The 131,780-nt window shown below is 43.1% G+C and overlaps 2 protein-coding genes across 3 annotated transcripts; both read left to right on the top strand.

The window, feature by feature from the left end:
- The first annotated feature begins 29,394 nt into the window (after nt 1-29,394).
- On the top strand, nt 29,395-101,380 carry LOC135546555 (serine/threonine-protein kinase ULK2-like). Its single transcript, XM_064975085.1, is given in 27 exon segments — nt 29,395-30,688; nt 38,024-38,116; nt 38,319-38,360; nt 65,076-65,108; nt 67,082-67,118; nt 70,478-70,651; nt 71,134-71,207; nt 71,359-71,460; nt 71,703-71,761; nt 71,865-71,947; nt 72,063-72,113; nt 72,257-72,345; nt 72,807-72,975; nt 73,254-73,308; nt 80,245-80,391; nt 85,865-86,013; nt 86,151-86,234; nt 89,176-89,447; nt 89,577-89,758; nt 92,409-92,518; nt 92,878-92,962; nt 92,964-93,019; nt 93,472-93,686; nt 93,780-93,958; nt 97,644-97,762; nt 97,958-98,251; nt 98,714-101,380. Coding segments are annotated over 27 exon segments (3,108 nt in total). The 5' UTR covers nt 29,395-30,598; the 3' UTR covers nt 98,779-101,380.
- Nucleotides 101,381-103,502: 2,122 nt separating this feature from the next.
- LOC135546554 (tsukushi-like) lies at nt 103,503-129,700 on the top strand. 2 transcript variants are annotated; one of them, XM_064975083.1, is made up of 2 exons: nt 103,503-103,737; nt 125,701-129,700. In XM_064975083.1, exons 1-2 carry the CDS (start codon nt 103,729-103,731, stop codon nt 126,760-126,762), a joined length of 1,071 nt encoding a protein of 356 aa, XP_064831155.1. In that variant the 5' UTR covers nt 103,503-103,728; the 3' UTR covers nt 126,763-129,700. The 2 variants fall into 2 exon arrangements, with proteins under 2 accessions (XP_064831155.1, XP_064831156.1); XM_064975084.1 differs by lacking the exon at nt 103,503-103,737 and adding an exon at nt 123,441-123,592.
- The last annotated feature ends 2,080 nt before the right edge of the window (nt 129,701-131,780 follow it).

The raw sequence follows: 131,780 nt of genomic DNA, 5'->3' as shown, positions 1-131,780 counted from the left end.
CCCTTCCTCAGCTGCCTTCTCTATGGTGACCACAGTCACCTTCTCTACCCACTCCATCACCACGAGCCCTTCCTCGGCTGCCTCCTCTACGGTGACCACAGTCACCTTCTCTACCCACTCCATCACCACGGGCCCCTCCTCAGCTGCCTCCTCTATGGTGACCACAGTCACCTTCTCTACCCACTCCATCACCACTGGCCCCTCCTCAGCTGCCTCCTCTATGGTGACCACAGTCACCTTCTCTACCCACTCTATCACCACGGGCCCCTCCTCAGCTGCCTCCTCTATGGTGACCACAGTCACCTTCTCTACCCACTCCCTCACCACGGGCCCCTCCTCAGCTGCCTCCTCTATGGTGACCACAGTCACCTTCTCTACCCACTCCCTCACCACGGTCCCCTCCTCAGCTGCCTCCTCTATGGTGACCACAGTCACCTTCTCTACCCACTCCCTCACCACGGGCCCCTCCTCAGCTGCCTCCTCTATGGTGACCACAGTCACCTTCTCTACCCACTCCCTCACCATGGGCCCCTCCTCAGCTGCCTCCTCTATGGTGAACACAGTCACCTTCTCTACCCACTCTATCACCACGGGCCCCTCCTCAGCTGCCTCCTCTATGGTGACCAGAGTCACCTTCTCTACCCACTCCCTCACCACGGGCCCCTCCTCAGCTGCCTCCTCTATGGTGACCACAGTCACCTTCTCTACCCACTCCCTCACCACGGGCCCCTCCTCAGCTGCCTCCTCTATGGTGACCACAGTCACCTTCTCTACCCACTCCCTCACCACTGGCCCTTCCTCAGCTGCCTTCTCTATGGTGACCACAGTCACCTTCTCTACCCACTCCCTCACCACGGGCCCTTCCTCAGCTGCCTTCTCTATGGTGACCACAGTCACCTTCTCTACCCACTCCCTCACCACGGGCCCCTCCTCAGCTGCCTCCTCTATGGTGACCACAGTCACCTTCTCTACCCACTCCCTCACCACTGGCCCTTCCTCAGCTGCCTTCTCTATGGTGACCACAGTCACCTTCTCTACCCACTCCTCACCACGGGCCCCTCCTCAGCTGCCTCCTCTATGGTGACCACAGTCACCTTCTCTACCCACTCCATCACCATTGGCCCTTCCTCAGCTGCCTCCTCTATGGTGACCACAGTCACCTTCTCTACCCACTCCATCACCACGGGCCCCTCCTCAGCTGCCTCCTCTATGGTGACCACAGTCACCTTCTCTACCCACTCCCTCACCACTGGCCCTTCCTCAGCTGCCTTCTCTATGGTGACCACAGTCACCTTCTCTACCCACTCCCTCACCACGGGCCCCTCCTCAGCTGCCTCCTCTATGGTGACCACAGTCACCTTCTCTACCCACTCCATCACCACTGGCCCTTCCTCAGCTGCCTCCTCTATGGTGACCACAGTCACCTTCTCTACCCACTCCATCACCACGGGCCCCTCCTCAGCTGCCTCCTCTATGGTGACCACAGTCACCTTCTCTACCCACTCCATCACCACGGGCCCCTCCTCAGCTGTTCCTCTATGGTGACCACAGTCACCTTCTCTACCCACTCCCTCACCACGGGCCCCTCCTCAGCTGCCTCCTCTATGGTGACCACAGTCACCTTCTCTACCCACTCCATCACCACGGGCCCCTCCTCAGCTGTTCCTCTATGGTGACCACAGTCACCTTCTCTACCCACTCCCTCACCACTGGCCCTTCCTCAGCTGCCTTCTCTATGGTGACCACAGTCACCTTCTCTACCTACTCCCTCACCACGGGCCCTTCCTCAGCTGCCTCCTCCTGGTTGGCTGACTCACAAGCCGATACTGAAAACAATGCATACTATTAAGTAATAGACTTTTGTGGTGGAAACAAAATGTCATATTTCATTACTATACAATTACAAATGTACAAAATTTCAAATGACATATACAACAGTATCTGCAATGTTTCAAATAATTTGATTACAAATGTGACTGGGGCCTAATTTTCAATAACCGCGTATGACCACATAAGCCTGTGTACGACCAGGTACAGTAAAATAATGTGGTTGAAATGCCCCTGGCTATATGCCTACATCATTGAAAATCTACATACATCATAGGAATTTGAATTACTAGTGATGCCACTGTAATTCTGGGAAAAATAAAAAGGCTAAAATGACAAAGACAGGTCCATAACTGTAGAAGGAGATTCTGGCACTCTCCTGATGCTTACGGTATTACAACAAAGATGTCATTTGAGAATCGATTGTTCATTCATTTGAATGGCAATTTAACACATTTAAGGGTGGTTCACACAAAAAAATAGATACCACTTCAGCCAATATTCGCTCACTATAGATTTGATTTGACTTTGTTAAAGGTGTGTACATGATCCACTCCAAAAACATGTGAGAACGCCAACCAACTGTTAATCAACTGTTGTGTACTGTCATTTACACCTGTGTCAAGGATTAGAATAAAAATATATATTTTTTTGAAATACCCAATTTTTACATTTAATCCAATTCGATGGCCGAAATCTGATTGGAAAAGTTTTGAAACACTTTGACCTGTTGATTACTATCATTTACGCCTGTGTCTCACTCTAGACAACTGATGTCTGAAACCAGACATATGCTGCTGAAGGTGGACAACAAAACATTTGTGTTAGTTTATTCCCTTGCTTGCTGAAAAGAAAAATGAAAGAGGAAGCTGAGAAGTTTTAGATATTTTGTATGCAAACCACCCCTCATTCGTTGTATATTGGTTTAACACACCAACATTTTGAGTATTAAGCGCGATGGTACTGCTTTATTTCAGAAAAATACTTTACTTATGCGCTGCTTATCCGGCTAGTGTAACGTCATTGGTTATAAACTAAGTAAAGAACGTTTGTGTTCATCTCCATCCGTCCCTTATGGCACGTTATTGGGGTATTCCTTTTAGAGTCATATGAAGTAGTTAGTATTTTACAATGTTCTCATTGCAATATGACATTATATTGCACAAAACATTAAGAACACCTTCCTAAAATTGAGTTGCATTTGCACCTCCCCTTATTTGCCCTCAGGGCAGCATCAATTTGTCGGGCCATGGACTCTACAAGGTGTCTAAAACATTCCACAGGGATGCTGGCCCATGTTGACTCCAATGCTTCCCACAGTTGTCAAGTTGGCTGGATGCCCTTTGGGTGGTGGACCCTTCTTGATACACAAGGGAAACCGTTGTGAAAAGTGTGAAAAACCCAACACCGTTGCAGTTCTTGACACACTCAACCCGGTGCGCCTGGCACCCACTACCATACCCCATTCAAAGGCACTTAAATATTTTGTCTTGCTCATTCACCCTATGAATTGAACACATACACAATATATGTCTCAATAGTCTCAAGGCTTCAAAAGCCTTTAACCTGTCTCCTCTCCTTCATCTACACCGATTGGAGTGGATATAACAAGTGACATCAAAAATGGATCACAGCTTTGGATTCACCTGGTCAGTCTATGTCATGGAAAGAGCAGGTGTTTATAATGTTTTTTTCCACTCAGTATATATCAATCAAGTATACTTACAGTAGAGTAACTTCTCAAATACAAATAAATAAATAAACTAGCTACAGTATCACAGATCTGATGAAAATACAAAATATAATTGTTATTATACATTTATATGCAGAGTAATATATGCAGAGTAATTGTTTAGTCTTAGGTTTGTTGTGGAATACAACATAAATTTATTCATTATATGGTCAGTTCCAGTACTACAGAATCATGGGAGATTGAGTTTCACAGTCCGTCACTCACAGTCCGCCACTTAAATCATGAGTCTGAAATAAATAAATACATTTCTAAAAAGTGTTTCCACGTGCTTGCAAATCAAATCAAATCAAATGTATTTATATAGCCCTTTGTACATCAGCTGATATCTCAAAGTGCTGCACAGAAACCCAGCCTAAAACCCCAAACAGCAAGCAATGCAGATGTAGAAGCACGGTGACCTAGAAAAACTCCCTAGAAAGGCCAAAACATAGGAAGAAACCTAGTGAGGAACCAGGCTATGTGGGGTGGCCAGTCCTCTTCTGGCTGTCCCGGGTGGAGATTGTAACAGAACATGGCCACAATTGATATTATTGATTGTCTTTTTACATAAATGATAACAACAGCGAGTACATTTTTAAACAGCTAGGTAGAAGGCCTACAAATTCCCTGGAACCAGCAAGCTAACATCACATTACAACAACAATGTTGGCCAGAGCAAAGAAAGATCACTTCCAGTCTACAACAAGATAAAGCAATACACATAACTGATTAAAATTAAATAATTGTCTGGAATTTTGCCGGCCGAAATACATAAACTTCTAGATTATTGGTAATTTCTTATCTGATAACTTACCTCGCTTTCACTATTAGTACATAAAATATTGTGCTAATTTGTACATATAGTACATAATTAAGGAGAGACCGGGTTGCAACCAGCAGTTAGACTGATTCCTTTTAAACCACTCATTGTTGAATTTGTGATTTCCAACTTGTTGTGTAATGTTAATGTCCAATGGCCGATAGGTTTTATCTAGAATTTCTCTTCATTATTTCTCTTCATATGACAAGGATTAAAAATGATTTGTCAGTAGTAGTCGACTTGATTAATGATGATGACTGCAAGCTAAGATTTTGAAAGTATGATGTTGACATGATCAGTCCATTCAAAGCTACTGCAGTTATAAAGTGATTTGAAGTAATTTTATCTGTGGCCAATGACCTTGAGCCTTCTTGGATGGGCACTCCTATGTAACTATATGGCAGCACCCAAGGGGCTTGAATTTTCGAGCTCTACCCTTAGACTTGACGGGACGTAGTGTCCCCATGAGTGACAGAACACTGAGCCAATCACGGCATAACTAGAGAACATTACCAACCCCTACGCTCCATATTTTCTGCTGGCTGCCCCACCACCACGGAAAGCACAAATTTAATCCACAAGAGGGCGGCATATACATGGCAGAGGAAAGACCACTGGCTTACATGTCTGTCAAACTAGTTGAAATGTAGTCAGTATGAAAGGTTACATATATAGTTCTGGTCAAATAGGCCTATCACATTTACATTTAAGTCATTTGGCAGACGCTCTTATCCAGAGCGACTTACAAATTGGTGAATTCAACTAATGACATCCAGTGGAACAGCCACTTTACAATAGTGCATCTAAATCATTTAAGGGGGGGGTGAGAAGGATAACTTTATCCTATCCTAGGTATTCCTTAAAGAGGTGGGGTTTCAGGTGTCTCCGGAAGGTGGTGATTGACTCCGCTGTCCTGGCGTCGTGAGGGAGTTTGTTCTACCATTGGGGGGCCAGAGCAGCGAACAGTTTTGACTGGGCTGAGCAGGAACTGTGCTTCCTCAGTGGTAGGGAGGCGAGCAGGCCAGAGGTGGATGAACGCAGTGCCCTTGTTTGGGTGTAGGGCCTGATCAGAGCCTGGAGGTACTGCGGTGCCGTTCCCCTCACAGCTCCGTAGGCAAGCACCATGGTCTTGTAGCGGATGCGAGCTTCAACTGGAAGCCAGTGGAGAGAGCGGAGGAGCGGGGTGACGTGAGAGAACTTGGGAAGGTTGAACACCAGACGGGCTGCGGCGTTCTGGATGAGTTGTAGGGGTTTAATGGCACAGGCAGGGAGCCCAGCCAACAGCGAGTTGCAGTAATCCAGACGGGAGATGACAAGTGCCTGGATTAGGACCTGCGCCGCTTCCTGTGTGAGGCAGGGTCGTACTCTGCGGATGTTGTAGAGCATGAACCTACAGGAACGGGCCACCGCCTTGATGTTAGTTGAGAACGACAGGGTGTTGTCCAGGATCACGCCAAGGTTCTTAGCGCTCTGGGAGGAGGACACAATGGAGTTGTCAACCGTGATGGCGAGATCATGGAACGGGCAGTCCTTCCCCGGGAGGAAGAGCAGCTCCATCTTGCCGAGGTTCAGCTTGAGGTGGTGATCCGTCATCCACACTGATATGTCTGCCAGACATGCAGAGATGCGATTCGCCACCTGGTCATCAGAAGGGGGAAAGGAGAAGATTAATTGTGTGTCGTCTGCATAGCAATGATAGGAGAGACCATGTGAGGTTATGACAGAGCCAAGTGACTTGGTGTATAGCGAGAATAGGAGAGGGCCTAGAACAGAGCCCTGGGGGACACCAGTGGTGAGAGCGCGTGGTGAGGAGACAGATTCTCGCCACGCCACCTGGTAGGAGCGACCTGTCAGGTAGGACGCAATCCAAGCGTGGGCCGCGCCGGAGATGCCCAACTCGGAGAGGGTGGAGAGGAGGATCTGATGGTTCACAGTATCAAAGGCAGCCGATAGGTCTAGAAGGATGAGAGCAGAGGAGAGAGAGTTAGCTTTAGCAGTGCGGAGCGCCTCCGTGATACAGAGAAGAGCAGTCTCAGTTGAATGACTAGTCTTGAAACCTGACTGATTTGGATCAAGAAGGTCATTCTGAGAGAGATAGCGGGAGAGCTGGCCAAGGACGGCACGTTCAAGAGTTTTGGAGAGAAAAGAAAGAAGGGATACTGGTCTGTAGTTGTTGACATCGGAGGGATCGAGTGTAGGTTTTTTCAGAAGGGGTGCAACTCTCGCTCTCTTGAAGACGGCAGGGACGTAGCCAGCGGTCAGGGATGAGTTGATGAGCGAGGTGAGGTAAGGGAGAAGGTCTCCGGAAATGGTCTGGAGAAGAGAGGAGGGGATAGGGTCAAGCGGGCAGGTTGTTGGGCGGCCGGCCGTCACAAGAAGCGAGATTTCATCTGGAGAGAGAGGGAGAAAGAGGTCAGAGCACAGGGTAGGGCAGTGTGAGCAGAACCAGCGGTGTCGTTTGACATAGCAAACGAGGATCGGATGTTGTCGACCTTCTTTTCAAAATGGTTGACGAAGTCATCTGCAGAGAGGGAGGAGGGGGGGAGGGGGAGGAGGATTCAGGAGGGAGGAGAAGGTGGCAAAGAGCTTCCTAGGGTTAGAGGCAGATGCTTGGAATTTAGAGTGGTAGAAAGTGGCTTTAGCAGCAGAGACAGAGGAGGAAAATGTAGAGAGGAGGGAGTGAAAGGATGCCAGGTCCGCAGGGAGGCGAGTTTTCCTCCATTTCCGCTCGGCTTCCCGAGCTCGCAATGAGTCGTCGAGCCACGGAGCGGGAGGGGAGGACCGAGCCGGCCTGGAGGATAGGGGACATAGAGAGTCAAAGGATGCAGAAAGGGAAGAGAGGAGGGTTGAGGAGGCAGAATCAGGAGATAGGTTGGAGAAGGTTTGAGCAGAGGGAAGAGATGATAGGATGGAAGAGGAGAGAGTAGCGGGGGAGAGAGAGCGAAGGTTGGGACGGCGCGATACCATCCGAGTAGGGGCAGTGTGGGAAGTGTTGGATGAGAGCGAGAGGGAAAAGGATACAAGGTAGTGGTCGGAGACTTGGAGGGGAGTTGCAATGAGGTTAGTGGAAGAACAGCATCTAGTAAAGATGAGGTCGAGCGTATTGCCTGCCTTGTGAGTAGGGGGGGAAGGTGAGAGGGTGAGGTCAAAAGAGGAGAGGAGTGGAAAGAAGGAGGCAGAGAGGAATGAGTCAAAGGTAGACGTGGGGAGGTTAAAGTCGCCCAGGACTGTGAGAGGTGAGCTGTCCTCAGGAAAGGAGCTTATCAAGGCATCAAGCTCATTGATGAACTCTCCGAGGGAACCTGGAGGGCGATAAATGATAAGGATGTTAAGCTTGAAAGGGCTGGTAACTGTGACAGCATGGAATTCAAAGGAGGCGATAGACAGATGGGTAAGGGGAGAAAGAGAGAATGACCACTTGGGAGAGATGAGGATCCCGGTGCCACCACCCCGCTGACCAGAAGCTCTCGGGGTGTGCGAGAACACGTGGGCGGACGAAGAGAGAGCAGTAGGAGTAGCAGTGTTATCTGTGGTGATCCATGTTTCCGTCAGTGCCAAGAAGTCGAGGGACTGGAGGGAGGCATAGGCTGAGATGAACTCTGCCTTGTTGGCCGCAGATCGGCAGTTCCAGAGGCTACCGGAGACCTGGAACTCCACGTGGGTCGTGCTCGCTGGGACCACCAGATTAGGGTGGCCGCGGCCACGCGGTGTGGAGCGTTTGTATGGTCTGTGCAGAGAGGAGAGAACAGGGATAGATAGACACATAGTTGACAGGCTACAGAAGAGGCTACGCTAATGCAAAGGAGATTGGAATGACAAGTGGACTACACGTCTCGAATGTTCAGAAAGTTAAGCTTACGTAGCAAGAATCATATTGACTAAAATGATAGAAATGATACAGTACTGCTGGAGTAGGCTAGCTGGCAGTGGCTGCGTTGTTGACTTTGTAGGCTAGCTGGCAGTGGCTGCGTTGTTGACACTACACTAATCAAGTCGTTCCGTCGAGTGTAATAGTTTCTACAGTGCTGCTATTCGGGGCTAGCTGGCTAGCTAGCAGTGTTGATTACGTTACGTTAAGTTAAAATAACGACAATAGCTGGCTAGCTAACCTAGAAAATCGCTCTAGACTACACAATTGTCTTAGATACAAAGACGGCTATGTAGCTAGCTAGCTACGATCAAACAAATCAAACCGTTGTACTGTAATGAAGTGAAATGAAAATGTGATACTACCTGTGGAGCGAAGCGGAATGTTGACCGGGTTGTTGAAGTTCTGTTCGGTAGACGTTGGCTAGCTGTTGGCTAGCTAGCTAGCAATATCTCCTACGTTAAGGACGACAAATAGCTGGCTAGCTAACCTCGGTAAATTAAGATAATCACTCTAAGTCTACACACTCTAAACTACACAATTATCTTGGATACGAAGACAGCAAAGACAGCTATGTAGCTAGCTAACACTACACTAATCAAGTCGTTCAGTTGAGTGTAATAGTTTCTACAGTGCTGGAATTCGGTGGACGTTAGCTAGCTGCTGGGCAGATAGCAGTGTAGACTACGTTAGGACGACGAAATACGATAATTACGCAATTATCTTTGATACAAAGACGGCTATGTAGCAAGCTAAGAAGAAATTGCAAAGATTAGACAAATCAAACCGTTGTACTATAATGAAATGTAATGAAAAGTTATACTACCTGCGGACCGAAGTGTAGATGCGACCGCTCGCTCCAACCCGGAACCGGAAGTGGCAACCCATCATTCAGGGCAGGTGGGGCTTGCCAGTTTTGCATGTTATTTTGGCATTAATACGTGTCACATATCAGTTTGCAAACTATGCAAAAATAAATACATAATTGAGTTAATAAAGCCGCATACAAACATGGTCTCTTCTTTGCTTTCCTGTGTAAGGCACCTCCAAAACGCAGTTGTTTCAGGCTCGCTCAGGGCTTTCTGTGGTGGTGGGGCAGCCATCAGAAAATATGGAGCGTAGGGCTTGGTAATGTTTTCTAGTTGCGCCGTGATTGGCTCAGTGTTCTGTCACTCATGGGGACACTATGTCATCTATCGGAAGAGCTTGAAAATTTAAGCCCTTTGGGTGCTGCCAGAGTTTCACTAAAAGTGCCCATCCAAGAAGGCTCAAGGTCATTGGCCACAGATAAACTACATAAAATCACATTATATTTACTGTAGCGTTGATTGGACTGATCATGTCAACATCATACTTTTCATACTAGCAAGCTAGCAGTCATCATCATGAATGAAATTGACAATCTACTGGCAAATCCAAGTCGAGAACTCGGGCCTCTTTCTAGAGCGCCGACCTGAAGATCACTTACGTCATGATTCAACCTTATTTTTTTTCAGAGTTCCCAGTTGTCTTGAAAGCACCATAAATGCAGAGAATGACAGAATTTGATGACAAAATTATCCCACGCAGGACCGCCGCGCCACCTTCCTGTTCAAGTGAGCACAGCACAATAAGAAGAGTCCAAAAATGTATTGTATGCTGCTGAAAAAAATGATGTAATATGTCGGGGAGATATATGGGTATATCATATAGCTCCTCCCACCATACTGTAGCTAAGAAAGTAATACGAAGTGTATGTTGTATAGTAAGCTGTTAGTCCATGTGCCTCACCCTAATTAGTTGGTCCCTATTCCCCTCATAACCAAGTCTACTGTTCTGATTTGGTGGTGAACATTTAGGCTATAGCCTGTTTTAGAGAAATGCCATCATCAAATATTGTAAGAGCTTTCATTGTCTGCTTATATGCCCCCTTTATTTATCCTACGGTTCTGACTTGGTGTACAGGTAGAATACTGTAAGAATGGCCAATGTTCTGAATTCTGTCACTGTCAATTTCAAAAGTGCTGAACAAATAGTTATATTGACTACGTCCGTCCGAGCTCGCTCACTAATGTCTTAATCGAAATTACGGATTGCCTCTTATCCGCTCATCGTCCCCTTATGCCATAGTTTGTACATTGCAATTGTCAGTAGAAATCACATTAATTTAAGCAAGTCAGCCATATCAGCTATGTTTTTTTAAAGACAGTAAATGAGGCTGAATGAACTGTTTCTTTGCCAGACAAGGTTCCGCTGACAGCGAGGTGAAGCAGTGTTAAAGTGTTGGGACTGCTGTTGGGACAGCTTTACGTAGGCCCGAACAGTTTGTGTGCCCCGTTTGACACCGTTTTAGTGCAACTTATGTATTGTTTGGTGTTGTGTTGTGTAGTGTAGTGGCTTTGCTGGCATGCCTCAAAGGAAATTGGGGGAAGTTTGCCCAACCAAGATTTACATGCTAAAATCACCACTGGGCCTATTGTAAAAGCATACAAGCAATTCTATCCAAGCATATATTGTTAAATTTCAGATTTTTCTTCAATTGACTTTCTACTTCCTCTAAGTCACTCACATCTTTAGTCTCCAGGAATCAACACCTGGAGAGAGGATCTGTATTTGAGCTCCAGTAGACAAAGGCTGTTAAAGCTGTTGAGGTTATAAATGGAACGGAGTCAAACGTGTTTTCCATATGTTTGATGTGTTTGATACAGTTCCATTTATTCCATTCCAGCCATTACAATGAGCCAGTTCTCCTATAGCCCCTCCCACCAGCCTCCGCTGGTTTTAACATATGGATATCCCTAACCTCATAAACGGATGAGCAATTATTTCTCCATTAATATTCACATCCATCTCAATTTGCAAGCCAATGCATTTACACTTTCCAGCACAGTACATAATGTAATGTATCAACCTTTGAGCAGATTTGAATTAATGAGCATTGAAAGAGATCAAAAGGGCACGTGTCAATTGTATTATAATAGTAGAATTACAATGCTTGTTAGACTTGTTTGCAGTAAAGAGGTTGATTTGCCAACTTCAGACAGGAATTATCATGCTTTGCTTGTTACTTTTATAGTTCCCAGACCTCAGTGAAAGTCCACCTGTGAACGCCAGAGGACAGTATTATCAGAAGTGTCCACAAGTAACTTTCTGACAATGAGATTTGGCCTCCTGCCCACCTGAGCTGACTGTTGGTCTTATCAAGGAGGTGGTCGAACAGCTTAACTCGTCCCTCTCTGTGACCATCAGCAGAATCATTTCAGGACGGTTCTCCCCTAAAGTTCTTCAAAGAACCGTAAGGTTCTTGGCATTGAAAATGGCCCCCAAGAGGTTTTTCCAATAACCTCATAGGTTGGGTTCATCGAGGAACCTCCTTAGTTGGTGGGGGTTCTTGCTGTCTAACAGCCCAACTGAAAGACTTCGATTTGAATTTGAAAGGACAGCAGGTGTAGGCACTTAACTTTACAAATGAAAAGTTCTCCTCAATTTAAGGTAAGGTTTGTCCCTTGCATGATTGAAATGTATATTGTTTTATGATAATACAATATATCTTTTCATATTTGTGCAAGTCTTTCTAAAACAGAAAATGGGCACAATTCAATGTATACCAATCAACAAAAAGGTAAGAATATGTTGATGGCCAGCTTTATTGGGTGCAGATGACTGAACTGCTCACTTTTGTGTCTGTTTCTGCAGGTATACAAATGTATTTAAATTGGTATTGGTATGTTATAAAGATCACATATACCATCCTCCTACCAATCCATGGTACCTTGCCATCCCAAATAAAATGCATGAACGTTTGATCCAGTAAATTAACTTCTTCGATATAGGGGGCGCTCTTTTAACCTCTTACATCTATGGGGGCGCTATTTCATTATTGGATAAAAAAAACGTGCCCGTTTTAAGCGCAATATTTTGTCACAAAAAGATGCTCAACTATGCATATCATTGACAGCTTTGGAAAGAGAACACTCTGACGTTTCCAAAACTGCAAAGATATTGTCTGTGAGTGCCCCAGAACTGATGCTACAGGCGAAACCAAGATGAAACTTCAAACAGGAAATGAGCCGGATTTTTGAGGCTCTGTTTTTCATTGTCTCCTTATATGGCTGTGAATGCGCAAGGAATGAGCCTGCCCGATCTATCGTTTCCCCAAGGTGTCTGCAGCATTGTGACGTATTTGTAGGCATATCATTGGAAGATTGACCATAAGAGACTACATTTGCCAGGTGTCCGCCCGGTGTCCTCCGTCGAAATTGGTGCGTCATCTTCAACTGCACGTCTTTTTCCAAGCGATTCAGAGGAGAAAGTAGACATCCACGAACGATATATCAATGAAGAGATATGTGAAAAACACCTTGAGGATTGATTCTAAACAGCGTTTGCCGTGTTTCAGTCGATATTATGGAGTTAATTTGGAAAACAGTTCGCCGTTTTGATGACTGAATTTGTTGTTTTTTTTGTACCCAAACGTGATGTACAAAACGGAGCGATTTCTCCTACACAAAGATTCCTTTCCTTTCAGTAAAAACTGAACATTTGCTATGTAACTGAGAGTCTCCTCATTGAAAACATCCGAAGTTCTTCAAAGGTAAATGATTTTATTTGAATCCTTTTCTGGTTTTTGTGCAAATGTTGCCCGCTAAATGCTACGCTAAATGCTACGCTAGCTATCAATACTCTTACACAAATGCTTGTTTTGCTGTGGTTCAAAAGCATATTTTGAAAATCTGAGATGACAGTGTTGTTAAGAAAAGGCTAAGATTGAGAGCTAGCACATTCATTTCATTTCATTTATGATTTTCATAAATAGTTAACGTTATGTTATGCTAATTTATCTAAACCATCAGGTGTACGCCGATCCCAGCTAAGTAACTCATGCAAAGAGTTAAAGCGCAATTATGTGTTTTATCTCCAGTACTCTGCCATGATTGTCAGTTATGTAGCTGTTCTACTGATAATCTCAGTGCGTCCTTGCTGGGATGACACAATCAGTCTACTACCGGAGAATATCAACACCAAACACATTGGTTCACCGGTCCACGGGAGCGGACAGTACACAGCATACCATAATGTTCTGAATAATGGCCAAGTCTACCTCGCTCCTTATTCTACTGAACCGCTTAGGCATAACAAACACAAGTCCAACATTTATCGGAAACTGTTAAACTACCTGTTCACTACCCTCCTGCTCTCCGGGGATGTACAACTCAATCCTGGGCCCAATATCACCGAGCCAGTGATACGCACCGGAGTGGAGAGCGGTGGATGGCCTCGTCCACTGGTCGTCGCCGCTGTGGAGGTGGGTGAGTGCTATGGTCCTATGGTTTCTCTCGACTCACCCGACTCCAGGATAGATTTTGACTCTTCAAACATACCAGAGTCGCTATATGCGATCCCTGACTCTGCTTCTGGTACGCAAGCTATTTTAATTAGTTCCCCGCATCCAGTGCAGGCGTGAGGGATTGTTAATTGCGCTACCGAACTGCCCCTAATCAAAACGAAACAAAAACGGCCTAAACCCAGCCGTCAGAAAACACAGAAAATTTAACTTTTTTCAGTGTGTCAATCACTCTCGAGTCATCTGGGACCCACGAGCTAAGCCCAAGGGACTACTAGGGGGCACTTGAACATTCGTAGTGTCATTCCAAAAAGTGATCAAATTCAACATCTACTCACAGACTCCAACCTTGACTTTCTCTGCCTCTCAGAGACATGGCTCCATAAACACTCTCCATATGCTGCTTTGATTGTGCCTGGCTACAATGTTTTCAGGAGAGACAGGATTGAAGGAAGAGGAGGGGGTGTGATGATTTACATTAAAGAACATATCCGATGTAAACAAATTGAGTGGTCATGTGATAATGAACTAGAATGTATCGGCCTGAAAGTTACACTGTCTCCCCAAATGTCTTTTACCCTCATTGGAATGTATAGGCCACCTTCCACCAAAAGTGTGTTTTTTGATCAGTTTAATACCATGCTTAGGGAATGTGATTTTGGGAAAGAGGTCATCTTAATGGGAGATTTTAACATTAATTATGAAGACAAGTGTTGTAGGAAAACCCTCAAATGGATCACTAATACCTTTGACCTTACACAGCTAGTTAAAGGGCCAACCAGGGTGACTTGTTGCTCTAAAACACAGATTGATTTGGTGTTCAGTAATAAACCAGAGAGAGTGACTAAATCATTCAATATGGTTACTGGGCTGTCTGATCATAATCTGACACTTATAGCCAGAAAGCTGTCTAAGAGCAGGTTTAACCTCTCTACTGTTAGAAAGCCGGATCAGCTCAGAATACCTAAGAGTGAATTAAACTATTTTGAAAAAGCAATTAAGGGAATAAACTGGAATGATCTCTTGTCCTATACAGACGTGGAAGATGATAGTCAGGTTTTTCTATCCACAATCCAGACTACAATAAATGGCTTCCTAAAGAAAATCAAATCCAAACCTGGCCAAAAGAGCACTCTTCCTTGGCTAAATGGAGAAATCTGGAAATTGATGAAAGAATGAGATTATGCTCTAAAAATAGCCCTAAAATCTAAATTAGAGCATGACAGACGTAGGTTTACCATGTTGAGAAATAAGGTGATGAAAGAAATCAGACAGGCCAAGGCAAACTTTTTTATTAACATAATTGGTGAAGCAAAGGGAAATTCTAAATTGATATGGGAGAATCTAAAAAAGTTAACAGGGAAAGACCATAGTAACACTGCAAAAAGACTAGAAATCATGGTGAATAACAATCTAACACAGGATGCAGTCGAAATAGCAATAGCCTTCAATTCCTACTTTATTGACTCTGTCAGGGCACTGACACAGAACCCCTCCACCGGTTTCTTGGGATCAGTGCTAGTGAATGACACTCAACCTGTCTTCATCATAAGGGAGGTTTCTGAGTCAAAGGTGAACAAGGTGATTAGCTCACTAAAGAACTCTAAAGCCAAAGATGTGTTTGGGATGGACTCTACCTTTCTTAAAAACTACAAAGAGTCACTCATTGGCCCCATTACTAAGGTCACCAACACATCTATTGGTCTCGGTGTGTTTCCAAGGGTATGGAAGTTGGCCATAATAACGGCCATCTTTAAATCAGGCGACCCTGCTGACGTGAGTAACTACAGGCCCATTAGTATACTACCTGTGGTGTCAAAGGTTGTTGAAAAGTGTGTAGCAGAACAACTGATTGCCCACCTCAACAACAGCCCCTTCACATTACACTCCATGCAGTTTGGCTTCAGAGCAAAACACTCCACAGAAACGGCCAACTGCTTTCTTCTGGAAAATGTGAAGTCCAAGATGGACAAAGGGGGTGCTGTTGGGGCTGTGTTTCTGGACCTAAGGAAGGCTTTTGATACTGTTAACCATGAGATTCTCATCACAGAATTGTCAAAGTTCAACTTTTCCCCTGATGCCTTGAGATGGATGAAATCATACCTTGAAGGCAGAACTCAGTGTGTCAGAGTGGGCAATGAGCTGTCGCCCTATCGTAGCTATGATGTGGGCGTGCCCCAAGGGTCAATACTGGGGCCCCTCCTGTTCAGCCTGTACATTAATGATCTGCCTTTTGTCTGTACTGGGTCTGAAGTTCAAATGTATGCAGATGATACAGTGATATATGTGCATGCAAAGAGCAAACAACAAGCTGCACAAGAACTCACTACTGTAATGGTCCAGGTTACAAAGTGGCTCAGTGACTCGTGTTTGCATCTCAATGTGAAAAAAACTGTTTGCATGTTCTTCACAAAGAGGGCAACAGATGCTACTGAGCCAGATGTCCATGTGTCAGGGGAGAAGCTCCAGGTGGTATCCGATTTTAAGTACCTTGGCATCATACTTGATTCCAACCTCTCTTTTAAAAAGCATGTGAAAAAGGTAATTCAAATAATTAAATTCAACCTAGCTAATTTCCGATTTATACGAAATTGTTTGACTACAGAGGTAGCAAAACTGTACTTCAACTCTATGATACTCCCCCACTTAACATACTGCTTGACTAGTTGGGCCCAAGCTTGCTGTACAACATTAAAACCTATTCAGTCTGTCTACAAACAGGCTCTCAAAGTGCTTGATAGGAAGCCCAATAGCCATCATCATTGTCACATCCTTAGAAAGCATGAGCTCTTGAGTTGGGAAAATCTTGTGCAATACACCGACGCATGTCTTGTATTCAAGATCCTTAATGGCCTGGCTCCCCCTCCACATTTTTGTTAAACAGAAACCCCAGACATATGGCAGCAGATCCACAAGGTCTGCCATGAGAGGTGACTGTATAGTTCCCCTAAGGAAAAGCACCTTTAGTAAATCTGCATTCTCTGTGAGAGCTTCCCATGTCTGAAATACACTGCCATCAGACACACATAACTGCACCACATATCACACTTTCACAAAATGCTTGAAGACATGGCTAAAGGTCAATCAGATTTGTGAACATGGTCCCTAGCTGTGTGTTGCCGCCTTCCATGTTGTCTGTTGTCTGTAGCTTGTGAGGTGTGGAAACACTTTGTTGCTTTTATGAATTTTGTCTTGCTGCTTTTTGCTCTATGTTGCTCTGTCTGTATGCTACGTCTTGCTTGTCCTATGTTGCGATGTCTTGCTTGTTCTATGTTGCTATTGTCTATATTGTAATTGTTTTTAATAACCTGCCCAGGGACTGCGGTTGAAAATTAGCCGGCTGGCTAAAACCGGCACTTTTACTGAAACGTTGATTAATGTGCACTGTCCCTGTAAAAATAAAAATAAACTTAAACTTAACTTAAACTTAAACTTAATGAGCTTGAGGCTATAACTGGATACAGGTTTTTGTCATAGCCAAACGTGAACAAAACGGAGCGATGTGTCCTACTATCTAACTGAGAGTCTCCTCATTGAAAACATCTGAAGTTCTTCAAAGGTAAATGATTTTATTTGAATGATTTTCTTGTTTTTGTGAAAATGTTGCTGGCTGAATTCTAGGCTTATAGCTATGCTAGCTATCAATACTCTTACACAAATGCTTGTTTAGCTATGGTTGAAAAGCATATTTAGAAAATCTGAAATGACAGTGTTGTTAACAAAAGTCTAAGCTTGAGAGCAAATATATTTATTTCATTTCATTTGCGATTTTCATGAATAGTTAACGTTGCGTTATGCTAATGAGCTTGAGGCTATAAATAGGATCCCGGATCCGAGATTGCTTGGTGCTAGAAGTTAAAAAAAGATGTTGGAATAAAAATGGGTAAACATTGAAATAAATATAACAATTTGGGCAACGCATTCATTTTAATGACATTAATCCTTCCAATAAAAGAAAGAGGTAGCGAATTCCAAAAGGTAAAAGATTGTTTCACATTGTCTGCTAGAGCAACAAAGTTTTCCTGAAACAAATTTTAATATTTCCTTGTCACTTTAACTCCCAAGTAGGTAAATTGATCCTGGACAATCTTAAACTGAGAAAAAAGCTCACTCTTGCCTAGATTCAGCTTGTACCCTGAGATTGATCCAAACTTTTTTAGAACAGATAAGGCACGTGGCAATGAGGTATCGACTTAGAGATAAACAAAAGGAGGTCGTCAGCATATAGACGAGAGGCTCGTTTGCCAAAGCAAACAACAAGGGGGAGAGTGGACAACCCTGTCTTGATCCGCAGTGCAAGGGAAAATAGTCAGAGGACAAGTTGTTAGTCCGTACCGAAGCCATGGGGGAAAAAATAAAGAATCTTTATCCACGCAATGAATTTGGGGCCAAAACCAAATCTATAAAGGGCACCTGTTAGGTAAACCCACTCCACGCTGTCAAAAGATTTTTCCGCATCAAGTGAGACCACCACCTCCGGGTCCCCCGACGCTGGGGAGTACAGTATATTCATAAGGTGCCTAATATTGAAAACAAATGCCTATTTCTCACAAAGCCAGTCTGGTAAGAGTGTATTACTTGGTGCAGCGGGCCTTCAATACGGATGGCTAAAAGCTTGGCTAGGATTTTGTAATCACAGTTTAAAAGCGAGATTGGGCGATAGGATCCACATTCCAGGGGGTCTTTGTTTTTCTTTAATAGTATTGAAATTGAAGCCTGATAAAGACTAGGCGGTAGCTTTGAGGTATTATGGCACTCTGCAAATAGTCGAGACAAGAATGCGCAAAGCAGACCAGAAAACGTCCTGTAAAATTTGGTTGGAAAACCATCCGGACCCGGTGATTTACCACTTTTCATTGCGGACACTGCTGTCGCAATCTCCTCAGGTATAAATTCTTCTTCTAGACAGTCATGGGAGTCTGTATCAATTGAAGGCATATTCAAGCCATTAAATAAGGAATCAATCAGCAAAGGGTCTTGAGGGGATTCAGAGGTGTATAGCGCAGAGTAAAATTGTTTGAATTGATCATTCATCTCTTTATGTATAACTGTGGTGGCACCAGACGGGGTCCTTATTTGTGGGATTAAACGTGAGGCCTCAAATTTACAGATCTGATGTGCAAGGAGTTTACTGGCCTTGTCGCCTTGTTCATACACTCTGTACCGAGCTCGCAAGAGTAACTGTTCAGCTTGCCTGGTCGACAGCTGATCAAATTCAGATTGGAGTAGTTGGCGCTCTTTATGCAGATCAGAGGAATGATCCGTAGCATACTTCTCATCCAATGTGGCTATGGATCCGCTCAGGTCCCGAAGTCGCTGAGAGCGAGCTCTGTTTTGGTTGGCTGTATAATAAATAATTTGGCCACGTAGGTATGCTTTGAGAGACTCCCATATGGTAGTGCAGGACATACCTGGCGTTGAATTGGTTTCTAGGAATAAGGTGATTTCAGAAGAAAGGAAATTGAATAGAAACATTGTTTGACATGTTTCTATGAACTTTACAGATACAATTTGGATTTTTTTGACTGAGTTTGAGCCTGTGGATTACTGAAGAAAACGTGCGAACAAAACGGAGGTTTTTGGATATAAAGATACCTTTTATCGAACAAAAGGAACATTTATTGATTAAATTAATGTCTTCTGATTGACACCATGTGAAGATCATCAAAGGTAAGGGTTTAATTGTATCTCTATTTCTGAGTTTTGTAACACTTCTGCTTGGCTGGTTACTGTTTGTAATAATTTGTCAACTGGGCTATGTATGTTCCGGGCTAGGTATGCTTTCGCCGACAACGTGCTGACACTGTGGTTGGATTAACAAGAAGTTAATCTTTAAACCTATGTAAAATACGTTTTGTTTTCAGAATTTTTATAATGAGCATTTCTTTATTTGAATTTGGCGCTCTGCAATCTCACTGGATGTTGGCCAGATGGGATGCTAGCGTCCCACATACCCTAGAGAGGATAATCCACCTGGCGTGTCAGATTTCAAAAAGCTTTTCGGGCGAAAGCATAACAAGCGTTTATGTAAGAACATCTCTCTCAGTAGACAAAATATTACAAACAGCTAGCAGCCAAGTAGATTGGTCACGAAAGTCAGAAAAACAATAAATTAAATCGCTTACCTTTGATGATCTTCGGATGTTTGCACTCACGAGACTCCTAGTTACACAATAAATGTTCCTTTTGTTCCATAAAGATTATATTTATATCCAAAATACCTCCATTTGTTTGGTGCGTTATGTTCAGAAATCCACGGGCTCGAGCGGTCCCGACATCGCAGACGAAAATTCCAAATAGTATCCGTAAAGTGCGTAGAAAGATGTCAAATGTTTTTTATAGTCAATCCTCAGGTTGTTTTTACAATATGTTATCGATAATATGTCAACCAGAATGTAGCTTCTTCCGTAGGCGAGATAAAGAAAATGGCTGTTGCGCATTTAAAACTCTGCTGGCACCCAGCCGTCCACTCTCGCTCATTTTTCAAAATAAAAGCCTGAAACTATGTCTAAAGACTGTTCACCGCTTGAGGAAGCCATAGGAAAAGGAATCTGGTTGCTATCCCTTTAAATGGAGCGAAGGCAGGCTATGAGACATGGAGCTTTCAAAATAGAAGCCACTTCCTAGTTTGATTTTCCTCAGGTTTTCGCCTGCAATATCAGTTCTGTTATACGCACAGACAATATTTTGACAGTTTTGGAAATTTTAGAGTGTTTCCTATCCTAATCTGACAATATATATATGCATATTCTAGATTCTGGGCATGAGAAATAGGCAGTTTCATTTTGGGTACGTTTTTCATCCAAAAATCTAAAAAACCCTAGTCTCAAGAGGTTAATCTTTCTAGGGCAGGCGTTCCGCTAGCGGAACCCCTCGACATCATTCCGCTGAAAAGGCAGTGCACGAATTTAAAAAAAATATATATTATATATATTTGCTCAGACCTTTGAGTCAGATTCAGAGGACCTCAAACATGAGGTTCATCAAACCAAGCTGCTTCTTGATAGGAGAGAGAAAAGTGGAAGGGACAGACCGTCTACTCTACTTGACTTTGTTGTGTTTCTAGAAGCTTATAAAGAGGTCTTCCATGAGCTATTCCGACTTTGTAAGATTTCTGTTGTTACACCAGTCAGCAGTGCTTCCTGCTTCCTGAGAGAAGCTTCTCAGCTTTAAAACTGATTAAAACCCACCTTAGGAGAACAATGGTTGATGACAGGATAAGTCACCTCGGAATTCTCAGTGTTGAGTCAAGGAGGGCACACTCCCTCAACAACGATGAGTTTGTGAAACATTTTGCCCGTTCTCACCAGAACAGCAGAATTATGTAGTTTTAAATCTACCTAGGATCATTTGGCACTTAGACGGTCCCTCTGGTCATGATTAAAACCTGCACTGTGTACTAGCTAGTACACAGACATTCAAAAATTATAAATCCAAAGGGTATTATGTCACACAGATGTAATTTGGTCTTGATTAGGCCAATTCCAAAACTTTTCTTTTCTATTAGTTAACATAATATATATGAGCTTAAATATTATACTGTAAGTTTGTAATATTGATGGGCACCAAAATGATTTACATTTTTTAAGATACCTGGTATGGCAAATCACAGTGTGTTTTTATTTTTTAAATTTACTTATTTATGTAACTTATTTATGCAATTTATGTAACTTATTTATGCAATTTATGTAACACACAAATGCTATCTTATCTCCTTGGTTCTTTAGCTTTATTTTCTCAAAATATGTTGGATGTTCAACACTTACAGTTGAAGTTTACATACATCTTAGCCAAATACATTTAAACTCAGTTTTAAACAATAACTGACATTTAATCCTATTAAAGATTCCCTGTTTAGGTCGGTTAGGATGAACACTTTATTTTAATCATGTGAAATGTCAGAATAATAGTAGAGAATGATTTACTTCAGCTTTTATTTAATTCACAATAAGACATATAACTACACCAGATTTTCATGTGCAATTCCATGGCACATGATTTATGAATTGACACGAATCCCCCCAAAATTTGGTTGAAATTATTATACAAAAATCCCAGCTCTGTAGATTTTGCTGCGAGGGGGCAGAGTCATTAGATCATTTATTATGGTATTGTCCATATGTAGTTCATTTTTCATCACAAGTCCAGTAATGGCTGAAGAATTGCAACATTTACCTAGAACTAATGCTGGTTTCCTGTTTGCTTATTTCCTTATACAGCTGACTGAGTGCGGTCTTAGTGCCAGCATCCGTCTGTGGTGGTAAATAAACAGCCACGAAAAGTATAGATGAAAACTCTCTTGGCAAATAGTGTGGTCTACAGCTTATCATAAGATACTCTACTTCAGGCGAGCAAAATCTAGAGACTTCCTTAGATTTCATGCACCAGCTGTTGTTTACAAATATGCACAGACCGCCCCCCCCTCGTCTTACCGGAGTGTGGTGTTCTATCCTGCCGGTGCAGCGTATATCCCACTAGCTGAATATCCATGTCATCATTCAGCCACGATTAGGGGAAAAAATAAGATGTTACAGTTTCTGATATCCCATTGGTAGGATATTCGTGATCGTACCTTGTCTAATTGATTGTCCAATGATTGTACGTTGGCAAGTAATACTGACGCTAACGGCAGCTTTCCCACTCGACGTCTGTGAAACCTTACGAAGCACTCCGCTCCGTGTCCTCTGTACCTGCGTCTCCTTCTCTTGCCAATGACGGGGATGTGGCCTTGTCGGGTGTTCGAAGTACATCCTGTGAGTCTTTGTCTAATCCGAGGTGAGTGATCGCTGTCCTGATATCCAGAAGCTCTTTTTATCCCGTGAGATACGGTGGCAGAAACATTATGCACAAAATAAGTTACAAATAACGTGGAAAAAAACACATAATTGGTTAGGTGCCTGTAAAACTGCTGCCATTTTTTCCCAGTGCCATTTTAGAATCAAGAAGTTCCTCCTTTGTAATTTGGCCTTCATATGAGTCTTTCTATACAGATTTAACATTATTAATAGGAAAATAATCCATTCAAATAGCTTCAGTTAGTGGAGATGGAAACTGAAATGAAAACATTCTTAAAGTACTTTACTTCTTTCAAAATATAATTTGGTGAATCATACGTTACTCCATCATTTGTAACAAGTTTTAATAGATTTTTTTTGGAGGCATTTCTATGTTGAAGGTTGGAAAATACTTTGGTGCATTTTTCTCCATATTCCATCCAGTTCACTTTATTTTTTATAATATATTACACTGGATATTTCTTGAATAAGTTCCTCCATTTCCTTTTGTTTTTCCTCTAACTTATTCTGTGCCTCTATGGTACAGTTTTTAGTGCTATCTAACTGTACTGTTACTCCTTCAATTTCCTTTGATAATATGGACTCTTTTGATCTAAATTGCTTTTGTTTTATAGAGTAGTACTGAATTGCATGGCCTCTAAAGGCGCATTTGAAAGTGTCCCATACAATAAGGGGATCTGCGGTACCTATATTATGTCAAGAAAGTCCTTTATAAATTATTCTGTCCGAGTTATAAACAAAAAATTTCCTCGCCCACGTGGAAATTCTGTAAGAGTAATATATATGCCAATTATGTGATGTTCCCTAAAAAAACTGTTTAAACTTTTGGTGCCAGAGAGAATGACATAAGAAATAATAAAGTCGACTAGCTTGATTAAGCCTCCTCCATGTATATCTCACTAGGTCAGGGTATTTAAGCCTCCGCCTTGTATATCTCACTAGGTCAGGGTATTTAAGTCTCCGCCATGTATATCTCACTAGGTCAGGGTATTTAAGTCTCTGCCATGTATATCTCACTAGGTCAGGGTATTTAAGTCTCTGCCATGTATATCTCACTAGGTCAGGGTATTTAAGTCTCTGCCATGTATATCTCACTAGGTCAGGGTATTTAAGTCTCCGCCATGTATATCTCACTAGGTCAGGGTATTTAAGTCTCTGCCATGTATATCTCACTAGGTCAGGGTATTTAAGTCTCTGCCATGTATATCTCACTAGGTCAGGGTATTTAAGTCTCTGCCATGTATATCTCACTAGGTCAGGGTATTTAAGCCTCCCATATATGCACTAATTCCAATATATCCATGACATTAATTTCCTTAAGTGCCTGAGGGTGATAGTTTGTAGTGTGATTTCCTTTATGGTACATAGAGCTATTTAAAACCGTATTATAATCTCCCACCATAATAATAGAGTCTAGTGTTGCTTGTAGAGTTGATAAACTCTTACATATATTTTCAAAGAAGCTTGGATCATCATTATTTGGACCATATAGGTTAATAAGCCAGATCTGTTTATTGGCGAATACATATTTAAAATGATCCATCTACCTTGATGATCTGTTTGGACAATTTGCACATTTGGATCAAAATTACTGTTAATTAATATCATCATCCCTTTTGAATTTCTTTCAGTCCTTTTTCCACAAATCTTCATCTAAAATTGTTGAATGAGTTTCCTTTAAACAATAGATATTACATTATTTATCTTTTAGCCAGGTAAATACTGATTGTCTTTTTTATTATCTGCTGAGCCATTACATTTATATCTGGCTATATTTATTTCACCACTTCCCATAACGAGTTTCAATTGTATTTATCAAAATATATGTTTGTAGACGTACCATTAAAAAGTAACATGATGATTGAGTGTCCATATAGCTGTAGCATGATATTTGCATTGCTACTAAGTAAACCTCCAATTGGTCCCCACTATTTCACCCGCTAAAAGCCCTCCTCATCCCGAGTTGGGTTGTCATCCCAATGTCCGGCAGACCACCTCCGACCCCCCGGATCCCATAGCCAGAGACCGGGACGCATCCTTCGAAAAGAGCACACAGTGCCACCCACAGAAGAGAAGCAGATCAACCGCCAAATCAATATATAATTAAAAAAAATCCTGTTTATCTTATTTTCCATAATTAGCTATTAATATTTGTAGTAATGTAGACAATTTATGCAAAGAATTTTACCTCTCACCAGTCTCGCCATTACTAAAATTACATTTATGGCAAACAATTAGTTTATTAGCAAACAATTATTGTGAATCATCCTATATTTTCCCTAACTTCATTTACGCCCTCACAACAGTTGTAGGGATACACACACCCACACTCAACTTCTTTCCCCCACAACAACCATAGACTCCGATTCTCAACAGTTGCACTATCCCAGAGCCCAACTCAAGAAAGGTCTTGATTTATGAATGCATATACAGTTGCAGCTGTATCAGAAGGCCTGCAAAACTGTGCAAAAAGTAGGCAGAAATGGGGAGATTTGATTAACCATTGTCACGTCCTAGATGATGGAGGTCAAATATACCCCCTTCCCCTGAAACACCCACAACATGGTCCGCCGTAGTGTGACCCCCTCCCCATGGGTAACTGCAGATAGTGTTGCCTGGGTGGGGGCACCCCACCGGAATCCCCACCGGCTAGGTAGAAGGTCGACAAGGTTCTCAATAACAGCTTTGAGAATTTCCTTGTATATTATGCTCCATCATCAGGGGGCTTTGGCTTTGCAGGACCAACCCTGCCAGGCAGGCTCAGAATCTTGAGGGGGCAGTGCTGCTCTAAGTCTCTAACCACATTTTGACTGCATACAGGCCACTTACAGCAGGCCCATGAAACAGATTGGGACTTCTTAGTATCTGGGTCGTTCAGGTCGGTGTCTAGGGTATAGGGTTGTGGACCGTTCCATCAATACAGGAACATAACTAAATAAATTTGATGTATAGTTTATTTGAAAAATGTTGTTCCCCATGATAGGACAATAAAAACAATTAGATGTATAATTTATTTTAAAACACTGTTCCACCATGATAGGACAATAAATAAAGAAGATGTATAATTCATTAACAAAATGTATATCCCTCATCTGCACAACATTGAAAGCTCTCTCACAACCCCTGCTAACAGAAATACGTTGGTTCTGGGATATGCAACCATTTCCTTTCTCACTCAACGCCACTTCCCGAAACACCAAATAACACACACCACACCATCCATCCCGTGCCTTCTATTTGCTGTGTTTTTATCTCCACCATTTTGAATTAGTGCTTTTGTGTTCCAATTAGTCATATTTCAATATAGATAGAAAAGCTATATTTTTTGTTGTATTATTACAATCCATAACTGGGCAAGAATCGTGTGTTTCATTATTTTTCTCCTCTATGAGAACTTTGTAATTTTTTAAATAGCCATGGAGTAGTCTGTGTCTCTGAACAACTGGTTATCAATATACATTTTATCGACCACGAGAGCAACTGGTTTCCATTTCAATCTATTTTCCTTGAAAATTGGATACAGAACTTTACGCCGTTCTGCAATTCCCTTCGGGAACTGGTCATTCATGCCTATTTCCGTCCAGCAAGTCTTTTAAACGTTATTTTATCTTTAAAGAAAGCAAATTTGGCAACGATTGGGCTTTCATACCTCTGTCGGAAGCGGTGTACACGTTCGAGATGGATTTTATCGATAGCTTCCCGTGTGATCTGAAGCGCTGTAAGGAGGAACTCACTAACTACAGATTCAGGAACTTCTCCCTATTTCTCTTAGATTCTTGTAAGTAGCAGGTTCTCTCTCATGGATCTAGTCTGTATGTCAAGTAAGGCTTCTGTCAGAATGATGTTCTACTTTTTAAGTTCATTAACTTCGGTTTCAATCTTATTGACTGTCCCTTTTAGCTTGTTTGTGTCTTTCTCCAATGTTGCAGCTTTTTCGTCACTCATCTTGAGGCCTTCAACTCTTTTATATCCTTACTGACTAGTTCAAGTATACCCAGTTTGTCATTTATTGATTTTAACAGATCGGTTTCGACCTTTACCATTCCCGGTGGTGAAAATATTAAATTATCTGTAGAAGAGTCACGTTTTCATTTTGAAATGGGTTCCACTGTCTTACTCTCCATCATGTTTGTATTTGTCGATACATTTCTCTAGTCTTATGATTTGTTGTTATCCAGAGGCCACACAAGCTCACAGTGGAAGCGTGTTCTTTGGAGTGATGGATCAGCTTCATCTGGCATTCTGACAGACAAGTCTGGGCTTGGCGGATGCCAGGAAAACGCTACCTGCCCGAATGCGTAGTGCCAACTGTAAAGTTTGGTGGAGGAGGCTGGGGCTGTTTTTCATGGTTCAGGCTGGACCCGTTAGTTCCAGTGAATGGGAAACCTTACCGCTACAGCATACAATGACATTCTAGACTATTCTGTGCTTCCAACTTTCTAGTAACAGTTTGAGGAAGGCTCTTTCCAGTTTCAGCATTACAGTGACCCATGCAAAAATCGAAGTCCATATAGAAATGGTTTGTCAAGATCGGTGTGAAAGAACTTGAATGGCCTGCACAGTGCCCTGACCTCAACCCCATCGAACACCTTTGGGATGAATTGGAACAATGACTGCGAGCCAGGCCTAATCGCCCAACATCAGTGCCCGACCTCACTAATGCTCTTGTGGCTGAATGGAAGCAAGTCACTGCAGCAATGTTCCAACATCGAGTGGAAATCCAGAAGAGAGGAGGCTGTTATAGCAACAACAAAAAAGGTGGGGGACCAACTCCATATTAATGCCAATGAATTTAGACTGAGATGTTCAAGGAGCACGTGTCCACATACTTTTGATCATGTAGTGCAATTGAGGGAATATATATATATATATTTAAACCTTTATTTAACTATGCAAATCAGTTAAGAACAAATTCTTATTTTCAATGACGACTTAGGAACAGTGGGTGAACTACCTGTTCAGGGGCAGAATGACAGATTTGTACCTTGTCAGCTCAGGGGTTTGAACTTGCAACCTTCTGGTTACTAGTCAAATGCTCTAACCACTAGGCTACCCTGCAGCCCACTATATGTAAATGTAGGTAGGGGTAAAGTGACTGTGCATAGATAATAAACAGAGAAGAGCAGCAGCATGTGTGAAGGAATGTGAGTGTTTGTTGTCAATATGCATGTGTGTGCGGTTAGAGTCCGGTGAGGGTACATCGAGCCTGTGCAAGAGAGTCAGTACAGAAAATAATTCTAAATCATAATAAAATAAGGGGGACAATGCAAATAGTCTGGGCAGCAATTGGATTAGCTGTTAAGGATCCTTTTCTGTTAAGGATCCTTTTGGTCCCAGAGTTGCTGAGGACTACCATGCGGTAGCAGAGAGAACAGTCTAAGACTTGGGTGGCTGGAGTCTTTAACCATTTTTAGGACATTCCTCTGACACGGCCTGGTTGCAGGATGGCAGGAAGCTTGGCACCAGTGAAGTACTGGGCCGTACACACTACCCTCTGTAGCAGTTGCCATACCAAGCGGTCAGAATGCTCTTAATGGTGCAGCTGTAGAACTTTTTGAGGACCTGTAGATGGTCAAAAAGCACCCAACATAGTGACATATGCTGCCAAGTCTGGACTCCCAGAGGACCTCCCCTCCACCTTTCCACCTTTCAACAGGAGAAACCTTCCAAACCTCTCCTTTTTGTCAGGATACACCATATCCAAAGGCTTATCCAAGCCATTCAAATGCTCCTCATAGAGCAAGTAACCCAACTATTGTATTGACCAATTGATTAAATAGAATTGCACATACGGCCTTTCTGTCTTTGTTTTCCTGTTATGTCCATGCCCACAAGGAAATCTATTTAGCATAATACACAAACAAAAATTGAATGCAAATTAATCTCCATGAAGAACAGCAAGTCACACTAATAAACTATAGGCCTACGTAGTTCATGCACAACTTAATTAATAAAGGATCCAGGACATTAAGTGACAACGGAGTCAACAGTTTTTATTTTTCAAATGTGATCAAGGGATATGTCATACCTGAATAAATCCATAAGGGGGCAACATATACAAAGCAAAGGCATGAAGGACCAGTCTGGAGTTTACAATCAGATGCTCGAATGATAATGCAAATCTCAGGTAGCCTATCACTGCCTCTAGAACACTAGAAGGGGCTGACCATGGCATGTGGTACATATACATCCTTGGGTATTGACATTAAGTGACAACGGAGTCAACAGTTTTTATTTTTCAAATGTGATCAAGGGATATGTCATACCTGAATAAATCCATAAGGGGGCAACATATACAAAGCAAAGGCATGAAGGACCAGTCTGGAGTTTACAATCAGATGCTCGAATGATAATGCAAATCTCAGGTAGCCTATCACTGCCTCTAGAACACTAGAAGGGGCTGACCATGGCATGTGGTACATATACATCCTTGGGTATTTAGGATTGAAATATCATCTCAAGACATAGTGAGATAAGGATATCAAATTACTGTACACGTGATGAGTCGATAGGCTAAATTTGTTAATGATACAGTACGTTTGTCATTTAGCAGACGCTCTTATCTAGAGTGACTTGCAGGAGCAATTAGGGTTAAGTGCCTTGCTCAAGGGTACATCTGCATATTTTTTTAACCTAGTCAGTCAACGAATCAGTAAATCGGACATTTTAGAGTTTCCTAGGCAAGTAAAATGTACCATAGAGAATGAAGAAATTAACAATTAATTCAGTAGGAGTAGGGTAAACTTTTATACACAGCTTATAAGTGTGACTGTGAAGTTATTTTGGAGGGAGCTAAGTAATTACATATTTAATTTAATTAATACGATCCATATATTTACAATGAAGGATGTAATATGTTGTTATTCAAATGCTACAAAGCGAGATTTTAGTTCTGGGCTAACGGAGATGACCGATGATACAATGGAACTATCATTCGTGGCGGAGGGTATATTGCGCATTGACGTAGTCCGCGGAGGGATATGGTGTAAAATATGTGTCACGGTACTCTTTTCGCAATTTGCTCTGTATTGACATTGGTAGCGTGTCAGCAGACAACGCTGGACCTGGTCAATGTGATGGGAAGGGACAAGACGAAACCAAAATGAATTTTCAGATGAAGCGTAATAAGGGACATAGGTTTAATGGTTTTACAGATCGTACTGTAAACGTACTGCCATTTTCTTGCTGACCCAATGATTTTCACCCTGTGACTGAGATGTGATGGCCCAATGATGAAAATCAAGGAATTTTAATAGATGCATTTTGGATTACATTGAAGAGAATCGCACGAACATCAATGTTTTCGAAGAGGAGAGACGTCACCTGGTTTGAACATCTCGCCACAAGAGGACTATTATGACAGCGTTAGCTGGCTGTGACTTACACACATTCTATTCAAACTCATTGGTGTTGCATTTCATAGTTTTTCAGGCACATATATAACGTTAGGCCTGTATTTTGTATTTTCTTGCGATAATCTGAAAATCACAAATTGATGTCCGTCCATTCAATTGATATTCTGTTTAGTTAGCATGAAGCTAACGTTAAAGGTAGCTAGCTAGCTAAATATATAAAATGTTGTTAGCATGGTTGCTTGCCAGCTACAATGCATGGACAACATGACGCTTGTCGTCGCAGCATGTCACTCTGGTTATATAGTTGAAGTGTTTGTGGGTGTTTGAAGCTTGCAATCTATTTATCCAGGACACTTGACATCATGTAGAATGTCTGGCAAAGCAGTTTTTGAGCTAATTTGTTTGCCATCTAAATGCATATTTAACTAGCTAACTAGCCAGTTTGCAACGCTAGCAATCTGGATCAGAAAATGACAGCTGGCAGTAGGGACTGACATTGTGTACCTTGGGATTGTGGCCAGCCATGCGTACAGCTGACTGCAGTGTCTGATTGTGGAAATAGTTCAAGGTAAAGCCTTATATAATCTGTTGTAATTGGCTACTGACAGGGAAGAATTTGACACTAGCTCCAGTTTTGCATCCCATTTTAAACGTGATCAGTTGCATCATCACCTGGCTGTTTCTCAGGCAATATCAAAGGTGGACTGGAATGCATGCTTGTCCTTATACAACTGACTTGTATTCTGTTAACGCCACAATCACTAGTTTGCTTGACAGCTAAATCCAGGTTCCACTATCAAAAGAGAGCATCCTTCAAAGTGCATAACTGAAGAAAGAACCTTTTGACACCTGACCTAAATTGGACAGTGACGTTGACAATGGAGACTGTTGGAGACTTTGAATACAGCAGAAAGGACCTGGTGGGACATGGTGCTTTTGCTGTGGTGTTCAAAGGAAGGCACAGAAAGGTAAATATCTGGAACATTAAAGGTCTGCATCTCCATCTTTCCCATTGCATTGCTTGTCTCCTCTACTCCTTCCCTACCTTCCCTCTCCTCTATTTTCCCTGAGGTTACGTGAGAGTGGTGACGTTTATATAAATCTGGGTCAATGGCATTGCACTGCAGTAAATTAACTGTCATTTGGCATCATTTTGTTTAGTTTTCCTTCAACTAACTAGATGTTTAAATATTTGTTATTAGTGATGCAAGTATTGCAATGAAATACAATTACAGGCTTACCTTATTCAAATGTTATTTACATGTTTGATTATGCATGTTATTGTTTCATAAGCCTCGATCATGCGATGTTGTGCAATCTTGCGTTATGGTCTGGCACTGGGGTGCATTGAGATGCCAGCCGTTCATTCATGAAACGGATGACTCAAACAGCAGTGAATAGCTCACTGACGTAGCCAGCCTAGACAAGGTGGATAGAAAGGAGCATGTCTTCTTGTTTTTCCTCCTCAAGAGGTCTTCTTTCTCCATCTTCAGTGATGATATGAGCCATGATAATAGTCTACACATCAATGCTTTCTTGACAGTGTTTTATTTTTTATATTACCAATACAATGAGATGATAGTCTAGTGATGATACATTCGTTCTATTAGCTTGATTGGTCACACACCAGTGATAACAAAGCATCTTGACTGACTGACAGGACTGTGGTGACTGTCCATGATGGGGATGTGGACCAAACTGTTCTGTTGATCAAGGCGCAGCTGAAGGACGGTCAGAGAGGAGAGAATGTTACTTATGTCTGAGCCTGCTCCACATCTATCTCACTGTGTGATGCTTCCAGGGATGATGTCACCATGCTACCCTATTGCCACAGTTGCTCGCGAGTCTGTATCCACATCCATTCCCCCCCACATTGTCAGCAAAGCATTTTAGTGTCTCCCCTCTTAACAATGGAGAGACTTTTTTATTAAATTAACATTTTAATTAATTTAGTACAATTCTACACATTTTGCCATAGGGTTGGAGAGAGACTGACCTAACAAAATCAAAGGGTGTCCCCAGCAGGTAATTCTATGCTAATAACAAGTTTGGATAGCTGTCTGCAAAACTAATTTAGCAATCTAAAATAGTTTAGCTCATATGGACTAAATGACTGACTGTCAGTGTCTTACATAACGAGGGAAAAACTGGTAATGCACAACCAAATTTCAAAATTGCACCTTGTGTATTCTAACTCGCAACAGTAAGTTGACACTCAGAATGAGTTCCTAAATTGAAACTGGAAATTGATCCGAGGGCCTTCATGCGGCCCACGGGCTGACAGTTGCCCATCCCTGATTTAGACAGTGGGACCTCGTCTGCATTTGCCTGTTGTCTTTTCTATTCTGGATTTTGTCTTACACTCTGGATAAGAGCGTCTGCTAAATTACTAAAATGTAATGAAATGCCTTTTCTCTCGCTACATTGGTGACCAGGGTGGGATCTAGGGCTGGGCGGTATACCTGTATTTTACGATATACTGATTGATACATGGAGCTCTTTGGGTTTTTACTTCTATATGGTATTTTAATATTTTGTTAAATGGGATAGGCCGTGTGTAACATCCATTCTTATAGTTTACTTTGCTAATTGAGTCTTCTCTTTCTGCTCTCTCTCCATGCCGCTTTCCACACAGACCTAACCCTGCCCCCAAGGAATGCATTTGTTGTTCCTCGACCATGAGACACTTGCATTCAGTCTGCATGGTCAATGCAGCACATGCAACAATGTTGATGACAATGATGCTGTTTTCACTTTGCTTCTTAGTATAACTCCACTAGCATTCTATAATTACACTATTAGTTTGTTTCTTACGATACAAACTAGCTATTTGCAGATGTATTTTCTTAGCAAGTTGGGCCTAAATCTTCTTAGCCACTAATTGCTAGTTAGCTAACTAGTCAGAACAAAGGTAATTAGCTATACAGCCTGATAATACAGTTTCAGTGATGGTATAGACTTAAATCATGCTTGTGCAAAAGTATCTTCTAAAGAAAAGCGGGAAGTGCAAAGGATGAATATGTTAGCTACATGAAGTAGCTAAGAGAAAACATTCAATGTAGTCAAAGATTATAGGGTCTCCTAGGAAACACTTGTCAACACTTTGCTTCCTAACCTGTCACAATAACTCCTCCCTGGTGTTTTCATTAGTTGTCAGTACTATTATTTTATACTATTCTAACTATAGAATTAGAATAATCATTCTATTTCTATGATTCCAACAGTTCAAGTAAAAACATTGTCACATCACCCGAATACAACATGTGTAGACCTTATAGTGAAATGCTGACTTACAAGCCCTTAACCAACAATGAAGTTTTAGGAAAAAAAAGTGTTAAGTATTTCCTATAAACTATAAAAAAAATAGTTGTACCCCCAATAAAGGTGATTTTCCCAATAAATTACTGGGAGTTTATATATGGAGTGTGCGACTCTTTAAAAATAAATTAAAATAGTTTATTTGCCATTAGTCAGCACCTCCACGCAAAATAATGTTTCTGGGTGTGCGCCAGTCAACTGAAGTAAAAATAAATAAATAATTAAACAGAAACAATAAAATAACAGTAGCGAGGCTATACGCAGGGGGTACTGGTACAGATTCAATGTGCGGGGCACTGGTTAGTCAAGGTTATTGAGGTAGCCTATGGGGCCTGGGCACACAAATGGTCCTAAAGAGAAGCATGCGTTGATGACAGTCTCCATCAGAGGTCCAGGATTTTGGCATTTCTGGACTGCGACATTGTAAAATTGTGCCCTCTACGACACTTGCTATACAGTGCATTCGGAAAGTATTCAGACCCCTTGATTCCACATTTTGTTACATTACAGCCTTATTCTAAAGTTGACAAACATTTTTTATTTTATCAATCTCCACGTAAAACCCCATAATGACAAAGCAGTTTTTTGCTTATTTACAAAAAATAAAATCAGAAATACCTTATTTATGAGTAATACCTTATTTATTCAGAGTTCAGGGGTATCCTGTTTCCATTGTTCATCCTTGAGATGTTTTTACAACTTGGAGTCCATGTGTCGTCAATTCAATTGATTGGACATGATTTGGAAAAGCACACATCTGTCTATATATGGTCCCACAGTTGACAGTGCATGTCAGAGAGAAAACCAAGCCGTAAGGTGGAAGGAATTGTCCGTAGAGCTCCGTGGCAGGATTGTGTCGAGGCACCGATCTGGGGAAGGGTACTTAAAAATTCTGCAGCATTGAAGGTCCCCAAGAAGACAGTGAACTCAGAGCTGGCCGCCCGGCCTAACTGAGCAATTGGGAAAGAAGGGCTTTGGTCTGGGAGGTGACCAAGAGCCCGATGATCACTTTGACAGAGCTACAGAGTTCCTCTGTGGAGATGGAAGAACATTCCAGAAGAACAACCATATCTGCAGCACTCCAGCAATCGGGCCTTAATGGTGGTGGCCTGAAGGAAGGCACTTCTTGGTAAAAGGCACATGACAACCCGCTTGTAGTTTTCCAAAAGAAACTCAAAGGACTCTCAGACCATGGTTAACAGCATTGTCTGGTCTGATGAAACCAAGACTTACCACCACGGTAGCCTAGTGATTCGAGCGTTGGACTAGTAACCGGAAGGTTGCAAGTTCAAACCCCCGAGCTGACAAGGTACAAATCTGTCGTTCTGTCCCTGAACAGGCAGTTAACCCACTGTTCCTAGGCCGTCATTGAAAATAAGAATTTGTTCTTAACTGACTTGCCTGGTTAAATAAAGGTAAAAAAGATCCCAAGCTATACAGTGCAGTCTGGAGGAAACCTGGCAACATCCCTATGGGGAAGCATGATGGTGGCATCATCATGCTATGGGGATATTTTTCAGCTGCATGGACTGGGAGACTAGTTAGGATCGAGAGAAAGATGAACAGAGCAAAGTACAGAGTTCCTTGATGAAAACCTGCTCCAGAGTGCTCGGGACCTCAGACTGGGACAAAGGTTCACCTTCAAACAGGACAACGACCCTAAGCACACAGCCAAGAGAATGCTGGAGTGGCTTCGGGACAAGTTTCTAAATGTCCTTGAGTGGTCCAGCCAGAGTCCTTACTTGAACCCGATCTAACATTTCTGAAGAGACCTGGAAATAGCTGTGCACTGAAGCTCCCCATCCAACCTGACAGAGCTTGAGAGTATCTGCAGAGAAAAGTGGGAGAAATTCCCCAAATACAGGTGCCAAGCTTGTAGCATTATAAGGCTGTAATCACTGCCAAAGGTGCTTCAAAAAAGTACTGAGTAAAGGGTCTGAATACTTATGTAAATCTGATATTACCGGGGGTTTTCATTTCTAAATTGCTAAAATTTCTAATCTGTTTTTGCTTTGTCATTATGTGGTATTGTGTGTAGATTGAGACAAAACTATTTAGTACATTTTGGAATAAGGCTGTAACAACAAAATGTGGAAAAAGTCAAAGGGTCTGAATACTTTCAGAAAGCACTGTACATTGTTTGGTAGGTTACATAAATACTGCCGGAGACACCTGATTTTTGTCTCTGTGCTCAATAAACTGAAACACTGTGTGATGGTGTTCTTTGTTCGCATGCGTGAAATGTACATTATGCAAAACATGTCTCACACTGTCATTTTTGGCAGAATACGATTTTGGCACTTTTAGAAGGTTAGTAGGGAAGTGAATCATTTAAACCACTTAAATATACTCACATTGTATTTGAAACTCATATTTGTTTCCCAACTGCTTTTTTAAATAATCCTACAGGCACTTTAACATTCTCCATACCTTCTATTCCAATGCATCAACATTATGCATGCCCACCAAACTTTATTGTATTGCTGAGCACATTGTACAACTATTTTGAGGGAAAGTTGTATTGCAAGGGAAGCAATACAGTACCAGTCAAAAGTTTGGACATACCTACTCATTCAATGGTTTTTCTTTATTTTTGCTATTTTTAACATTGTAGAATAATGTTGAAAACATCAAAACTATGAGTTAACACACACATGGAATCATGTAGTAACCAAAAAGGTGTTAAACAAATATTTTTTATTCTTCAAAGTAGCCACCATTTGCCTTGACGACAGCTTTGCCCACTTTTGGCATTCTCTCTACCAGCTTCATGGGGTAGTCACCTGGAATGCTTTTCCAACAGTTGAAAGAGTTCCCACATATGCTGAGCAATTGTTGGGTGCTTTTTCTTCACTCTGGGATCCAACTCATCCCAAACCATCTCAATTGGGTTGAGGTTGGATGATTGTGGAGGCCAGGTCATCTGATGCAGCACTCCATCACTCTTCTTCTTGGTCAAATAGCCATTGTACAGCCTGGAGGTGTATTTTGGGTTATTGTCCTGTTGAAAAACAAATAACACTGAGCGCAATCCAGATGGGATTGCATATCGCTGCAGAATACTGTGGTAGCCATGCTGGTTTAGTGTGCCATCAAATTCTAAATAAATCATTGACAGTGTCAACTGCAAAGCACCCCCACACCATTACACCACCTCCTCCATACTTCACGGTTGGAACCACACATGCGGAGATCATCTGTTCACCTGCTCAGCATCTCACAAAGACATGGAGGTTGGAACCAAACATCTCAAATTTGGACTCATCAGACCAAAGGATCGATTTCCACAGGTCTAATGTCCATTGCCTGTGTTTCTCGGCCAAGCAAGTCTCTTCTTCTTACTGGTGTTCTTTTAGTAGTGGTTTCTTTGCAGCAATTCAACCACAAAGGCCTGATTTCACGTGGTTTCCTCTGAACAGTTGATGTTGAAATGTTTCTGTTACTTGAACTCTGTGAAGCATTTATTTGGGCTACAATCTTAGGTGCAGTTAACAGCAACTTATCCTCTGCAGCAGAGGTAACTCTGGGTCTTCCTTTCCTGTGGCGTTCCTCATGAGAGCCAGTTTCATCAGATCGCCTGATGGTTTTTGCAACTGCACTTGAAGAAACTTTCAAAGTTCTTGAAATGTTCCGTATTGACTGACCTTCATCTCCTTTAAAGTAATGATGGGACTGTCTTTCTCTTTTGCTTATTATAAGATGGCGGCAAAAAACATGGCTGATGTTTTACATTCTCCCAACAAATTGTGCCATTTTTGTTTTTTTTGCATTTTCTTTGACTTATTTTTTAACTTATTGTGTTTGTATTGTTGCTGCTACTGTCTCTTAAGACCGAAAGATCTTCTGGACATCAGAACAGCGATTACTCACCACGGACTGGAAGAAACTTTTTCCTTTAACGAGTCCGACGAGAAGGATATTCTGCTTTCACTGGAACATGCTCAGATCCTCGCCTTTTGCTTGAAGAAATTATGCAGGAAAAGGCGCCGCGGACCAGGCATCCTTTTGAAGATCTGTAGGCGAGCGAGAACTGCCATCCGTTCTTCTTGCTAACGTGCAATCTTTGGATAATAAAATTGATGACCTATGATTTAAGATTATCCTACCAACGGGACATTAAAAACGAACTTATGTTTCACCGAGACATGGCTGAACGATGATACGGACAATATAGAGCTAGCGGGATTTTCCATGCACCGGCAGAATAGAGACGCTACCTCTGGTAAGACAAGGGGTGGGGGTGTGTGTCTTTGTCAATAACAGCTGGTGTGCGATGTCTAATATTAAAGAAGTCTCGAGGTATTGCTCGCCTAAGGTAGAGTACCTTATGATAAGCTGTAGACCACACTATCGACTAACAAATGTTATTGTCACCATAAGAATGTTTTGGTCTCATTTGCAAACAAATTCTTATTTACAATGATGGCCTACCCCGGCCAAACCCTACCTCGGACAATGCTGGGCCAGTTGTGCACCGCCCTGTGTGACTCGCAATCACCGGCCGTGATGCAGTGCCTTACATCGCTGCACCACTCGGGAGACCAAACAAGATAGCCCTATTTGGTAAAATACCAAATCCATATTATGGCAAGTACAGCTCAAATAAGCAAAGAGAAACAACAGTCCATTAAGACATTAAGGTCGGTCAATCTGGAAAATTGGAAGTTTCTTCAAGTGCAGTTGCAAAAACCATCAAGCGCATGATAACTGTCAAGCGCATGATAACTAATTTGACTGTTTCTTCATTCAGTCTATCTGATAGAAACTTAAGAAACCTGTGTTTGGTTTATTGTCCAAGATATCCCCATGTTTCTCTCTCACAAATGATGATACACAGTGCACACAAAGCAATTTAAAGGCCAGTTGGCCTGAGCTTTACGCACACAAGCTTCCCTTGGCATTAGTGTAAGTGATTGAGGAACTGAACATGTTTAAAGGGATTTTAACTAGTTGTTCCTTTATGTCACTCCTTCCTCCGACTGCAGAAGACTGATTGGGAGGTGGCGGTCAAGAGCATTACCAAGAAGAACCTCTCCAAGTCCCAGATCCTGCTTGGCAAGGAAATCAAAATCCTCAAGGTGAGTAGTATGCTTAACCTAATTCCTTCTCACTTATCTTGGAAACGTATTTAAAGAATGAGTTGACATCAATATTCCATTAGTCTTCATGTTCGACTGAAAGGCCTTGATTTATAAATCTAAATAGAAGCCAGTTGTCACGTCAAAGGTACAGTAGCTAATGCATCACTAATGTACTTGTTTTCTTCATGACTTTTTCCAGGAACTTCAACATGAGAACATTGTGGCGCTTTATGATGTCCAGGTAAGTCCTTGTCTTGTTTTCCATTAAAGTAAGGTAGAGCTTAGTTGATTGCAGGTAGGCCGAGTGTGTCTACTGTGTTAGCCTAGCGTCACTACTACAGCCGAGTTGGCCTAGCGTCACTACGACAGCCGCCGACTTGGCCGAGCGTCACTACGACAGCTGCCGAGTTGGCCGAGCGTCACTACGACAGCTGCCGAGTTGGCCGAGCGTCACTACGACAGCTGCCGAGTTGGCCGAGCGTCACTACGACAGCTGCCGAGTTGGCCGAGCGTCACTACGACAGCCGCCGAGCGTCACTACTACAGCTGCCGAGTTGGCCTAGCGCCACTACTACAGCCGCCGAACGTCACTACTACAGCCGCCCAGTTGGCCTAGCGTCACTACTACAGCCGCCTAGCGTCATTACTACAGCCGCCTAGCGTCATTACTACAGCCGCCGAGCGTCACTACTACAGCCGCCGATTTGGCCGAGCGTCACCACTATAGCCGCCGAGTTGGCCGAGCGTCACTACGACAGCTGCCGAGTTGGCCGAGCGTCACTACGACAGCTGCCGAGTTGGCCGAGCGTCACTACGACAGCTGCCGAGTTGGCCGAGCGTCACTACGACAGCTGCCGAGTTGGCCGAGCGTCACTACGACAGCTGCCGAGTTGGCCGAGCGTCACTACGACAGCTGCCGAGTTGGCCGAGCGTCACTACGACAGCCGCCGAGCGTCACTACTACAGCTGCCGAGTTGGCCTAGCGTCACTACTACAGCCGCCTAGCGTCATTACTACAGCCGCCGAGCGTCACTACTACAGCCGCCGATTTGGCCGAGCGTCACTACTACAGCTGCCGAGTTGGCCGAGCGTCACTACTACAGCTGCCGAGTTGGCCGAGCGTCACTACTACAGCCGCCGAGTTGGCCGAGCGTCACTACTACAGCCGCCGAGCGTCACTACTACAGCCGCCGAGTTGGCCTAGCGTCACTACTACAGCCGCCTAGCGTCATTACTACAGCCGCCGAGCGTCACTACTACAGCCGCCGATTTGGCCGAGCGTCACCACTATAGCCGCCAAGTTGGCCGAGCGTCACTACTACAGCCGCCGAGTTGGCCGAGCGTCACTACTACAGCCGCCGAGTTGGCCAAGCGTCACTACTACAGCCGCCGAGTTGGCCAAGCGTCACTACTACAGCCGCCGAGTTGGCCGAGCGTCACTAAAACTCGGAGGCTGCATACTGACTGAGCCTCCAGTTCACTCAGGTGCTTTTTATACTGACCGGTCTTTGTTTCATGTAGCCATTCTCAACAACAGTGCTAAATTAGACCTAAATGGCTTGAAGAAAATTGTTTGAGTCATTATAACTAGCAAAATTGTACAGTGCAGGGCAATGCAGCAGCATACAGGCAGAACAGTCACGATCACAAGCTAACCAGTGAGCCAGACAAACACATTAGAATGGGTTGCCACGCTCCTGAGTAGACCTTTTCTGTGTTTATCCGGTCCATGTGGAGCTGACTGCATATGTCCAGAGCAGAAGTCTGTGTGTAAAGTCAGTGGTCATGATGTGTAAACCATTAACTCTGACAGATCACTGACTGGTGGGCCAAGGCTGTGACCACTGACTGACTGGTGGAGCCTGGGAGCTTCTCAGTCACATGACACCACATGACTGGCCATGGTTATACCAGCAGCATGCATTGTACGGCCCAACATCTCCCTGGTCGCCAATCAGAACTCACCACCGACTGTTCTCAGTGATGTGTCCAGGGGCAGGGTTGTCCAAGGTGGGGGACAAAATGGCCGCCACCAAAAGTCAGGCGTTAGTCGAGCTCATCATGACCTTACTTCATGGTGACTCGTAAACCTGTAGCTTTGGGTCAGCATGGGATTCACTGAGGGCTTTCTGTTACAGAACAGGGAACAGGCTTTGAAACACCAGCTCTGCCCTGTGTGGGCTTCATTGTTCACTCCATGGTTAGCAGGTAGCGCTATGAGTCTCTGCATTCTCTAGCTATAAAAAGCCTTTCCGGTAGGGCTCCACCCAATTGGGAGAGATTGAAAGAATGGTATTCGAGAGAGCTATTGAAGTGATGATCAAGCAGCGCTGCCCACACGGTGAGGCACTTCCTGTGTGTATGTAAGCCTCCCACCGGGACCCTGCTCTACCCATCCGGCTCTCCTCCCTTCATCCCTCCGGCCACGCCCCTTATGTAATCACCACTGGGCTAAGCTGCCTTCCATCCAGGACATTTCCGTTATGCTAATGTAGTGTGTGATGTAAAATGTGTTTGAAAAGTCCCTTGTCAATGCTGAACAGACTTGATGAGTGGAAGTCGGTTACATCCACTAATACAGGCACTAGATGCCGATTTATCTTTTCATACCCCTTATGATTAAGATTTTGATTGGGTGTCAGGGAATCTGATCCTAGATATGTGATTAGGGGGAGGGGCAACTTCTACCTGGAAGTGAATAGGATTGCCACAGAACACTCCCCATAACTGAAGACACTGGTTTGGACTTTGTGTGTAGCTTGTCTTAGAGTCCGTCTCTTGCTCCCCCCTCTCCTCCCATTGGCAGGGCTGTACTCTCCCTGGGCCATCTCTCGCCTCTGCAGCTGTCGCCTTTGGCACACAGGCAGTGGGGCTTAGAGATGCTGTCTGAAAGGAAAGAGAGAAAAGACTGTGGCTTCGGCGTTTAGAGGGAGACGAAGATAGTGTTGCAGTGTTAGAGATGGGTGTTAGGCCTCCAAGCGTCCTCTCTTTCTTAGGCTTTCTTTTCACTCTCTTTCTATTGCACTCATTTCTCTTCTTTGTTTCTTCCCATGTTCTTTGTTTATTTAGTTGTCTCTCTCGGGCTCTCTGTCTCTCGCGTCTCTGTCTCTTTCGCTCTCTGTCTCTCTTTCGCTCTCTTTCTCTCTCGCGCTCTCTGTCTCTCTCTCTCTCGCGCTCTCTCTCTCGCGCTCTCTGTCTCGCGCTCTCTGTCTCTCGCGCTCGCTCTCTCTGTCTCTCGCGCTCGCTCTCTCTGTCTCTCGCGCTCGCTCTCTCTGTCTCTCGCGCTCGCTCTCTCTGTCTCTCGCGCTCGCTCGCTCTCTCTGTCTCTCGCGCTCGCTCGCTCTCTCTGTCTCTCGCGCTCGCTCTCTCTGTCTCTCGCGCTCGCTCTCTCTGTCTCTCGCGCTCGCTCGCTCTCTCTGTCTCTCGCGCTCGCTCTCTCTGTCTCTCGCGCTCGCTCTCTCTGTCTCTCGCGCTCGCTCTCTCTGTCTCTCGCGCTCGCTCTCTCTGTCTCTCGCGCTCGCTCTCTCTGTCTCTCGCGCTCGCTCTCTCTGTCTCTCGCTCTCTCTGTCTCTGTCTCTCGCTCTCTCTGTCTCTCGCGCTCGCTCTCTCTGTCTCTCGCGCTCGCTCTCTCGGTCTCTCGCGCTCGCTCTCTCGGTCTCTCGCGCTCGGTCTCTCGGTCGCTCGCTCTCTGCCGATTTGCTCTCTCGGTCGCTCGCTCTCTGCCGATTTGCTCTCTCGGTCGCTCGCTCTCTCTGTCGATTTGCTCTCTCGGTCGCTCGCTCTCTCTGTCGATTTGCTCTCTCGGTCGCTCGCTCTCTCTGTCGATTTGCTCTCTCGGTCGATTTGCTCTCTCGGTCGCTCACTCTCTGTCTCATCAAATCAAAGTTTATTTGTCATGTGCTCTGAATACAACCGGTGAAGACCTTACCGTGAAATGCTTACTTACAGGCGCTAACCAATAGTGCAAAAAAAGGTATTAGGTGAACAATAGGTAGGTAAAGAAATAAAACAACAGTAAAAAGACAGGCTATATACAGTAGCGATGCTACATGCAGACATCGGTTAGTCAGGCTGATTGAGGTAGTATGTACAGTGGGGCAAAAAAGTATTTAGTCAGCCACCAATTGTGCAAGTTCTCCCACTTAAAAAGATGAGGCCTGTAATTTTCATCATAGGTACACTTCAACTATGACAGACAAAATGAGAAAAAAAATCCAGAAAATCACATTGTAGGATTTTTAATTTATTTGCAAATTGTGGTGGAAAATAAGTATTGTGGGAGAACTTTCACAATTGGTGGCTGACTAAATACTTTTTTGCCCCACTGTACATCTAGATATGGTTAAAGTGACTATGCATATATGATGAACAGAGAGTAGCAGTAGCGTAAAAGAGGGGTTGGTGGGTGGGACACAATGCAGATAGCCCGGTTAGCCAATATGCGGGAGCACTGGTTGGTCGGCCAAATTGAGGTAGTATGTACATGAATGTATAGTTAAAGTGACTATGCATATATGTTAACCAGAGAATAGCAGCAGTGTAAAAAGAGGGGTTGGGGGCACACAATCCGGGTAGCCATTTTATTTCCTGGTTAGGAATCTTATGGCTTGGGGGTAAAAACTGTTGAGAATCCTTTTTGTCCTAGACTTTGTACTCCGGTACCGCTTGCCATGTGGTAGTAGAGAGAACAGTCTATGGCTGGGGTCTGACAATTTTTAGGGCCTTCCTCTGACACTGCCTGGTGTAGAGGTTCTGGATGGCAGGCAGCTTAGCCCAGTGATGTACTGGGCCGTAGTACCTTGCGGTGATGTACTCTCTGTAGTGCCTTGCGGTCGGAGGCCGAGCAATTGCCGTACCAGATAGTGATGCAACCAGTCAGGAAGCTCTCGATATTGCAGCTGTAGAACCTTTTGAGGATCTCAGGACCCATGCCAAATCTTTTTAGTTTCACGAGGGGGAATAGGCTTTGTTGTGCCCTCTTCACGACTGTCTTGGTGTGTTTGGACCATTCTAGTTTGTTGCTGATGTGGACACCAAGGATCTTGAAGCTCTCAACCTGCTCCACTACAGCCCCGTCGATGAGAATGGGGGCGTGCTTGGTCCTCCTTTTCCTGTAGTCCACATTAATCTCCTTAGTTTTGGTTACGTTGAGGGATAGGTTGTTGTTCTTGTACCACCTGGCCAGGTCTCTGACTTCCTCCCTATAGGCTGTCTCGTCATTGTCGGTGATCAGGCCTATCACTGTTGTGTCGTCTGCAAACAAAATAATGGTGTTGGAGTCATGCCTGGCCATGCAGTCGTGGGTGAACCGGGAGTATAGGAGGGGACTGAGCATGCACCCCTGGGGAGCTCCAGTATTGAGGATCAGCGTGGCAGATGTGTTGCTACCTACCCTCACCACCTGGGGGCGACCCTTCAGGAAGTCCAGGATCCAGTTGCAGAGGGAGGTGTTTAGTCCCAGGATCCTTAGATTAGTGATGAACGCTGAGCTGTAGTCAATGAATAGCATTCTCACATAAGTGTTATTTTGTCCAGGTGGGAAAGGGCAGTGTGGAGTGCAATAAAGATTGCATCATCTGTGGATCTGTTTGGGCTCGTTCTGTCGCAGTCGCTCGCTCGTTCTGTCGCAGTCTCTAGCTCGCTCTCTCCGTCTCTCTCGCTCGCTGTCGCCATTTAGAGTGTAGTTAATTTTTGCACTATTGTATCTAAACCGTTGTGAAATATATTTTCAATATCTACATGTAATGTATTTTTAGCTTTTTTGAAGATGATGTATAATACCAAAAGTAAAAGACATAAAAATGTAACTTAAGAATGGGAAGCATCACAATGGCACACAAAACTGATCTACCGATTCTTAGACTTGCTTTTAAATATAATTACAGATCTACAACTCACAATTCTTTGTGAATTTGGTCGGGTCATCCAAAAAGTAACATATTGTAGCTTTAATGTTAGTAAAGCAGGGGTAGGCAGCTAGATTCAGCTGCGGGCTAAACATAATTATAGTGATTTGTACACTGCAAATTGACCACAAACATCTAAGCCCAAAAGAGATTGTACTTTAAAATAACAATAATTTCATAACTTGATAATGTTGACATATTCAGTGCGGAGAACAAGTATTTGATACACTGCCGATTTTGCAGGTTTTCCTACTTACAAAGCATGTAGAGGTCTGTAATTTTTATCATAGGTACATTTAAACTGAGAGAGACGGAATCTAAAACAAAAATCCAGAAAATCACATTTTATGATTTTTAAGTAAATAATTTGCAATTTATTGCATGGCATAAGTATTTGATACATTAGAAAAGCAGAACTTCATTTTTGGTACAGAAACCTTTGCAATTACAGAGGTCATACGTTTCCTGTAGTTCTTGACCAGGTTTGCACACACTGCAGCAGGGATTTTGGCCCACTCCTCCATACAGACCTTCTCCAGATCCGTCAGGTTTCGGGTCTGTCGCTGGGCAATACGGACTTTCAGCTCCCTCCAAAGATTTTCTATTGGGTTCAGGTCTGGAGACTGACTAGGCCACTCCAGGACCTTGAGATGCTTCTTACGGAGCCACTCCTTAGTTGCCCTGGCTGTGTGTTTCGGGCCGTTGTCATGCTGGAAGACCCAGCCACGACCCATCTTCAATGCTCTTACTGAGGGAAGGAGGTTGTTGGCCAAGATCTCGTAATACATGGCCCCATCCATCCTCCCCTCAATATAGTGCAGTTGTCCTGTCCCCTTTGCAGAAAAGCATCCCCAAAGAATGATGTTTCCACCTCCATGTTTCACGGTTGGGATGATTTTCTTTTGGTTGTACTCATCCTTCGTCTTCCTCTAAACACGGCGAGTGGAGTTTAGACCAAAAAGCTCTATTTTTGTCTCATCAGACCACATGACCTTCTCCGATTCCTCAACCAGATGGTCATTGGCAAACGTCAGACGGGCCTGGACATGCGCTGGCTTGAGCAGGGGGACCTTGCGTGCGCTGCAGGATTTTAATCCATGACGGCGTAGTGTGTTACTAATGGTTTTCTTTGAGACTGTGGTCCCATCTCTCTTCAGGTCATTGACCAGGTCCTGCCGTGTAGTTCTGGGCTGATCCCTCACCTTCCTCATGATCATTGATGCCCCACGAGGTGAGATCTTGCATTGAGCCCCAGACCGAGGGTGATTGACCGTCATCTTGAACTTCTTCCATTTTCTTATAATTGCGCCAACATTTATTGCCTTCACACCAAGCTGCTTGCGTATTGTCCTGTAGCCCATCCCAGCCTTGTGCAGGTCTACAAGTTTACCGCTGATGTCCTTATACATCTCTCTGATCTTGGCCATTGTGGAGATGTTGGAGTCTGTTTGATTGAGTGTGTGGACAGGTGTCTTTTATACAGGTAACGAGTTCAAACAGGTGCAGTTAATACAGGTAATGATTGGAGAACAGGAAGGCTTCTTAAAGAAAAACTAACAGGTCTGTTGATGTGGCACCACCTCAGTTGAGGTGGAGGGCGTCTGGTGATTATCGATGCCACAACGCTGAAATGCCAATTAAGAAAGTGTGGTCTGTTTACAGTCGACGGTCATTAGCTGAGTGTTGGAGCACTGTCGCTGGGTGTTTGTAGGAGTGTGAGGTATTGCCTCGTTAGAGAACGCTGCTGGGGCACATTGACCTTTGAAAGGCCCGCTGCACTGTGAGGGCTCCTTTAGATCTCAATTCGGGCAAAACATAAAGCCTAGCCTACAGACACACATCACAGATGTTGTGATATCAGTCATTCATGTGTAGTATACAGTACACACTCTGAGGGCTATACATGGAGACTTCCACTCACATGCTGACCCCACCACCCGCGTCGTGTTCGCAAGCGTTGCAAAATAAATAAAAACATACACTACCGTTCAAAAGTTTGGGGTCACTTGGAAATGTCCTTGTTTTTGAAAGAAAAGCACACAAAAATTGTCCATCAAAATGATCAGAAATACAGTGAAGACTTTGTTAATGTTGTAAATGACTATTGTAGCTGGAAACGGCAGCTTTTTTATGGAATATCTGCATAGGCGTACAGAGGCACATTATCAGCAACCATCACTCCTGTGTTTCAATGGCACGTTGTGTTAGCTAATCCAAGTTGATCATTTTTAAAGACTAATTGATCATTAGAAAACTCTTGCAATTATGTTAGCACAGCTGAAAACTGTTATGCAGATAGAAGAAGCAATAAAACTAGCATTTAGACTGGTTGAGTATCTGGAGCATCAGCATTTGTGGGTTTGATTACGGGCTCAAAATGTCCAGAAACAAATAACTTTGTTCTGAAACTCATCAGTCTATTTTTGTTCTGAGAAAGGAAGGCTATTCCATGTGAGAAATTGCCAAGAAACTGAAGATCTCGTACAATGCTGTATACTGCTCCCTTCGCATAACAGTGCAAACTGGCCCTAACCAGAATAGAAAGAGGAGTTGGAGGCCCCGGTGCACAACTGAGCAAGAGGACAAGTACATTAGAGTGTCTAGTTTGAGACACAGACACCTCACAAGTCCTCAACTGGCAGCTCCATTAAATAGTACCCGCAAAACACCAGTCTCAAAGTCAACAGTGAAGAGGCGACTCCGGGATGCTGGCATTCTAGACAGACTTGCAAAGAATAAGGTCCTCTGTCCCCTGTCTGTGTTTTTCCCATCTTAATCTTTACTTTTTATTGGACAGTCTTAGATATGGCTTTTTCTTTGCAACTCTGCCTAGAAGGTCAGCATCCCGGAGTCGCCTCTTCACTGTTGACGCCTCCCACGCCTCTTTCTATTCTGGTTAGAGCCAGTTTGCACTATTCTGTGAAGGGAGTAATACACAGCGTTGTACAAGATGTGGTTTTCTTTAAAAAACATGGACATTTCCAAGTGACCCCAAACTTTTGAACGGTAGTGTACATGTTATTCAATTATTGCACCCACGCTGCTCGCGCGCGCCAACGAGCGTCTGCGTTGCCAAGTGCTAAAATTGAAGTCAGTTCTATTTGTGACACAGAATGCGATGCAAGTCCTGCTTCTCCCATCTCCTCGTTGGATTTTTAGAAGCATATACCCACGTGCAATCTCTTCATTGGTTATACCCACGTGTGACTGAAAGATGACCCGAGGTCGGTTGTGGTAATACACCTTATTAAGAAAGGTAGTTGCCAATCGCCATATAAAGTCCAAAGAAGAAAAAGCCTGGAAGAAGGAGAGATGACTAGAAATGATTCGGTTGACCGCTATGTGTGGGTTAATTGTCGAAGTAGAGGACCTTGGGCTTTTCAGGTAAAATAACAAATCAATATTTATATCCCAGGACAAATTAGCTAGCAACAGCAAGCTAGCTAGCTAAATAGGACAAATTAGCTAGCAACTGCAAGCTAGCTAGCTAAATTGCCATACATGTTTAATGCTTTTGGACCTGTCCCCAAATTAATATGATTGGGTCAGCGTTTGTTTTGATATTTCAACCTGCGTGTTGTGATCGCGTTTGGTGTGGGGGACAAACTCGATTTTCACACAATGGCACACGCGGATGGACGGTTTGGGTACGGTGTCATGCACACACAGAATGCACACTCAAACTAATTTGTCTGTCATTGCTCAACACACACACAGCAATCACTAGAACATACACACTCACAACTATTATATCAATCATGCACACACACGTGCTCTCATACGATCACATTGTGGCTATTCCAGGTCTGTGAATGTGGTCTCTAACCAAGTTTCACACATTTTCTTTGTGAGCACGTGTGTGTGAGAGAGGTTTCTACCTCCTGCAAGTATTTCAAGTCGCTGTGGAAACAAAACCAAAGACTCAATATACAGTGTATTCCGACCCCTCGACTTTTTCCACATTTTGTTGTATTACAGCCTTGTTTGGGCGGTATGCAAATTGGAGTGAGTCTAGGGTGTCTGGGACAACCATCTGCAGCACTCCAGCAATCAGGCCTTTATGGTAGAGTGGCCAGACGGAAGCCACACCTCTGTGAAAGGCACATGACAGCCTGCTTCAAGTTCGCGAAAAGGCATCTAATGGACTCTCAGATCATGAGAAACAAAATTCTCTGGTCTGATGAAACCAAGATTGAACTCATTTGAATGAAAGATACAGATCGAAGGAAAGATGAACAGAGCAAAGTAGAGAGGTCATTGATGAAAACCTGAGCACTCGGGACCTCAGACTTGGGCGACGGTTCATCTTCCAACAGGACAACGACCCTAAGCACACTGCCAAAACAATGCAGGAGTGGCTTCGGAACAAGTCGCTGAACGCCCTTGTGTCCCTGCCAGAGCCTGAACTTGAGCCCGATCTAACGTCTCTGGAGAGAACTGAAAATAGCTGTGCAGCAACACTCCCCATCCAACCTGACAGAGCTTGAGAGGATCTGCAGAGCAGAATAGGATAACGTGTGTGCCAAGCTTTTATCGTCATACCAAGGGGGCCTTAGAGCACTCATTATGCATTTGGGTCCCAATGACGAATTTGATGCGAGCCACCCGTCCCTGTTGATTTTATTCAGCAAAGATGGCTGACAAAACATTACGGTAAGTAGTTATAACTTCATGCCGAGTCAATCAAAAATGTACAATTGGAGGAATATGTTAGTTAATGAAGAGACAAAAGTTTGCATATTTTTTGTCATAAAGTTAATTTCCGAAAATCGCTATTTAGCAAGTTAGCCAGCTACCTAGCTAGTGTTATGACATGAGTATGAATTTGTAATTCTTGTTGTTTAATATTTTAGGGACTCCTGAGAAAACCAGCAAACCAGGCTGTCTTCTTGTGAAACAGTGGATGTAACTAATCTAGCTAGCTAAAGCATTTACTGCAAATTGTGTTAGCTTGCCTTGCTTATATTTGCCATGCAATACAGCTGAAGTAACATAGCTAGCTAACTTTTTATTTGCTAATTGTGTATTGGAGGTTAAATTACTGTATGCCTTTGGATGTGTAACAAGCTACAGTATGTAGCCGATCGGTGTATGGACTCTAAAACTTTAGGTTCTGAACTAATATTCATACATATCTATGAACCTCAGCTATCATAGTTGTATCGTCAAGTCTGAATGGCATTAATGAAGCCTATGGATGAGTAGAATATAATAACTTTATTGTGCCAAGGATGCAAGTCCAATATACATGTACAGTAGTTATTACCACGCATCAGATCCCCACATTGTAGCCTGTACATTGAATATATTCACTGATCATGTACTCTTCCTTGGCAAATGAAGGTGCGGTTCAAGTACGAATCTCTGAGCGACATTCTTTTTCACTCATATCCAATACCAGGTGTATCAAACTCCATTCTTTGAATGATGCTGTGTCTGCATGTATGTATTACAGTTATGCACTTCAACAGTGTTTACCACTCCTGGGATATCAATGATTGCACATTGTATCTATGCAAAAGACTAGAAACATGATTTAAGTAAAGGCTGATTTGTATACAGTCATGTATACAGAAATACACCTATGCAAATCTAACTCCCTTCATCTGCATTAATCTGAGGACACAGGATTGTTGTAGTATCTTAATGAGATACTTAATTTCAACCAGTGGAGAATGTGAAACGCTTTATTGAAAGTTCATTATCCAGGGGCGGCAGGGTAGCCTAGTGGTTAGAGCGTTGGACTAGTAACTAAAAGGTTGCAAGTTCGAATCCCTGAGCTGACAAGGTACAAATCTGTCGTTCTGCCCCTGAACAGGCAGTTAACCCACTGTTCCTAGGCTGTCATTGAAAATAAGAATTTGTCCTTAACTGACTTGCCTAGTAAAATAAAAGGTAATAATTTACCTTTTAATAATAAAGGTAAAATGTAAAAAAAAATTTTTTTTATAAATACAAAAAAGTGGAAGAAAGAGGTAAAACAGAGGAGCAGGGAAGACAGCATATGATTAATGAATTAGTGCCACCCTAATATTTTCTCAGTTCATCACAATTACATAGTGTCTCTAGCGGTGTCTTCTAACCAGCCTTGGACTCCCAGTCGGCCCGAAGATTATCTTAAGAGCGGGTGAGGCGGCGCTGACGGGTCTTCCTCTCTCACATCAAAACATACCTACAGATGGATAGAGAGCGCATGATTTAGCTTAGTTTTTTAAAATTCTAACACGGTCAGTCATCAGGAGGTGAAATGCAAAACTGACCTTGGATCATTAACTCTGAAATACAAATAGAGGTGTAGTAGTCCCAATCTAAAGCATCTCTTTAATAATACTTTCTGTATAATATAAGTATAATATCCCTTACAAAACAATCATAACATTGGATAGATAGATGCATGTGACAATAGCAGGATAGCGTCACAAATTTCAAGGATAGCGTCACAAATGAATACATAAATACCATTTGAAGCGTGATGGTGACTTGATCATTTGAATTAGCTGTGTAGTGCCAAGACACAAACAAACGTTTTGAGTCCCCAGCACCAGGACGGAAAACCCCTGCTCTTCATTGGGACCTCTTAATCTGCAGACAGGCTTTCACAGCTCTGTATCTGAGGACAGAAAAGCTCACAAGAAATAGACTACACACAAGTACCCGCTCTATCCAGAATAGCCTCCCCTCTCACTTTGACAGCTGGGTCTGCTATCCTTTCACCCTCCTCCAAAAAATACTAATGTTTGCCATTATCAAGAGTGGCACTGGGGCTAAAACAATATCCTATATAGTGTGGGAGGACTGCACCTGAAAAGGTTGGAGGCTCAATACTATTCGAAGAGCATGCATGTATATGTCCTGACCAAAAGATGAGTCGTTGGTAGGGTTCACTTGACGTTGGAGCACAGCAAGATTCTCAGTAGACGGGGGCATGGGATGTCAGGAACAAAGACCCATTGTCAGTGTTTCCAGATTATCTTCCTGATAAAGCAGGTCCTCCACCTGCTGAATCTGGAATGCTCAAAAGAAACATCTGTATTAGTGATGATATAAATTTGGCATCAACGGGCTTGATAGTCCAGTGAAAATGGCTGAGTGTTTGTGGTGTAAATCTGAAAATTAGCAGCTGACATCTTAAGCATTTTTTAATTAATGCGTGTGAGTCAGGTTCCATGTACAACAAGACAGGCACAGAGGAAGAGCAAAAAAGAACACAGAACAGTTTACTTACCTCTGGTTATGGACACTTTTGCCAACAATAAGGCTTCTACGGCCTGTTTCTCAAACAGTGAACATCTGGCAATATCCACATTTTCGACCCCTTGATCAGCTCGCACTCTGAAAGTAAAGAAAATAGCTTATTTTTTTGTAGATATTAAAACAATAACTGAGATATGAACGTTCAATCTAAAGCAGCAGATTTCATTTTCAGGATACGTCAATACAGCACAGTCAGCTTAACACCAGAATGGTATTGTGGTTGTTCATTAGGTGATGGGAAATATGCATACAAATAATATACTTACAGTTGAAGTCGGAAGTTTACATACACTTATGTTGGAGTCATTAAAACTTGTTTTTCAACCACTCCACAAATTTCTTGTTAACAAAGAATAGTTTTGACAAGTTGGTTAGGACATTACTTTGTGCATGACACGTCATTTTTCCAACAAATGTTTACAGACAGATTACTTCACTTATAATTCACTGTATCACAATTCCAGTGGGTCAGAAGTTTACATGCACTAAATTCACTGTGCCTTTAAACAGCTTGGAAAATGTCATCGCTTTAGAAGTTCTGATAGGCTTATTGACATCGTTTGAGTCAATTGGAGGTGTGCCTGTGGATGTATTTCAAGGCCTACCTTCAAACTCAGTGCCTCTTTGCTTGACATCATAGAAAAATCAAAAGATATCAGCCAAGACCTCAGATAAAAAAATGTAGACCTCCACAAGTCTGGTTCATCCTTGGGAGCATTTTCCAAATGCCTGAAGGTACCACATTCATCTGTACAAACAATAGTACGCAAGTATAAACACCATGGGACCACACAGCCATCATACCGCTCAGCAAGGAGACGCGTTCTGTCTCCTAGAGATGAACATACTGTGGTGCGAAAAATGCAAATCAATCCCAGAACAGCAGCAAAGAACCTTGTGAAGATGCTGGAGGAAACCGGTACATAAGTGTCTATATCCACAGTAAAACGAGTCCTATATCGACATAACCTGAAAGGCCGCTCAGCAAAGAAGAAGCCACTGCTCCAAAACGGCCATAAAAATGCCAGACTACAGTTTGCAACTGCACATGGGGACAAAGATCGTAGTTTTGGAGAAATGTTCTCTGGTCTGATGAAACAAAAATAGAACAGTTTGGCCATAATGACTATTGTTATATTTGGAGGATAAAGGGGGAGGCTTGCAAACCAAAGAACACCATCTCAACCGTGATGCACGGGGGTGGCAGCATCATGTTGTGGGGGTGCTTTGCTGCAGGAGAGACTGGTGCACTTCACAAAATAGATGGCATCATGAGGTTAGAAAATTATGTGGATATATTGAAGCAACATCTCAAGACATCAGTCAGGAAGTTAAAGCTTGGTCGCAAGTGGGTCTTCCAAATGGACAATGAACCCAAGCATACTTCCAAAGTTGTGGCAAAATGGCTTAAGGACAACAAAGTCAAGGTATCGGAGTGGCCATCACAAAGCCCTGACCTCAATCCAATAGAACATTTGTGAGCAAAACTGAAAAAGTGTGTGCGAGCAAGGAGGCTTTACAAACCTGACTCAATTACACCAGCTCTGTCAGGAGGAATGGGCCAAAATTCACCCACAACTTATTGTGGGAAGCTTGTGGAAGGCCACCCAAAACATTTGACCCAAGTTAAACAATTTAAAGGCAATGCTACCAAGTACTATTTGAGTGCATGTATACTTCTGACCCTCTGGGAATGTGATGAAAGAAAGAAAAGCTGAAATAAATAATTCTTTCTACTATTATTCTGACATTTCACATTCTTAAAATAAAGTGGTTATCCTAACTGACCTAAGACGGATTTCTATTTAATTTTGAATTTTTGGAATTTTTACCCCTTTTTTTCTACCCAATTTCGTGGTGTCCAATTGTTGTAGTAGCTACCATCTTGTCTCATCGCTACAACTCCCGTACGGGCTCGGGAGAGACAAAGGTTGAAAGTCATGCGTCCTCCGATACACAACCCAACCTAGCCGCACTGCTTCTTAACACAGCGCGCATCCAACCCGGAAGCCAGCCGCACCAACGTGTTGGAGGAAACACCTGGCAACCTTGGTTAGCGCGCACTGCGCCCTGCCCGCCACAGGAGTTGCTGGTGCACGATGAGACCAGGACATCCCTACCGACCAAGCTCTCCCTAACCCAGACGACGCTAGGCCAATTGTGCATCGCCCCATGGACCTCCCGGTCACGGCCGGTTACGACAGAGCCTGGGCGCGAACCCAGAGTGTCTGATGGCACAGCTGGCGCTGCAGTACAGTGCCCTTAACCACTGCGCCACCCGGGAGGCCTAAAACAGATTTTTAACTAGGATTAAATGTCAGGAATTGTGAAAAGCTGAGTTTAAATGTATTTGTCTATGGTGTATGTAAACTTCTGACTTCAACTGTACCTTCCTTGAAAATCCATCTATACCGCCAAAGATGACAATGTTGTCTCTTGAAAAAAAGCATTGGAATTAAAAGTGAAATGTTTAACCTGCTTCATTATTTATGTATCACGAACAACTCCAATTTCATACATCATTGAAAATGTGTCTACAAATAAGTAATAATAAAAAGTTAATATTACTTCTTAGATTTGATGGAGACATACATCTTAAAATCAAATCAAATCAAATTTATTTGTCACATACACATGGTTAGCAGATGGTAATGCGAGTGTAGCGAAATGCTTGTGCTTCTAGTTCCGACAATGCAGTAATAACTAACAAATAATCTAACTAACAATTCCTAAACTACTGTCTTATACACAGTGTAAGGGGATAAAGAATATGTACATAAGGATATATGAATGAGTGATGGTACAGAGCAGCATAGGCAAGATACAGTAGATGGTATCGAGTACAGTATATACATATGAGATGAGTATGTAAACAAAGTGGCATAGTTAAAGTGGCTAGTGATACATGTATTACATAAGGATGCAGTCGATGATATAGAGTACAGTATATACGTATGCATATGAGATTAATAATGTAGGGTAAGTAACATTATATAAGGTAGCATTGTTTAAAGTGGCTAGTGATATATTTACATCATTTCCCATCAATTCCCATTATTAAAGTGGCTGGAGTTGAGTCAGTGTCAGTGTGTTGGCGGCAGCCACACAATGTTAGTGGTGGCTGTTTAACAGTCTGATGGCCTTGAGATAGAAGCTGTTTTTCAGTCTCTCGGTCCCAGCTTTGATGCACCTGTACTGACCTCGCCTTCTGGATGATAGCGGGGTGAACAGGCAGTGGCTCGGGTGGTTGATGTCCTTGATGATCTTTATGGCCTTCCTGTAACATCGGGTGGTGTAGGTGTCCTGGAGGGCAGGTAGTTTGCCCCCGGTGATGCGTTGTGCAGACCTCACTACCCTCTGGAGAGCCTTACGGTTGAGGGCGGAGCAGTTGCCGTACCAGGCGGTGATACAGCCCGCCAGGATGCTCTCGATTGTGCATCTGTAGAAGTTTGTGAGTGCTTTTGGTGAAAAGCCGAATTTCTTCAGCCTCCTGAGGTTGAAGAGGCGCTGCTGCGCCTTCTTCACGATGCTGCTTGTGTGAGTGGACCAATTCAGTTTGTCTGTGATGTGTATGCCGAGGAACTTAATACTTGCTACCCTCTCCACTACTGTTCCATCGATGTGGATAGGGGGGTGTTCCCTCTGCTGTTTCCTGAAGTCCACAATCATCTCCTTAGTTTTGTTGACGTTGAGTGTGAGGTTATTTTCCTGACACCACACTCCGAGGGCCCTCACCTCCTCCCTGTAGGCCGTCTCGTCGTTGTTGGTAATCAAGCCTACCACTGTTGTGTCGTCCGCAAACTTGATGATTGAGTTGGAGGCGTGCGTGGCCACGCAGTCGTGGGTGAACAGGGAGTACAGGAGAGGGCTCAGAATGCACCCTTGTGGGGCCCCAGTGTTGAGGATCAGCGGGGAGGAGATGTTGTTACCTACCCTCACCACCTGGGGGCGGCCCGTCAGGACGTCCAGTACCCAGTTGCACAGGGCGGGGTCGAGACCCAGGGTCTCGAGCTTGATGACGAGCTTGGAGGGTACTATGGTGTTGAATGCCGAGCTGTAGTCGATGAACAGCATTCTCACATAGGTATTCCTCTTGTCCAGATGGGTTAGGGCAGTGTGCAGTGTGGTTGAGATTGCATCGTCTGTGGACCTATTTGAGCGGTAAGCAAATTGGAGTGGGTCTAGGGTGTCAGGTAGGGTGGAGGTGATATGGTCCTTGACTAGTCTCTCAAATCACTTCATGATGACGGAAGTGAGTGCTACGGGGCGGTAGTCGTTTAGCTCAGTTACCTTAGCTTTCTTGGGAACAGGAACAATGGTGGCCCTCTTGAAGCATGTGGGAACAGCAGACTGGTATAGGGATTGATTGAATATGTCCGTAAACACACCAGCCAGCTGGTCTGCGCATGCTCTGAGGGCGCGGCTGGGGATGCCGTATGGGCCTGCAGCCTTGCGAGGGTTAACACGTTTAAATGTTTTACTCACCTCGGCTGCAGTGAAGGAGAGACCGCATTTGTCCGTTGCAGGCAGTGTCAGTGGCACTGTATTGTCCTCAAAGCGGGCAAAAAAGTTATTTAGTCTGCCTGGGAGCAAGACATCCTGGTCCGTGACTGGGCTGGATTTCTTCCTGTAGTCCGTGATTGACTGTAGACCCTGCCACATGCCTCTTGTGTCTGAGCCGTTGAATTGGGATTCTACTTTGTCTCTGTACTGACGCTTAGCTTGTTTGATAGCCTTACGGAGGGAATAGCTGCATTGTTTGTATTCAGTCATGTTACCAGACACCTTGCCCTGATTGAAAGCAGTGGTTCACGCTTTCAGTTTCACGCGAATGCTGCCATCAATCCAAGGTTTCTGGTTAGGGAATGTTTTAATCGTTGCTATGGGAACGACATCTTCAACGCACGTTCTAATGAACTTGCACACCTAATCAGCGTACTCGTCAATGTTGTTATTTGACGCAATACGAAACATGTCCCAGTCCACGTGATGGAAGCAGTCTTGGAGTGTGGAGTCAGCTTGGTCGGACCAGCGTTGGACAGACCTCAGCGTGGGAGCTTCTTTTTTTAGCTTTTGTCTGTAGGCAGGTATCAGCAAAATGGAGTCGTGGTCAGCTTTTCCGAAAGGGGGGCGGGGCAGGGCCTTATATGCGTCGCGGAAGTTAGAGTAACAGTGATCCAAGGTTCTTCCGCCCCTGGTTGCGCAATCGATATGCTGATAAAATTTAGGGCGTCTTGTTTTCAGATTAGCCTTGATAAAATCCCCAACAACGATGAATGCAGCCTCCGGATAAATGGTTTCTAGTTTGCAAAGAGTTAAATAAAGTTCGTTCAGAGCCATCGATGTGTCTGCTTGGGGGGGATATATACGGCTGTGATTATAATCGAAGATAATTCTCCTGGTAGATAATGCGGTCTACATTTGATTGTGAGGAATTCTAAATCAGGTGAACAGAAGGATTTGAGTTCCTGTATGTTTCTTTCATCGCACCATGCCTCGTTAGCCATAAGGCATACACCCCCACCCCTCTTCTTACCAGAAAGGTGTTTGTTTCTGTCGGCTCGATGTGTGGAGAAACCCGCTGGCTGCACCGCATCCGAGAGCGTCTCTCCAGTGAGCCATGTTTCCGTGAAGGACAGAACGTTACAGTCTCTGATGTCCCTCTGGAATGCTACCCTTGCTCGGATTTCATCAACCTTGTTGTCAAGAGACTGGACATTGGCAAGAAGAATGCTAGGAAGTGGGGCACGATGTGCCCATCTCCGTAGTCTGACCAGAAGACCGCCACGTTTCCCTCTTTTTCGGAGTCGTTTTTTGGGTCGCTGCATGCGATCCATTCCGTTGTCTTGTTTGTAAGGCAGAACACAGGATCCGCGTCGCGAAAAACATATTCTTGGTCGTACTGATGGTGAGTTGACGCTGATCTTATATACAGTAGTTCTTCTCGGCTGTATGTAATGAAACCTAAGATGACCTTGGGTACTAATGTAAGAAATAACACGTAAAAAAACAAAAAACTGCATAGTTTCCTAGGAACGCGAAGCGAGGCGGCCATCTCTGTCATCTCTGCCATCTTTGTCAATGTATGATTTGTATCAGTGTGGACGAGAGACTGGTGAGCAGGGACAGAGTATTTTTGCCGAGCAATGCAACAAAGCTGGATCATTCTGGCAATGATACCTGCACCATCTACACGTTGCAATGACTCCCTAACTCTTCGCCATTGTACCCGATGGCCCATTCCTCTGAGACTTCCTTTGACCGTTCTAAAGCCTGCATGGGGCATCCTTGCCTTAATTATTGGCCCTGACTTTCTGGTCTAACACTTCATCTGACATATCAGAATAGCATTGCCTGACAGACATATTGTGATCTTTCATCCTTCTGTAAAAATGTAAAAAAGCTAACCATTACACTGTCATGAAATAGCATATTAACTATGAATCAAATAGGACATGGCCTGCTTATGAGTTGAATTCAATTAATTCAACTGAAAATGGTGAGACCAGGCATTCGTAGCTAAATGTGTTTGGTTAGCTTGAGAAGAATAATTGCATGATTTATCATTCTACAGTATGTATGTAATATAGTAGAATGTTATGAACCGACACTGACTCGTAAGAGCTAACTACTAGTTATGTGGAAGTTGAATGGAAGAACGCCTAGTGCTGCTTACCTCAGATTCCATCATCACACAGTCCTTCGTAGGTGTCCGCTATAACTTCCTTTGTGTCGGAAAGAAAGGCTGAACAGTATTGGTTGTAGCCAAACTGACACTCCAAAAATTGCCAAAATGGAGGGTGATTGATAGCGAAATTAAATAAAGTTTTGCTCTCGACCAAAATACATCCATTTGTTGCAAGTTGGGGAGGGGGGCTAATAGCTGAACAATAGACTTTTCAACCTTTACTAGAGAATAGTCTAATAGCCGAGCTAGGTGTGAAAAACCTCCGTCATATCACAGACCAGATTTGCCCTAACGACCAAGCGGGAGTAGAGCACATCCTCGCGGTATCTTGCTACTCAATGTAATAAAGTAATAACTTTTTCAAATACGTTACCTTACACGTTATGTTGGCTGACAATTTGTTAGCTACGCTGTCCTTACAAACAACATAGCATATTACAGCAGTATGTAACGGTATGTTATCTACCTAACGTTAGTAGTTATACACTTGACAGTATATTAACTATAGGCTATCTAACTACCCATTGTTTATTGACATGATTATTCCCGTCATTCTTAGCTTAGGTAAATGGTATGGTCGTTGTTTGTTCTCAATGGACATTCGGGTGCTTTAGTACTTCGCTCTGGCTATCTACTCCGATTTCAGAGCACTCTCATCTGAGTGTACCAGGGCAAAGCATAATGAAACACCCGTTGAATATGGCGGTGTCAGTGAACATCGGCAAAAAAGCATGATTAAATTGTTTCCAGCAGCACAGTTACATTCACCAACACTCTGGTTAACACGAAATCTGCCTAACCAGCTCTGCTAGGGCGAGTGGTCTCATTTGTGTCTGGAAGTAGGTAGCATGCTAGCCAATGTTAGCTTGGGTGCTTGACTGCCGTTGTAAGGCCAGAACGCTCAAATCAACCCTACTACTCGGCCTGAACGTCCGGTGTGGGCACCGAGAGCGAAACGGTCTGAATTTACCCAGAGGGTTTTTCGCTTTTCATGGAATAGAAACACCATAATATTAATCAAATGAATTAAGCAATGGAAGACTATCAAGCGCTTCTCAAAGATGGCCTCTTGTGGTCAAACTAGCACTAACTTGCCTTAACAGAAAAAATGGCTGACAATTAGAAAATGTGCCACAGAATGTTGCAGCAGCCCGAAGGTGTGCTGCAGTATGACACACCTTTTAAAGGAGCACCCACTAACACAATGTGGGGAAAGTAAAGCGGCCTGAATACTTTCCGAATACACTGTACATCAAACACATGACATCTTGACATCTTATTTGCATAAGTTGATTGTGGCCTGTGGAATGTTGTCCCACTCCTCTTCAATGGCTTTACAAAGTTGGTGGTTATTGGCGGGAACTGAAACACGCTTTTGTATACATCGTCCCAGAGCATACCAAACATGCTCAATGAGTGAGTATGCAGGCCATTGAAGAACTTGCGACATTGTCCGTGCATTATCATGCTGAAACATGAGGTGATGGCAGGAAATGAATGGCACGACAATGGGCCTCAGGATCCCGTCACGGTATCTCTGTGCATTCAAATTGCCATCGATAAAATGCAATTGTGTTCATTGTCCGTATGTTATGCCTGTCCATATCAAAACCCCACCGCTGCCATGGGGCACTCTGTTTGCAATGTTTACATCAGCAAACTGCTCGCCCACATGGCGCCATGCATGTGGCCTGTGGTTGTGAGGCCGGTTGGATGTATTGCCAAATTCTCTAAAACAACATTGGAGGCGGCATATGGCAGACAAATGAACATTCAATTCTTTGGCATCCGCTCTGGGGACATTCCTGCAGTCAGCATGCTAATGTATGCTCCCTCAAAACTGTGGCATCTGTGGCATTGTGTTGTGTGACAAAACTGCACATTTTAGTGGCCTTTTATTGTCCCCAGCACAAGGTGCACCCGTGTAATGATCATGCTGTATAATCAGCTTCTTGAGAAATAAGCATTTTGTGCATATGGAATATTTCTGATAGATTACCAAACAAATAGTGCCAATGCCGCCTCAGCATTACGGCTATGTTTCATACTAAGCCATAGTCAGAACTTTATTGAAATAATTGTTATTTATTTGTTATTTAACCCTTTATTTTACCAGGTAAGTTGACTGAGAATACATTCTCATTTACAGCGACTAGGTCGTTTGGCGTAAATAAAAGTTTAGGTTTTGATACCGGCAATACCTTTTCATATATAAAGAAAAGGTGGAAAAAAGCTGACGGGATGGTAGAGTATAATACTGTAGGTCTTAGAACAGCTGACGGGATGGTAGAGTATAATACTGTAGGTCTTAGAACAGCTGACAGGATGGTAGAGTATAATACTGTAGGTCTTAGAACAGCTGACGGGATGGTAGAGTATAATACTGTAGGTCTTAGAACAGCTGACGGGATGGTAGAGTATAATACTGTAGGTCTTAGAACAGCTGACAGGATGGTAGAGTATAATACTGTAGGTCTTAGAACAGCTGACGGGATGGTAGAGTATAATACTGTAGGTCTTAGAACAGCTGACGGGATGGTAGAGTATAATACTGTAGGTCTTAGAACAGCTGACAGGATGGTAGAGTATAATACTGTAGGTCTTAGAACAGCTGACGGGATGGTAGAGTATAATACTGTAGGTCTTAGAACAGCTAATGGGATGGTAGAGTATAATACTGTAGGTCTTAGAACAGCTGACGGGATGGTAGAGTATAATACTGTAGGTCTTAGAACAGCTGACGGGATGGTAGAGTATAATACTGTAGGTCTTAGAACAGCTGACGGGATGGTAGAGTATAATACTGTAGGTCTTAGAACAGCTAATGGGATGGTAGAGTATAATACTGTAGGTCTTAGAACAGCTGACGGGATGGTAGAGTATAATACTGTAGGTCTTAGAACAGCTGACGGGATGGTAGAGTATAATACTGTAGGTCTTAGAACAGCTAATGGGATGGTAGAGTATAATACTGTAGGTCTTAGAACAGCTGACGGGATGGTAGAGTATAATACTGTAGGTCTTAGAACAGCTGACGGGATGGTAGAGTATAATACTGTAGGTCTTAGAACAGCTGACGGGATGGTAAAATACAATACTGTAGGTCTTAGAACAGCTGACAGGATGGTAGAGTATAATACTGTAGGTCTTAGAACAGCTGACGGGATGGTAGAGTATAATACTGTAGGTCTTAGAACAGCTGACGGGATGGTAGAGTATAATACTGTAGGTCTTAGAACAGCTGACAGGATGGTAGAGTATAATACTGTAGGTCTTAGAACAGCTGACGGGATGGTAGAGTATAATACTGTAGGTCTTAGAACAGCTGACGGGATGGTAGAGTATAATACTGTAGGTCTTAGAACAGCTGACAGGATGGTAGAGTATAATACTGTAGGTCTTAGAACAGCTGACGGGATGGTAGAGTATAATACTGTAGGTCTTAGAACAGCTAATGGGATGGTAGAGTATAATACTGTAGGTCTTAGAACAGCTGACGGGATGGTAGAGTATAATACTGTAGGTCTTAGAACAGCTGACGGGATGGTAGAGTATAATACTGTAGGTCTTAGAACAGCTAATGGGATGGTAGAGTATAATACTGTAGGTCTTAGAACAGCTGACAGGATGGTAGAGTATAATACTGTAGGTCTTAGAACAGCTAATGGGATGGTAGAGGATAATACTGTAGGTCTTAGAACAGCTGACGGGATGGTAGAGTATAATACTGTAGGTCTTAGAACAGCTGACGGGATGGTAGAGTATAATACTGTAGGTCTTAGAACAGCTAATGGGATGGTAGAGTATAATACTGTAGGTCTTAGAACAGCTAATGGGATGGTAGAGTATAATACTGTAGGTCTTAGAACAGCTAATGGGATGGTAGAGGATAATACTGTAGGTCTTAGAACAGCTGACGGGATGGTAGAGTATAATACTGTAGGTCTTAGAACAGCTGACGGGATGGTAGAGTATAATACTGTAGGTCTTAGAACAGCTGACGGGATGGTAGAGTATAATACTGTAGGTCTTAGAACAGCTGACGGGATGGTAGAGTATAATACTGTAGGTCTTAGAACAGCTAATGGGATGGTAGAGTATAATACTGTAGGTCTTAGAACAGCTGACGGGATGGTAGAGTATAATACTGTAGGTCTTAGAACAGCTGACGGGATGGTAGAGTATAATACTGTAGGTCTTAGAACAGCTGACGGGATGGTAGAGTATAATACTGTAGGTCTTAGAACAGCTGACAGGATGGTAGAGTATAATACTGTAGGTCTTAGAACAGCTGACGGGATGGTAAAATACAATACTGTAGGTCTTAGAACAGCTGACGGGATGGTAAAATATAATACTGTAGGTCTTAGAACAGCTGGGGGTAGTTTGTGTGCGCTTTGTTTGCCCCGAGAGAGGGAAAATGATTTAGCTTTGTGTTATTTGACAAACACACACACACACACACACACACAAGTATATTTGGTCATAGGATTTTTACTTTCCATATGTACCAAGCAAGGAGAAAGTGTTATGCTCGAGGCATCTAATTTCATTATGCTTTTCTGACAACAGTCTGAGTCAATATTTTCCTAACATTCTTTATTGTACAGGTCTGTCTTGTCTTGGTCTAAGGCGAGGGATACCTCTTATTGCCGTTATAAACTTGTTACCAACGTAATTAGAGCAGTAAAAAGTTGTTTTGTCATACCCGTGGTATACGGTCTGATATACCATGGCTTTCAGCCAATCAGCATTCAGGGCTGGTTTGAGCCCTGAATGCTGGGCGTGCAGTAATACTAGACTAGGCAAGATTCTTGGTTCTCAGAATTCTAAGGATTACTCTGAATTTGCGTAACAGATGTGTGCTGAGTGGATTTCCAGTCCACATATAGAACCCTATTCTCTAATGTCCTCAACCATTTTAAACTGAGCCCAGCCGGCCCCCTCTCTTCTCCCGCTGTTACCTTACTCCCCTTCATTCTTATGTAGCCCAGGACACAGTCTACCGTGTGACGCAACAAACAGGACACACTAAGAATACGTTGTTGTTTTGGCCCGGCTCTAGAGTTGTGTTGGCATTCTGAACATTTCTGTGAGGTGGAGGGCTGAAGCGGTGGAAAATGGTTGGGGGATGTTTTGAGTTTCCCTCAAGACAACATTTCTTTGAACTGATATAGTACTGTTCCTTCTAGTGTTTTCCGGAAGAGCATCACTCAAAGCTTGTTTGTGGCATAACTCTGACTGGATCGCCTCGTGACTCAGTGTTTTTAGAAGGATTGTGAAATGCTTTCATAAGTGGAATATGTATGCTTGCATGAGGGGCTGCAGATGTTGGATAGCAGGAAGCGGAATTGTTTATGCTTCTGTTTTTAGTTGTGGTGTATTCCTTTGAGGAAGGAGGGTCATGTAGAATAACCCTGTTGGCAGTTGGTATTGTGTGTCTGTCCAATGTCCATTAATTCTTTAACAGATAGTGTTTTGTGTCACAGTACATTCTGACTCATTTGGTGTCTCCTCTCTTGTGGTAAATGTGTTGATAATAACAGCTGTAACTAAACACTGCCTTAGAAAATACTGAATACCACTTAGTCTAGATTTGGACCATGGAAGAGGTTTTGGACTCTTGTAGGATGGATTTTTATGGTGGCATAGACAGTTCATTGTACATTGTCAACCTACTGAGGGCTGGAGGTTAAAGGGGGTGAGGCTGTCCTGTATTTGTACCTCTCACGTATCAATTACCCTCCAGGACAGTGTCCAGCCTGGCCAACACCCTTCTTTCCTGTCCTCCTATTCTTCCTCTCCCAGTCCCCATCAACCAGTATAGAGCAGGGTCTGAAAACAGCTCGTTATGTAATCTTCCCCAGGCCAAGACCAGCCACCACAAACACACACACACACAACGACCAGAATCCCATTATCCTAGTATCCACAGCAACGCGCCAATGGGATTGGCCAGGGAGGAGGGGAGCCCAGCCAATAAGCCTGGTGCAGGCTGACAGGTCAGCAGATAGGAAGGAGCTGAAGTGGAATTAATGGGTGGCTGTTGTGGTTGCTCTCTATCTGGAAACCTTGGCTGAAAGACCATTAGAGCCAGAGAGTAATGCAATCCAGTAACTGACTAGTATGGCAGTTGGTAGTCAAGGAATTGATTTTGAGACGCATTGATTTGTTAGTACGGTACACAGACAATAATGCCATGAAGTATATTTGAACTCATACGCTCCTGAGAAAGGAAAGAAGCCTTTCCAGGTTGTTTCTCTTAAATTTGTCACAAGAAACACTTCTGGATCTAATCATAGATGGCCTACTTAGAATGGCACTGAATGGATTGGAAAATGTGTGACGACAATTGTGTTGTTGATGTTGTTGATGAGAACTTGATGCACATGCCAAGATGCTTGATCTGCCATATGCTGCAGTACCATCAACCTGACACCACACACACATGCGCCAACACACACCCAAACACTCCCCCAAATACATGTGAGCTTGTTTAACCTGGAAGCCTGCTTGGGTTACTTTGGCTCCTGTCCAGCATCTTCTTTGCTCCTGCATCACCATGTTGACAAGGTGGCTCCAATATCTGTCACCTTGCCCAATTTCCTTGAACCCAATATCCCGAACACACGCACACCCCAACAACCTCCACTTGGATCTGTTGTGTAATAAACTCCATTCCTCTCCCCTCAAAAATGTAGACTGTAGCACGACACAGCTTGGAGGTGAGGGGTTCACTAAGGATGGCACGTTTTCTTGAGGGGCGCTAATTTGATATTAACCCCATGTAGGTCGCACAGTATGAGATGGAGGATGAGGGTGCAAATGTGTCTAGATTGGAGCCAGGTATTGTACTGTACGGATACAATCCAGATCAGTGGATCAGTTATGCTATGGGCTTCAGTTCATGCTGGGTGGCAAAGGAATCCTATTGTCTGTAGTGTACACACATATGATCCATCTATACAGTATATGTTGGCTATATCTGTCTGCACCATGCATACATGTGAGTCTGTGTGACGAAGCTGTTCCTCTATGTAGTGGATGTGACAGGTGTTGTGAGAGAGATGATGACTCTAACCCATGTTGTTTCTCTCCTGTCTTCCAGGAAACTCCCAACTCTGTGTTCCTGGTCATGGAGGTAGGTGGAGTGTCACACTATCAGCATGCAACCTCTTCTGCCGAGCTGCCTGTAGGCTACCAGGGTCTCTGCCTTTGTGTTGATACCTCTCCTCTCTCTCTCTCTGTCTGTCTTACTCTGCTTAATTACCCGCCCCTCCCCCATGCTCTCTCTCCCTTCCCCCATGCTCTCTCTCCACATGCCACATGTAATTTCCTCAGTCCTATGAGAGGCTGCAAACCCAGTGTGCTCGTGTCCTCACTCTGCCTCTCCCCTCCCCCTTCTTCTTTCTCTCTCTCCTCTCTCCCTCTCATTGCTCAAGACCAACAAATTCCACAAACCGCCTGAAGGAAAGAAACAAACCATATGACACCTTAAGTAAAAATATACCTGTACACCTACGCACCAATTTCCAGGAATTATTTTATCCAAGAGCAAAACATTGTTCATTGTTTTCTTTATATTTAGCCCTGCAATACTTATTCTGCTCCTTCTCATATTCTTGCTGTTGTTAGGCTAGCTGGCTGTGCAAGGTGTCATGGGACCCTGGTACCCTGGTACCTGTTACCTTGGCCTGCCTGAGGTGTTCTAGCTTGTTGTAGATACCGCTGTGTTCTGAGAGCCACAAGGACACTAAGGAGGCGGAGTCTCCTGGCACAGGAGAAGAAACAGACATAAATCTGGCTTTGGTGTTCTAGTTAGCAGTCTGCTTATTAATCAATGTATCAGAGAGATGAGCATAGATAGCATCGACAGTAGGCTAGCATGGATGCTAATCTGCCGGGTGTTTGCCAGACTGCTTGTTTTGCCTAGTAAAAAAGGCTTGTTTTACTCAGGTTAGAGGAGGGATCAGATGAATTATTACTTATTAAGCAGTCAGTGCTCAGGGCTCATTCTCCAGCATTTTGGCACCGGTAGGAACACATTGAAAAGGAAACTTTTAGGGGAAACACTGCCGTTTCAGCTGCAACATTGACTCTCTGTATGAAACAAAGCAATCTACGTTATTAATGTGCCTCATAAAGTATTCTCCTCACACGGAAAACAAATCATGGCAGCCCATAACCTTACAACAATCAACGTGGGCACCCCCATAAGAGTTAAATATATGCATACTACCTTATTTTGACTTTATTTAACTAAGTCAGTTAAGAACAAATTCTTATTTTCAATGACGGCCTAGGAACAGTGGGTTAACTGCCTGTTCAGGGGCAGAACGACAGCTGTCAGCTCAGGGGTTTGAACTTGCAACCTTCTGGTTACTAGTCCAACGCTCTAACCACTAGGCTACCCTCTCCTTAGCATTATGTGGTTATGCTGGACCTCTAAGAATGTGTTATTTAAACTCTGCTCAATGCCTCTGCTGCTTGCAGTAAACTGATTGGAATGCACACAGAGCATGTCTCTCCCTCCATCCATGTGTCAATATAAGGATCTGAGCTAGAATTAATTTCCCTGTACAAAGGCTAAACAACACGGTGTGGTAATAAACTGAACTGGAGTCAGATCCTATCGGTCACTGATAAGGCAGAGGTTCTTTAAGGCCAGATCAAACCAATGCTTTGATCAGAGGAAGCTCTGGTAACCAACATGATTTAATTGGTGGTTCAACTGACAGAACTGGAAATGGTGGACAGATGCTAGCTTACATTTTCCTACCACCGAGCTGCCCTCTTTCTCCTCCACTTGCTTTCGCCTTCTCCCTTATACCTTTTCTCTAACTCTCTCACTAACTCTCTCTGTCTTTCTTGGACTCCTCTCCTTTCCATTCTCTGTGTTGACTAATGCCAAGATTAACAGAGACTGTCAGTACTGATAACAGCACAGCCACTCATCAGATTAATTGATGAGACCCATCGATATCTGGGCTTTGTGGTCACATACAACACACGCACGTACGCACACACACACACACAGCTTGATACTGTTAATCCGTGTTGTTCTTACACAGCCTGCTAATAGAATGGTTTTGTTTGTCTTGTTCCTCCCCACAGTACTGCAACGGTGGCGATCTGGCTGACTATCTGCAAGGTAAGCATCGCGCTAATCTCAACACACACTGGGTATTATTCATCAAAACAAAGTAACTAGCAGTGGAGAGGTGTTCGTTCACAATGCAAGGGAGTGCTGTGTGTAGGAGCCACCACAGTGTTATGACACAATGGGTTCTTTCTTTAGCACCGAGGTCAGCACAGCTCTGACGCAAGTCTAGAAATGTGCAATATCAAAGGTCACTCATCTCTCATAATGCTTCCCAAGAAAGCACCAAGCACTGAATGTCTTAATAGGATTCTGCTTGTGGAGGTCTACGTGGTATGTCATTGACTTTAATGATATAGCAGTTCATAGCTGTGAATTGCATAACACACACACCTGCCTCCCTGTGATATCAACAAAAGAATGTCACATACACGTGTTTAGCAGATGTTATTGTGGGTGTAGCGAAATGTTTGTGTTTCTTGCTCCAACAGTGCAGTAATATCTAACAAGTAATATCTAACAATACACACAATTTCAAGTAAAGGAATGGAATTAAGAATATATAAATGTTTGGACAAGCAATGTCAGAGCGGCACAGACTAAGATACAGTAGAATAGGATAGAATACAGTATATACATAAGATGAGTAATGCAAAAATATGTAAACATTGTTAAAGTGATTTGTGTTCCAATTATTAAAGTGGCCAGTGATTTCAAGTCTATGTATATAGGGCAGCAGCCTCTAATGTGCTAGTGTTGGCTATTTAACAGTATGATGGCCTTCAGATAGAAGCTGTTTTTTAGTCTCTCGGTCCCACCTTTGATGCACCTGTACTGACCTCGCCTTCTGGATGATAGCGGGGTGAACAGGCAGTGGCTCGGTTAGTTGTTGTCCTTGATGATCTTTTTGGCCTTCCTGTGACATAGGGTACTGTAGGTGTCCTGAAGGGTAAGTAGTTTGCCCCCGGTGCTGCGTTGGGCAGACCACACCACCATCTGGAGAGCCCTGCGGTTGCAGGCGGTGCAGTTGCCGTACCTGGCGGTGATACAGCCCGACAGGAAGCTCTCTATTGTGTGTCTGTAGAAGTTTGTTAGGGTTTTAGCTGCCAAGCCAAATTTCTTCAGCCTCCTGAGGTTGAAGAGGCGCTGTTGCACCTTCTTCACCACACTGTGGACCATGCGTGGACCATTTCAGTTTGTCCGTGATGTGTACACCGAGGAACTTGAAGCTTTCCACCTTCTCCACTGCGGTCCCATTGATGTGGATAAGGGGGTGCTCCCACTGCTGTTTCCTGAAGTCCACGATCATCTCCTTAGTTCTGTTGACTTTGAGTGAAAGGTTATTTTCTTGGCACCACACTCCCAGAGCCCTCACCTCCTCCCTGTAGACTGTCTCATCATTGTTGGTAATCAGGCCTACTACTGTTGTGTTGTCTGCAAACTTGATGATTGAGTTGGAGGCGTGCGTGGCCATGGAGTCGTGGGTGAACAGGGAGTACAGGATAGGGCTGAGCATGCATCGTTGTGGGGCCCGTGTTGAGGATCAGCGAAGTGGAGATGTTGTTTCCTACCTTCACTACCTGGGGGCGGCCTATCAAGTAGTCCAGGACCCAGTTGCACAGGGCGGGGTTCAAACCCAGGGCCTCAAACTTAATGATGAGCTTGAAGTGTACTATGGTGTTGATTGCTGAGCTATAGTCAATGAACAGCATTCTTACATAGGTATTCCTCTTGTCCAGTTGGGATACGGCAGTGTGCAGTGCAATGACGATTGCATCGTCTGTGGATCTATTGGTGCGGTAAGCATATTGAAGTGGGTCTAGGGTGTCAGGTGAAGTCGGTGGCACTGTGTTATCCTCAAAGTGGGCGAAGAAGTTGTTTTGTTTGTCCGGAAGCAAGACGTCGGTGTCTGCGACAAGGTTGGTTTTCTTTTTGTAATCTGTGATTGTCTGTAGACCCTGCCACATACGTCTCGTGTCTGAGATTTTGAATTGCGACACTTTGTCTCTACACTGACGTTTTGCCTGTTTGATTGCCTTATGGAGGGAATAACTACGCTGTTTGTATTCGGCCATATTCCCAGTCACCTTGCTATGGTTAAATGCAATGGTTCGCGGTTAGGGTTCCTGGTTAGGGTTGGTTTTAATAGTCACAGTGTGTACAACATATCCTATACACTTCCTGATGAACTCAGTCGTGGATCATGTTTGCATATGTGCAGTAACTACTCATTCCAGAGTTTTCTTTATTTTTACTATTTTCTATATTGTAGACATCACAACTTTGAAATACCACATGGAATCATGTAGTAAACAAATCACAATATATTTCATATTTGAGTGACTTCAAAGTAGACACCCTTTGCCTTGATGACAGCTTTGCTTACTCTTCGCATTCTCTCAACCAGCTTCATGAGGAAGTCACCTGCAATCCATTTCATTTAACCAGCGTGCCTTGTTAAAATTGAATTTCTTTCCTTCTTAATGCGTTTGAGCCAATCAGTTGTGTTGTGACAAGATAGAGGTATTATACAGAAGACAGCCCTATTTGGTAAAAGAGTCCATATTATGGCAAAAACAGCTCAAATAAGCAAACAGAAGGAACAGTCTGTCATTACTTTAAGACGTAAAGGTCAGTCAATACGAAAAATGTCAAGAACTTTTAAAGTTTCTTCAAGTGCAGTCGCAAAAACCATCAAGTGTTATGATGAAACTGGCTTTCATGAGGACCGCCACAGGAAAGGAAGACCCAGCGTTACCTCTGTTGCAGTGGATAAGTTCATTAGAGTTAACTGCACCTCAGGTTGCAGCACATATAAATGCTTCACAGAGTTCAAGTAACAGAAACATCTCAACATCCACTGTTCAGAGGAGACTGCGTTAAGCAGGCCTTCATGGTAGAATTGTTGCAAAGAGACCACTACTAAAGGACACCAATAAGAAGAGACTTGCTTGGGCTAAGAAACATAAGCAATGGATATTGGACCGGTGGAAATCTGTCCTTTTCGTCTGAGGAGTCCAAATGTTATATTTTTCGTTCCAACCGCCGTGTCTTTGTGGAACACAGAGTAGGTGAACGGATGATTTCCGTATGTGTGGTTCCCACCATGAAGCATGGAGGAGGAGGTCTGATGGTGCTTTGCTGGAGAGACTGTCTGTGATGTATTTAGAATCCAAGGCATACTTAACCAGCATGGCTACGTCGGCATTCTGTAGCGATACGCCATAGAGATTTCAGTGTACTATGGGTAATGTAGTTTTGTATAAATAAAATAAGCTAATAGCCAGTGTGGGTGTAGTATTATTTTACCACTGCATCCCTGGTCTTCATACATTATGTGCCAATACATTTGTACTGTATAATGAAGGATTGTGGGTAAGTGGTTTTTCCCTCCTCTCTGCTCTCCCTAGCCAAGGGGACACTGAGAGAAGACACTCTGAGGGTGTTCCTCCAGCAGATAGCAGCAGCAATGAGGATCCTTAACAGTAAAGGCATCATCCACCGAGACCTGAAACCACAGAACATCCTGCTGTCATACACCAGCCGCAAGAGATCCAGCATCCACGGCATCCGCATCAAAATAGGTGACTGAACAACCCAGCCCCTCAAACACAACACACACACACTCAGCTACAACTAAGCTAAACCTTCAAAAAGACAACTATCCCTTCAATTCTGTATATAGTGTTATTTCTGTATATATACAACTTCATAATGTTTATACGATATAAATACTGTTTATACTGTAAATATAGAGATGGCCTATCTATGAACTGTTAGCCATCATATGATTTGTCTGATTGTGTCACACAAGTGTCATATATCATGTATCAAAATGCACCACAATGATAGCTAGCTAAGGTCATGGTTAGTTGTTTTGAACCTCACAGCTATATTTAGTTTGCACAATGCTATTCCCAGAAGGTGTGGTGACTCATGTTGTGTGTTGAGTGCCCAATTGTCTAGTGTCTGAGAGGCTTGGGAATAGGAGTTGTGACACTCCGACAATAGTTGTTATTAATAAGACACAGCCAGACAGACTGACTGATAGACTTCTCTCTTTCAGCTGACTTTGGCTTCGCACGATATCTCCAGAGCAACATGATGGCTGCCACACTGTGTGGCTCCCCCATGTACATGGTGAGTGGATGCGGGTTAGTGTTTGTTGTGTGTGTAAGGGTGTTGTGTCTAAGTCTCTTGTTCTCCTGTGAAAACAGCTTTGCTTACTCAGCAACCTGCAACTGGAATGGTCCTTTCAGAACATGACCTCTAACCTCTGTCCTCTAACCAGGCCCCGGAAGTGATCATGTCTCAGAACTATGACGCCAAGGCAGATATGTGGAGCATTGGGACGGTCGTCTACCAGTGTCTCGTAGGGAAGCCACCTTTCCAGGTAGGATGGAGAGAGGGAGTTGATATGGGGCATCTTTTTTTCCTCACACAAAGCAGAATTAAACTGTGTGAAGAAAATAGCACATGCCTGTGCAAGAAAAATGTCAGCCATGGTGTGCATCTATAGAAGTAGTATACAAACACTCTGTGCTCTCTCTCTTTTCTCTCTCTCTCTCTTTTCTCTCTCTCTCTCTCTCTCTCTTTTCTCTCTCTCGCTCTCTCTCGCTCTCCCTCTCTCTCTAGGCCAACAGTCCCCAGGACCTGAGGATGTTCTATGAGAAGAACAAGTCGCTGCTGCCCATGTAGGTGATAGGATTTAATAATTATTAACTATCTGATCGAGGCCATTTGGGCTGAAAGTTGTGTTTTTAACCGGAACGTGTTGTCTGTGCCTCTATTACCCAGCATCCCGAGGGAGACGTCTCCTCCCCTTGGCAACCTGTTGCTAGGCCTGCTGCAGAGGAACCAGAAGGATAGGATGGACTTCGGTCAGTTCTGACGCCACTTCCCTTCTAGAAAGGAAATTATTTAAAACATAATGTTTGTTATCCATCAATTGGATATTACTTCTCTAATATTCACACTTCTGTCTTGTTGTTTCAGATGCGTTTTTCAGCCATCCTTTCTTAGATCCAGTGTCTGCCATCAAAAAATGTGAGTAGATGGATGAGAACATCCTTCATCAATAACAGGGAAAAATACATGTTGTGGTATCATAGCTGTATTGTGAGATGGCGTTGATGTTGAGAGCATTTAGGTCTTGTGTGAAAACGTGTATTTGTATGTTTCTTCTCCAGCATGTCCTGTTCCTGTACCCAACTGCCCTAGCGCTGTGACCGACATCACCTGTGGCAGCTCGCCCTCTGTTCGCTACAACTCCCCTGCCGTAAGTTAATCATGACTGCCTAGATACCTCATAGTTGCATTCCACAACAAGTGGGTTTATCTGTACCTCAAGGCATAGCACCACACCTTAACACTGAGCACTGAAGAATCCAGACTTTGTACAGTAGCTCTGTGGGAAAACGGACAAACCGAGTTTCGCAGGGATGTACTTTTTCTCTCTGTCTACTTTGATTGCATTATTCTGACAGTCTAGATAGCCCAGTCTGGCTCTAATTGAATTGTACAGCCCAAACCCTCTCTCACTGAGATTAATCCTCTTGCTTTCTTTCTCTTGCCCTATGCTCCTCACATTCACACACACACACACACACACACACACACACACACACACACACACACACACACACACGGTCGTACGCACACACACACACCACCTACCCACACCAATATACACACACCTTTTGCTCACTACAACACACACATACCCCTTCCCTTCTTCAGTCTCTCCCAGACATGCAGACGTTACCTGAGGACTGTCTGTCATCGCCCCCCCTGGGCCCTCCAAACTACCTGCAGCTGTCTAAGGAGTCTGGAGGAAGCACCAGCAGCAAGAACTCTTCCAGCGACACGGATGACTTTGTCCTGGTGCCACACCTCTCCACAGAGTCTTGTGAGTCTGCAGGAACACACACACACACACACACACACACACACACACACTGAGGACTTGCTACTCCTTATTCCACTAATTAGGCCTACTGGCAGCACTTCTCTTACACTAAGCACCTGCTATAAAACACACACACTGAGCACCTGCTCACACTTGACACAGACAGTTGACCAAATAGACACATTTTGAGTGGCGGTATAGGTAGTCAGTTAATTCACTAATGTGGCATGGTTTCTATTGTCTGGTTCGCTCACTTCCCTTTCCCTCCACTTCCTCAGATGACCAGCCAATGGGAGCAGTGGGGCGTCGGGCGTCCGCAGAGTGGTGTGGAGGGTGAGTGTAACGTCATCAACTTCAGCTCTTAACATATTGTTGTTGTCTGATTTGGGCCGGCCACCATCTGAAAGGAACATAAACCCTGTCCCTGCACTTCCTCTACATACTAGAGAATACCAGAACACTAAAGAACTCCCAGGAGCACAATATCTAGATGACCTGACCTGGTTCCTCTGTTGACTCCCCTGGGCTTGACCGTGTTGCTCCAATGAAATCGATCATTTTTTCAGTGTTGACTTGTTGCACCATAGAAATGTAACCTAAACTCAGAGATGATTAACAAACAGTCTGTTTGTGTCCCTAAGCTGGGATATTTCAGGATATTTCCACTGTCCGACAATTTTTTTATGTATTAGATCAATTTGATTTATAGCACATTGGACAGATCTAATAATGGTTGACCCAAAACATAACACAATACCTATGTGTGGTGAAATGATCAACGTTAAAAACCGACTGAATAGCTGATGGAAAAATTAACCAGTCTGATGTGCATACTGCTATTTTAGCACCAGATATTTTGTGTGTGTGTGTGTGTGTGTGTGTGTGTGTGTGTGTGTGTGTGTGTGTGTGTGTGTGTGTGTGTGTGTGTGTGTGTGTGTGTGTGTGTGTGTGTGTGTGTGTGTGTGTGTGTGTGTGTGTGTGTGTCATTCTGTCTACTCCACATGGACATGTAGAACGCTACATAAAACATGCTACATCTCAGTGTGTCTGTCAGTGTGCACAGCAGCTGTGTTTTATACTCCTTAGTCATAAACAACATGCTATTTGTCTTTGAAAGCAATATATCAGTCTTCCATTTCTATGAAGCTATGTCAATGCCTAAATAAGGCATTTTGTTCATGTCAAAATTGTGTAGACATCTCAGATAAAGGGCTACTGTGTATAGGTCAGTTACATCCTGAACCACCCAGACGAGGCAGAGCTGTGGTATAAGAATAGATCTCTTACAGACACACAGGAAATCACTTTGGGCAAATGTGACTGTTGTTGTCGCGGCATCTTAAATGCCTGTCACACACATACACGCGCACACACTGAAAGCAGAGGCACAAACACCCCTTCCTTGTCTCGTGTGACCCCCACACACTCTCTGTGTTTGTAAATAGCCTGCAGCAAGACACTCCCCATGTTCCTCTCCCTGTTTCTCTCTTTGTAACCAGCCTCCAGTATAATACTGTTTTCTATCACTCGGTTTCTCTCTTTGTAACCAGCCTCCAGTAATACTGTTTTCTATCACTCGGTTTCTCTCTTTGTAAACAGCCTCCAGTAATACTGTTTTCTATCACTCGGTTTCTCTCTTTGTAAACAGCCTCCAGTAATACTGTTTTCTACCACTCGGTTTTTCTCTTTGTAACCAGCCTCCAGTAATACTGTTTTCTATCACTCGGTTTCTCTCTTTGTAAACAGCCTCCAGTAATACTGTTTTCCATCACTCGGTTTCTGTCTTTGTAAACAGCCTCCAGTAATACTGTTTTCTATCACTCGGTTTCTCTCTTTGTAAACAGCCTCCAGTATAATACTGTTTTCTATCACTCTGTTTCTCTCTTTGTAAACAGCCTCCAGTAATACTGTTTTCTATCACTCGGTTTCTCTCTTTGTAAACAGCCTCCAGTAATACTGTTTTCTATCACTCGGTTTCTCTCTTTGTAAACAGCCTCCAGTATAATACTGTTTTCTATCACTCGGTTTCTCTCTTTGTAAACAGCCTCCAGTATAATACTGTTTTCTATCACTCGGTTTCTCTCTTTGTAAACAGCCTCCAGTAATACTGTTTTCTATCACTTGGTTTCTCTCTTTGTAAACAGCCTCCAGTAATACTGTTTTCTATCACTCGGTTTCTCTCTTTGTAAACAGCCTCCAGTAATACTGTTTTCTATCACTCGGTTTCTCTCTTTGTAAACAGCCTCCAGTATAATACTGTTTTCTATCACTCGGTTTCTCTCTTTGTAAACAGCCTCCAGTAATACTGTTTTCTATCACTCGGTTTCTCTCTTTGTAACCAGCCTCCAGTAATACTGTTTTCTATCACTCGGTTTCTCTCTTTGTAAACAGCCTCCAGTATAATACTGTTTTCTATCACTCGGTTTCTCTCTTTGTAAACAGCCTCCAGTAATACTGTTTTCTATCACTCGGTTTCTCTCTTTGTAAACAGCCTCCAGTAATACTGTTTTCTATCACTCGGTTTCTCTCTTTGTAAACAGCCTCCAGTATAATACTGTTTTCTATCACTCGGTTTCTCTCTTTGTAACCAGCCTCCAGTAATACTGTTTTCTATCACTCGGTTTCTCTCTTTGTAAACAGCCTCCAGTATAATACTGTTTTCTATCACAGTTTCCATTCCCTCTCACAGTTTTGTAGTCACCCTCATCTATTCCTTAGTTTGTTTCCCCTCGTGCTCTCCTCAAACAAATAGCTTCTTTCCTCCTTTCTCACCATCTCTCCATATTCATCTTTGGGGTGATGCTTTTTGTCTCCCCCTCTTTACCCTGTCTCTTAAAGTGATGCTACGAATTGCAATTCGTAAAATATGTGAATACTTTTTAAGTACTTAATATCCCGGGCTGCATCTTTAACTCTTTCTCGGCCTGTCCCTTTCCCCCATTCCTCCCCTCTTTGTTCTCTTTCCCTTGGTTCCCTGGTTGTGCTGCAAGGTGGTTCATACTCAGCCTGCCCCTCTGTGACCACTCTCTATTGTAGGTGAGGTGAAGAGCTAGTCTGAGTGCCAGAGAGTCATTCTCTATTCCTGGAGGATCGCACACCTCAGTCAGCTCACCTCCCACTGTCAATTGTTTTTCCCCTGTGCTCTGTCTGTCCTTAATCGATTCCTGAGCCAGGGAATGAGAGGGGGAGGGAGGGAGATGGGAGTGCAGAGAGACAGAGCCACTACTAAGGATGAATATGGAGAAAAGAAAGAAGGGAGGGAGGTAAGTAGAAAGAGAGAACAGCTGCCCAAGATGAATGAGGAGAGGGCAACGAGCAGACACAAAGCAAATAGAAAAAGGGGAGAGTATTTAGAGAGAGAGCGTGCACACAGAGGAGGAGAGGGAAAAGACAGTGCTGTGTTTCCATTCCCCTCTGGGTAGATGCAGTAAAAACAAACGGGTCGACACAAAAGCAACACTGACCTACAAACTGCCTTTTGTTAGGGAGAGCTCCCTTTGTAGCGCCAATGTCCCAATTAGCTTCTGTTAGAACACAACAGATTTTAAGGACCTGCTCAGGGGATAAATGAATGTGTTAAACTGAATGACTGCATGGGGTAATACAGTGTACTGAGGTTAGAGAATAAACCACAGGAATAGTTGGTTTGTTTTCCCTTTGTAAATGCCACTTTCATGAACCTTTTTATGGCCCTTTTAGTTTTGGTTGAAATCAAATTTTATTTGTCACATGCACTGAATACAACCTTACAGTGAAATGCGAACTTACAAGTCCTTAACCAACAATGCAGTTCTAAGAAAAAATATTTACTGAATAAACTAAAGTAATAAAAAGTAACACAATAGATAAGTAATAACAAGGTTATGTACAGGGGGTACCGGCACACAGTCAATGTGTGGCGGTACAGGATAGAGTAACTATGCATAGATAATAACAGAGTAGAAGCAGTGTAAAAAAATAAAAGGGCAGGGGGTCAATGTAAATAGTCTGGGTAGCCATTTGATTAATTGTTCAGGAGTCTTATGGCTTGGGGTTAGAAGCTGTTAAGAAGCTTTTGGACCTAGACTTGGCTCTCTGGTACCATTTGCCGTGCGGTAGCAGAGAGAACAGTCTATGACTTGGGTGACTGGAGTCGTTGACGATTTTTTGGGCCTTTCTCTGACACCGCCTGGTATAGAGGTCCTGGATGGCAGGAAGCTTTGCCCCAGTGATGTACTGGGCCATACACACAACCCTCTGTAGTGCCTTGCACTCGGATGCAGAACAATTGCCATACCAGGCAGTGATGCATCTGATCAGGATGCTCTCAATGGTGCAGCTGTGGAACCTTTTGAGGATCTGGGGACAATGTCAAATCTTTTCAGTCTCCTGAATAGGCATTGTTGTGCCCTCTTCACGACTGTCTTGGTGTGTTTGGACTAGAGGTCGACCGATTAATCGGAATGGCCGATTAATTAGGGCTGATTTCAAGTTTTTTTATAACAATCGGTAATCAGTATTTTTGGACTCGATTTGCCGATTTATTTTTATTTTTTATTTTTTTACACCTTTATTTAACAAGGCAAGTCAGTTAAGAAAACATTCTTATTTTCAATGACGGCCTAGGAACAGTGGGTTAACTGCCTTGCTCAGGGGCAGAACGACAGATTTTGACCTTGTCAGCTTGGGGATTAGTTTTTGCAACCTTCCGGTTACTAGTCCAACGCTCTAACCACCTGCCTTACATTGCACTCCACGAGGAGACTGCGTGGCAGGCTGACTACCTGTTACGCGAGGGCACCAAGAAGCCAAGGTAAGTTGCTAGCTAGCTTTAAACTTATCTTATAAAAAACAAGCAATCTTAACATAATCACTAGTTAACTACACATGGTTGATGATATTACAAGTTTATCTAGCGTGCCCTGTGTTGCATATAATCGATGCGGTGCCTATTAATTTCTTATTTACTCACAGCCTACTTCGACAAACAGGTGATGATTTAACAAGCGCATTTGCGAAAAAAGCACTGTTGTTGCACCAATGTACCTAACCATAAACATCAATGCCTTTCTTTAAAATCAATACACAAGTATATATTTTTAAACCTGCATATTCAGTTAATATTGCCTGCTAGGGAAATTGTGTCATTTCTCTTGCGTTCCGTGCAAGTAGTCAGGGTATATGCAGCAGTTTGGGCCGCCTGGCTCATTGCGAACTGTGTGAAGTCCATTTATTCCTAACAAAGGCTGTAGTTAATTTACCAGAATTGTACATAATTATGACATAACATTGAAGGTTGTGCAATGTAACAAGAATATTTAGACTTAGGGATACCATCTGTTAGATAAAATACGTAACGGTTCCGTATTTCACTGAAAGAATAAAGGTTTTGTTTTCGAAATGACAATTTCCGGATTCAACCATTTTAATGACCAAAGGCTCATATTTCTGTGTGTTATAATTAAGTCTATGATTTGATAGAGCAGTCTGACTGAGTGATGGTAGGCACCAGCAGGCTCGTAAGCATTCATTCAAACAGCACTTTACTGCTTTTTGCCAGCAGCTCTGCTGTTTTACTTCAAGCCTATCAACTCCCGAGATTAGGCTGGTGTAACCGATGTGAAATGGCTAGCTAGTTAGCGGGGTGCGCGCTAATAGCGTTTCAAACGTCACTCGCTCTGAGACTTTGAGTTGTTGTTCCCCTTGCTCTGCATGGGTAACTCTGCTTCGAGGGTGGCTGTTGTCGATGTGTTCCTGGTTTGAGCCCAGGTAGGGGCGAGGAGAGGGACGGAAGCTATACTGTTACACTGGCCATACTAACGTGCCTATAAGAACATCCAATAGACAAAGGTATATAAAATACAAATGGTATAGAGAGAAATATTCCTATAAATACTATATTAACTACAACCTAAAACTTCTTACCTGGGAATATTGAAGTCTTATGTTAAAAGGAACCACCAGCTTTCATATGTTCTCATGTTCTGAGCAAGGAACTTAAACGTTAGCTTTCTTACATGGCACACATTGCACTTTTACTTTCTTCTCCAACACTTTGTTTTTGCATTATTTAAACCAAATTGAACACGTTTCATTATTTATTCGAGGCTAAATTGATTTTTATTGATTTTATTATATTAAGTTAAAATAAGTGTTCATTCAGTATTGTTGTAATTGTCATTATTACAAAAAATATATAAAAAATTGTCCAATTAATCGATATCGCCTTTTTTTGGTCCTCCAATAATCGGTATCGTAGTTGAAAAATCATAATCGGTCGACCTCTAGTTTGGACCATGAAAGTTGGTGTTGGTGAGGGAGAGGTTGTGGTCCTGGCACCACTGCCAGGTCTCTGACCTCCTCCCTATATGCTGACTCATCGTTGGAACTTGAAGGGCGATTGTGTCTAATCGAAAGCTATGTCAATGTGTGTCTTGTTGTAGAATGTGTTTATTTGCTTCTCGGAGTGGAAAGCAAACAAAGGAACCCCTCTGTGTCTTTGTCTGTATGTCGCTGCTGTACAGAATAGACGGGTGGTCGCGTGCCTCACGTGTATCCCTCAGTCTATTCCCATGTCTCTGGTCTACACCCTCTCCTGCTAATCATCTTATTACATAATGCTGCTAGGCTGAATCTGTCCTGTTCTATAACATTTATATTCCTCCCCCCTTCCTCTCTTTCTCTTTTTCATTCTAAACCCAAGTGAACCCCCTATGGGTGACCCGTGTATGACTTTTGCTCTGGGAACATTTTGTACCAATCGAATAACAAAGGAATGCAAATTAGCCTGGCTTTTTTCCCTCCTCTCCCTCTGTGTCTGATAGAAAGGAGGAGGGCTCAGCACGTACTATTGGCTGAGCCCACAAACCACAGTTTCTTCAGGCCCACCCATAACTCCTCCTCTTGGCACAGACTGCTCCCGACTGATTGGGCAGATACGTGTGGGTTTACACAACAGCCCTACCCCCTCTGAGTTGGGCCAGCCCCCTGACAGCAGGACTGAAGTTTAGTTCCTCACCCAGCCTCAGTTGAAAATGCCATATGGGTAGAAGTAAACAAAGAACTCAGAGACATAGCCTAGTTAGAAACTTTGAGTCAGCCTAGAGTTTAATTTAGTCCAACTGTTGTGCTCTCCACATTCTATTTATACAATTGTCATCTCGGTAGGACTGAAGTATTTTTTAACATAGAGTTCTGTGGGTGTTGACATTCCTGAACAGATGGTGCAGTTTTGGCAGAACAAGCAGGCAACTGGCTAACGGGCCTGCTCTTCCCACTTCACCCTTTCAGGCAGCCGCAGACCACCGGACAGACCCCCATGGTGTCCCCCCGGGCAGAGACCACCCCCATCCCTGTGCCCACCCAGGTGCGGAACTACCAGCGCATCAAGCAGAACCTCTCCAACAGCCCCACCACCACGCTTTACAGCTCACCCAGGTAAGAGACACTGCCTGGGGAAAAGGGCATCGGTGCTGTTTGCCGTCCGGTAGCAGAGAGAACAGTCAATGGCTTGGGTGGCTTTAGGGCCTTCCTCTGACACTGCCTGGTATAGAGGTCCTGGATGGCAAGGAGCTGGGCCTCAGTGACGTACTGGTCCATACGCACTACTCTCTGTAGAGCCTTGCAGTCGAATACCTAGTATTTGCCATACCAAGCGGTGATGCAGCCAGTCAAGATGCTCTCAATGGTGCAGCTGTATAGCGTTTTGAGGTGCCCCTGTCCTGGGTGGTTCTCAAAGTACAACTGTCATGGTTAAGACATTTTTAGTCTTGTGGGTGCATACAGTTCTCACACCTGGCTGATCAGAGACTAGTATTTCATGTTGTTGGATTTCTAATGACTAATCTTTGGGTGGGAAGGAAAATTCACCTATAACTGTCAGTTATTGCATCAGGTAAAGTTTCACAAAGTTTCATCAGTTTAGTCAGGATATTGCTTGTTATATTGTGGTGTGATGGGGGGGATCAAGACATAGAAAGGGAGGGAATAGGAGGAAGTTTTGAATTTATTTTTTATTTTTATTATTTCACCTTTATTTAACCAGGTAGGCTAGTTGAGAACAAGTTCTCATTTACAACCGCGACCTGGCCAAGATAAAGCATAGCAGTGTGAACAGACAACACAGAGTTACACATGGAGTAAACAATTAACAAGTCAATAACACAGTAGAAAAAAAAGGGGAGTCTATATACAATGTGTGCAAAAGGGAGGTAGGCGAATAATTACAATATTGCAGATTAACACTGGATTGATAAATGATCATGTACAGGTAGAGATATTGGTGTGCAAAAGAGCAGAAAAGTAAATAAATAAAAACTGTGGGGATGAGGTAGGTGAAAATGGGTGGGCTATTTACCAATAGATTATGTACAGCTGCAGCGATCGGTTAGCTGCTCAGATAGCTGATGTTTGAAGTTGGTGAGGGAGATAAAGGTCTCCAACTTCAGCGATTTTTGCAATTCGTTCCAGTCACAGGCAGCAGAGTACTGGAACGAAAGGCGGCCGAATGAGGTGTTGGCTTTAGGGATGATCAGTGAGATACACCTGCTGGAGCGCGTGCTACGGATGGGTGTTGCCATCGTGACCAGTGAACTGAGATAAGACGGAGCTTTACCTAGCATGGCCTTGTAGACGACCTGGAGCCAGTGGGTCTTGCGACGAATATGTAGCGAGGGCCAGCGGACTAGAGCATAGAATCTCCTTTAGAGGAAAATTAGTTTTATTGTTGTGCTTCTATTGACTGTTGTGAGATAAGATAAGAACATTGCCACAGAGATTAGTACAGTGTTTCTGTGGTGCTTTTCCAAGTAGCCAGGGTTTTATGTTAATGTAGGCTCTACTATTATTGTGTTTCCATCAGGACTGTGACATGAAAGACTTGTGGCAAGCAGAATCAACAACATCTGCATCATCAAATCTGTTGCTTTGTGAGAAGGTGTTAACGTTCAAAGTTGGCCATTATTATGTAAATTCAAGCTGAAAAGTTCTCAGGGCCTTGCCTTGGCTACAAGTTAGAGCAATTCCACCAGAGCCCAATGAGGCATAGGTGCTGGCCTGCATAGAAGGAAACAGAAAAGTCTGAGTCTTTTGGGTAAAACACTGGGGTAAATCCACAGTGGGAATGCGGTACTGGAGTAGCCTAGCTCCACAGTGAACCCTCTGCTCCCTTACCCCCTACCTACCCTCACCACAGGGCCCCAAAGCCTGGGCAGTGGGTAAATCAAATCAAATTGATTTGTCACATACTCATGGTTAGCAGATGTTAATGCAAGTGTAGCGAAATGCTTATGCTTCGAGTTCCGACAATGCAGTAATAACCAACAAGTAATCTAACCTAACAATTTCACAACTACCTTATACACACAAGTGTAAAGGGATGAAGAATATGTACATAAAAATATATGAATGAGTGATGGTACAGAACGGCATAGGCGAGATGCAGTAGATGGTATCGAGTACACTATATACATATGAGATGAGTAATGTAGGGTATGTAAACATTATATTAAGTGGCATTGTGTAAAGTGGCTAGTGATATTTTTTTTTATCTTTATGGCCTTCCTGTGACATCGGGTGGTGTAGGTGTCCTGGAGGGCAGGTAGTTTGCCCCCGGTGATGCGTTGTGCAGACCTCACTACCCTCTGGAGAGCCTTACGGTTGTGGGGAGAGCAGTTGCCGTACCAGGCGGTGATACAGCCCGACAGGATGCTCTCGATTGTGCATCTGGAAAAGTTTGTGAGTGCTTTTGGTGACAAGCCAAATATTTCAGCCTCCTGAGGTTGAAGAGGTGCTGCTCCGCCTTCTTCACCACGCTGTCTGTGTGGGTGGATGATTTCAGTTTGTCCGTGATGTGTATGCCAAGGAACTTAAAACTTACTACCCTCTCCATTACTTTCCCGTCGATGTGGATAGGGGGGTGCTCCCTCTGCTGTTTCCTGAAGTCCACGATCATCTCCTTTGTTTTGTTGATGTTGAGTGAAAGGTTATTTTCTTGACACCACACTCCGAGGGCCCTCACCTCCTCCCTGTAGGCCGTCTCGTCATTGTTGGCAATCAAGCCTACCACTGTAGTGTCGTCTGCAAACTTGATGATTGAGTTGGAGGCGTGCATGGCCACGCAGTCGTGGGTGAACAGGGAGTACAGGAGGGGGCTCAGAACACACCCTTGTGGGTCCCTAGTGTTGAGGATCAGCGAGGTGGAGATGTTGTTACCTACCCTCACCACCTGGGGGCGGCCCGTCAGGAAGTCCAGTACCCAGTTGCACAGGGCGGGGTCGAGACCCAGGGTCTCGAGCTTGATGATGAGATTGGAGGGTACTATGGTGTTAAATGCTGAGCTGTAGTCGATGAACAGCATTCTCACATAGGTATTCTTCTTGTCCAGATGGGTTAGGGCAGTGTGGTTGAGACTGCGTCGTCTGTGGCCCTATTGGGGCGGTAAGCAAATTGGAGTGGGTCTAGGGTGTCAGGTAGGGTGGAGGTGACATGGTCCTTGACTAGTCTCTCAAAGCACTTCATGATGACGGAAGTGAGTGCTACGGGCGGTAGTCGTTTAGCTCAGTTACCTTAGCTTTCTTGGGAACAGGAACAATGGTGGCCCTCTTGAAACATGTGGGAACAGCAGACCGGGATAAGGATTGATTGAATATGTCCGTAAACACACCAGCCAGCTGGTCTGCACATGCTCTGAGGACGCGGCTGGGGATGCCTTCTGGGCTTGCAGCCTTGCGAGGGTTAACACGTTTAATGTTTTACTCATGTCGGCTGCAGTGAAGGAGAGTCCACAGGTTTTGGTAGCGGGCCGTGTCAGTGGCACTGTATTGTCCTCAAAGCGAGCAAAGAAGTTGTTTAGTCTGTCTGGGAGCAAGACATCCTGGTCCGCGACGGAGCTCGTTTTCTTTTTGTAATCCGTGATTGACTGTAGACCCTGCCACATACCTCTTGTGTCTGAGCCATTGAATTGCGACTCTACTTTGTCTCTGTTCTGACACTTAGCTTGTTTTATTGCCTTGCGGAGGGAATAGCTACACTGTTTGTATTCGTTCATGTTCCCGGTCACCTTGCCCTGATTAAAAGCAGTGGTTCGCATTTTCAGTTTCGCGCGAATGCTGCCACCAATCCACGGTTTCTGGTTTGGGAATGTTTTAATAGTTGCTGTGATGCACTTACTAATAAACTCGCTCACCGAATCAGCGTATTCGTCAAAGTTGTTGTTTGACGCAATGCAGAACATATCCCAGTCTACGTGATCGAAGCAATCTTGAAGCGTGGCCTCTGTCTATAGGCAGGTAGCAACAAAATGGAGTCGTGGTCAGCTTTTCCGAAAGGAGGGCGGGAAAGAGGCCTTATATGTGTCACAGAAGTTAGAATAACAATGATCCAGGGTTTTACCAGCCCTGGTAGCACAATTGATATGCTGATAGAATTTAGGGAGTCTTGTTTTCAAATTAGCCTTGTTAAAATCCCCAGCTACAATGAATGCAGCCTCAGGATATATGGTTTCCAGTTTACATAGAGTCAAATGAAGTTCGTTCAGGGCCATCAGGGGGGGGGGGGTCTCTCTGGAATGCTGCCCTTGCTCGTATTTCATGAACCTTGTTCTCAAGAGACTGGACATTGGCGAGTAGTATGCTAAGGAGTGGTGCGCGATGTGCCCGTCTCCGGAGCCTGACTAGAAGACCGCTTCGTCTGCCCCTTTTACGGCGTCGTTGTTTTGGTTCGCCGGCTGGGATCCGAGCCATTGTCCTGGGTGGTGGGCAAAACAGAGGATCCGCTTCAGAAAGTCGTATTCCTGGTCATAATGATGGTGAGTTGACGTTGCTCTTATATCCAATAGTTCCTCCCGACATTACGTAATAAAACCTAAGATTACGTGGGGTACCAATGTACAAAATAACACGTAAAAAAAATACTGCATAGTTTCCTTGGAATGCGAAGCGAGGCGGCCATCTCTGTCGGCGCCGGAAGTAATTTAGTCAGAGTACGGAGTAGCCAGCCTCCCCCGACTGCTGCCTCTTTTCCCTTGGCCCTGGGTCTTACTCTGTGTCCTCCACGGAGGATTAAGCTCTCTGTCATAGACTGACTACCCTGTCCTTGACCGTGTCTGGCTAGTTAACGAGTTAGCGTTTAGCTCTCTGTCATAGACCGACTACCCTGTCGTTGACCGTGTCTGGCTAGTTAACGAGTTAGCGTTTAGCTCTCTGTCATAGACCAACTACCCTGACGTTGACCGTGTCTGGCTAGTTAACGAGTTAGCGTTTAGCGACCGTTCTTTATGTTCAAGAAGAGATGAATGCAGAGAGCTCGTACAGCAGGCTTGCAGACAGACACTGCAGACATCTCAGGGGAAGACTGGCTTCCATATGTGTCCGCCTGCTGCCTACTCTTTTCTCTGTCAGACATATTTTTTTTTACTCCAGAAAACTGTAGAGAGGAAGTGAGGCAGAAAGAGAGAGAGTGGAAGAGTACTCGCTGTCAGCACAACAGTTGCTCAACCAATGTTCCGACATGCTTGTTTTTTCGCGAGTGTAGGCTAACAGCCGTGTATGAAGTGCTTGCAGCGTGACAGGGTGGCCTTGGCAGCAATCTGAAGGTTGCTGAATAACTCCGGAAGTTGAAATTAGGGCCAAGTGAAAAAAGGCAACTGTTACACTGAGCTGAGGGAATTGAATCTAGCCAAGCTCATTGCCAAAGTTCATGTTTTCACATGTTTTAGAAAGGTTATTCAAGTGTTATTTGATGACAACATGAAGTATAGTGGTTGGAAACTAGAGCATTGCTGTAACTAAAAAGGGGGTTCATGAATTGTAGGTGTTGGTTCTGGTGGACTAACAATGAATATTTTCTTTTTGTTATGTATGTATTGTGTATTTGTGATATCTATCATTGTGTGTGCTTGTGGTCTATGCAGGTCTGGTACAGTGAGGCGGTCCAACACCAGTCCCATGGGTTTCCCTAAGGTTGGCTCTGGGTCCGCCAGCTCTGCAGACTGCAGCCCTCAGATGACAGGCAGACGTCTCTCTATAGGCAGCTCCCGCCCATACTCGCCCTCACCTCTGGGTAAGAACATGCCCCAACATGTCGTCATATCTCATATCATTCAACACGCCTGGCATCAAAATCCTTTTACATTGAAACCTTCTGTTGACATCTAATGCAACACTGCATGAATATGTCTGTGTGTGTTTCTCTTCAAGTGGGCACAATCCCAGAGCAGCTGGGTCACTGTTGCTGTGGACACACGAAGGGCCACGAGTCCCGCAGCCGCAGCTCCTCAGGAGGTAAGTTCAGTAGACAGACAGACCGATAGAACAAGGCTAGGTTTCCCAAAGATCTTCAATCCATTTAAACTAAATGGACAAAATATGATCTTAGTGCTCTTGTGAAACCCAGCCTAGGATGACTTTTAAAGAGCGACAGACAAGGGCAGCTACAGAAGTGTTTACGTGTTCTTCTCTCTCTCCCCTCCCCTGAGGTGGATGTTTATGATTGACAAAAGCCATGAGTCAGGTTTTATTTGAAATAACAGGTATTCCATTAACACTCTGGGAAGGAGGTTGTGTGTATGGGAGTCGGAACCTTTCAACCACCCGTCCATGCAGATTTCAGAAGTGTGTCACGGGGCCAGTATCCATGGCAACCACAGTGTCATAGAAATGACTTGCCTTGAGCAAATCAGTGTCGATACAGTTAGTACTTTGTCTCCTTTGGAAAACCTGGAGATTAACAACCCAGACCCGATGACCTGCTAAAGAAACCAACCCTGACCCAGACCTGATGACCTGCTAAAGAAACCAACCCAGACCTGATGACCTGCTAAAGAAACCAACCCAGACCTGATGACCTGCTAAAGAAACCAACCCAGACCAAGACCTGATGACCTGCTAAAGAAGAAACAACCCAGACCTGATGACCTGCTAAAGAAACCAACCCAGACCCAGACCTGATGACCTGCTAAAGAAACCAACCCAGACCTGATGACCTGCTAAAGAAACCAACCCAGACCTGATGACCTGCTAAAGAAACCAACCCAGACCCAGACCTGATGACCTGCTAAAGAAGAAAAAACCCAGACCTGATGACCTGCTAAAGAAGAAACAACCCAGACCTGATGACCTGCTAAAGAAGAAACAACCCAGACCTGATGACCTGCTAAAGAAGAAACAACCCAGACTTGATGACCTGCTAAAGAAGAAACAACCCAGACCTGATGACCTGCTAAAGAAGAAACAACCCAGACCTGATGACCTGCTAAAGAAGAAACAACCCAGACCTGATGACCTGCTAAAGAAGAAACAACCCAAACCTGATGACCTGCTAAAGAAGGAACAACCCAGACCTGATGACTTGCTAAAGAAGAAACCAATACAGACTTGATGACCTGCTAAAGAAGAAACAAACACTGACTTGATGACCTGTTAAAGAAGAAACAACCCAGACCTGATGACCTGCTAAAGAAGAAACAACCCAGACCTGATGACCTGCTCAAGAAGAAACAACCCAGACCTGATGACCTGCTAAAGAAGAAACATCCCAGACCTGATGACCTGCTAAAGAAGAAACAACCCAGACCTGATGACCTGCTAAAGAAGGAACAACCCAGACCTGATGACCTGCTAAAGAAGAAACAACCCAGACCTGATGACCTGCTAAAGATGAAACAAACCAGACCTGATGACCTGCTAAAGAAGAAACAACCCAGACCTGATGACCTGCTAAAGAAGAAACAAACCAGACCTGATGACCTGCTAAAGAAGAAAGCAATACAGACTTGATGACCTGCTAAAGAAGAAACAAACACAGACTTGATGACCTGTTAAAGACGAAACAACCCAGACCTGATGACCTGCTAAAGAAACCAACCCTGACCCAGACCTGATGACCTGCTAAAGAAACCAACCCAGACCTGATGACCTGCTAAAGAAACAAACCCAGACCCAGACCTGATGACCTGCTAAAGAAGAAACAACCCAGACCTGATGACCTGCTAAAGAAACCAACCCAGACCCAGACCTGGTGACCTGCTAAAGAAGAAACAACCCAGACCTGATGACCTGCTAAAGAAGAAACAACCCAGACCTGATGACCTGCTAAAGATGAAACAAACCAGACCTGATGACCTGCTAAAGAAGAAACAACCCAGACCTGATGACCTGCTAAAGAAGAAACAAACTAGACCTGATGACCTGCTAAAGAAGAAACCAATACAGACTTGATGACCTGCTGCAGAAGAAACAAACACAGACTTGATGACCTGCTGCAGAAGAAACAACCCATACCTGATGACCTGCTAAAGAAGAAACAACCCAGACCTGATGACCTGCTAAAGAAGAAACAACCCAGACCTGATGACTTGCTAAAGAAGAAACCAATACAGACTTGATGACCTGCTAAAGAAGAAACAAACACTGACTTGATGACCTGTTAAAGAAGAAACAACCCAGACCTGATGACCTGCTAAAGAAGAAACAACCCAGACCTGATGACCTGCTCAAGAAGAAACAACCCAGACCTGATGACCTGCTCAAGAAGAAACAACCCAGACCTGATGACCTGCTAAACAAGAAACAACCCAGACCTGATGACCTGCTAAAGAAGAAACAAACCAGACCTGATGACCTGCTAAAGAAAAAACAACCCAGACCTGATGACCTGCTAAAGAAGAAACAACCCAGACCTGATGACCTGCTAAATAAGAAACAACCCAGACCTGATGACCTGCTAAAGAAGAAACAAGCCAGACCTGATGACCTGCTAAAGAAGGAACAACCCAGACCTGATGACCTGCTAAAGAAGAAACAAACCAGACCTGATGACCTGCTAAAGAAGAAACAACCCAAACCTGATGACCTGCTAAAGAAGAAACCAATACAGACTTGATGACCTGCTAAAGAAGAAACAAATACAGACTTGATGACCTGCTAAAGAAGAAACTAGAAGGGGTCTTTTTGAACTTCTCAGCATCAGTACTCTGAATTAACAAGAGGCTTATAAAAACATTAACCTAGTAGCCCTTCACTGTTGCTATTTTTGACTTGGTTTACAGTGGAAAAATACACATTTCAAAACTGTAGAGCCATCTAGTGGTGAATTGTACATCTTCTCTAGATTAGTATGGGCCAACTCCACTGACAATATACTAACACTAATGTAACTGATGAAACTTAAACTTTTACATTAAGTGATAAATTACTTCTATGAATGACTGTGTGTCTCCTTTAGGTTCTCCAGTGCCGTCGTCCCAGTTACTGGGGGCTCGCCTTCAGAGTGCCCCCACCCTGACCGAGGTCTACCAGACCAGACAGAAACTCCATAAGCAGCTGTCCGACCCCATCCAGCCCTCCACCTCCAACTACCCCCCCAGCCACTCCCCTCATCTGGGTCGCCCTGGCAATCTGGGCACCTCCCCCACCAAACACCTGGGCTCCTCTCCCCGCTCCTCTGATTGGCTGACAAAGTCACCGCTGCCCACCATCATTGGCTCCCCCACCAAGGTCGGTTAAGTTGATAACCATTTTGGCATATTTTAATCATGAGCCCAATTCTGTTTTGCTATGGTCCTACTTACCACAACCTTGGAGTGAGTATTCCCAGTAACTGTTGACCTCGATGTCCCTGTTCAGCCCATCTCGGCCCCATTCAAGATCCCTAAGACGCAGGCGTCCTGTAACCTGATGGCCCTGGCAGACAGTCCCACAACCACTAAGACCCTGGCGGACGCACGGGACATCTGTGCCCACCACTGCACCCCCTACCCCAGTGGGCGCCAGTCTGCCCCTGAGGCCAGCAGGACCACCTTTGGCAGGTAATGTGAGCACTATGGTCTTTCTCTTTCTGTGTGGGTATTATATACTACATGACCAAATGTATGTGGACAAAATAAGCAGATATTTATTAATCGGACGATTTTTATTTATATATATATATATATATATATTTATATATATATTTGTAATAATGACAATTACAAAAATACTGAATGAACAATGAAAATAAAATAATACATAATACAATAATTCATACATAAAATCTATTTAGTCTCAAATAAATAATGAAACATGCCCAATTTGGTTTAAATAATGCAAAAACACGGTGTTGGAGAAGAAATAAAAGTGCAATATGTGCCATGTAAAAAAACTAATGTTTAAGTTTCTTGCTCAGAACATATGAAAGCTGGTGGTTCAATATTCCCAGTTCGTCAATATTCCCAGTTCAGAAGTTTTAGGTCATAGTTAATTATAGGAATTATGACGCGGCGACTATTTTTCTCTATACCATTTGTATTTCATATACCTTTGACTATTGGATGTTCTAATAGGCACTTTAGTATTGCCAGCCTAATCTCAGGAGTTGATAGGTTTGAAGTCTTCACCGTGTGTGAATCAGGCATTGCTAAGAGCTGCTGGCAAACGCAGTAAAGTTTTAATGAATGCTTACGAGCCTGCTACCGCCTACCACCGCTCCGTCAGACTGCTCTATCAAATCATAGACTTAAATATAATATAATAAAGACAGAAATACGAGCCTTTGGTCATTAATATGGTCATATCCGGAAACTATCATTTCGAAAACAAAATGTTTATTCTTCCAGTGAAATACGGAACCGTTCCGTATTTTATCAAACGTCTTTACGGCGAAAGCAAACCATGTGATTATCTGAGGACAGCACCCCATAAATATGTTTATGTCCCATAAACATCACAAATGGTCCTTTTGTTCGATTAATTCCGTCGTTATATCTCTAAGATGTCAATTTATTTGGCGCGTTTGATCCAGAAAAACACCGGTTCCAACTCGCGCAACATGACTACAAAGTATCTAATAAGTTACCTGTAGTCTTTGTCCAAACATTTCAAACAACTTTCCTAATACAACTTTAGGTATTTTTTAATGTAAATAATCGATACAATTTAAGACGGGATAAACTGCGTTCAATAGAGGATAACAACGAAGGGGAGCGAGCTTTCAGGTTGCGCGCCCCAACCACAACAGCACACTAGACTCGACCCCCGTTTTGATCAGCCCTACTTCTTAATTTCTCAAAGGAAAAACATCAACCAATTTCTAAAGACTGTTGACATCCAGTGGAAGCGATAGGAACTTCAAGCAAGTGCCGTAGAAATATAAATCCACATAGAAACCCCATTGAAAAGTGTGACCTCAAAAAAATCCTGGATGGTTTGTCCTCTGGGTTTCGCCTGCCAAATAAGTTCTGTTATTCTCACAGACATCATTCAAACAGTTTTAGAAACTTCAGAGTGTTTTCTATCCAAATCTACTATGCATATCCTAGCTTCTGGGCCTGAGTAGCAGGCAGTTTACTTTGGGCACACTTTTCATCCGGACGTGTAAATACCGCCCCCTCGCCCAGAGAGGTTAATCGAACCGATTAATCGGTCGACCTCTAGTTGGAATATTGCTGTGGGGACTTGCTTCCATTCAGCCACAAGCATTAGTGAGTTCGGCACTGATATTGGGCGATTAGGCCTGGCTCGCAGTCGGCATTCTAATTCATCCCAAAGGTGTTCGGGTTGACGTCAGGGCTCTGTGAAGGCCAGTCAAGTTCTTCCACACCGATCTTGACAAACCATTTCTGTATGGACCTCGCTTTGTGCACGAGACCATTGTCATGTTGAAACAGGAAAGGGCCTTCCCCAAGCTGTTGCCAGAAAGTTGGAAGCACAGAATTGTCTAGAATGTCATTGTATGCTGTTGCGTTAAGATTTCCCTTCACTGGAACTAAGGGGCCTAGCCCGAAACATGAAAAACAGCCCCAGATCATTATTAGTCCGTCCGACTGCCAGTTGGTGAAGCGTGATTCATCACTCCAGAGAACACGTTTCCACTGCTCCAGAGGCCAATGACACCGAGCTTTACACCACTAGAGCCAACTGTTGGCATTGTGCATGGTGATCTTAGGCTTGTGTGCAGCTGCTTGGCCATGGAAACCCATTTCATGAAGCTCCCGTCAAACAGTTATTATGCTGACATTGCTTCCCTAGGCAGTTTGGATCTCTGTAGTGAGTGTTGCAACCGAGGATAGACAATTTTTATGAGCTTCAGCACTCGGTGGTGCCATTCTATGAGCTTGTGTGGCCTACCACTTCGCAGCTGAGCCTTGTTGTGCCCAGACATTTCCACTTCACAATAACATCACTTACAGTTGAATGGGGAGCTCTAGCAGGGCAGAAATTTGACAAACTGACTTGTTGGAAAGGTGGCATCCTATGACGGTGCCACATCGAAAGTCACTGAGCTCTTCAGTAAGGCCATTCTACGGCCAATGTTTGGCTATGGAGATTGCATGGCTGTGTGCTCAATTTTATAGACCTTTCAGCAACGGGTGTGGCTGAAATAGCCAAATACACTAATTTGAAGCGGTGTCCACACATTTTTGTATATATAGTGTATCTCTTGCTCATCTCAATGTGTTCTGCATGTATTTCTCTCCCCAGGTCTGTCAGTACTGGCCGTCTGTCTGAACAGCCAATCAGAATCACTCTAGGGGGACAGCCCTACCAGGGAAGCACGGACAGCCTCAACACAGAGCGGCCCATGGATACAGGTAAATAAACACACAATGACACACACACACACACACTGTCCTAGTTTGTCCTCACCGGTATAATTAATGGAACAGATGTTTGTACCATTAATTAGAAAACAGCTGGAGACAGAAAATGGGTAGTGAAATTAGAGAGTTTAGTGAGAAATAACCTAGCTAGTAAACTGACCTGTACAACAATGGTTTAGTAGATGACACTTGTCATTGTCCCCAAGAACAACACAAATACAAAGACTCAACAGTCTTTCTGCTTCATGGCTTCTCGCCCTGCATGAACTGCTTGGATTGGCTGCTCTGACAGGCACTTCCTGTGAGAGCTTGATTGGCTTAGTGTGAATGACCGCACCCTCCCTCCCTAGCCCCGGCAGGACCGTTTGGGCTGGCTCAGCTTCAGGGCGGGGCGGCGAGTCCCCGGACCGTTCTCTTCACCGTGGGCTCGCCCCCCAACAGCAGCACCCCCTACCTGCAGCCACCTGGGCACCCGGCCGCGCACCACCTCAGGTGAGACCGCTCACTGCGTCAGCGGCTAACTACTAGGCTAACCTGCTAGGCTAACAATTTGCTAAACCCCACTTCCCAAAGCTACACCCTCCTAGCTAACTTTCTAACGCTAATTACTGTGACCACTCAATGTTGCCTACCTGGAGTGAAGCGCTAACTCAGGGGTATTGGTTCCAATGCCAGTCCCCTGAGGTACATAACTGCAATTTAGTAGGCAATCTCTCTCTCTCTCCTTGTGCTGTCCATCTTAGTGGGTACTATCAATAATCGTCTGTCTCAGTGGACTGAACATTGTTCTGGGGAAGAAGAAAAAAATTGTATCTTAAAATCTGAAATTCTCTAGAATTCAAATTCAACCAATGAAAAGAGCAATCAAATTATGCCAAAGTGATCTACATAATGACTCACATGAACAATAAAGTTATATCCCTCTCGCCTTCTCTCGCTCTCAGTGGGCTCCAACAGTTCGGCAGGCTCCCTGTGCTCCACCAGTGGGCGAGTGTATGTGGGATCTCCTCCAGGCATGGCAATTGGGACCCCTCCCCAAGGGGGGGCAGAGGCAGGTCCCAGCAGCCTACGCTATGTCCCCTACGGTACCTCTCCCCCCAGCCTGGATGGATTCATCACCTTCGAGGCCCCAGAGCTGCCTGAGGAGACACTCATGGAGGTGAGAGGGGACCTTCTCTGTGTGTGTGTGTAATTTCTATTTGCACACGTCTTTCTGTAATATCTGACCTGTATCATATGTTTGTGACTACAGCGAGAGCACACAGACACTCTGATGCACCTACGGATGATGCTGTCCTTCACTGACTGTGTCCTGGATATCGCAGCGGTGCGAGCAGGAGGAGCAGACCTGGGTATATCGGCTGCGTCCCTCTACCCCCCTCAGGAGAGTGTGGTAGTGGACCAGATCAGCCAGCTCAGCAAGGAGTGGGGGTAAGGGAGAGACCAAATATGCGGGGAGGGTCATTTTAACTGAATGTATTGCTGTGACACTTCCGGCGCCAACAGAGATGGCCGCCTCGCTTCGCGTTCCTAGGAAACTATGCAGTTTTTTGTTTTTTTACGTGTTATTTCTTACATTAGTACCCCAGGTCATCTTAGGTTTCATTACATACAGTCGAGAAAAACTACTGTATATAAGATCAGCGTCAACTCACCATCAGTACGACCAAGAATATGTTTTTCGCGACGCGGATCCTGTGTTCTGCCTTACTAACAGGACAATGGAATGGATCGCATGCAGCGACCCAAAAAAACGACTCCGAAAAAAAGGAAAACGAGGCGGTCTTCTGGTCAGACTACGGAGACGGGCACATCGTGCCCCACTTCCTAGCATTCTTCTTGCCAATGTCCAGTCTCTTGACAACAAGGTTGATAAAATCCGAGCAAGGGTAGCATTCCAGAGGGACATCAGACATCAGAGACTGTAACGTTCTGTGCTTCACGGAAACATGGCTCACTGGAGAGACGCTATCCGAAGCGGTGCAGCCAACGGGTTTCTCCACGCATCGCGCCGACAGAAACAAACACCTTTCTGGTAAGAAGAGGGGTGGGAGCGTATGCCTTATGGCTAACGAGGCATGTTGCGATGAAAGAAACATACAGGAACTCAAATCCTTCTGTTCACCTGATTTAGAATTCCTCACAATCAAATGTAGACCGCATTATCTACCAAGAGAATTCTCTTCGATTATAATCACAGCCGTATATATCCCCCCCCAAGCAGACACATCGATGGCTCTGAACGAACTTTATTTAACTCTTTGCAAACTGGAAACCATTTATCCGGAGGCTGCATTCATTGTTGCTGGGGATTTTAACAAGGCTAATCTGAAAACAAGACTCCCTAAATTTTATCAGCATATCGATTGCGCAACCAGGGGTGGAAAAACCTTGGATCACTGTTACTCTAACTTCCGCGACGCATATAAGGCCCTGCCCCGCCCCCCTTTCGGAAAAGCTGACCACGACACCATTTTGCTGAAACTTGCCTACAGACAAAAACTAAAACAAGAAGCTCCCACGCTGAGGTCTGTCCAACGCTGGTCCGACCAAGCTGACTCCACACTCCAAGACTGCTTCCATCACGTGGACTGGGACATGTTTGGTATTGCGTCAGATAACAACATTGACGAATACGCTGATTCGGTGTGCGAGTTCATTAGAACGTGCGTTGAAGATGTCGTTCCCATAGCAACGATTAAAACATTCCCTAACCAGAAACCGTGGATTGATGGCAGCATTTGCGTGAAACTGAAAGCGCGAACCACTGCTTTCAATCAGGGCAAGGTGTCTGGTAACATGACTGAATACAAACAGTGCAGCTATTCCCTCCGTAAGGCTATCAAACAAGCTAAGCGTCAGTACAGAGACAAAGTAGAATGTCAATTCAACGGCTCAGACACAAGAGGCATGTGGCAGGGTCTACAGTCAATCACGGACTACAGGAAGAAATCCAGCCCAGTCACGGACCAGGATGTCTTGCTCCCAGGCAGACTAAATAACTTTTTTGCCCGCTTTGAGGACAATACAGTGCCACTGACACGGCCTGCAACGGAAACATGCGGTCTCTCCTTCACTGCAGCCGAGGTGAGTAAAACATTTAAACGTGTTAACCCTCGCAAGGCTGCAGGCCCAGACGGCATCCCCAGCCGCGCCCTCAGAGCATGCGCAGACCAGCTGGCTGGTGTGTTTACGGACATATTCAATCAATCCCTATACCAGTCTGCTGTTCCCACATGCTTCAAGAGGGCCACCATTGTTCCTGTTCCCAAGAAAGCTAAGGTAACTGAGCTAAACGACTACCGCCCCGTAGCACTCACTTCCGTCATCATGAAGTGCTTTGAGAGACTAGTCAAGGACCATATCACCTCCAACCTACCTGACACCCTAGACCCACTCCAATTTGCTTACCGCCCAAATAGGTCCACAGACGATGCAATCTCAACCACACTGCACACTGCCCTAACCCATCTGGACAAGAGGAATACCTATGTGAGAATGCTGTTCATCAACTACAGTCTCGACCCCGCCCTTTGCAACTGGGTCCTGGACTTCCTGACGGGCCGCCCCCAGGTGGTGAGGGTAGGTAACAACATCTCCTCCCCGCTGATCCTCAACACTGGGGCCCCACAAGGGTGCGTTCCGAGCCCTCTCCTGTACTCCCTGTTCACCCACGACTGCGTGGCCACGCACGCCTCCAACTCAATCATCAAGTTTGCGGACGACACAACAGTGGTAGGCTTGATTACCAACAACGACGAGACGGCCTACAGGGAGGAGGTGAGGGCCCTCGGAGTGTGGTGTCAGGAAAATAACCTCACACTCAACGTCAACAAAGCTAAGGAGATGATTGTGGACTTCAGGAAATAGCAGAGGGAACACCCCCCTATCCACATCGATGGAACAGTAGTGGAGAGAGTAGCAAGTTTTAAGTTCCTCGGCATACACATCACAGACAAACTGAATTCGTCCACTCACACAGACAGCATCGTGAAGAAGGCGCAGCAGCGCCTCTTCAACCTCAGGAGGCTGAAGAAATTCGGCTTGTCACCAAAAGCACTCACAAACTTCTACAGATGCACAATCGAGAGCATCCTGTCGGGCTGTATCACCGCCTGGTACGGCAACTGCTCCGCCCTCAACCGTAAGGCTCTCCAGAGGGTAGTGAGGTCTGCACAACGCATCACCGGGGGGCAAACTACCTGCCCTCCAGGACACCTACACCACCCGATGTTACAGGAAGGCCATAAAGATCATCAAGGACATCAACCACCCGAGCCACTGCCTGTTCACCCCGCTATCATCCAGAAGGCGAAGTCAGTACAGGTGCATCAAAGCTGGGACCGAGAGACTGAAAAACAGCTTCTATCTCAAGGCCATCAGACTGTTAAACAGCCACCACTAACATTGAGTGGCTGCTGCCAACACACGGACACTGACTCAACTCCAGCCACTTTAATAATGGGAATTGATGGGAAATGATGTAAATATATCACTAGCCACTTTAAACAATGCTACCTTATATAATGTTACTTACCCTACATTATTCATCTCATATGCATACGTATATACTGTACTCTATATCATCGACTGCATCCTTATGTAATACATGTATCACTAGCCACTTTAACTATGCCACTTTGTTTACATACTCATCTCATATGTATATACTGTACTCGATACCATCTACTGTATCTTGCCTATGCTGCTCTGTACCATCACTCATTCATATATCCTTATGTACATATTCTTTATCCCCTTACACTGTGTATAAGACAGTAGTTTAGGAATTGTTAGTTAGATTACTTGTTGGTTATTACTGCATTGTCGGAACTAGAAGCACAAGCATTTCGCTACACTCGCATTAACATCTGCTAACCATGTGTATGTGACAAATAAAATTTGATTTGATTTTGATTTGATTTTGGTTTTAGTTTGGACCCAAACCTGTTGCATTTCGTCATAGTGATGCACAAAAATTAATTTTGTTTCATCACAATTTTAAAAAATGTTGTGAAAGGAAAGGATGTTATTATTATTTTTTAGAAAGAAAGAAAAGCCATGGAAAGAAATAAGATGTATAGGTTAGTAATATGTGCTGTACTGCCCTCTACAGGCAGGTGGAGCAGCTGGTGCTGTACATGAAGGCTGCCCAGCTCCTCGCCTCCTCCCTCCACCTGGCCAAGGCCCAGATTAAATCAGCCAAGCTCAACCCCTCCAGCGCAGTCAAGCAGGGTAAGACAGAAGTCCCCAGACCGGTAACAGTGCCATTACACTGTAGTATTTATGGAAGAATTATTATTTCTTTTAAACGGCATACTAACTTAAAATATCAATAGTATCCAGATGCATGTATAATACTTAGATATCATTATTTTAGTTTATTTTGAGCATAACTAGCTTTCTCTCCCCCTCCCTCCCCTTCCTCAGTGGTGAAGAGTCTGAACGAGCGTTACAAGAGCTGCATCTCCCTGTGTCGGCGGCTCACAGACAAGCTGAACCACTTCTTCTCCGACAAGCAGCGCTTTGTAGATGAGATCAACAGTGTGACCGCAGAGAAACTCATCTATAACCACGCTGTGGAAACGGTGCAGTCTGCAGCTCTGGATGAGATGTTTCAGCAGACGGAGGACATAGCCTACCGCTACAACAAGGCTGCCATGCTGCTAGATGGCCTCTCCAAGATCCTCCAGGACCCTGCAGACATTGAAAATGTGGCCAAGTGTAAGTATCCACCCACCGACCTCAACTATAGATTGGATACCAGTCTGTTTCTGCCACACCATTGATATGTCATGTATGGCCAAAGGCACAAATCCATCTGACAACCAGGCTAGACTCCCCCAACAGGCTCTGTCAGAGACCAGACTAGCTTATCACATTGTAGTGTATCAGAGACTCTGGTGTAGTGGACATGGATATTAATATGGACAGTCAAGTGTGTTAACTAGAGTCTGTTGAAAACAATCCCTCTGACCTCTTATCATAATGGTAACCGGCACTAACAGGCTTGCTTCAACCACTTAGTCTATCTCTGAGCTGCATTCAGATGAGGCTTCAATTAGATTAGGTTTAGAGTGCACTATGGTGCTGTGACAGAGTGTGTGGCATGGCAGCCAAGGCATTGTGACATTGAACAGCCACTCCAGTGACTGTGATCTGACTGTGTTTGTGTCTCCTCAACAGACAAGGCCAGTGTGGACCGGAGAATCTCTGCCCTCTGCTACTGCACCGTCACACTTTACGAGTAGCAGACCACACACACACACACACACACACACACACACACACACACACACAAAATATCAGGGGCAGCTGTGACCTCCCTGCCCTCCTCCTCTGCCCAGACGGACCACTCTCTACCCTAACCGTAGAACCTTGAGAACAAGCACAGAACCCCAATGTTCACTCACGTAGCAGTCCAAGCACCTTTCAGATTCTTTATCTTTTTCTGAGTTTAAGCAAACAGCAACATGACAGATGGTATTAAACCTTCTTGGGCATCGCAGACTGACTGCTGAAGTGGACGAGATATGATGCACACATTCACTACCAAAGATGATCCAATGATCCTGCAACTGAGACATTCACAGGACATGAACAAGACACAGGCATCTTCTCGCATGCTGTCTGTCAACCGACTCCTTGAAGAGAGTGGGATGAGGACACACACCACCAGATCAAACAAACTACCCAGCTTTTTGTTTCTGACTTGCAGGATTTTTTAATTATTTTGTACCAGAAGAAAGAGATTGACATGAGGACAATGACAACAGAGACGTATACACCGATGAAAAATACAACTTTTTAATGCAAATCACAGTTGTTATTATAATAATGTAAAGGTTTTTACTCTGTGTTATTAATGCTGTTGTGATTATTTATTGGTTTGGGATAGAAGAAGGATGATGTCATGCCGTCTGACATCGTCTTTATTATTGAAGTCGATGGAAGGAGTATATGAGATTAGTCAACTTAAAGGCAGGCAGTCTGGCCAACACTGTAACAAATACACACACACTCAAACGCCCAAACACACACTTTACAATACAAGAATACACTCACACACACACACACACACCGTTGTTACACACATGGAAAGAATCCTGAAGAGCAAAGGAATCTGTAGATTTGTAATTAGAACTTTTTGTTCATTTGTTAGCTGAAGCACTTTATTGTGAAAAGTGGGAGGGGGGACACTTTAGGTAAGAGAAGTGTGAAGGCTGCGAGTTGTAGCTCAAGTGGGTTTTAGGGATGGGAGGGGGTCTCACACCCTTCTCAGCCTGCAACACCACTCGCCCTGCCACAGCTCTCCCTCATTGCTGAATAAGTGTTGCCGTGGAAGTGGGGTGAGGGGTCGTATGAAACATCCAGTCTCGACACATCTCCACACCACAGGTGGGCTTTTAGAATACTATGGTAAGAAGAAGCCTGTGGGTGACAGAGAATCAGACTAAAATTGATGTTTTCTTTGCCTCTGGAACTTTTAGCGGTGACCAGCATAGGCATTTGGGGAGGGGGGGGGTTCCTGATTAGTTAGCCAAGGGGGCACCCCTCTCCAGGGTGAATCAAGACAAAACAGTCAAATTACTTGAGTAGTTACTTTACGTTTAATTTTCGCTAAATAATACAGAAACAAGCTTTTTTATGTTCATACATGAATAACTGTAGCTAATTTCCCTGTAAATTGATGTTTGCAGAAGTGTAAAAAATGTGTATGTGCATGTGATTTTGTTATTTTGTTTTCTTAAGTGTGTGTGAGAGCACAGTGAGAGAGTGAGGGAGTCAGTGAGCAAGACAACGCCATTGGATGCCCAGCCTCTCAAAGAGCACAAACATTTTTATGTACGTAGAGATTTGATATGCCCTTTTACCCAGGCCTGCCACTGGTTCAGTCAACCTACCTCCATTGGAGGTCCCTGGCACAGAGGAGGATGCCAACCACACGGCAGCTGCTCAGAACATCTTCACACAACTTCCTCTTTATACTAGGACTGTATACTATACTGGATATGGGAATTGTGTGTGGAGAGATCAAATCTACGGTGTATTGGAAGTAAAGAAAGGCCGTGCCTAGCAACCATTCAAGTCTGCTCTCTCCCCAAGCATCTGCTGTGCTCGCAATACAATAGTGTTAGTGAGTCTGCACACGTCAGGTATGCAAAAGGCCAGTGATCCTAGAAAGTCCATTACAGAAGAAGAGCTGCCTCAGAAGCCTGTTTGAAAAGTGGGCAGACTCCTTTGATTTTCTATTGTACAAGTGTGAATAGTGTGTAATGCATAAACTTGCAACTGGTGGCCACTAGTTTTTTTTAACGATGTACTGTTCTTTTTTTATAGACATATCCAAGTTTTTGTGATTTATTTTGGTTTTGTTCTTCTTGTGCCCTCTCTCCCCTGTTGGTGAGCACTCCGCACCACAAAAAGCCTTTTCTGCACACTGAGTTGAGGGAGAAATAAATTAAAAACAAGTCTGTCTGAATTGACCTAATACATGCATCTATTTATAGCGCTGTGGTTTTAGGCCACACTCCCTCTCTAGCAGTAGTTTATGAAGAATGGAGTACTAACGATGGACTGTTTTAGAGACAAACCATTGGTACTAAGCACATGTTATATCCCGTAGACTGAATGTATTTACCCTCCCTGTTATTTGCACCTGAAGCTGAATATATACCAACTCTTGAGATGGTCAACAACCCCATCCAAAACGACCATGAAAATGCAACTGAATTTCCACACACCTATTTTTCAATGATAAATTGTAATGTTTTACTTGATATGTGGGCATCTTTCTTTATGGAACTATACAAATGCAGCCTTTGTTAATTAAAAAGAAAAGTTGGAACCTCATGCATGGTCTGTCTCACTTCATGGAAAATTCTAATATAACATTTGTGGGTCCATGAGGGACCCCATTTGAGCCAATGAGCAGTCATTTTGACTCAAACATTCAATAGATTGAGCCAAAATCCTTATTTTTTTTTGCACAACATCAATATACAGCTTCAAAGAATGTTTCAAACCATCATGTCAATTTCATGGACCATCAGTCCACAGTTGTGGTGGTGGTTACATTTCTCCAGCCCCATGCTTCATCTCTAACAAGCATCCCCATCCAGACAGATTCTGATAACATAATTAGCTACACAAGGGGCTCATTCTCTGAATATCACCTAATACATTAACAGGATTCCAAAATCACACGGTTCTCTGGAACTATTCTAACTTTTCCAGTCATTTACTGCCAAATAGAAGGTGACAGATGGGGAGGAAGGGATATTTTAGGACTGTTACTGTCTATGTTTTCTGAGGACACAGTCAGCAAATTATTCATCCTTGAAACAAATTCTGCATACAAATTGATCTAGTACACAAACTGTTTGTGGCAACCTTCTAATCTCGACTTCAGCTGTTTTCTTTTTACAGACCTGAAAAGGAGAGGGAAGCCCACAGTTGAAAAGGCATTGTATTGTTTTCTCTCTCCACTTCAGTGTTTTTCATACCTGCCTCTTCATCTGTGTGTGTGTTGGGGCCCACTCTCTGTCATCATACTGTGAAAACAATTGATGTAGCCCAGAACCCACAGATGAACAGCGTCACGCCCAATATTGTGCAGCAATATTGGCCTTCTCTCCCTCTTAAATCTTTGTTAACACCCAGTGCCCCTGTTGCTGTTTATGTCTACATCAACCATTTGTTAGTTGCTATGAATGGCCTTCATCACCACATTGAGGCTGCAGTAAATATAAAGAACTAAAAGCATGGAATCCATTAGTCTGCATTATTGGGGACATTTGCCATTAACCAAACTAAATATGTTGCCTTTTATTACTTAGATTTCCTAAATGCCATCTTGAGAGTTAGGCTACGTAACATTGTTAAATTCTGTTAGGCTTTCCCTTAGGCATTCTAGTGTTTCTAGGTAGATAATAGATAGAGTAGGCTATTTGGGGTTTCACATTTCATCAACAGCCACATTTCCCCTAAGGTGTGCAAGAGCAAAAATATTCAAAATTCCTCTAGCAAAAGGGCTATTTTTCCTAAAGTAGAACCCCATCATGTTGAGTAAAAACAGATGTCCTATAGAGTACCACAGTATGAGTCATAATACCCATAAAAATAGTGGTCAAACAGGGAAATTGTTCCAATTGTTGTTCTTCCATTCATTTTTCCCATGGGGGATTATAGAAGTACTTCAAATAAGGGCTGTTTCATGTAGGCCTACCCTGGCATGAAGTTTTGATAACTGTGTAAATTTCTCTAGAAGAAGATGATTTATCAAAATATATGCCTGTATTTCCCCCACCAAAAATGAAGTGCTAATTAGCTGCTAATGTGGCTATCACAAAGAACTACAAATGCCATGATGATCTGGATGAGACTTCTAAATCATGATAAAGATAACTCTCTGGATTGACTATCTAATGTTAGCTAAATGTAGTAATTAAGAAATGTCTACATTTCTTTAAATGGACAATTCTGTGAAGTCTTGTGCAAGTTTAAAATTGACATCATACCTGTTAGCAAAGGTGCCAGCTAGAGATGATGTGCAGGAGATTGCAGGGATTTGAGTTTGCATTATGTCTACTTTGATACGAATTAGCATTTTCGAATCTGAGAGTAAATGGAGCCACATATATTGATAGAAGTCACCTTGTCCGAGAGTGATTGACATGGTTATCAAAGCCTACATGAAACACAGCCTTTATTTTGATGCCCAGTGTGAAAAATGAATGGTGGGTGAACAATTGGACCCATTTCCGTATTTGACCGCTCGGTTCTATGGATATTATGACACTTCCACTGTGGGGCTCTATTGCATAACATTCTGTATATCTGTAACAATGGAATAATTTCATGTCGGTCCTCGCACCAGTCTCTCCACTAGAGCGCGCACCGTTCGCGTCCAACATCAAAAGTGATTAGAAAAGGACAGGGGTGCTGGCGGAAACCTATCCGGACTTCAGTGCTCAGCGAAGAAGTTGGGGGGAGTCTCGTCTCGACCTCCAATCAGAATAGCTATTCGCAGCACTGACAGTTAATATAAAACCGCAAGACATCTCTCTAGCTTGCCTGAACCACACAATGATATGGGATTTATAAAAATGGGTGCGGAGGTTGAGTCTCATGCAGGATTCCTCGGCGCTGTGAAGTGAACTGGATTGTCCAGGCGAGCCAACTATCTAAATTTATATTTGATGGTCAAGGTATGTCTGAAAATATGTGAGCAACTTAGAATAACCATTATTATCAACGGTATTTGAGAGTTTTCTTTGGATTTCAAGGTTTTCAAGCCTCGGAACCATGGAGGTCAGATGATATTTCTGATTTCTCAGAAAAACTGCGCTCCTCCTCATAGGCTATTAGGCTCATTGTACATATTATTAATTACAATTATAATCCTATAGCTACTTTATATTTTAGACCCCTGAAAACCATTACTTATGCACAGGCCAAATGCGTAAACTTGGTTGGGTGATGTGCTTCAGAGACAGTGACAAATCGAGTGATGATTGACAGAGAAAGGTGGCGGAACTTGGTAGTAGTCTGGTAGATATGAGATTTGATTATTTTCTGAGGTACCACACGGATGAGCTTGACAGTCTCAGAAAAGTAGGCTGCAAGGTAAGGCTAGGTTTGCCACGGCTACAGGAAATGTGATTTCCAGCGGAAAACGAAGTTCATTTGCTAGCCTTGTAGTCGTATTACTCCTCCATTTCATATTGCGCTTAAGTACTAAACCATTTTTTTTTCTTAAGTGTCATGTAGGCAGCCTGGATATGCATGCATAGGGCTTTGAGTCAGACTTTATCTAAAGAATGCAAGGAAAACATTGCCATGGTTTAACGATTATTATGGCAAATACGAGAAACGTCACTCTAAAATCTAATGCACCACACTGTGTATTCCTCAATGAAAGTGAAAGATAGGTACCGTCTGAACTATGAAATGAAGTGTCTGAAATGATGAAATTAGTGCCCGTCGTTTCCATTAATTTGGGATTGAGTCAGGAAGCTAGATATTCAAAACAGATGGTGTAGAACTCATTTTAAGACCACTTTTGAAGTCTTAACACGCGATGTAATCTCTAACGATACACTGACAACACAGACAGATGGACAGTGTTATCAGTGCAATAGTTCAACCAAATTAATCATGGCAAATGAGGATTTACTTGTTGTTGTCCTGATGAGCCTAGCCTATACTGTTTTTTTGTACTACTTCAAATTCAGATTAAACGTGGCTCTTCTTAATGTCATGCATTCATTTGTCTTAAATGGATTAGCGTGCCCGCACCATCTATCTCCTAATTACATTGTTTGTAGGCTTTGATTTTGGGATTAAGCTGGTAAAATACACTCTTAGCCTTACTACGTAGGCCTATACTAATGAGGCTCAACCCATCCTCAGATGCCGGGACATCAAATTAGACTGAACAATAGCTGAAAATGCATTAAAACATCCTTCCCAGATCAAATCAAATTTTATTTGTCACATACACATGGATAGCAGATTTTAATGTGAGTGTAGCGAAATGCTTGTGCTTCTAGTTCCGACAATGCAGTAATAACCAACAAGTAATCTAACTAACAATTCCAAAACTAATTTCTTATACACAGTGTAAGGGGATAAATAATATGTACATAGAGATGTATGAATGAGTGATGGTACAGAGCAGCATAGGCAAGATACAGTAGATGGTATTGAGTACAGTATATACATATGAGTATGTAAGCAAAGTGGCATAGTTAAAGTGGCTAGTGATACATGTATTACATAAGGATGCAGTAGATGATATAGAGTACAGTATATACGTATACATATGAGATGAATAATGTAGGGTATGTAAACATTATATTAGGTAGCATTGTTTAAAGTGGCTAGTGATATATTTTACATCATTTCCCATCAATTCCCATTATTAAAGTGGCTGGAGTTGAGTCAGTGTGTTGGCAGCAGCCACTCAATGTTAGTGGTTGATGTTTAAGTCTGATGGCCTTGAGATAGAAGCTGTTTTTCAGTCTCTCGGTCCCAGCTTCGATGCACCTGTACTGACCTCGCCTTCCGGATGAGAGCGGGGTGAACAGGCAGTGGCTCGGGTGGTTGTTGTCCTTGATGATCTTTATGACCTTTCTGTAACATCGGGTGGTGTAGGTGTCCTGGAGGGCAGGTAGTTTGCCCCCGGTGATGCGTTGTGCAGACCTCACTACCCTCTGGAGAGCTTTACAGTTGTGGGCGGAGCAGTTGCCGTACCAGGCGGTGATACAGCCCGCCAGGATGCTCTCGATTGTGCATCTGTAGAAGTTTGTGAGTGCTTTTGGTGACAAGCCAAATTTCTTCAGCCTGCTGAGGTTGAAGAGGCGCTGCTGCGCCTTCTTCACAATGCTGTCTGTGTGAGTGGACCAATTCAGTTTGTCTGTGATGTGTATGCCGAGGAACTTAAAACTTACTACCCTCTCCACTACTGTTCCATCGATGGGGATAGGGGGGTGTTCCCTCTGCTGTTTCCTGAAGTCCACAATCATCTCCTTAGTTTTGTTGACGTTGAGTGTGAGGTTATTTTCCTGACACCACACTCCGAGGGCCCTCAACTCCTCCCTGTAGGCCGTCTCGTCGTTGTTGGTAATCAAGCCTACCACTGTTGTGTCGTCCGCAAACTTGATGATTGAGTTGGAGGCGTGCGTGGCCGCGCAGTCGTGGGTGAACAGGGAGTACAGGAGAGGGCTCAGAACGCACCCTTGTGGGGCCCCAGTGTTGAGGATCAGCGGGTTGGAGATGTTGTTGCCTACCCTTACCACCTGGGGGTGGCCTTCCCACATAGGTAGCTTTGTATTACTCACATGTTGAGAGTTAAAGAATAAGGAAAGTCAGATGAAATGTACCGTGCGTTTGGAAAGTATTCAGACCCCTTCACCTTTTCCACATTTTGTTACGTTACAGCCTTGTTCTAAAATGGATTCAATTTTTTTTCCCTCATCAATCTACACACAATACCCATAATGACAAAGTGAAACAGGTTTTTAGACATTTCTGCCATTGGATAAAAAATAAAAAGTAGAAATAGCTTATGTACAGTACATAAATATTCAGACCCTTTGCTATTCGACTCGAAATTTAGCTCAGGTGCATCCTGTTTCCATTGGTCATGCTTGAGATGATTCTACAACTTGATTTGAGTCCACCTGTGGTAAATTCAATCGACTGGACATGGTTTGGAAAGGCACACACCTGTCCAAAAAAAGGTCCCAAAGTTGACAGTGCATGTCAGAGCAAAAACCAAGCCATGAGGTTGAAGGAATTGTCTGTAGAGCTCTCAGGCTTGTTTTGAGGCACCGATCTGGGAAAGAGTTCCAAAAAATGTCTGCTGCATTAAAGATCCCCAAGAACACAGTGGCTTCCATCATTTTTAAATGGAAGAAGTTTGGAACCACCAAGACTGTTCCTAGAGCTGGCCGCACGGCCAAACTGAGTATCCGGGTCAGAAGGGCCTTGGTCAGGGAGGTGACCAAGAACCCGATGGTCACTCTGACAGATCTCCAGAGTTCCTCTGTGGGGATGTGAGAACCTTCCAGAAGGACAACCATCTCTGAAGCACTCCATCAATCAGGCATTTATTGTACAGTGGCCAGACGGAAGTCACTCCTCAGTGAATGGCACATGACAGCCTGTTTGGAGTTTGTCAAAAGGCACCTAAAGGACTCTCAGACCATGAGAAACAAGATTCTCTGGTCTGATGAAACCAAGATTGGCCTGAATGCCAAGCGTCATGTCTGGAGGAAACCAGGCACCGCTTATCACCTGGCCAATACCATCCCCTACGGTGAAGCATTGTGGTGGCAGCCTCATGCTCTAGGGATGTTTTTGAGTGGCAGGGACTGGGAGACTGGTCAGGATCGAGGGAAAGATGAATGGAGGAAAGTTATAAGAGATTGTTGACAAAAACCTGCTCCAGAGCGCTAAGGACCTCAATCTGGGGTGAAGGTTCACCTTCCAATTGGACAACGACACTGTTTAACACACTGCCCAAACCGGACACGTCACATGCAAGCTTTGCAAAATAAATGTACACATACAGTTGAAGTCGGAAGTTTACATACACTTAGGTTGGAGGCATTAAAACTCATTTTTCAACCACTCCACAAATGTCTTGTTAACAAACTATAGTTTTGGTAAGTCGGTTAGCACATCTACTTTGTGCTTGACCCAAGTCATTTTTCCAACAATTGTTTTCAGACAGATTATTTCACTTATAATTCACTGTATCACAATTCCAGTGTGTCAGAAGTGTACATACACCAAGTTGACTGTGCCTTTAAATAGCTTTGAAAATTCAGTAAAATTATGTCATTCTTTAGAAGCTTCTGATAGGCTAATTGACATCATTTGAGTCAATTGGATGTGTACCTGTGGATGTATTTCAAGGCCTACCTTCAAACCCAGTGTCTCTGTGCTTGACATCATGGGAAAATCAGCCAAGACCTCAGAAAAAAAATGTAGACCTCCAAAAGTCTTGGATATCCCTGGGAGCAATTTCCAAACGCCTGAAGGTACCACGTTTATCTGTACAAACAATAGTACGCAGCCGTCATATTGATCAGGAAGGAGACGCTTTCTGTCTCCTAGAGATTAATGTACTGTGATGTGAAAAGTGCAAATCAATCCCAGAACAACAGCAAAGGACTTTGTGACGATGCTGGAGGAAACGGGTACAAAAGTATCTACAGTGCCTTGCGAAAGTATTCGGCCCCCTTGAACTTTGCGACCTTTTGCCACATTTCAGGCCTCAAACATAAAGATATAAAACCGTATTTTTTTGTGAAGAATCAACAAGTGGGACACAATCATGAAGTGGAATGACATTTATTGGATATTTCAAACTTTTTTAACAAATCAAACTGAAAAATTGGGCGTGCAAAATTATTCAGCCCCTTTACTTTCAGTGCAGCAAACTCTCTCCAGAAATTCAGTGAGGGTCTCTGAATGATCCAATGTTGACCTAAATGACTAATGATGATAAATGCAATCCACCTGTGTAATCAAGTCTCCGTATAAATGCACCTGCACTGTGATAGTCTCAGAGGTCCGTTAAAAGCGCAGAGAGCATCATGAAGAACAAGGAACACACCAGGCAGGTCCGAGATACTGTTGTGAAGAAGTTTAAAGCCGGATTTGGATACAAAAAGATTTCCCAAGCTTTAAACATCCCAAGGAGCACTGTGCAAGCAATAATATTGAAATGGAAGGAGTATCAGACCACTGCAAATCTACCAAGACCTGGCCGTCCCTCTAAACTTTCAGCTCATACAAGGAGAAGACTGATCAGAGATGCAGCCAAGAGGCCCATGATCACTCTGGATGAACTGCAGAGATCTACAGCTGAGGTGGGAGACTCTGTCCATAGGACAACAATCAGTCGTATATTGCACAAATCTGGCCTTTATGGAAGAGTGGCAAGAAAGCCATTTCTTAAAGATATCCATAAAAAGTGTTGTTTAAAGTTTGCCACAAGCCCACCTGGGAGACACACCAAACATGTGGAAAAAGGTGCTCTGGTCAGATGAAACCAAAATTGAACTTTTTGGCAACAATGCAAAACGTTATGTTTGGCGTAAAAGCAACACAGCTCATCACCCCGACCACACCATCCCCACTGTCAAACATGGTGGTGGCAGCATCATGGTTTGGGCCTGCTTTTCTTCAGCAGGGACAGGGAAGATGGTTAAAATTGATGGGAAGATGGATGGAGCCAAATACAGGACCATTCTGGAAGAAAACCTGATGGAGTCTGCAAAAGACCTGAGACTGGGACGGAGATTTGTCTTCCAACAAGACAATGATCCAAAACATAAAGCAAAATCTACAATGGAATGGTTCAAAAATAAACATATCCAGGTGTTAGAATGGCCAAGTCAAAGTCCAGACCTGAATCCAATCGAGAATCTGTGGAAAGAACTGAAAACTGCTGTTCACAAATGCTCTCCATCCAACCTCACTGAGTTTGAGCTGTTTTGCAAGGAGGAATGTGAAAAAATGTCAGTCTCTCGATGTGCACAACTGATAGAGACATACCCCAAGCAACTTACAGCTGTAATCGCAGCAAAAGGTGGCACTACAAAGTATTAACTTAAGGGGGCTGAATAATTTTGCACGCCCAATTATTCAGTTTTTGATTTGTTAAAAAAGTTTGAAATTTCCAATAAATGTCATTCCACTTCATGATTGTGTCCCACTTGTTGTTGATTCTTCACAAAAAAATACAGTTTTATATCTTTATGTTTGAAGCCTGAAATGTGGCAAAAGGTTGCAAAGTTCAAGGGGGCCGAATACTTTCGCAAGGCACTGTATTTCTTCTTAGCTGACTTGCCTAGTTAAAGGTTACACACACACACACTGACCAAAAAGTTATTTTGTTTCCATTTACATATGTCCCCATTACCAGTAAAATATAATCAAAACCTTTCTTTCACTTACTGGCTGTGCTGTTTTGTTGTTCATTTGATCAGTTGTTTCATTCTCAACCGGGATTTCTATGGAACACCATTTGGGTCTTTGCGTGTCAAAAAAAAACTATTTGACGTGTCAAATAAGCTTGTTGACCAATCAGGACCTGAATATGACTGCACGTCACATAATAATTTAATATGCTCATACATTTTTTTACGTAGTTATTAAACATTGATTACACTATTACTTGTATTTCATATGTCACAACAATTCATCGATACGTATGCTATTATGCTGGTAAAGTTGTCTCGCGCACCTACAGTGCTTGTCATAAAAAAAGCTAGCCAGCTCATGGATGCAAACAATGTTATTCCCCAGTAACATAGCATAACAACATCATCTGTTTCATTAGCATAGTTTTTTAATTATTATTATTATTATACATTTTTTTAAGGGGTGGATCAGTTTAATTTTGCAGAAAGAATGTTGCTTCCAATGTAATTGTCTGCATCATTTCCAATCCCCCATATTTTTGATATATATATCCATACATGCATGCATACATATATACATACGTGTACCTATATAAACATCATACTTTTTTTAAAGATGATACCTTTTATTATTATTCCCCACAAACCCTACCGCCGATCCCCCAATTGGAGTAAACTAATAAACACTTCTGATTTTACCTTCAATTTATACATCTTATATACATTTTACAGACAGTCTACTTTACAATAGTTCTTCCTCTATTTCTGATGTCCATCCAGTTTGATTTCTATTTGTAACTATGATATTTCACAGAAGTTCCGAACCTATATACATTTTACAGATCCCGTATGCTTTACATTGTTTATCTTGTTATTAGTCCCACCCTTCAGCTCCATTCAACCCATTTCGGATTTCTATTTGCCATATTTTTTTCAACTGTGCTGTGATGCTTCACAAAAGAATTGAACCTTCCTATTCTCATAGCTTCTACAGATTGTAAATTAAAAATATAAATTTTTGCTAAAATAATCATTATATTATTGATTGCTTGACTATGGCTTTTCAAATCACCCAGTATTGCTATCTGTAGTGTTAGTTCTAGGCAAATGTTGCAATTCTTCAGTCATTCCTGGACCTGTGACCAAAAACGAACAACATATGGACAGAACCAAAATAAATGATCTAATGACTCTGCCTCCTCACAGCAGAATCTGCAGAGCTGGGAAGATTGTATCCCCCATATATATATAACATTCTATTAGTTGCAAGAATTTTGTATAGTAATTTATATTGAAAAATTCGAAGTTTTGAATCCGGTGTTTTGCGTATCAATTCATAAACCATGTGCCATGGAATGGGTTCATCGCAAATCTCTTCCCAACTATTTTGCAATTTATATGGCACAGCTGACAGTTTTTGGTCCTTAAATGAAATTGGTATATGTTTTTATTCATCACACTTTTCTTTAACCATTTATGTTCTTTAATACAGGCCCGACATACAAGTTCCTTACTTTTTTCCCCTTCTACTTGCCTCTTCCATTTTTGTCATTTCTTTCTTTTGGGATTTGTATACCGAGTATGTCCACATCTCCGTCAGACGATTTAATTGGTAAACTACATGGTAATGTAAAATGTGCATTTTTTTTTAGTGATCCAATACGTAATATGGTACATTTATCATAATTGATTTTAATCCAGAGAGGATAGCAAAAGTATCTAGATCCTCTAAGAGGCCGTGGAGAGACTCTAATTGTGGTTTTAAAAGAAAATATGAATCATCAGCGTACAATGACACCTTGGTTTTTAAGCCACGGATTTCTAATCCCTTAATATTAATTGTTTGATCTCATCTTAGCAGCTAACATTTCGATGGCAATAATAAATAGATATGTCGATAGTGGACAACCTTGTTTTACTCCTCTAGATAGTTTAAAACTTTCTGAGATGTAGCCATTATTTACTATTTTACACCTAGGGTTACTATACATACCTTAACCCATTTTATAAGAGATTCCCCAAAATTGAAATGTTCTAGGCATTTATATATAAACTCCAGTCGTACTTTATCAAAAGCCTTTTCAAAATCAGCTATGAAAACCAGGCCTGGTGTCCCCGATATTTCATAGTGTTCTATTGTTTCCAGTACTGGTCTTATAATATCTCCAATGTATTTTCCATGTAAAAAACCTGTCTGATTAGGATAAATAATATCTGACAATACTTTTTTAATTCTATTTGCCAAGCATTTTGCTAGGATTTTTGCATCACAACACTGAAGTGTAAGAGGTCTCCATTTTTTTTTAAATGGACTGGCTCTTTATATATACCACTAGGGTCCTGTTTTAGTAATTATGATATCAGACCTTCTTGTTGCGTGTCTAATAATCCACCATTTATATAGGAGTGGTTAAAACAAGCCAATAATGGTCCTTTGACCATATACCAACAAAACGTTTTGTATACTTCCACTGGTGCCATCCAGCCCTGGAGTTTTCCCATCCTTAAAGGTCCCAATTGCCTCAAGCAGTTCCTCCTCTGTAATTTGGCCTTCACATGAGTCTTTCTGTACAGATATTAATTTTACATAATTATTAGGAAAAAAATCCATATAATTAGTTTCAGTTAGTGGAGATGGAGGAGCCTGCAATGAAAACATATTCTTAAAGTACTTTACTTCCTCTTTCAAAATATAATTTGGTGAATCATGCGTGACTCCATCATTTGTAACAAGTTTTAATAAATAAATGTTGGTAGCATTTCTATATTGAAGATTGAAAAATAATTTGGTGCATTTTTCTCCATATTCCATCCAGTTCGCTTTATTATTATAATATATTATACTAGATCTTTCTTGAATAAGTTCCTCCATTTCTTTTTGTTTTTCCTCTAACTTATTCTGTGCCTCTATAGTACTGTTTTTATTGCTATCTAACTGTACTGTTAGTCCTTCAATTTCCTTTGTTAATATGGACTCTTTTGATCTAAATTGCTTTTGTTTTATAGATGAGTACTGAATAGCATTGCCTCTAAAGGCACATTTAAAAGTGTCCCATACAGTAAGGGGATCTGCTGTACCTATGTTATGTCTGAAAAAGTCAGTTATAAATTCTTCTGTCCTAGTTCTAAACAATTTATCATCTAGTAGGCTTTGATTACATTTCCAATATCCTCGCCCACGTGGAAATTCTGTAAGAGTAATATATATGCCAATTATGTGATGATCCGACCGCATTCTGTCCCCTATCAACACTTTTTAAACTTTTGGTGCCAGAGAGAATGGTATAAGAAAGTAGTCAAGGCGACTAGCTTGATTAAGCCTCCGCCATGTATATCTCACTAGGTCAGGCTATTTAAGTATCCATATATCCACTAATTCCAATATATCCATGACATTCATGATTTCTTTAAGTGCCTGAGGGTGATAGTTTTGTAGTGTGATTTCCTTTCCAGGCCATAGAGGTATTTAAGACTGTATTAAAATCTCCCACCATAATAATAGTCTAGTGTTACTTGTAGAGTTGATAAATTCTTATATATACTGTATTTTCAAAGAAGCTTGGATCATCATAGTTATGTCCTACTATCCAGGTCTGTACCCAAAGAATTTGAACTTCTACTTTTAAAAATCCACCTCTCTAAAAACAAGTCTCTCACCGTTGCCGCCTGCTATAGACCACCCTCTGCCCCCAGCTGTGCTCTGGACACCATATGTGAACTGATTGCCCCCATCTATCTTCAGAGCTCGTGCTGCTAGGCGACCTAAACTGGAACATGCTTAACACCCCAGCCATCCTACAATCTAAGCTTGATGCCCTCAATCTCACACAAATTATCAATGAACCTAGCAGGTACCCACCCCCCCCCCCCCCAAAGCCTTAAACATGGGCACCCTCATGGATATCATCCTAACCAACTTGCCCTCTAAATACACCTTGGCTGTCTTCAACCAAGATCTCAGCGATCACTGCCTCATTGCCTGCATCCGTAATGGGTCAGAGGTCAAACAACCTCCACTCATCGCTGTCAAACGCTCCCTGAAACACTTGAGCGAGCAGGCCTTTCTAACCGACCTGGCCGGGGTATCATGGAAGGATATTGATCTCATCCCGTCAGTAGAGGATGCCTGGTTATTTTTTTTTAAATACCTTCCTAACCATCTTAAATAAGCATGCCCCATTCAAGAAATTTAGAACCAGGAACAGATATAGCCCTTGGTTCTCCCCAGACCTGACTGCCCTTAACCAACACAAAAACATCCTATGGCGTTCTGCATTAGCATCGAACAGCCCCCGTGATATGCAGCTGTACAGGGAAGCTAGAAACCATTATACACAGGCAGTTAGAAAAGCCAAGGCTAGCTTTTTCAAGCAGAAATTTGCCTCCTGCAACACTAACTCAAAAAAGTTCTGGGACACTGTAAAGTCCATGGAGAATAAGAACACCTCCTCCCAGCTTCCCACTGCACTGAAGATAGGAAACACTGTCACCACTGATAAATCCACTATAATTGAGAATTTCAATAAGCATTTTTCTATTGCTGGCCATGCTTTCCACCTGGCTACTCCTACCCCGGTCAACAGCACTGCACCCCCCACAGCAGCTCGCCCAAGCCTTCCCCATTTCTCCTTCTCCCAAATCCAGTCAGCTGATGTTCTGAAACAGCTGCAAAATCTGGACCCCTACAAATCAGCCGGGCTAGACAATCTGGACCCTTTCTTTCTAAAATTACCTGCCGAAATTGTTGCCACCCCTATTACTAGCCTGTTCAACCTCTCTTTCGTGTCGTCTGAGATTCCCAAAGATTGGAAAGCAGCTGTGGTCATCCCCCTCTTCAAAGGGGGGGGACACTCTTGACCCAAACTGCTACAGACCTATATCTATCCTACCCTGCCTTTCTAAGGTCTTCGAAAGCCAAGTCAACAAACAGATTACCGACCATTTTGAATCTCACCATACCTTCTCTGCTATGCAATCTGGTTTCAGAGCTGGTCATGGGTGCACCTCAGCCACGCACAAGGTCCTAAACGATATCTTAACCGCCATCGATAAGAAACATTACTGTGCAGCCGTATTCATTGATCTGGCCAAGGCTTTCGACTCTGTCAATCACCACATCCTCATCGGCAGACTCGACAGCCTTGGTTTCTCAAATGATTGCCTCGCCTGGTTCACCAACTACCTCTCTGATAGAGTTCAGTGTGTCAAATCGGAGGGTCTGCTGTCCGGACCTCTGGCAGTCTCTATGGGGGTGCCACAGGGTTCAATTCTTGGACCTACTCTCTTCTCTGTATACATCAATGATGTCGCTCTTGCTGCTGGTGAGTCTCTGATCCACCTCTACACAGACAACACCATTCTGTATATTTCTGGCCCTTCTTTGGACACTGTTACCAACCCTCCAGGCAAGCTTCACTGCCATACAACTCTCCTTCCGTGGCCTCCAATTGCTCTTAAATACAAGTAAAACTAAATGCATGCTCTTCAACCGATCGCTGCATGCACCTGCCCGCCTGTCCAACATCACAACTCTGGACTGCTCTGACTTAGAATACGTGGACAACTACAAATACCTAGGTGTCTGGTTAGACTGTAAACTCTCCTTCCAGACCCACATCAAACATCTCCAATCCAAAGTTAAATATAGAATTGGCTTCCTATTTCGCAACAAAGCATCCTTCACTCATGCTGCCAAATATACCCATGTAAAACTGACCATCCTACCAATCCTCGACTTCGGCGACGTCATTTACAAAATAGCCTCCAATACCCTACTCAACAAATTGGATGCAGTCTATCACAGTGCAATCCGTTTTGTCACCAAAGCCCCATATACTACCCACCATTGCGACCTGTACACTCTCGTTGGCTGGCCCTCGCTTCATACTTGTCGCCAAACCCACTGGCTCCATGTCATCTACAAGACCCTGCTAGGTAAAGTCCCCCCTTATCTCAGCTCCCTAGTCACCATAGCATCCCCCACCTGTAGCACGTGCTCCAGCAGGTATATCTCTCTGGTCACCCCCAAAACCAATTCTTTCTTTGGCCGCCTCTCCTTCCAGTTCTCTGCTGCCAATGACTGGAACGAACTACAAAAATCTCTGAAACTGAAAGCACTTATCTCCCTCACTGGCTTTAAGCATCAACTGTCAGAGCATCTCACAGATTACTGCACCTGTACATAGCCCACCTATAATTTAGCCCAAACAACTACCTCTTTCCCTACTGTATTTATTTTATTTATTTATTTATTTTGCTCCTTTGCACCCCATTATTTTTATTTCTACTTTGCACATTCTTCCACTGCAAAACTACCATTCCAGTGTTTTACTTGCTATATTGTATTTACTTCGCCACCATGGCCTTTTTTTTTGCCTTTACCTCCCTTATCTCACCTCATTTGCTCATATCGTATATAGACTTGTTTATACTGTATTATTGACTGTATGTTTGTTTTACTCCATGTGTAACTCTGTTGTTGTATGTGTCGAACTGCTTTGCTTTATCTTGGCCAGGTCGCAATTGTAAATGAGAACTTGTTCTCAACTTGCCTACCTGGTGAAATAAAGGTGAAATCAAAAAATCATTATTCAGACCGTAAAGGTTAATAAGCCATATATGTTTATTGTCCAATAACATATTTAAAATAATCCATCTACCTTGAGGATCTGTTTGGACAATTTGCACATTTGGATCAAAATTATTGTTAATTAAAACCATCACCCCTTTGGAATTTCTTTGCCCTTCTTCTTCTTTGGGAGAAGTATATTTCGCCCCCCCCAGTTTTTTTTCCACAAAACTTTATCTAAAACTGTTGAATGGGTTTCCTGTAAACAATAGATATTATATTCCTTCTCTTTTAGCCAGGTAAATACTGATTGTCTTTTCTTATTTTCTGCTAGGCCATTACAATTGTAACTGGCTATACTTATTTCACCATCTATCATAATGAGACACAACTTTCAATTATTTATATTCAAATATATGTTTGTAAACGCTTACAGCATGCACATGAAACAGTTAGGGACTTCTCCTTAGTATCTGGGTCATTCAGGTGGGTGTCTAGGGTATTACTATTAAAATAGGATCTTACCATTAAAATAGGATCATAAATAAATAATTAGATATAATTTATTTTTAAAATGTAGTTCCCCATGATAGGACAAAAATAAATCAAATGTATCTATTTTAAAACTGTTCCACCATGATAGGACAATAAATAAATAAGACGTATAATTCATTCTAAAACTATATCCATCATCTGAACAACATTGAAATGCATATCATACCCTGGCCCACAGCAATACATTGGCTCTGGGATATGCAACCATTTCATTACTCAATCACTCAAATTTAGCAATATAACAAATAAAAATAAACACACACCACACCATCCACACATACTGTGCCTTCTGTTTACTTTGTTTTTATCTTCACTATGTTGAATTAGTGCTTGGGTGTTCAATTAGTTATATGTGAAGATATATAGAAAAGCTATATTTTTTTAATTGTATTATTACAATCCATAACCGGGCTAGAATTGTGTTTATTTTCCTCATCTATGAGAATTTTGTAATTTTTTTTAAATAACCATGGAGTATTCTTTGTCTCTGAACAACTGGTTATCAATATATAGTTTATCAACGACGAGAGCTACTCGTTTCGCTTTTAATCTGTTTTCTTTGAAAATTGGATACAGAACTTTGCGCCGTTCTGCAATTTCCTTCGGAAACTGATCATTCATGCCAATTTTGGGCCCAGCAAGTCTTTTACCCATTATTTTATCTTTAAATTAAGCAAATTTGGCAACGATTGGGCATTCATACCTCTGCCCTCTCTCGGTCATACCTCTGGCCTCTCTGTCTGAAGCGGTGTACACGTTCAGGTTGGATTTTATCGATAACTTCGCGTGGGATCTGAAGCGCTGCAAGGAGGAACTCTCTAACTACAGATTCAGGGACTTCCCCTTCTTTCTCCTGGATAGCTGTAAGTACCAGATTCTCTCTCATTGATCTAGTTTGTATGTCCAGTAAGGCTTCCCTCAGAACGGTGTTCTCCTTTTTAATTTCATTCATTTCGGTTTCAATCTTATTGACTGTCCCTTGTAGCTTGTGTGTTTCCTTCTCCAATGTCGCAGCTTTTTCATCACTCATCTCGAGGCTCGCTTCACAACACATAACCCGGTCCGGTTGAGCCTCACTAGCCAGATGAAGCAAGCTGGCTGCTTATAACATTAGCTTTGGGCAACAGTGTTATGTAGCTGGCTAGTGTCGTGGAAGTAAACAGTCAATCATATTTCTCAAATACCGGAGCCTGTGAGTTCAATTTGACTTTTATTACAATATAACAGCCGAGCTGGTTCGTGAAGCAACTCCCTTTCCAGTCTTGACACATACTACTTATACATTTTTCCTCCTTAGGCCTTCCCCTCTGGCATTTAGCCACCGTTATCTTATTGCCTTGCACTAATTTGTATTTGGTTTCACATTAGGGCATGGAAACTGTAGAGCAGGGGTTCTTCAACTTTTTCAGCCTGGGACCCAGATTAGAAATTCTGGGTTTTCCTGGGACCCAAGCTTAGGAACATGTGCAACTATACTTAAATATTGGTACATTTCATTGTCCTTATGCCTAAAACAAATGCAATATAGACAAAGCAAATAACAATGAAATGGCCATATAAATAGCTAGTCATTTTATTTTTTACCTTTATTTAACCAGGCAGGTCAGTTTAGAACAAATTCTTATTTTCAATGATGGCCTAGGAACAGTGGGTTAACTGCCTGTTCAGGGGCAGAACGACAGATTTGTACCTTGTCAGCTCGGGGGTTTGAACGCGCAAACTTCCGATTACTAGTCCAATGCTCTAACCACTAGGCTACCCTGCCGCCCCACGTTTATTTCCCCCATTAAAAACTCTTACATATTTGTCTAGGTTGGAACTGTTGCTGTTAAAATTCAATACATTTTTATACTGAACTGGAACAAACTGATTGATCACATCACACAGATGCATAACAAAACAGGGTCATTGTCCATTTGGAAGACCCATTCGTGACCAGGCTTTAACTTCCTGACTGATGTCTTGAGATGTTGCTTCAATATATACACATCATTCTCCTATCTCATGATGCCATCTATTTTGTGAAGTACAACAGTCCCTCCTGCAGCAAAGCACCCCACAACATGATGCTGCCACCCTCGTGCTTCACAGTTGGGAATGTGTTCTTCGGCTTGCAAGCCTCCTTTTTCCTCCAAACATAACAATGGTCATTATGGCCAAACAGTTCTATTTTTGTACCATCAAACCAGAGGACAATTCTCCAAAGTATGATCTTTGTCCCCATGTGCAGTTGCAAACCGTAGTCTGGCTTTTTTATGGCGGATTTGGAACAGTGGCTTCTTCCTTGCTGAGCGATCTTTCAGGTTTATGTCGATATAGAACTCATTTTACTGTGGATATAGATTATTTTGTACCTGTTTCCTCCAGCATCTTCACAAGGTCCTTTGCTGTTGTTATGGGATTGATTTGCACTTTTCGCACCAAAGTAGGTTCATCTCTAGGAGACAGAACACGTCTCCTTCCTGAGCGGTATGACGGCTGCGAGGTCCCATGGTGTTTATAGTTGCGTACTATTGTTTGTACAGGTGAACGTGGTATCTTCAGGCATTTGTAAATTGCTCCCAAGAACAAACCAGGCTTGTGGAGGTCTACAATTTTTTTTCTGAGGTCTTGGCTGATTTATTTTGATTTTCCTATGATGTCAAGCAAAGAGGCACTGAGTTTGAAGGTAGGCCTTGAAATACATCCACAGGTACACCTCCAATTGACTCATATGATGTCAATTAGCCTATCAGAAGCTTCTAAAGCCATGACATCATTTTCTGAAATTTTCCAATCTATTTAAAGGCACAGTCAACTTAGTGTACGTTAACTTCTGACCCACTGGACTTGTGATACAGTGACTTATAAGTGAAACAATCTGTCTGTAAACAATTGCTGGAAAAAGTACTTGTGTCATGCACAAAGTAGATGTCTGAACCGGCTTGCCGAAACTATAGTTTGTTAACAAGAAATTTGTGGAGTGGTTGAAAAACAAGTTTTAAAACTTCCGACTTCAACTGTGTACTCCCTTATTTCTGTTTTTTATACAATGACAACAATGCCTTGCTAGCTGACTTACTTTTCCACTGTCGAAGCACTGTTTCCTGAAGCATTCTGTCCTGTTCTGAAATAATTCCCTGGGTATACCGTCATGCTTTGGATGTTTGGTCAGAACGTGTCATTTTATGAATTTGAATTTGATTGACTCATTACTGAGCACTTCCCCGCACAAAACACATTGAGGGAGCTCCTTGTTAATTCTCAAAGTTTGTATGAAAGGGAGGATCTTATCTCTCTATTGGCTTTTCATGACGATTGAGCTCAGTCAGAACTTGTTGCGAGCATGAGACCATTTGGCGAGTGGGAATGACAAACCAATGGCTTACAGCGCATCATCTGCTGTTGAACGACAGCGCCGCAGCGTGTCACAGAGTGATCTTCAAGAAAACTCCAGAAAAAAATATCTGGTAAACCGCAAAGCACACGGCATCTCTCACCCCAGACAGGTGCGTGTCTAATGAGCACATATAGAGTGTGTCAGGATTTGGCCAGGATTGTTCAGGTTTTGTTAACTAGATGCCCCCATTGTGCTTTTTGGACCCTTTTGTTTTTCCCTTGATCTAGTTATTATTTGCACCTGTGCCTCATTTCCCTTGAATGTATTTAAACCCTTAGTGTTCCTTAGTTCTTTGCTCTGTGTTTGTATGTTAGCACCCAGCCCCAGCCATGCTGTGAACCTTTTGTTTCTCTAGTTGGATTTTCTTGAGGTACTCTGGTTTTGTTCTTGTTTATTTTTAATTATTCTTTTGAGGTTTGTTTTTTTTCCCTGCTGTTCTTACCACTTTGTGGATTTTCCTTGTGTCTTGGAGGATATACATTTTCTCACGTTGTGGATTTATATTTTTGAAGATCTTTTACTTTTTTCTTTATTAAATCACCTCTGCCTCATCTTCTGGGTTCTGCCGACTATTAGTGGCTCAGTTTACTAAGTGACTGTTTCTCACACCAGACCTGAGTTCGTAACCGGGTCCTGACAGAGTGCACTAGTTTTGCTGGCTCCTTCTGAAATAAATAATTGCCACATGTTCTGGATAAAACCCAATACTATCTATTTATTTTCATGAACTGAAGTTCAATTTCAATAGGCAAACAAGAAGTGGCAACCTAGCTGATACTCACTCACAAATATTCCTAAATTATTGCTAAGAATGATGAAATAATGAAAATGACTGCAGTTTCTATTGGTCATTGTTTTCAGGCTGGTTGTATTTGTGCTACCTAGGTACCAAGCTAAAGCTAGTTACCCCAGAAGTTGCAGTCGAACAAATTATGCTTTATTACCAACTCGGTATTGTTAACATATCGTTTGTGGCCAGTGTTTGTTTGTTTGCAGACTTTTTTTTGTACAGCTTTGACAGTGCTACTGTATCTTTTTTGACACGCAAAGACTCAATCGGCGCTCCATAGTATATATGTTGTGAAGCTAATTGCAGTGACGCTACTACCATGTAACTCCGGTAGGGCAACATTGTGTGGGCTAGGTTAGGAATGCTGTGTTGCACGTGTAGCGCAACATTTTGCATGGCGTCATTGCATCATGTACCTAGGTTATATAGGTAAGCACAGTAGCTTTGACGTTTTTTTGTTTTTTAACATCTGCGTTAAACTAGACGTCTCGCCGATACCGATGTTGCCGTTTTTAGCTAATATCGTCCGATTCCGATATGTTCACCGATATATTGTGCATCCCTAGAAGTCAGTGAAGGAAAAACATAAGCATAATACATCTCTTGATCTTGTTTAATAGGGAAATATTTACTGACCATCATTTGATAGGGCAGATCTCTTTGACTTATTTTGTCTATCTTGTATGGTAGGGAGTACTTCGGCTTTGAGTCAACAATGAAAACACGTGTTCTGTTTGACCAACATACACACAGTCGCTCAACTGGATACAGGGAAACTGTGACTTATTTATGTGCAAATCTGATAGATCTTTGCAGAATTATATTTTTTTAACCAACATTTTGCGACATTACTCAAATTCGGTATACATTTGCCTGATTAAACATCAGAACCAGTATTACTGGGTGTTTTTTAACCTTCAGATTAATAGAATAAACAGTTTCAACCACCACACAAAATGATATACTCCAGTTGAGTATATCAGAGTTTTTGGGAAGCTTAACATATAATCAGTCTTCATGTTGAATCTCAAGTATTCCAGATGTGCTTTTTGATTATCCAACATTCTGTAGCCTTTGCAGGTCACTCTGTAGCCTTTGCAGGTCACTCTGTAGCCTTTGCAGGTCACTCTGTAGCCTTTGCAGGTCACTCTGTAGCCTTTGCAGGTCACTCTGTAGCCTTTGCAGGTCACTCTGTAGCCTTTGCAGGTCACTCTGTAGCCTTTGCAGGTCACTCTGTAGCCTTTGGAACCTTTCAAACCTTTTACTTCCGTGGACTAAATCAGGGCCACACAGTGTTTGTTGGTAGTCTTAAACAAATCTACTTTGAAACGAAAGTATACAGCTCACACACATGGTCAAGTTGTTAAAAAAAGAAGACACCTGTACCATGCCAGATAAAGTATGTATTTCATTTGGAGTTTGCATCCCAATATTACACGTTCTATACATCACTGAAGACTGAAATATATCATAACACATTGACATAGGAACACCAATAGTTTATTAATTACAAAATTATGAAAGAAGATATTAATAACATTCCACCCATGAGGCCATTGGAGGTCAATTTTGGTCATTTGACTACTGGAAAGCTTGATGTGATAACCTTCCACAGACTATACCTAACTTTGGCCCACTGCACGAATTAATGATCAATCCTTCAATGGCTTTTCTGCTGGGTCATGCTTGTGTATACACCTCCTGAATGCTTATCCAGTTGTTATACAACTACAACTGTTAAAGCAGCAATCAGCAATTGAAACAAAACTAAAGCCCTCCCCACCACTGTTTTGGTAAAAAGCTGTTGGGATGGGGCTTGAGAATTGTTACTACTCTCAAAAGACAGAGCTTTAGATGCAAGGACAGACCATCCATGATATCAAAATGATAGTTTTAACCATGTTTTTAGGCAATACAGTGTTTGTTTTTCATTTACTTTGTTTACAAACATTGGCGTAAAGCAAGATTATATTTTGTGTTCTGATGGTGTATGACAGTTTAACTAAACATTTAAGTTATATTCTTTAAATACTCAATGGGTACATATCATTAATTTATAAGTACAAATTAAATGAATGTAGCAACTGCTGATTTCCCATTTAACCTTTGTCCAATTTCCATGTGTTGCGTGTGGGTACTCTGTGCTCTGCTCATTATGGCAGTGTTGCTGCCAAGTGCACAAAGAGGTTTAGAAGCAGATCATTTTTCCTGCACAAAGGACGCGAGTTAGGTGGGTTCAGGAACAAAAGTCCTGTGAACCACTAGCCTTCTCAGTTAGATATCTAGAGCTGTGCAGTGAACAAGAAACTATCAACAACAACAGAAAATAGTGGTATGAAGTGCATTTTAATTTTTAGTTATTGCTTGGTTATTAAAGTTATTTAAATGTTTTCAAGGTTTCTGAAGGAATCATTTAACTGTTTTGCCGATGGCATTCCATTGTTATTTGTGATACAGTAGTCATCAATACGTGCCTTTTGCCACACAATAGTTAATATGTGAATGTGAACTTTCTAATGAGTAGCTACTGGTGTCTCCGACATCTTTATACATAACTGTCGGCTTGGAGGAGACCGATGAGGACTTTCCTAAAGACACATTAGACAGATTAGACACAGATCGTATAAGGACCTTCAGTGATGATGTCTCTGCTTGCATCATCAGGACCATGAATAGTTTGTGTTGTAAACTAAGAAAACATTTGATACATTTTGATAAAGAAAATGAGGTCAAATCCATTGAGAGCCCAAAGAAAAGAGAACTTAGGGCTGTTGGGTTGTGTTGCAAGGAAAGCTTGAAGTGTATCCAGAAACAAGAGCAACAAAGATGGCTACGGTGGCATTTTGAAAGGAAAAACTCTTTATTTGAATTCTAAAACTACATTTACTGTCTGCTCCGAGTGTAATCTTCAATGTTGTTGTTCAGATAAGTGGCTTGAGGGAAGGAATACAGTTTAAAAACATGAACTACTAACATGCGTCTGCTAAATAAAAATGATAAAAATCAAAGTAAATTGTGGTCGTTAACACATTTGTCATATTTATTTTGTTTTTAATGTCTATGTGGAGATTATGTTTATGCATTGTGTTTTACGCTAGCTGTATGTATTTATATCTCCGTAATGGAGTGCATATCAATGTGACTCGCAGCTTATTTACTGCCTGTAGTGTCTCTGCCTGTAGTGTTGCTCTGTTCACCGGATGATGCAGTGTTGTTAAATAGCCCATATACTGTGTTTTATTTTGGGTCACTGAAAATGATATCCAATTAGCTGTACCTTTTTTAAATTTGAAAAAATGGAAGCAATTAGATTATTAGTATTCCATGTATCTCTCCGTTTACCTTTTCTTAGTTTTGGTCATGTAGTATATCTATGTGGATACCTGCTCATCGAACATCTCATTCCAAAATCATCGGTCGACCGATTATGATTTTTTGACTATTGAATGTTCTTATAGGCACTTTAGTATTGCCAGTGTAACAGTATAGCTTCCGTACCTCTCCTCGCTCCTCCCTGGACTCGAACCAGGAACACAACGACAACAGCCACACTCGAAGCAGCGTTACCCATACAGAGAAAGGGGAACAACAATTCCAAGTCTCAGAGCGAGTGACGTTTGAAACGCTATTAGCGCGCACCCCGCTAACTAACTAGCCATTTCACATCGATACACCAGCCTAATCTCGGGAGTTGATAGGCTTGAAATCATAAACAGCAGAGCTGCTGGCAAAACGCGCGAAAGTGCTGTTTGAATGAATGCTTATGAGCCTGCTGGTGCCTACCATCGCTCAGACTGCTCTATCAAATCATAGACTTAATTATAACATAATAACACACAGAAATGCGAGCCTTAGGTCATTAATATGGTCAAATCCGGAAACTATCATCTCGAAAACAAGACGTTTTATTCTTTCAGTGAAATACGGAACCGTTTGGTATTTTATCTAACGTGTGGCATCCATCAGTCTAAATATTCCTGTTACATTGCACGACCTTCAATGTTATAATTACATAAAATTCTGGCAAATTAGTTTGCAATGAGCCAGACGGCCCAAACTGTTGCATATACCCTGACTCTGCCAGCATTGAATGCAAGAGAAGTGACACAATTTTCACCTGGTTAATATTGCCTGCCAACCTGGAATTCTTTTAGCTAAATATGCAGGTTTAAAAATATATACTTCTGTGTATTGATTTTAAGAAAAGCAGTGATGTTTATGGTTAGGTACACGTTGGAGCAACGACTGTCCTTTTTTGCGAATGTGCACGAGGCGGGCTCCTCGTGAGGCAGGTGGTTAGAGCGTTGGACTAGTTAACCGTAAGGTTGCAAGATTGAATCCCTGAAATAGCCGAATCCACAAATTTGAAGAGGTGTCCACATACACTAAAAGCATCTGAATACATTTGACGTAACATTTTTGTTTTTTTTGTCCCCTCAGAACATGATGGCGTTTCTCCTGTGTGTTAGCCTGTGGATGCTCCTGGCTGTCCATGGCCAAGCTGGAGCAGTGAAGAATTGCCACCCGGGTTGCCACTGTGAGGTGGAGAGCTTCGGCCTGTTCGACAGCTTCAGCCTGACCAGGGTGGACTGCAGGGGAGTGGGCCCTAGCACCAACCCCATCTCCATCCCCCTGGACACTGCCCACCTGGACCTCTCCTCCAACTCTATGTCCCTGCTGACCGACACCATGCTCTCTGGGCCTGGCTATACCACCTTGGTCAGCCTGGACCTCAGCAACAACCTCATCTCCATGGTCAGCCCCAAGGCCCTGTCCAGGCTGCGCTACCTGGAGTCTCTGGACCTCAGCCACAACTTGTTGGAGGGCCTGAACGAGGGCTGCTTCTCTGGCCTCCCCCTGGCCGAGGTGGACCTCAGCCACAACCACTTCCGAGAGTTTGATCTGGACATGTTCATCACTAAAGATCACGGAGAGCCAATCAGCGTGGATCTGTCCCACAACCGGCTGACAGTGGTCTCCTGGAGTTCTTCTAGGAGCCCCTTGCTACATGTCCAGAGCCTGACTCTAGCAGCCAACCAGCTGAGGGCCGTGCCCAAGTTAAAAGGCATCCTGCTGAGGGACCTAAACCTGGATGGGAACAGTATCTCCCGCATTGAGGAGGGTGCTTTTGAGGACCTCAAGGACCTTGTTTACCTGTCCCTCAGTGGGCTTCCTGAGCTGTTTAACATCCAGTCCAACTGTTTCAGAGGCCTACAGAACCTTCAGGTCTTGGACCTCTCCGACAATGCCAAGCTAAAAACACTGAGCCCAGCTGTGTTCAGTGGACTTGTGTCTCTACAGGAGCTCAATCTGTCAAACTCTGGAGTGGCGTCATTGCCAAATAACATGCTAAGTCACTTGCCAATCATCAAGAGTATCACCCTGGGCCAGAATATCCATTGTTGGAGGGCTCAAAAGCAGGGCCAGTTTCACAGGCAGCTCGGACAGGAACAGAAACATGACGAGGTGCTAACCTGTGACGTTGAAGGGGTTATCTCGTGATTGTGTTCGGATCGTTGCCGTCAGTGTGGGCATCTAGCTAACACATTAGTGCTAAAACTGTGCCTTATATCACTATATCACTTTGTTATTGCCGCCAATCATGATAATTACTATTTGAACAGTTGTTTAAATTTCAATTCAAAAATGTGTTTTTATTCCAAAGGCCTGCGGTATTTATAGTAATCCACTGTACTATCACGTCATGCTTGCTGTGCATAAAGCATGTCTTTCCACTACAGTAACAAGCTAGCAGTAGCATTGATGGATATTATATTAAACATATTTAGTTCTTTAGGATCTGGAAATAGAAACAGACCTCTGCCACTAGGGAAAATATTGTTATATTCCATAACAATCATCAGATCATTGAAGTATGCACATTACTATGCAAGGACCACTCTTATTTCAGAACGAAAGGTAAACATCTTATGTAGAGTATATAGTTAAGTATGTATATCATAGGAAGCTGGTGGGAGGCGCTATAGGAGGACGGGCTCATTGTAATGGCTGGAATGGAATAAATGAAACGGTATCAATCAAATACATGTTTCTATCAAATGTAATTATAAAGCCCTTTTAAGATCAGCAGATGTCACAAAGTGCTATGTTGAAACCCAGCCTAAAACCCCAAACAGGAAGCAATGTAGATGTAGATTCACAGTGGCTAGGAAAAACTCCCTAGAAAGACAGGAACCTAGGAAGAAACCTAGAGGAACCAGGCTCTGAGGGGTGGCCAGTCCTCTTCTGGCTGTGCTGGGTGAAGATTGGAAACCACATTTGACTCTGTTCCATTTATTCCATTCCAGATGTTACAATGTGACATCCTCCTATAGCTCCTTCCACCAGCCTCCTCTGACGTCTAGTTTTATTAAGTGGACACATTCTCCTGCTATCTTGCTCCGTAATGTTTACATGGTCTAAGACCTAGAAGCCAACATTGCCTGTTCTGTTTCAAAGAGCAGTTGAGGTTGAAACTGAGGATGAAATGTGGTCTGAACAAATCAATGCATAAACACATTTATGAATGTCACCCAGGGGTTTTTCGCTACTCCGTTATTGAATCAGTTTCTCATGACCGTGACCAAAACATAAAACAGTCCTTGTACTAGTATTAAACACAGACATGTTTTGTCTTGTATTTTAATATCTCTTCTGACAGAGAAGTGTGTTTTAACTGAAACACTGTGCCACATGTCATTTGATACATTGTATTATTCACCCTACTTTGAAATATTGTAAATGTCGCAGCTATTCTACAGCATCGACTTTGGATCGACATTGGCCAAAATCCTTCAGATATTCTGTGCAACAACTGCATGTTTGAACACCTGCCTTGGTTGCTATCCCTGTGGTATAATATGGACCAAAAGAGACAATCATCCTCATAACTGCACATGAGCTGGTTTGGATGTTAAACATCTGCATAAAGATTGTACAGTGCCTTGCGAAAGTATTCGGCCCCCTTGAACTTTGCGACCTTTTGCCACATTTCAGGCTTCAAACATAAAGATATAAAACTGTATTTTTTTGTGAAGAATCAACAACATGCGGGACACAATCATGAAGTGGAACGACATTTATTGGATATTTCAAACTTTTTTAACAAATCAAAAACGGAAAAATTGGGCGTGCAAAATTATTCAGCCCCTTTACTTTCAGTGCAGAAAACTCTCTCCAGAAGTTCAGTGAGGATCTCTGAATGATCCAATGTTGACCTAAATGACTAATGATGATAAATACAATCCACCTGTGTGTAATCAAGTCTCCGTATAAATGCACCTGCACTGTGATAGTCTCAGAGGTCCGTTTAAAAGCGCAGAGAGCATCATGAAGAACAAGGAACACACCAGGCAGGTCCGAGATACTGTTGTGAAGAAGTTTAAAGCCGGATTTGGATACAAAAAGATTTCCCAAGCTTTAAACATCCCAAGGAGCACTGTGCAAGCAATAATATTGAAATGGAAGGAGTATCAGACCACTGCAAATCTACCAAGACCTGGCCGTCCCTCTAAACCTTCAGCTCATACAAGGAGAAGACTGATCAGAGATGCAGCCAAGAGGCCCATGATCACTCTGGGTGAACTGCAGAGATCTACAGCTGAGGTGGGAGACTCTGTCCATAGGACAACAATCAGTCGTATATTGCACAAATCTGGCCTTTATGGAAGAGTGGCAAGAAGAAAGCCATTTCTTAAAGATATCCATAAAAAGTGTTGTTTAAAGTTTGCCACAAGCCACCTGGGAGACACACCAAACATGTGGAAGAAGGTGCTCTGGTCAGATGAAACCAAAATTGAACTTTTTGGCAACAATGCAAAATGTTATGTTTGGCGTAAAAGCAACACAGTTCATCCCTCTGAACACACCATCCCCACTGTCAAACGTGGTGGTGGCAGCATCATGGTTTGGGCCTGCTTTTCTTCAGCAGGGACAGGGAAGATGGTTAAAATTGATGGGAAGATGGATGGAGCCAAATACAGGACCATTCTGGAAGAAAACCTGATGGAGTCTGCAAAAGACCTGAAACTGGGACGGAGATTTGTCTTCCAACAAGACAATGATCCAAAACATAAAGCAAAATCTACAATGGAATGGTTCAAAAATAAACATATCCAGGTGTTAGAATGGCCAAGTCAAAGTCCAGACCTGAATCCAATCGAGAATCTGTGGAAAGAACTGAAAACTGCTGTTCACAAATGCTCTCCATCCAACCTCACTGAGCTCGAGCTGTTTTGCAAGGAGGAATGGGAAAAATTTCAGTCTCTCGATGTGCACAACTGATAGAGACATACCCCAAGCGACTTACAGCTGTAATCGCAGCAAAAGGTGGCGCTACAAAGTATTAACTTATGGGGGCGGAATAATTTTGCACGCCCAGTTTTTCAGTTTTTGATTTGTTAAAAAGTTTGAAATATCTAATAAATGTCGTTCCACTTCATGATTGTGTCCCACTTGTTATTGATTCTTCACAAAAAAAATACAGTTTTATATCTTTATGTTTGAAGCCTGAAATGTGGCAAAAGGTCGCAAAGTTCAAGGGGGCCGAATACTTTCATAAGGCACTGTATATTTCTTATCGATAGTGTACAACTCCGGGATACTGGCCTTCTAGGCAGAGTTGCAAAGTAAAAGCCGTATCTAAGACTGACCAGTAAAAAAATAAGATTAAGATTGACAAAAGAACACAGACACTGGACAGAGGAACTCTGCCTAGAAGGCCAGCATCCCGGAGTCGCCTCTTCATTGTTGACGTTGAGACTGGTGTTTTGCGGGTACTATTTAATGAAGCTGCCAGTTGAGGACTTGTGAGACATCTGTTTCTCAAACCAGACACACTAATGTACTTGTCCTCTTGCTCAGTTGTGCACCGGGGCGCCTCACTCTTTCTATTCTGGTTAGAGCCAGTTTGCGCTGTTCTTTGAAGGCAGTAGTACACAGCGTTGTACGAGATCTTCAGTTTCTTGGCAATTTCTCGCATTTGTCAGAACAACAATAGACTGACGAGTTTCAGATGAAAGTTCTTTGTTTCTGGCCATTTTGAGCCTGTAATCGAACCCACAAATGCTGATGCTCCAGATACTCAACTAGTCTAAAGAAGGCCAGTTTTATTGCTTCATTAATCAGAACAACAGTTTTCAGCTCTGCTAACATAATTGCAAAAAGGTTTTCTAATGAGCAATTAGCCTTTTAAATCATAAACTTGGATTAGCTAACACAACATGCCATTGGAACACAGGAGTGATGGTCGCTGATAATGGGCTTCTGTACGCCTATGTAGATATTCCATTAAAATCAGTCGTTTCCAGCTACAATAGTCATTTACAACATTAACAATGTCTACAGTGTATTTCTGATAAATTTCATGTTATTTTAATAGACAAATTGCTTTTCTTTCAAAAACAAGGAAATTGCCAAGCGACCCCAAACTTTTGAATGGTAATGTACATTGTCTGGGTTTCAACACACACCACACTTAAAGCCCACTGTCGTCACTCCACCAGGGTTTCACAATTTCACAGAATTCCCTGTATTTCATAGAGCTGGATTCATATGATTACTTTTAGTTTGCTGTACTGACTCACAGGATGTGTCCTGTAACAATAGCACTTATGTCTTCCTCAGTGCCTAATACATCACTTTATTTACTTTCACATGCTGCCTAACTTCCTTCCTTTTATTTACTTTGAACTCTGCCTGTAAACACACACAAACACACACTAGTGGTCTCGAGAGGTCCTTAAACACAAGCGGTCAGATGCATGGCTCCCTGCCTGGAACAAGTGTAACTGTGGACTAATGTCTGAAGCTGATGAGAAGGAGGAGAGCGGTTGACTTAATGTAATGGCGGCTGGCTGTAACTCCACAGATCTCTGCTCTGAGAGTGTTCCATTGTGTGCTCCTCCTCAGAGACACAGAGCATTCAGGTGTCCCCTCAGCCCCTTGCAGTGGTTGCCAAAGCACATTTCTTTGAAATTCTAAGAGAACCGTGTACCAAAACAATTCTGACTCAACAAAAGGTTTCCTCCAGATTACATCTATATGACAACATCCTGCTCAGGAAAAGTATGGCTTGCTAGGATCAACTAGACAGTATATTTCCTTAGTGATTTTGCTTCAGTTTATACTCTTTTAGATACATTTTAGCCAACCAAGGAGCAAAATAGGTTGTGTGTGAGAGTGATAAAGAGAAAGAAGAGCAAAAGTGATTTTCTGAGAGTTTGGCCCTCTGCGGATGGCCCCATTAGTAAACCAGTTCCAGATGTTTGGAGCGAATTGTCCATCTTCTGGAGAGCAGGAATTTGGAGGCGGGAGATTGTGGGGCTGTCAATCACAACTACCTCCTTCAGGTCAGCCTGACAGGATCAACCTGAATGGTGTTAATCTACAACAACAAAAAAACATTTGTAATCCAAATACAACTAATCAGCATAATAACATAAATGAGAATCATAAGAGTCGCAAGGATTTGAACTGTTCTTTACTATTTATTTACCCTTTTTTGTAATCCAGTGACTCAA

Source organism: Oncorhynchus masou, chromosome 9 (assembly GCF_036934945.1).
Source record: "Oncorhynchus masou masou isolate Uvic2021 chromosome 9, UVic_Omas_1.1, whole genome shotgun sequence".
NCBI lineage: Eukaryota > Metazoa > Chordata > Actinopteri > Salmoniformes > Salmonidae > Oncorhynchus > Oncorhynchus masou.
Note: the sequence above shows the minus strand (reverse complement) of the source record. Positions and strands in the feature narration are given on the sequence as shown.